The 123564-nt window shown below is 62.5% G+C and overlaps 2 protein-coding genes across 3 annotated transcripts; one reads left to right on the plus strand and one right to left on the minus strand.

Annotated features, from left to right (window-relative positions):
- The first annotated feature begins 22204 nt into the window (after positions 1-22204).
- Positions 22205-80569, plus strand: SRCIN1 (SRC kinase signaling inhibitor 1). Its single transcript, XM_076356474.1, has 20 exons — positions 22205-22628; positions 22868-23044; positions 33772-34055; positions 47844-47867; positions 62923-63115; positions 63497-63695; positions 63880-63973; positions 64398-65227; positions 65605-65697; positions 65903-65946; positions 66283-66461; positions 66699-66874; positions 67148-67278; positions 68309-68456; positions 69315-69627; positions 69995-70244; positions 70466-70620; positions 70735-70887; positions 76917-77054; positions 79587-80569. Exons 1-20 carry the CDS (start codon positions 22586-22588, stop codon positions 79710-79712), a joined length of 3750 nt encoding a protein of 1249 aa, XP_076212589.1. The 5' UTR covers positions 22205-22585; the 3' UTR covers positions 79713-80569.
- Positions 80570-84744: 4175 nt separating this feature from the next.
- Positions 84745-115472, minus strand: ARHGAP23 (Rho GTPase activating protein 23). 2 transcript variants are annotated; one of them, XM_076356849.1, is made up of 24 exons: positions 115314-115472; positions 101382-101561; positions 98126-98150; positions 97097-97189; positions 96615-96693; positions 96245-96299; positions 93776-95237; positions 92832-92987; positions 92581-92692; positions 92432-92489; positions 92132-92269; positions 91734-92033; positions 90461-90522; positions 89978-90105; positions 89685-89803; positions 89448-89603; positions 88883-88961; positions 88390-88463; positions 88177-88266; positions 87865-87990; positions 87679-87720; positions 87470-87563; positions 85915-85946; positions 84745-85801 (listed from the first exon to the last, which is right to left on the minus strand). In XM_076356849.1, exons 1-24 carry the CDS (start codon positions 115362-115364, stop codon positions 84773-84775), a joined length of 4740 nt encoding a protein of 1579 aa, XP_076212964.1. In that variant the 5' UTR covers positions 115365-115472; the 3' UTR covers positions 84745-84772. The 2 variants fall into 2 exon arrangements, with proteins under 2 accessions (XP_076212964.1, XP_076212962.1); XM_076356847.1 differs by lacking the exon at positions 115314-115472 and adding an exon at positions 104732-105028.
- Between the last annotated feature and the right edge of the window lie 8092 nt (positions 115473-123564).

Below are 123564 nucleotides of genomic sequence, written 5' to 3' on the forward strand. Positions count from 1 at the left end.
AGGGCCAGGTATGGTCACTGCTCTGCTGGCAGCATTTCCACCACCCTTTTTGCTTCGGTTCCCCCCCACCACCACCTTTACAGCAGAAGCAATACCGCTGCCCATGCAGGACAGCGGCAGGATGCCACCCACCCCGCCCCTCTCCCAAGAGAGGTGCAAATGCTATTTTGCTGTCCCCTTTCGAGGTATGTGTCTTACGAACGCTCCTCCTGCACATCACCTGGGGCTGCCTCTCCTGGGCATCCCCCGTGGGTCTGGCTGCCTCTCCTGCTGTCGATGGCTGATGGCACATGATGGCAACTGCACGCCACCCCGATTACTCCTGGCATTTGGGCTAGCCACCTATCGCCGAATAAAACGTAGGGGCCTTTAAGAGGGAGCGGAGAGGGGGAGCCGTCTCCCCGCACATTAATCTATCATGAGCTAATGTGTTTTTCCCATTTGTTCCTTTGTACATCGCCGAGCTGCGCGCTCCCACGCGCACACACCCCGGCGCGCGCTCGCACCCGCGCGCCCGCTCGCTCGCACTCCTGCCTCCGTCTCCCATGGTTGGCTGGGCCTGAGCCCCTCGCGGAGAGAAAGGAAAGAAAAGAAAGCGAGCAAGCAGAGCAGAAATGGGGAATACACCCTCTCAAGGCATGTCACTCTCACTATGTGCATCCATTCTTAAGTAGCAGGTATTTTTTTTATTTGTGTGGTTTTTTTTCCTCCTCCCTCCACGTCGCCGGGGCAGTGGTGCTGATGCCCGGGGGGAAAATCGCTGCTCCCGGCGCTGGAGTTTGCCGGCTGTGAAGTGACACCCAGGAAGGGTGTGCGTGGGGTTGTGGTGCTCTGGAGGGGTGTGCACAGGGCTCGGCTGCCCGCACCGGGGATGCGGTGCCCCCCCCCCCAGGACAGGGGACCGAGGGGCTGGGGGATGCTGAGCCGGCGCTGGCGGTGATGCTGCTTCTCCGGGTTGTTTGTTGTCGGGGCCGCCTTGCTCCGAAGGGATAAAGTAGCTGGAGAGCCGCTGTCCTAGAAACACCAGCGTGGGGAGCTGGAGCGATGGGGTGTTTGGGGGCGGGGGCTCACCGGGGATGCTCGAAGAAATCCGTTATTGTGCCTATGGCTGTTTCAGCTCCGTTGTTGCAGCGTTGTGCATTAAACATGATGTTTTGCTGACCGAGCCGGGCTGGATGCTGCCGGGCTCTTGATTTCCTTTCTCTGTGAGCTTGAGGAGACAGATGGGTGAGGAGGAGGGAGGCTGCAGGCTGCTCTCCTACCTGCTCTCTCCCCTTTTTCCTTCCCCCCCCCCAAGCCGCTGCTGAGACACAAAGGGCAGGACGAGCTGCCGGGCTGCAGGTCGCCCCTTGTGAGATATTTTCAGCATCCTTGCAGGAGGAGGAAAAAATCTGGTGCATCCCGGGCTGGGCTTGGGCGTGGGGGGAGGCGGCGGGGAGGGAAACTTAAAATAACTCCGAAGGCTGCCTGCCCTCCCCCTGCCCTGTGCCATGGCCCGGCTGCTCCCTGCGTGTTCAGGGGGTAAAGGAGAGCCACGGCAGGGTCTGCTCCCCCCGCCGTGTGTGCACACGGGAGCAGGGGTGGGTGGGCGTGCATGTGGGTGTGCACGCGTGTGCACCGTGTGCTGTGGCCACCAGCGCTGCCCTGCCCCATGCCAGCCCCGGTGGGTGACAGAGATGTGTTTCAGGGCTGTGCTGCCTGTGGGTGGGGGTCCCTTTGTCCGCCCGCGCCGCGGGGAGCGCCCAGCCTTCGCCCCGCAGCCTCTCCCCTCTTTGTTCTCTCCATTTTTGCCCTGGTTGAGGTAAGACAGGCTGGGGAGTGGCGACGTTTGAGCCCCCGCGCCCACCCGCTGCTGCGTGGGTGCTAGCACCCAACTCCCACGGAAGTTGGTTTTGGCTGTGCTTGGCTCTGGGAACGCGGCTGGCACCAGCCATGGGGCCCTCGGGAGCTGCGCCCCTTCACAGGCGTCTCAGGGGGTGGGAGGGAGGTCGTATCCAGCCAGCTCTCGCTTAAGGATGGAGATGGAAGGGGTCCCTCTGCTCGGCCGGTCCATGCAGGGGGTGGGTGTACCCCATTCCCTGACAGGCAGGGAATTCAGCCCTCTCCTATAGCTGGATCAGTCCCAGGGACCCCAAACTTGCTCAAGGTCTGCCAGCACCCGGATCGTGGGGGCGCAGATGCTTTTCAGTCCTTCCAGTTGCTCCATGACTTTCACACTGCTGCTGGTGCGGGGGCTGCTGTGCAGGATCCACCCCTTCCCAGCAAACCCAGCCCGGGGTTCAGGGCAGTGCCCCCACCAGAGCTGCCCGAAGCCACATGGTCTCTCCAGCCCCAGTGGTGGCTCTTCCCTCATTTTAATGAGGAATACCTTTCCAATGTGCTAATTATCTCCCACCAGACTTCCCCCGAAGCTGCCAGCGTTCACATGCCTGTGGAAATGGCTCTGTGCTCCTTCTGACAGGCACCCTGTTCCCCCAGGGAGCTGCTGGTAGGGTGCGAATCCCCCCCGGGGGGACCGGGAGGAGACGGGGGGGAGAGAGTGAGGAGCCACAGGCCCTGGCAGGGCTGCCAAAGGGCTGGTGTCTTTGTGCAAAGGGAGCTTTAGTCTTTGTCAGGAGCTGTCCCTCCCAGCAGGATGGGCAGGGAGGGATGCTCGCCCCGTTCGTTTTTTCTGGAATGTCCTGCTTGTGGTCTGGGAGGTGCTTGTCCCCCTCCTGGGGAGGTGGGCTGGAACGGGAGAGGGTGGGGGGGCAACCTGGGTGGCTCTGGCCAGGGGGCGATGCTGAGAACTGGCGTGGCAACTGCACGGGACTGGGACGTGGTGGGGTTAGCGCTGGTGGGGAGGTTAGGGTTGGCTCCAGGCTCAGCCCCGGTTCCCCACGCAGGAAAGCTGCACAGCTCCCCCAAAATGTGGTTTCTCCCTTTAGGGAAAGGTGGATAAAGGCACCTCTCTGCTGCGTTGGGGTGGGTGCGAGCCTGGGGCATGAACCTGCTCCATCCTGGCTGGACACCTCCATCCCAGAGGGAAGGGCACGGCCATCCCCCCACATTGTCCTCCTCCCTTCTTTCTCCCTCTCTTCCCCTGGTGCTCCCTGCATCAGCCTCGCAGCAAAGGCCCAGCCTGGTGGGAAACACCCACCCGTGCCTGTCTCTGCTTTCTTTTCCACTACGAAATTCTCCGTACCGAAGCCTAGCCATGGGAGCAGGGAGGTCCTGGGTGCCCTTCGCTGCTGCAGGGACCCAGGTGGGTGCTGCCTTGGCACCGGCTGGGAGCAGCGGTCCCCATGGGCCACTGCCGTGGGGCTGAAAGACCCCATTGCCGTGTCTGCTGGGGGGAGCAGGGCGGGAGGCATACAGCCCAGCAGTGCAGGGTTTAATTATAGAAATTGATTTTCCTCGTTGCCACGCATTGATCCCAGCCGGGGTGCATGGCGGCTGCCTCTGCGCCCCAGGGACACGCCTGGCACGCACGGACACGTGTGAGCGATGTCCCACGGCGTGGAGCACAGCCCGGGGCTGTGGGGAGCATCCCCGTGAAGCCGGGGCTCGGTGCCCAGGGAGGGGGACAGGGGCAGGCTGGCTGCGGTCCATCTTGGGGTCAGAAGAGGAGGCAAGCGGGTGTGGGTGTCCCCAGGGTGCTGCGTGCATGGACAAGGCTGTTGAGGTTCCTGCTGGTAATATTTTCTTTCCAAGCATGTTGGGGAGGAAACAGAGGGAGGCTGCAGGCTGGAGGGGTCTTTCAGTGAGGCTCGAGGGTGCGGCGGAGTGGGGTTTGAACTGGGCGTTGGGAAGCTGCGGTGTGCAAATGGGGAGGAGGAGGAAGGGTGCTGTGCCGCGGTCCCCGCTTCTGGGGGGAAGTTGCTTCTCCAGCATTTTGCTCTGCCCCCGGTGCTGGCGTAGCGTCCCCGGTGCTGGTGTAACGTCCCCAGCTTGCTACCACTTGCAATTTGCGAAGCACAAATTGCCACTCGCTCCAGCCCTGCAGCTCTTGGCTTGGAGGTGCTGGACCTCCAGCAAAGCAGCGTGATGGGGGCCGGCACCCACAGTCCTGGGGGCCTGCACTCGGGAAGGGGCAGCGCTGGCGTGGGGCTGGACGGGAGTCGGTGGGGAGGTGTGAGGGAGACAGAGATGACCTTTTGTGCCAGCTCCGAGGCTGTGGAGTTCTTCCGTAGCCAGCGCTTCGCTCAGTTGGCTCTTTCCCAGCAGCTGTGGTCAAGTTTTGTAACCATTATCATTATTAAAACACCTCTGGGTGGGGGAGGCGAGAGATGCCTGGTCTGAGGTCCCCGGGGTGGAGCATAGAGGCTACTTGGCCAAGCTTTGCAGAATTATTGGATGCAAAAAGCAGTGAGCCATCCTGCTAGCATCATCTGGGGAGGTGTGGAGCCCGCGATGGGTCCATGTGAGTGGGTCTTACCCACCGGACAGGCTCCATCTCCAGCAGCCGCAGCAACGCATGTGGATCTGGGGAGGTCCCAGCTCATCACCGCAAGGATCTTTAGCTCGAGATGGGAGAACGCGTGCTGTTACCCATCAGCTGTGCTTGCTCCCCATCAAAGGTCCTCATTAACCCCCCTCCTGGCTGTGCCAGGCTGCAGGTGCATCAAGGCTCAAAGAGGCACTCGGCAAAGGAGCTTAAATGCTTGTTAAAAAATTACTGATTTGCTCCTCGCCGCCCAATGGGGATAATAAAACTTTGCTGTCAGCTGTTTTTATTTTTTCCCTCCCCCTGCATGGTTTCCACTTTCAGAATAAATGCAAATGAAGAATTTTTTTTTTTTTAAATTCATCTCCAACAGAAGGACTGATGGAGAGGGCTGGGTGGGGGCGGGAGGAAGAGGAAGGGGGGGGACAAACACTTATGGTTTGTTTGTTTTTTTCCCCCCCTATGCTGAAATGTTCTGATTGCAAAGGGAGGAGGGCGAAGGAAGATGATGCATTTGGGCTTCTAGCACAGCTAATAGCTCCAGGCTGGGAAATGTAGCATCTGCACTCCAGCCCCAAACTGGGGACCAGTGTTCCAGCATAACTGGGAAAGGACAGTCAAAAAGCAGCTTCTCTTCCAGTCCCACCCCCGTAGCCCCTTGCTCAGGTCACCCCATACTGTCTCAGTGCTCAGACCTTGGAAAGGGACATCGGAAAAAGGATGGGCCGTGGCTGTGGGTGGGGGCGAGGGCTCCCTGGGCTGTGGCTGCCAGCACCGCTCCTCCTCGCCCGCGGGTGCTTCGCTGCCCTCTGCTCCAGCCAAGCCTGCGAACGGCCGCTTTGGCTGGCGTTGTCGGATCTCCTCCACCTCAAGTTTATATATTTCAATTACAGCCTGTTAAAAGCCTCCATGTTTCAGGAGCTGCCCAGATTTACAGCTCTTGTCCTGTAGCCAGCCAGGGCATCCTCCTGCCTTTCCCTGAGCTGCAGCTCTCGCGCCAGGGCTGCAGCCCCACAGGGCACCGTGGGGCCGTGGGTCAGCCCCCAGCCCCCTGCCTGGCTCTCGCTGCCCCACGAGCTCTCACCCACCTCCCTGCAGCCACAACGATGGGAAACAGCGTTTGGCTCCTGGCCTGCCAGCATTTCCCCCGATCTCCCCTTTCCCAAAGTGCCTGGCGTTTTCCTTGTGAGCACCTTGGGATTATGGGCATCAAAATTTTATGGTCAGTGGCTCTCATTAATTGGCTTAACTACCTGTGGGAGGCAGGGCTACCCAAGGTGGGGAAGGGATGCTGTAACTCCCAGCCCAGTAGCTTGACTCCCAGAGACATGGTTTTGAAAGGTGGTTGTGGCATCTGGTCTGGTTTTTGTGGTTTTCTTTTTAATGGGATATTTTGAGCTGAAATGGGACCAGGTGCAGAATGGCAGAGGTTCGGATTCTTGTACCCGGCTGAGCTTGGAGGGAGCTGGCAGCTCGCCGTGGGAGCGGGCGGGAGGGATGGAGCGTTGGGATAGGATTTTTGGGGGATGCATTGCCCAGTGTAGGATCCCCCGGTCCTTTACAAGCCCTGTGGTGCAGGCAGAGGAGGAGGGAGGGGAAAGGGATGAAAACAGAGAGGTGAATCCAACGATGTGCAGGGAGGAAAGGGCTGCACAGGGACCTGGCCCGGGGGCTGTGGCACCGGGTGCCTGGGGCAGCCAGCGTGCCCTGGGTTCGATCTCTTGCTCTGACACGGGTCTCCAGCTGGATACCAGGCACGGCACCACAGGTCATGCACGTTTCTAAAGCGCTGGCATCTTTCAGAAGCCAAATTCCTACAGAACTGGTGTGCATAAAGCATACGCATCTTGCAAGCCTGTAGTCAGCCTCATGGCACTGCCTTGCCCATCTCCTGCTCTGCCTGGAAGCTCCTTAGTGATCCTGCACGCACCAGGGTCCCATTATTTTGGGGTACCTGGTATTTTTGGGTACCTGGAGACAAGGCTGCATTAGAGAGAAACGCCCGCTCCAGCTGCTCATCATCTGGGAGTGGCGACCCCTCTCCCAGCCTCGACATGGGGTTCGAGTCACGCTGCTCTTCCCGAGCATCCCCTCGCTCGCTGCCGGCTCCACGGGCTGGAGCCGGGGCTCGAAATCCCATCCATCTGTCAGCGGCTTGGAGGCGGCTCGGCCAAGCTGAGTGGCACAGTAATAGGGTGTGAAACAACCACCTGTCAGTTGACTTTCCTTCTGCGGCTGCCATGGCACTTGGCAAGGGCAGAGCTGGAGCTGAATAAACTCTCCTCTCCCGTGTTATTTGGAGGGATGCTGTCACGGCACTCAGGGTTTTTATTTGGCTCGGTGGTTTTATGTTAATGAACCAGCTCTCTCGCGCTCCGAAAAGAGAAGGGAAAAAGTGTCACTTTGGATCTTCACGCATGGAAAAATACAGCACCTCCCTCCCGCAATTAGAGTTGGATCTCCGGGAAAGCGTGGGGAGGCAGGGAGGGCTGGAGACACGGGTGTCCACCTCCACTGAGGCAGCCGCCGGCTGAGCCCGCTGCGGCCATCTCCTGCCCCGCTTTGGACGGCGCGAGCCTTTTTCTGGCTTCAACATCCCATTCGTAGTGACCTGCTAGACCCACCCCGGGAGGAGGCCCAAAAAGCCCACGTTTGCTCCTCTTTCCCCGTCACATGAATGAGACCGTCCTGAGGCACTCTGCCTCCCGGGAGGGCTGGAAGGGCAGCGCTGGCTCCTGGCAGCTCCTGGCCATGGGAGACCGTGGTGCTATCAAGAGAGAGGAGGGCAGGGTGGTTTTGGATGACACGACCTCCTCCCAGGTGCTGCGGGACTGTTTCTGATCATTTTTGCTTCCCAGATCATTTTTGCCCCTGTGGAGCATCTCCAGTAGGGAGGGACCTCAAGCGCCTGGCAGCCCTGGGAGCACCGGGAACCGGCAGCCCATGTCCGCGAGGGGCGGTGGGCGCGTGGGGGGGGTGAGGAGGAGCACGAGCCTGGTGCTGGCTGGATCCAGCTCGGATCAGTGGGTATCACGGAGGAGCGTGAAGCGGAGAGGAGGTGCAGCGAGAGCTGCAGAGAGCCATGGTCCTCCTCTGGCCGACTGCGCCGTGCGTGCGTGCTGCAGCTGAGTGCCCGCGGCACAGGGGTCCGGCCAGCCCCACGCTGGGTCCCTTGTAAAAGTGGGGGACAGGGCTATGGGGGTCACATCTTAACGGCCCCACTGCCACCAGAAAGCAGTGGAGCAGAGGCAGCGCCTGCCTGTTCGGCCGTGCAACAGGCAGCCCTGGCGCTGCCTGCGGGCTGCAGAATCTGTCTCATTTCAGGAGGATTAATGATTCCAGCATAATTTGAAAAACATTATATGGCTCATTAAAAACACATTGCCAGACCAAACACAGAGTGGTTGCGTGTTTCCAGCCCTGCCAGCTCACCTCCCCGTGCCAGCCCGTGGCATTGCCCTCTGCCTGCTGGGCTGCAGGGGATGAGGGCGAGGCCGAAGGCTATGCTTGCCGCATGCAGCCGAGTGCATGCGGGGCGGCCGTCCACCTTTCCTTCCTCCTCCAGCTGCTTCTGGGAGCACTCAAGGGTAGCCAGCCAGCTCAGGCACGGTGTCCCCTCGGGATTTTTTGGTGATGCTGAGGTGTGGGTGTGATTTGGGGAAAAGGCATCAGTGCACGGCTGTTCGGAGCATCCTCTGTCCTTGCCTCCTCTCCGTGGCACATGGAGCTGCCAAGCCCTGGGCGAGCGTGGGAGGCTCCCGGGGAGCCCTTGTCCCCTCAAAAGGGACCTGATTTCCAGGGCTCGGCAGGGCGAAGGGGACTGGCAGTGTCTCCTTTCCCCTGTACCTGCTCCGTTTCTCCCTCCTCCCTGCCTGCACGCCTCCTCCTTTCTCTCGCCTTCACTGCTTCCTTTCAACTCTCTCTGTGGTGGTGGGAATCAAAGAGGAGAGCAGTTTGGGATTTTCAGTCCTTCCTCATCCACTGCACTGCGTGAATAGCAAAGCCTCTAAAGGACGCTCAAGGACACTGAGATGGCACTTTCCCCATTCCTCTCCCTGCCCTCCTCCTCTTCTTCCCTTGCAGAATCCAACACCCCGCTCCTGCCCCGCTGCACCTGCCCCGGGGAACAGCCTGTGGCACGGCTGGGGCTTGGCCGGGCTGCTCCGCCACAGCTCCCGGCTCCATCCGTGCCTCCGTTTTTGATGACCCCGTGTGAGCTGCCCGGGCTCAGTGGTGTGAAGCAGCATCTTCTCCATGCACGAGGTCCCTCAGGGCTGGGTGGCCACTAGAGGTCTTGGACAGGGACCCGTGCTGCTCCCTCGAGGCTTGCACGAGGGTGCAAAAGCAAATAAGGGCCCCTCTTCCTGCTGAGCCCCAGGGAACCAGCACACGCGGGGCGGCTTGGGGCAGGATGGCTTTGGTCTGGGCGCTGCTGGGGTCTCCGTCCCCAGGACGCGGCAGGACCTTGAGTGAATTGCTTGGCCACCCAGCGACTCGGTATCTCAGCCAAAATAACTCCGGGGAGGTTGTGGTGCTCCACAGGTAATAATTAGCTCTTTTCATCTGTCAGTCCCAGCTCTTCATAAAAGCAAGCCTGTTATCTCCCTTCCACACATGGGGAAGCCAAGGTGCTTGTAGGGCAAGTCCTTGGCCCAAGGTCACGTAGGGCGAAGCAGAGACTGAAACCGGGAGCCGGGACCTGCTGCCAGGGTCTCGGCTTGGGAGGCTCAGCAGCAAGGGCAGGGCTCCCCGCTGGAAACACCCCCAGCCTTTTCCTCCCCCCAACACCAAGAAAATCCTGAGGATGAGGTTGGAAAGCTCGGTCTTTCTCCATGGAAAATGTTGTGTAGGAGGAGCCACATTTGTCCCCCTCCTTTTTCTAATTTCCACTAGAAAAGCTGTATTTCGTCACTCAGGTCTCGTTGCAAGCCGGGGAGAGGAAGGATGTTCTTGCAGGTAAGATTTACCTTTGGGAGTGGGAGCATCGCCCCTTGCGCCAGGTTAGGCAGGTCGTCTCCTGCCTCTGGGCTCCGCTGCCCATGTCCAGGTGGGCTGGCAGGGCTGGCTGGGGTCCCTGGGTCCCTCCGGGCACCCATGGCCGAGGACCCTGCCCTCACTGAGGGCTGCCGGGTACCACAGCCACCAACAGCAGCAAATTTGCTCCGGAGCGTTTCCTGGCATATTACAAAACATGGCATAAATAATTAAACCTGAACTGCAATTATCAAAACAAATGAATAAAGCGCATTTAGGAAGGATTTTCCACTTTTATTTCGTGCTTCTTGTTTCTCTCCCATTATGCCTTTAAGATTATTTACTCAGTCTGAGCGTGAAATCCATTCCCGAACCACGAGCCTTTGAATCCGCACCCTGATCCGTGGAGATGCGTGCGGCCCCGGCCAGTCCCGGCGGCAGGGGGGAGCTGCACGTCGCAACCAAAATCCCCCCGCTTGGGTCTGAGGGTGAAAACCCACCGCAAAGCCAGGGACAATGGGGCTTGGCTGAGCCCCAGGCTGCCCTGGGAGAATCCCGAGCACGGCACGGCAGAGCTTCAGCAGCGTTCGTAGGGTTGCTGAGTCCTTCAGTGACATTTATTGGGGTTGCAGCCATTGAGGAGTTAGAAACGGCATTCATAACCCTGCTACCCTCCTCTTCCTCCTCCTTGCTGGGCAAGGGGGGCCCCACAGAGCCCCCCCCGAGCCGCCTGGTCTTGGCGCGCGGCTGAACCCAGAGGGCAGCAATGGAAGGACTGACACTCGAGCGAGGACACGCAGAGCAGAGCCGGGCGTGGGGCAAGGGGACAGATGTCCCACGGCCGTGGGCGTGATGGATGAGCCGAGCCACCTCCCGGCGCTGGGAGCAGCTTTGCCCACTCGCCGGCAAAGAAAGAAGTCCTTGTGGGCGCTGAGGTCTCGCCGGCTCGGCTGTCCTCTGCCTGCCCCTGCCCTTGTCACCCCGCTCCTCCAGGCACATGGGCTTGCAGGGGGGAGGAGAAAACCACCCCGTGTCCCTAAAAACAAAGGCTCAAAGCAGCTTTGGGCTGTTTTTCCGGGAACCAGGCACTGCCCAGGCTCAGGCACCTGCGGGCAGGATGCTCGGGGGGTCCGGACCCGTGGGGCAGAGGGTGGGGGAGCCCTGCGCAGCGCCTTTCCCCTCCCCGTACTCACCCATCTCAGATATCGGCATCGTGCTCACTTATAGGGAGCACGTCAGCGTGACGCCAGCCTGTACCCGCAAGCAGGTTCAAGCCCCACAGAGCCAGGGCTGGGAAGGTGCTTTCGGGTGCTGGGACTTTGGAGCCGACGTTGCCCAGGCCGGGAGCCGGCAGGTCCCCAGGAGAGGCTGTGCTGCTTCACAAATCGGGGCACGATGATGTTGTACAACACTCAGGTCCAACCTGAGTATTTGCCAGAAAAAACCACACAATAAGCCCATCTACTCTGATTCTCCCTTGCTCTTCCATGCCCGTAACTCCTCTTCCCAACAAGCGTCCAGTGCTTGGGCTGGGAGGCTGAGCTGGGCAGGGTCCCCTTGGCGAGACCCTGCAGCAGCTGCAGAGCGGGGCGTTTCGGGGTCCGTTTGCAGCCCGTGTGTGTGTGTTTGCCTCCCTACTCGTGGGAGGAAACCCCCCCATGTCCAGCACCGTGGGCGTGGGGTAGAAGGGGGCTGCCGCTCTCGTGCCCCCGCAGCGGGGCACAGCCTGGCTCCCCATCGCTCTCCGCACTGTGTTTCATTCTCAGATGCTTTCTGCTGCTGCTCTTTTGTTTCAGATTTATTATGTGTTTGCTTGCTCTGATTTATTTGTTTATTCCCCTCCATCCCCGGCGAACTTTCCCACCTGGATCGTGTTCATTCATGAATCTCCTCCTTTCCTGTCCCTAACCAGGGCTCGATCGAATTGCAGGAGGGAAGAAGCCAGGACTCTGTTCCCTTTGTTTAAAGTCTCCAGGTCAGTACCGGGGCCGGGGGCCAGCAGCGTGCTCCTCCCCACCCTGCTTGTTTCATGTTCGATGTTCGCTCCTTCCCCGACCCTCTCCCAGGTGCGGGGGCCGTGCTCTGCCCGCTGCTCCCCGGGGGCCGTGGTGGGTGAGGGCAGCACCTGTAGCTCATTTTCCCGGGTGTTTATAGGAGGGTGCTGCCTGGTTTCTGGTTTGCATTGATGACTAAGGCATCAGCTCCCACTCCCTTTGCAGGGGAGGGAGGGGTTCTGAAGCTGGGGATGGTATTTGCAGCTGGAGGCATCACTGTTGCTCCTGGAGGGACCAGATCTCTCTCCACCAAGGCTTGCAAGGTTTGGGGTTTTCCTTGTTGGGAATGGGAGGGGAAAGCTTTCAAAGGAGAATGAGCGGAAGACGCTGGCTCTCTGGGTTAGGTGGAGAGGCAGGTGCCTTGTCTAGGACCTGGCTGTGGAAGTGCGGCTGGTTTAGAAAAGCTGTAAGAGGGGCAATGTGGTGGAATCTGTTCAGTAGCAACCCTTGCTGGGTCTGTCATAATAATAGATTTTATTTCTGTGGCATCTGTTGGCCTCTAATGGGCTGGGTGTTCGTGTTGCCAGAGATGGTTCCAGCATCTCAGCAAAGACTGCAGCATTTCTTTTTGGGGAGGCTGAGAAGTGCACCAGAGCCCTGTCAATCAGGGCAGCAGCTCCGAGCTAAAATAATCCCAAGGGCAGCAGCAGTCCCGGTCCAGGTGATCAGGAAACCACCTGCCTTCAGAAAACCACCTTTTCCTCCAACAACATCTAAGCTCTCCGAGAGTCCATCCCGTAGCCGTTCCCCAGGGCTGAGAGCTGCAGGTACTGTGTGACATCCCTGGGGGGGGGGGGCACCAGCCTGCACCGTCCCCGTTTCCTTCTGCTTTAGGCTTATTTATCTGGGACTTTGGTGGCCTCCTGCCCTGGAGCAGGTGGCTTTTCTGTGCTGGTGCCAGCTTGAAGGTAAGGGGAGCTGTACCAGCATGTCTGTCTGTCTTAAGGGATGTGCATGGCTGTCAGGCAGCTGGAGTCCCAGCACAAGCAGGGCTGTGCCGAGGAGGACAGCCTAGAAGTGGAGGAAATCAAGCTTGTAATACGTGGGGTGTGCCAGGCCTCCCGACACGAGAGCCTTCTTGGTGTAAAACCAAGGTGCTGGAACACCGCGCCGTAATTTAATTGCGTTTCCTGCAAACGCCTTGTTGAGTTGTAATGAACACATTATCCCGAAATGGGAGTGGGGAAGCAGGATGAAGACAGCAGCCCACGGCCAGGCCATGCATCCATATGGGGATCTGCCCCGGGCGCCGAACGCTATTCTAGCTCGTTTGCCGTCCCAGAGTTACACATGCAATTAAGTTCCTGGCTCCAAAAGGCGTGCGCGCTTGCCCCTCAGCTGGAGAGCAGATTGCACGGCTGCTTCCTTGGGGCCGCGTGGGAAGGAAGGCTTGGAGGCTGTGCTCGTGGCGATGGCTTCTGTTGCTCTTTGCAGGAGCTGGGAGCTGGCTCTCCAGACCGGAGGCACAACCAGTCCTGGTAGTTTCATCGTTGGTGTTTGTGCTCTGCAACCTGGGAGGGCTGCAGGTCCTGCTTATGCTGAACCTGAACATACTGGGGGGGGAAAGTAGCGTAACAGTGATGCTTTGTTGGGATTCAAGTTCTTGAATGGGTCAGGCAGAGCCTGGAGGTGTTAAAACCGACACAACAAGGAAGGCTGAGGGGAGGGGGTGAAGGTAATGGGTAGGATTTGTGGGATTTGTTGAGTTCGTGGAATCTTTTCAAGACCAGAGAAGACCCTTCTGATCACCCAGTTTGATCCCAGCCACCTGACAGAGGCCGTAAAGTCTCGGCAGTACCTCCTGCATCAAGACCATAACTTCTGGCTGAGCGGGAGTTTATCTTTCAGAAGGATGCCCTGCCTTGGTTCAAAGGTGGGAAATGATGGAGAAGCCACCCCGCTCAGCACGGGCTCTCCCCGGCCCCGTTCAGCACCTTTGCTTTCTCTCTTGTCTGGGTTTCTGACGCTTTAGCTTCCAGCTATCAGATCTTGTTCTGCCTTTGTCTGACCAAGATTAAAGAGCCCCCGCTCTCAGAAGCTGCATCCTTGCGGATGTGAACATACAGACAGTTATAAGGTCATCCTGCAGCCGTGTAACGATGCCAGCTAATGAGCTTGTATCCCGTGGAAAAAAAGGTGGCTTTGACCCCTTCTGAAAGGTTGCTAGCACCTGCTTAGGCTGACAGACCTGCGGCTCGGTGACGGAAATCAGCACTGCTCTTTTATCCCATCTCGGGTTCCGGCGGCTATGTGGCTCAGGGTAACCCTGGAGGCAGCCAGGGAGGTTTTTGAGGTGTCTCGGCGGCGTGGAGGCTTGGCTTTTGTTTCCCAAGTCTCGCTGCAAACCAACAGGATGCAACGGGGACCCGTTGGATGGAGCCGAGCCCCGGCACCGAGCGGGGAGAAGCAAGGGATCATCTGTGGTGGGGCTGAGCCGGGAAGGTCCGTGCAGCCTGGACGCTGGGGATGCTCAGCTCGTTGCTTGCCCAGGCGAAGGGGCAGTAGCTACGGGCAGGAACGATGCTGGTTCACAGAGACCAGAGGGCAGGGGCTCCCGGCTGCCATGGTGTCCCCCTGGGACAGGGGAAGGGGTTGTCCCCATCCGCTGCCCACAGTTCCCACTCGCCTATCCCCTTGCTGGGGCTCCCCAAGTCAGGGTGCTAAACCAGCCCGCGCTGTCTAAATACTTTTCCCCGTCAAGCAACCCAGGGAGGAATAATTCACAGAGTCAACGGCTTTTTTAATATCTCTGTGCTTCAAGTCAATTTTCAGCGCAGTCGTTTGCTTTTTAATTAAAATTATTGCTTCTCCCCCCTTTTAAAATCAACAAACAGCCAGCCTGCCTCCCCCCCTCCTCCTCCTCACTGGTGCTGCCTGAGATTCCCAACCGCAGGCTGCTCCTGGGCTGGAGCCTTGTCGGCTCTCGCCCCTCACTACTGCACAGCCACAACTCCAGCTCGCTGGCAGCCGGGGACGTCCTCACCTCTGGTTTCCTGCCTGCTTTATTAAAAAAAGTGTGATGGAAACAGATGCACCGAGATCCTTCCCTGGTGTAAATCAGGGCAGATCCACTGCGGTAAGCAGAGCCGCGGTGATTTAGACTAGGCAAAGGTCTGGCTTGTTGCACCTGTGGTCGGACGGTGTTGCCAGGATCAGCGCGTGGACCATGGGCAGCCTTCTCCTAGGTGCCGGGGGCAGGTAGCAGATGCCCGTTCTTCACCCAGTGCCAGTGAAATCCCGGCGTCAAACCCGGCAGATGCAGGAACAGCCTCCTGAGCACGGGCTGGGGCTGTGGAAACCTACGGGTGAGGGAGCCCCCTTTCCGAACCGTGCCTGGAGAGGGAGAGGGCTGGTGGCGGTGGGATGAACCCCGGTGTAAGGGGGGGGCGCCTGGGGGCCGGGCAGTGCAGAGCGATCCCCAAAATAGAGCCGGGAGCGGGTGGGAGAGGACGCGGCCCCTCTGGGCTCCCCGCGGGACGTCTGCAGCACCGTGCTGACAGGTGCCAGGCTGACGAGCTCCAGACTTGTCAGCGCCGGTGATGTACCTATAATTACCGTCTGATGTGCCAGAATTAGACTGGGAGCTGAGTAGTTTGATGCAGACGTGAGTGTCCTTGGCTGCTAGCGAGAGGTTTAACAAGTGCGAGGCTGCGGGCAGAGCAGATCCCGTCCCTCCCCGGGCACCGCTGCCGGGAACCAACTTTTGGGAAGGATGGGTGAGGAGCAGGGTGCAGCTCCCCAGCTGGGGCTTGTGGCGTTGACAGGAGGGCTTGAGGCTGCTGCTGGGGAATGGGCTGTTGCATTCAACCGGCTGTTTCGCTGGGTGGTGCATGAAACCCCAACTCCCCTCCCCCCCCCGTGCTGGGTGATGGAGGCTGGCTGAGCCTCAGCCCCTTATTCAGAGCCATGTAGAGCCCTCGCGACGGCTGCATCCCTCGGCTCGAGGCAGCTCTATCGACCACCCCCTGCTCCTGCATCGCTCGCCTGATTCTTGCCGCAGTTTCTGGTTTCTCAGCTCCTGTTCGTGGCTCTGGCTGTCTGTCGCCAGCCACGCTCGGCGTAAGTGATGGGTACCCCCAGCCTGCGCCAAGGTATTAAAGCCTTTATCGTAGTCCAGGGCCTGTAATTCACAACACAAGAACCAATAAATGGGAATGATTCAGAATCATTTAGCAGCTTCTGCTCAGGAAGAGAGAGACCAGGACCTCAATGAAGCTATTTGTAAATTGTTAATTTAAGCATTTCACTCAGATGCCTTAAATTGTTCCCTCCTGCAGTTTACAAACGGGTAAAGAGCACAGAAATACAAATGGAGCGGTGGGGAAATGCCATTTAGTTACCATTTTTGGCAGTGGTAATAGCATTGTAGCTAACAGCGCTTTGATTTAAATCAGAGTAAACCAGGGCCTTATTTAAAGGAAGATTGACCGGGGAGCAGCGGTCCCCAGGTGATGGGGGACCCGGTGTGGGGGTGTCGAGGATGTGATGCTGCCACGGGATGAGGAGCCAGGGGCTGCCAAAACGCCTGGGCAGCCCCGGGATCGTTGAGCCCCCGTGCCAGGGATGCTCGCTTGCGTTTTTTCTATACCCTGCAAAGTAATTGTAAAAAAAAAAAAAAAAAAACCCTATCTCTTTCCTCCATGTTTAAGCCAGGTGACTGCTTCCCCTCCGGCGCGGCTGTCCTGAAGAGGTCTGGCTCTCCAGGAGGGTCGGCAGCAGTGTTGTTGGCCGGTCCGGATGGGTGCAGCTCCCAGGGGTTGGCGCGACCACCCTGATTTACCCCATCCTGCAGATTTGTCCCCAGGCGCTCAAAGCACAAGGCAGGAATGGTTTGGCAGTGGCGCAGCTTGTCAATGCCAAAAGGTTTCAGGAGTCATGAACCTCGTCCGTGGCACTTGGGAAATCTGCCTCCCCTAAAGCACCGGGGAGGAGAGAGCTTGTGACCCCCAAAAACCCAGCGCTGCCCTTGCTGAGGCTTTCACCGTGCAGGAGATTGCTTTCTCTCTGCAGAGCTAAAATTCCAGGGACCTGGACCAGGACCTGGACCTGCATCAACTGCTGCTGCAGCTGGTCCTGGCGTATGTTCCTTCATATTTCATGTTTCAGGGTGGTGGCTATTTTAATGCAGAACAGGGCACATCTCCTGTAATCCCCCCACCCGGGATGGGACCAGGTTCAGCTCCGAATCCTGTCGCGGGGAGCAGGACTTGCTGCATCTGCGCTCGGCAAGTGAGCAAAGGGAGCAGGGTGCTGAAGTACTGCGAGTGCAGAAGGACTTGGTGCTGTGCCACGGCGCCGGGTGGGAGCTGGGTGCTGCGGGCGCCAGCCTGGCCCGGGAGGTGTTGCTGCGGCAGCTCGGGGCCGGGCTGCGCTGCCAGACATGGCTAGGGTTGTGCCGTTTGGGGAACAAATTCTCGCTTGCCGCTTCTCCAGGTGGGTTTTGGCTTCCTCGCCAGCTGGGGAGCAAAGCCCCAGCCCCATGGGCTCGCCGAGTGGGTGTCGGGGCAGCCGCAGGAACAGCTTGGGCTGCGAGCGGAGCCGAGCCCCGATGCATGGTGGCACCGGTCCCCGTGGGAGGCTGGCTGGGACGGGGAGGGGAGCGTGTGGCGGGGCCCTCCCGGTGCCAAGTCCTCTCCTCGGCTCCACCTGCCACCACTTGGCAGATCCCGGCTCGGATCTGTGAAGGGTCCTGCCAGCACTCCCGGGTGATGCCAGCCTCGGCAGATGTTGCCTGCAGCCTCGGCAGGCGAAGCAGCCACGTGGCCCTGGTTTCTTTCCCGTTCCCTTCGCTCCCCCGAGGAGGCTGAGCCATCTCCAGAGCTGCCTTGACACCTCCAGGTTCTTGCTGGGGTTTAAGGAGTTTTTATTACTCAAACTTATCAACCATCAGTTGGCTGAGCTTAATAAGAAATTACGCTCCCTGGCCCTTCAACTGCAAAATGCATTTACCCGTGTGATGTCAAAAGGTCTCCAATGGATTTTTTTTTTTTGCTTAATCTGGCTTCCTCCCTGTTTCTGATAGTAGCAGATACGATACGTCTGCCGGTACGGTGCAATCGCTGGCCTCTGAAATGGAAAAGGCCTTTCTGTCCACTGAGCTCTAAGCTGCCCCGAGGCCCGTGCTCCATCATGCCTGGGAGAGGGTCTCTTTCCTGCTTGCGACACCCTGAGGACTTGGATAAGGTCTGGTCTAAACAGACCCCAGGGCCACCGGCCATCCGACCCCTCTGGTTTGAGGCAGAGCTCGTGTCCTGACGTGGTCTTTTGTGGCCCGGTAACGGGCATTGTCGTGTGAGGAGGAGAATTCGAGCACGGGAAAGCATTTCCCGATGAGACACTGATTTCCTATCAGATCTCCGCCGCCCGGCTCAGCAGCTCAGTGTCGTGCTTGGGTGGGTGCTGTTAGCAGAGGCTCCTTCTCCGGCCACCCGGTGCTTCAAACATCTGGGTGCGAGCCAGGGAAAGGCTGTCTGTCTGCCCAACCATCATGGGGCATGGGCAGACTGGCTGCTGCAGGTAAAGCTTGAATCTGGCATCTTCTTCGCCCCAGCCACCGGGAACGGGGCACGTACATTCACACGGGGTGGACCTGGGTCCAGCAGCCCAGCGCAGAGCACATAGGTGACGCTGAGTATTGATTGTACAGGCAGATCAAACTGCCTGCAGCATGGTTGCGTTTTTAGCAAGACCTGCAGTGTCGCTCCGCTCCTGGTTAACTCTTCTTTGCCTCTCCAAGCATCTGTGGCTGCTTGGCGTGGCAGGTCCCCGCTCCTCCTCCAGCGCTGGAACTCGGCATCGCTGCCTGCTCCTGAGCAGCATCGCCCACCCCGGGAGCGGAGCGCTCGGTTAGTCCCCGATATCTTGTCGTTTGAATGATGTACAATAGACCTACTGTGTGCGGCGTGTTAGGGCACCACATGCATGAATATTGCTGTATAGACTGCGTGTGCTGAGCCCAGTTGTGAGCAGACACAAAGCCACACTGTCTGTCCCGGCTCGGGGGGAAGGCGGCTGTATTCCCACCCGATGACTGTCTTACTGTTCGGATTGCAACTGCAGCGAGCGGCGCCGGGGCAGAGCGGGGCTTCATTGTGCTCAAGGCTGTACACAGGCATTGTGAGAAGCAATCGTGTTTCTGAAGAGCTTACAGATTAAATAGGAGCATGGAGAGGTAGCGTGGAGGAATTGGCTGGTGTGTGGAGGGGAGAGCACTGCCCGGTGCAGAGGCTGCGCTCCTCCCCGGAGCCGGCACCAGCGACCAGAGAGGGGGCACCGAGCTGGGCACTGGGCATCCTTCTTCTTCACAGGCACATTAGGTTCTGGTGCTGTCTGGAAACAGCTCCTCGGGTAGCTGCTGAGAGCAAAACCATGTCTGGTATTGCAGGTGTAAATGCAGATGTCCTACCCCGACATGTTAGCTGCTTTTAGCAGCCTCTCCCTGGGGATTGCTTTGCTGACACACGGGTGCTCTGCCCGGCAGATCCCGGCCCCAGTGAGGGCAAGGTGTCACCTAGCAATGAGTTTTTTGCGAGCACAACTGGCTCTTGCCACCACGCTGCCAGCTCAGGTTTGCACTGCAGGAGAAGTCATAGCCTTTGAAAGCCCCAAAGTGGGAAGATCTACCTTTGGATTTAAAAACAGGCGTTTGCCTCTTACTAAGCAAGTCTAGTTGGGCTTTCAGGGTGCAGGTGTAGGTAATGGTGCCCCTTCCCATGGTGACGGCAGGACCCTCCTGGGGACTGTCCCCTTGGTGTTGGTGCAGCAGTGCCAGGCGCTGGCGATGCTGGTGAGACCTGGGATGGTGCCTGGCACCCGCCATCCCTGCGGCGAGGGAGGTGGCGGAAGGGTCCTGGGGTAAACCTGGGTGCTTGGCGCTGCCCTTGGCTCCTGCCCCCATCCTGCGGCAGCTCAGTTCCCTGCCTGTGAAATGGGGGACAGGTGCTGCTCCGCACCCCAGGAGCGTGGGGACCATCAGTGCAATGGATGTGAGACAGCAATAGATCTGCAGGCAGGCCCTTCTGAGCGGCTCTCAAACTGCAATAATGCTTATTTACTCCTCATCAGCAGAGCAATCAGAATTAAAAGGTCACCCCCATCCTCTGGCCCTCCCTGCAGCGGGACTGCGGGAGTGAGCCAGGTTTCGGAGATCAGCAGGAAGGACAGTCAAGCCTTGCTGCCAGCAGTAATCGTGATTGCTTTTCCAGCGTAGCATCCTCCCATCGCTATACCCTCCTCGTACCCCCAAACCTCCAGCTTCAGCTCTAGCATCCCCACGCTCTCCCTGTGGCAGGGAAGAGGGTGCACCTTCCCTGCCGCTCTGGGTCCTGGCACGCAGGAGGGCTGGCAAGCTTCCCAGCCCTGCCACTGACCTGCCGTTTGCCCTTGGTCATGTCTCCTCGCCTCTCACCTCCCATCCGCATTGCCTGTATTGACTTAAAGCTCTTTGGAGCACGTCCTACCTCCTCCCCGCGGCATTGGCCCAGCACAGTAAGCACAGCCGGTGCACCAATGCAAATAACACACAGGCTACAGATAATATAGGCACAATATAAATGCGGAGGGAGAGATGCCCTTGGCCCCAAACTAAGGGAGGAAGGGGAAGAAGCCCACCCTGTGTGTGTGGTGTGCGGGAGCCAGCCCAGCCTCCTTGCCCTGCGCTCTCCAGAAGTGCTCAGCAAAGAGGAGCAGGATTTTTTTCAGGGGGGGGGGGGGGGAGGGTCGTCATGGCAAAGCGTGCAATGAATCCTGCCTGCCTGTGCCAGCTGTGACTCACGGCTGCGGCTGTTCGAGAGCCTGGAAGGGCTCCAGCCAGGAGCTCAGCGCTCCTGAGTTTCTCTCTTCTTGCCCTGCCACTGCTGGGCTCTGAGCCAGGAGCACTTCCCCCCCCCCATCTATGCCTCAGTTTCCCCATCTGCAAAATGGGGATAAAGCCTACCTGCGGCTCTTTGGTGTGAGGTTTCCTGGGCTCTACAGCCCTTCTCACCCGGGGCTGTCTGGGCTGCGGTTTTAAGGCTTGAGTAATTGGAAGTCTGTGAGATAGCCTTTAGGATGCCAAAATGAGCTGGTGCAGCGGGGCAGGCTGGCTGGGGAGAAGCACTGGGAATGGGGGACAGAGGAAAAAGGGGTGAGTTTGAAAAGCTTCTTCCCAGCGCTGGAAAAGGGGGGAGAGACCTGGAAAGGTGGGAAGGACTGAGGCAGGTGGGGCTCTACGGCATGAGAGACAGGAGCTGGGCAGAGCATGTGCTGTCATCAGCCGTTAACTGGAATTGCCCTGCCACAGATGTCAGGAGAAACTCCCCGTGCAGGCAGGCAGTGTGCAGGCAGCAGAGAGCCATCTCCTGAGCAGGTGAGCCGTTTTTCTCCAAGCAAGGTGGTTTAATTGGCTTCCATCTAGTTGATCAGCAAAGTGCCCTTTGGTGGGTTTTTAAATATGTGCAAATCAGGTTGCTCAGAGCAATGCTGAGGCCACGGTGGTTTCAGCTGGATATTTAATGCTTTTGGCAGGTAGAAATGCAGCTCTTGGCTCCCTCGTGACCATGACCAGGGGCCAGGGTGCAAGTGTCCTCGTAAGTGCGTGTGCAGGTGGTTTCGGGATGCTGCTGGTATTGCTACTGCCTGGGCGGCTGCTGGGGTTTGCTCTTAAATGCATTTCATCAGCATTTGGGTGCTGCTTGGTGGCAGCTTGGCTGAAGGGGATCATAGAATCATTTAGGTTGGAAAAGACCTTTAAGATTATCGAGCCCAACCGTTAACCTAACACTGCCAAGTCCAAGCGTTGCGGATGTACAGCCTGAGCCTCCCCTTTATGTTAATATTAAAGGCAGGAATAAGCTGTCCCCTGGCCTGAGGGGCAGGTCAGAGCTGTGCTGGGGGGTCATGGTCCTGCAGGACTGCCTTGGATTGGGGTACGACTGAGTTTTGGGGTACCTGTGGCTGGGTCAGCATCTCCCCCAGAACCTTGAGGGAAGAGGCATGCAAACACCCCCCCGAAATGCAGGCACAGTGATGGTCTGATTAGCTTGGATGGACTAAGAGGAGCTGGCTTGTGCCTCCGGCATCTCTCAGGTCTTCGCTGCTTGTTCCTCCTTCCTTCGGGGTAACCTCGTCAGCCCCTGCCAGGGCCAGCCCAGCCGGAGAGCTTTCCAAGCAGCTTCAGAAAGTGTCACTCCAACCCATACAAGACCCATCCAGCAGCAGGTTGTGACCTGGCTTGGCTCAGCGTGGTCAAGGACCGGATCCAGCGTCGTGTCCTGGGGACAAGACCTTTGCAGAGGGGCTCTCCTGCGAGCCCTGGGAGGCAGCTGCAGGTTTTCCCTCTCCCGAGCTCCCCTGGGGCTGGTGCGGGAGCAGCTGCGGGCCAGCCCTTGCAGACAGTGCAGGATTCGGGGTGGCCGTGCCCGGGGCTGGGCAGCTCGGTGGCATCGGGGAGGCAAACGGGTTCTCGTGTCCCCAGCACCGAGCAGCCCTGGTCCCCTGTACACGTGCACCCTCCAGGCTTGCACCCCGGGGGAGGTGGAAGCATGGGAAGGGCTCCGTGAGCGGCGCCGGCAGCCCGCGGCACGCCGCCGGTGGGCCCTTGCTTTGGCAGGGCAGGGAGGGGGCAGCACGGCAATCTGCAGGCACTGACGACTGTGCACTGGCTCCTGGCTCCCCGCCCATGTGATATGTTTGAGGGGGCACGCTGACATTTCAAGAGGAAAGGAAAAAAAAAAAAAAAATACCCAGAGACCCACGGGGAGCTCTGAAACGCCTGAGCCAGAAAAGAGAGCAAGAGAGACAGACGTCCGCACGGAGCGGAGGAATAAAACCGGGCGGGGGGAAAAGTTGCCGGGGCAGGGAAAGGATGTGAGCAAAAGCGCCGGCTTGGAGCCGGGAGGATGCGATGGCTGCTGGCAGAGAAACTGGGGCAGCGACTGTCAGCCATGGAGACAGCCCCGCCGCCTGCCCGCCGGCCGTACGACCCTCGCTAGCTCGGGGACAGGAGGGGGGACCGACGGGCGACGGGAGCTGGGTGGCAGCAGACCGCCGGCTCGGGAGCTCCTGCGTCCATCCACCCCATGCACCGGCACGGCTGTGGCTTCGCTTCCCCGTGCGGAGGATTTGGCTCTGGCTGTAAGGCGACAGTCGCCGCATGGTTGAGCGCCGACCGATTGCTGCGTGCAGGCTTCCTCGAGGTCAGTACCATGTAATAAGGTCGGTAACAATCCACCTAGCTGCTCACTTTCGCTGCATACATGTTTAATAATGAACTGATTCTGTATTTAATTAACATAAACAGCTAATGCAACTCGATACGTCTCCTTAGATTTAACTTGACAGAGATGGCGTGTTGCTTTAAATGCCAAGTGATTAGTAAAACCATATTTAATTTGGTTTAAACATATGCGATAAGATGCATGTGTTTGTCGCACAGATTTTTGGAGCCGTGCTCCGAGCCGTCTCCTGGTTCGTCTCGGCTGCCTGGGTGCGACCATGCTTCCTCGCTGGGCAAAGCATCCCTTTGGCGCTTCCCCTAGAGCCGCGCCGAGGCTGCGGGAGCAGGAGAGACCTGCCGAGCCCAGGGACTACAGGCTGACTCCGTTGCTCGTGGGTATGGACTGAGGTGGGACATGGCGGGGGAAAGCGGACGCCGCTGGCGCCGGGCAATGCTGGCCCCTCGGGGACGGTCCCGGCCCCACGCAGGTGGGCTCTGCCCCGGGAGGCGATGGCGCAGGCTGGGCTGGATGCCCGGCGCTGGTGGGAGGAGGCAGGCAGGGCTGCAGGCAGCTGCTGCTGCCCTCCTTTTGCTTGAATAAACCTCGCTGCCTGGACAGCTTCTGACTGGCGCTGGTGGAAGGGCTGCGAGGTGGAGGGGCTGTAGCTCTCCCTCCGACGGGCCCCGGTTGGGGTTAGGAAGGGCAGGAGGCAGCACGAGGGTTTGCTCAGCACCGGCAGGGATGGCATCTGCCTCCGGGGATGGTGCAGTGGCCTTGTCCTGGTGCCACCCGCAGCAGGACACGGGGCCCCTCCGAGGTGGGATGTATCGGGGGATGCGGTGGACTGGGCACCTTGGTGTTCTCATGCCCTGTGGACGGGGGGGGGGGGGGGGGGGGGGGAACCCGTCCCAGCAGCATCCCTGTGCCATGGTCTGTGCGCCAGAGTCTCTGATCAGGCTGACAGCAAAGCCCGGGTGGATCTTACCCCGTGTCTTCAAATTGTGAGTGCGCTTTCCTGCATCTAAGAGGCTTTAGACATGGATCTGAGCAATTTTTTTCAGCATTTTTGATTTTTAAATAGCTGTGACTAACCAGGCTGGCACAGCAGGCTGTGACCAACCACCTACGTGCTACCTGTGTGCTTATAAATAGGGTCTGTTCTCCGCACCCCATTTGGAGTGTTCCTGGGCTCCTGAGCCCCTCCGTAACAGCAAAACAACTTCTTCCAGCCTCTCCCCCGCAGCTGCTGGAGCGTAGCATCACCCCATCTCCTGGCAGGAGTCACCCAAAAAGGCAGTGCCCCCCCCCCAGTTCCTGCCCGGAGGCTGTGGGAGCAGGGCTTGGTGCCGTGGCCGGACCTGCTGAGCTCTGAGCTGTGCATCCAAGCACGTCGTGATGGTGGCGGGAGCCAAGTCTTCGAAAGAGTTGGGTTCCCCTGTGCCAAGGCAGAGACGGGCCAAGTGTTGTGCCGGGCTGAGTACAGCGCGGCTCTCCCTGCAGCAGCCGGCGTCGCCGCGGTCCCCAACATGCCAAGCTGGGGAAAATACCCCTCCCGGGCGCTTTCTCATGGAGCCAAGCTCTTTGGAGACTCCGGCTGGAGGCTCTAATCTCAGGCTGCAGGGCAAGGGTGGAAAAGTCATGGGTTTGGCTAGAATTCTTCCCTTAGCGGCTTTCTTGCGAGCCCCCCTCCCGGCAGGGATGCTGGAGAGGTGGTTCCCTCCCTCGGCCCTGCCACGCTCTTTCAGATGAATTTGCTTTTGATGAGGTGCAGCGCGTAGTCGAAGCTCCTGTCAGGCGGCTTCGGCCTCCCACCGGTGAGCGAGCGGTTAGCATGACTGCACTAATGGCAGGAGATGAGAGGAAATGATTAGCTTGCTTGAAAAATTGCACCAAGTGCATTTAGCAGAACCGCAGCGCTGGTGCGGTGCATCGCTGCGTGCCGGGCAGGGGCATCGCCCGCTCTGCCAGCCTGCCCCGGAGCCGCTCCGCCTGCGTGCTTTCCCTTGCACGGGAGCTTTTTGTTTCATCCTTTAGCCTTCCTCTCCATTGACTTGTTGCACTTTGTCTCTGCCTTTCATTGCAAGCTCTCTGAAGCAAAGCTTGCTTGTGTTTCCAAGCTGGTGTGGTAACGCCTGGGCTGCCGGCGTGCATCCCTTGTGGCCGTCCCCAAAAGCGGGGCGCAGCCTGCAAACGGCCTTGTGCCCGGCTCTCGGCTATAATCTTGCAGTTGCCTGTGGCCGTGGGCTAGGCTGGAGGGTCCTGCTGACAAAGCCCCCCTTCCCGCTGCTGGACCGCACTGCTCCGTCGCATTTCTCCAGTCATGGAAGCAAGCGTGGAGGCCTTGCTCTGTTAGTGACTTCCCTCAGTGTCTCGTTAGAGGAAGAAATGGTCCTGTTGGGAATTGATTTTTGATCTCAGTGTGTGTCGTCTCCTCCTCCTCCTCCTCCTCCTCTCTGCCGGCCCCCCCTCGCCCCTCGGCTGGCTCCATGGCCTCCCCACGCCTCTGCCCTCTTGCTCTGCTTGTAGAGAGATGAGAATAAGAAACGAATCCAAAGCCCTGATTGCGGGTTCAGATGGGGTCCTGCCTCCAACCGAGCAAATACGTGTAGCCATGGGTTATTGGTGAAGGCTGGAGCCTGAGCCCCCTGCTCCCAGGGGACCGTCAGCCACTCTCCCAAGCTTTTCCCACCGCTCCATCCCCGGAGCAGTTTTGCACAGCATGTGGGCATGCATCTTCTCTGCCCTTTGCCGCATCAAGAGCTGGTTTTGGGGCTGTTTCCTTCCAACCGGACCCAGCTCTTGCTTGCAGCAGGACCCCGGCCCCCCGCCATCACCCTCCCATGCTCCCTGTCCTCCCACGCATCGCCTCTCCCCACTTCCCTTCCTCTGCTCTGGGCTAAGAGGAACCATCGATTTGGTGTCTTGAGGGGCAGTTTATCGCTTTCCTGATGCCTGATAGATTGGAATTGATTTCCAGAGCAATTTGCCTGAGCAGCTCAAGGTGGGAGCACTCGGGATCTGTACCGCAACCCAGCTTTGCAGGAGCGCGGTGGGGGCAGCCGCATCTCTGGGGCTGTTCCTGAATTGCGGCACTGGTCAGTGCTGGGAATCCTCCAGGGACATCCCCAGGGCAGGGTGGGTTCTCAGAGCAGCATGAATTCGTTTGCCTGCAGGGGAAGGGGGGACGGAGACGGCAGCTTTGCAGGTGACAGGGGCTCTGGGGGCCCAGGTCCCGCCACCGTTCCGGGCTCATCCCGAAGGCTTCTCCCCCCACGCAGAGCACGAGGGGGGACCTGGATTCACAGGGAGACTTGGCTCCGCTTCTCTGCACGACTGCGGGTGAGTCACTGCCCTGTGCCCATGCACACCTTCCACGAAGCAGACGCTGCGCTCGCCTGTCTCAGTGTGGTGGTGGGAGTCAGTGGGCGCTGCCAAGATGCTGGGAAAACTCTGGGTCCTTTTGGGAGATGCTAAATACTGATCCAGCGAGGGCACCGCGCTGGGCCCAAAGGCAGCATGTGGCTCTGCCTGTGCTTTCCCCCTGCTCCAACACTGGGTTCAACCCCCTCGCATCTCAGCATCCCCACCTGCAGCCAGACTCGTGAACTCTGGGGCAGGCCCTTTCCTCCCCCAGCCCTGTGCCTCAGTTTCCCTCTCCCGTCCAGGGCCAAGGGGTATCCCCAGGCTCGGACCTGGCTGGCGCCGCCTGGGCTAATCCCATCCCAGTTGCCACACCACCGGCTGCGCTGCCTTGAATCGCTGCTGCCGCGTGGGTGGGAGATGAGACCACAATGTGGCTTGTGTTTATGCTGTGAAGAGCCTGGCCCTGTCCATCCTCTCCTCTCCTTTATTTTTTTTTATCTGGTGTCCCCGAGCTGCTGGCATGTCCCCAGCCACTGTGCCATCCCCACCAGCCAAGGACGCGGCCTCTTGCCAGAGCACGCAGGGCTCCTTTCTCCTCCGGTCCCCGGCGGGGAAGGCTCTGCCCCAGGCAGGGACGGTCTCCATGCGCAGCGGATGCCGCCGGCTTTGGTCTCCTGCCAAAGGTCAGAGAGGAAGCTGATGGCAGTGGAAAGATTTGCCCCGGCTCTCCCAGCCGTGAGCCATCCTTCCAGCGCCGCCTCGCCCTCCACGAGCTTGCCCTCCATCCATCTTGTTTTTCCTTGCCTAAGCGAGGGCAGCTCCTTTCTGCCTCCTTCTGCAGTGGGGATCGATGCTTCCCACTGCTGGGGTGTCCGAGGGCGCCAGGACAGGTGGGGAGAAACCCTTGCTCAGATGCCGCCCTTCCCACAGGGCGACGGAGGCATTGCTGCCCAACGGCTGCCTCCGGAGCATCCCCTGATGCTACCAAGCTCTGCTTACCAGGCCCGTGGCACAGGTCAGGTCACATCTGTGCTGCCGCAGGTGTCCGGAGCAATCTGGTCCCTGGCACGAGAGGAGGGGCCCGCTCTGGCTGGGAGCCCCGGAGCTCGCCCTGGCATTTGTAGCTCTACCAGCTGTTGAGCTTGTTGCTGCAAGGCGAAAGTGGAGCCGCTTCGCCACCGTATGATCAGTCACACAAGGCTTATCCACTTACAGACCCCCCGATTGCCTTGTCAGCAGAGCCCACCCCAGCGGGCTCTTGCTCTTCAGCATCACAGCCGCCTCCTGACCCGCGTGGCCACCTGCCAGACAGCCACCGTGAGAGAGCAGGGACGGGGCTGCCTTGGTGTTGTCCCCTCCGGTCCCTGCCCTCCTGCGAGAAAGCGCTCGGGCAAGGATAGGGACGGCTCCCAGCTTGGAGCTGGCAGGAGATCCCGGGGAGATGCTGAGCCGAGGTGACAGCGCGAGGAGGAGTAAGGACGGGGACCAGTTCATGCTTTTCAGCTGCTGCTGCAGTGGGATGCCTGCGCTGCGAGCGGGCAGGGGACAGGCAGTGTGGTGGCAGGGAGCGCCCTGCCTGCAAAAGCAACCCACAGGGGAGCTACAGGCTGAGGTGGGCAAGGCTGGAAGAGCTCCTTGGGGTGTCGGGTCCCCCTTCCCCAGGTGAGAGCACAGGGCCAGCCTGGCTCATGTGCCCCATCTCAAAGGAGGGATGTGGGGACAGGGCTCCGGGCAGGCGGGTGGTGGTCCTGATCCTGAGCACAAAGTGAGCAGCCGGGCATGCTGGCCCTGCACTTGGCGCTGCCGTCCATGGGAGTTAGGAGGTGAACTCGTCTCCCATTTCCGTGTGCACGCGTGGGTGTGATAACACCCGGTGAGGTGGGAAGTAGCTGCCACTTTTTACAGGGCTGGGCAGATGGGATTTCTCCTTCAGTTTGGGTTTTGACAATGACATGGGAATTTATCCCGTTGTTTCTCTGCTTCCAAAGTAAAAGAGCTGCTTGTCAGGGCAGTGTCGCAGAGAGATGCCAGCTGGACCGCCCCGAGCTCCAGCTGGGGAGCAACCAGTGCGCACCAACGCAGTGCACGGCTTCGGACTGGCTCCTCATCGCCGCGCAGCTCCAGCAGCATCGGCAGGGCTGGCACTAGTGGGGTGCAGGCAGGGTGTAGATGGCATCCAGGGCACGTAGCGGCTGGGGACAGGCAGGGCCAGGTCTGCAGGGTCGCATCCGGACTGGCACCGTGCATGGGCACCGTGCCCCTGCCCGCCTTCGAGGAGCCAAGCGGCGTCCTGGCTGCGGTGCCGGTGGAGTGGGGCCCTGGGGTCTGTGCTAACCCGGCTGGGAAGTTCCCGATGAAACATTCAGCGGGTGGTGTTTTATTTTCCTTGGTTCCACTTGAATTTGGGAGTGAAAGGCACGGCAGGGAGCCTGCTGCTGAGCCTGGGCTAAGCCACAGCTCGGTGCTGCTGGGAGGGACCCTCAGGAATGGGGAGAGGAGGTGGGAGAGCTGCATCCCCCACCTCCCGGGGGGCTGCCGGGCATAGCACGGGCATGGGGGAGGTTTGTGCCGGGACGGATGTTAGTGGTCCCTCATGGGCGGCCTTGGCATCGCCTGGCTTTTCCCAAGCAGTTCGGCGCCACGTCTCCATCAGCCTGGGGGCAAGAGGATGGCAGGGAAGCTTCAGCCCAGCCACCCGTCAGCTTTCACTCCCCATATTGCTCGCCCGGCACTGTGTGAGGCATGGGGGGGGCGTGCAGACGCTCTCACCTTGACACTGATGTGCTGGGATAGACCCCGGGTCTGTCCTGCTCCTGGCATCCCCACGGGACAGGGGCATCCACAGCCCACGGGCTCAGCCCGAAACAGGGATGCATTTCTCTGCAGACTGATTTTAAACGAACAGATCTGGCTGCATAAAGCACTGGCGATGGTTGGACCCGTTTGGCACGTGGCAGTGGCGTGGGCGAAGGGTGCTTGTGTCCTCCCCCCCGGCATGTTGACCGGGCACAGCTTCGGCAGGAGAACACCGGCAGCTCCCAGCACTTTTTGGTCTGTGTTTGCTGGTCCCCTCATGGGGGTGAGATGGGAGCCTGGGGCTGGTCCCGGAGGGCACTTAACCACCCTGCCCCCATCCTGACATGAGTTCAAATAGAGCGTGGCTGAGCCAGAGACAGGGACACCCCCCCTGGGGCAGCAATGCCTCTGCAGGTCCCTTTACCCCAAGCAGGTCCTGGGTTGGGCAGGGGGGGATATTTCTGGGGTCCCCCCCGAGGTCGGCTGCGCAGCACAACAGGAGTTAAGTGCAGCTGGAGCAGGAGCCGTGCAGGCTCTCCCTGCCCTTCCCAGCTATCGCTCTTGTCCCCCAGGGCCTGGCAGCAGCGTGGCAGGGAAGGGGTTAGCGCCGAGCAGGGCTCTGGGTGCTGGGCAGCCTCCTCGGGTGCTGTGCAGGCAGCGGGCTGGCAGTGTGGCAGCCTCAGCCTTTGGGAGGAAGGCGAGTGCATCCCGCTCTTCCCGCTGCCTTAATGGCCGGGTGCGGGGGAGCCGCATCGCTCCGAGGGGCTTCTATTCTTTTGCCTCCCTTTCTCCCCAGATGTACTCTCTCCCCTCGCCCCTTTTTGTACAATTGCTTTCTTGGACTATTTTTCATGCTCCGCTAACTGCCATTGCTTTCACGGCCCACGTGAGCCTTGCTGCCTCATGAAGATTTATGAAACTGCAGTAATAAACTGTGTTTGAAAGATCCTCTTTATGATAAAGCCCTGCCAAGCTGCTGGCGGGGGGATCCGAGCGGACCATGCCACCAACACTGAAGCCGCTCTGACCTGGTGTGGCTCTCACGGGGCAGTGCCTGCAGCACGGGGCAGGTTTTTGGGGGCCTCTCCCCTCCCCATCTCCCGGTGAGGGAGCAGGGAGCTGGTGGAGAGCTGCTACTCGGGTAGCACCGGTCCTGAAGGGCATCACCCAAAGCATGGTTGGGCTCCGGTGCCTCTGGTGCCGCTGCTCTCCCGGGAAGGACATGATGGCCGCATCCTGCTAGGAGCCCGGGCTGTGGCCTCAGCATGGGTGACGCCTCTGCCGGCAGGTAAGGAAGATGGATGGATGAATTGGCAAAGAGAGCCGCGCTCCCTTAACCCCCCGCTGCTCGGAGAGGGGCTTGCCAGGATTTACCGTGGGATTTTGGCTGTCGTGAGAGCCCTGCGCCTGGCCAAGGAGCCGCCTTCAGCCCCTGGAGACCTGGGGGCTGCCTCCCCCGTCCCGCCGAAGCAGTTTGCCGGCCGCCGTGGAAGCTGTCCTGCGCCCGCGGGTAAGCAATGGGATGGTTCCTGTGCGGGGCACACGTCCCGGAGCGGCACCCCACTTGGCTGGGCTGGGGCAGTGCTGAGATGGGGACCCTGGGCAGGCTCCGGCCACTGGCTCTCCCACCCCAGTGACCTCCTTGGAAGCAGCCCTGGGAAGCACTTTCCAGGGATCTGCTGCTGCCGTCAGTGGCAGCGGGGCAGCCCGTGTGTGGGTACCACTGCTCCAGCACCCGTGCACGGTCCCTGCACGGGAGGAAGAGAAACAACTTGGTGGGGGGATTTCGGGTGGCAGGATGTAATTATCCCTTTGGGGTGAGGCCAGGAGGGAAGGAGTAACACCCTTTTCTCACGCATAGTGCCAGGCAGGCATGACCGTGGGTGGTTTAAGGTCCCTTTCCAAAGGAGCCCCCGTACCCCAGTCGTTGGCTCTTCCTTTATCGAATGGTCTCTGCCCGCTCTGGGCTGGGATACCTGGAGGGGAAAGGTGGCCGATGTGGGGACGGGTACGTGTGTGTCTGCGGTGGCTTTTCCCCGCTCTCGCCTTAGTGGGGTTCGTGGATCAGGGGGTTTGTGATGCTGGGGCTGCCTACCCCCCAGCTTGCTCTGGAGCCCGACAAGGGATGCGGGAGCGGATGTGGCGCAGCCGGGGGTGGAAGAGCCCCCGACAGCATCCAGCTTTGCTCTGACCCCTGTGCAGATTGTGCAGGGCTTTTCAAATCATCCTTTTTAGTAGTCGGCAGAGAGACAGCGAGCTGGCGCGTTCCACTCTCGGAGCATGTAATTAGGGAGCGGGGAGCTGCATGCTGATGCATGGCTTGGCAGTGAGAGGAGGAGGAGGGTGGGAAGGAGCCAGGAACATGGCTTCACCCCAGGGCTGCTAAACTCAGGGCTGGTGAGGCACTAGGGAGGCGGCTGCAGGGAACCAGCCCCTCTCGCATCCCCAAGCCCCTGTCCCTGCACCTTCCTCTGGCTCAAGGCCTCCTCGCTGCCACGCTGCCGCTCTTCCCAGCGAGGGAGAGGAGCTGCAGCTCCTTCCTCCCAGCCCTGTCACTGTTGCAGCCGGGGGCTTTCAAGGGTGCCCCTTCATCCCTCTTTCACAGGCTTCCTGGACACACTATTCCGATGGGACACGACCAGGCTGGGAGTCCCAGTGGCACTCAGGATCCAGCACTGCAGAGGGGCTGGTTTGGTGGGGATGGACCATGTTGGGCGCATAGTCTGCAGCGGGGGGGATGCCTGGGGTCCCACTCCCCCTCTCCACCTCCCCCCCCGAGCTGAGAGCTCCCTGGCTGCTCCTGAGGATGCTCCAGGGTGCTGCCAGTGGACACCCAATGCTGGGGCTGGGATGGGTGCCGGGTGCTGGATGCGGCCCCCCAGCACGTCTCCGCTGTTTTGCCATCGTAGAGCAAGTGCTTGAGCGACCGGCCGAGGGCAGGAAGGAGTTTTCTGTCTGGTAGCAGCAAACCCTCGGCGAGAAGTGTGTGTTATGGGGGGTGTTACATGAAAGGAGAGGTGGGAAGGCAGCTCCTGGGGCTCAGCAGGGTGGTACGGGAGAAATTGCTCCGTCTGCGTTTCCCATCGGTGCTGGAGTTTAGCAGAGGCTCCTCAGCTGGTGGTGCCCGGGGACGCCAGGACAGTGCTCTCAGCCCCGCACTGCGCTGCCTTCTCCTCTGCCAGCAGAAGGACCGAGGTGTCGCCTCTGACATCTCTCCTGTGCCGCTTTCCCTGGGGGATCTCGGGGTGTTTTGCAAGTGACCGATGCACCACCACGACCTCCCCTGTGCAGCCGTGACACGGGGACCCGGCTGAGCGAAGCGGCAAGGTAGGGAGGGACCGGGAGCTTCAGCTCTTGCTCAAATTCTGCTGCCGTCTTCTAGGTACGGGGGTGACGATCCCCTGGCCAAGGTCATGCTTGTTGGTGGAGCCGTGGGGGAAGGGAGCTGGACCAGTTGTTTTTTGGAGGAGGGAAGGGGGGATCAGGCTTTGGCAGGGGTAAGGATGTCCCCGTGGCATTTGCTGAGAGCGTTGTGTCCCCGCCTGGCTCATAGCAAACCCCTGGTATGACCTTGAGCAGAGGAGTTATGTCTGTAGCACACACTGGAGTCCTGTCCTACATTAATAACACAATCAGTTGATATAAAGCTAATATGTTGGGCTGATAAATAATTAAGGGAAAAGGAAAAACCCTCTATGATTTGCTTAACAGGAGCTTGGGAAGGAAGGGAAGGGGAAAAAAAGGACAAGGAGGGAGATGAATAATGGATCAAGGTTAAATGGTGAGTGAAAAAGGAAAGCCTTAACACGGTGAATCCCTGCAACACACATGCTGCAGGTTGCCAAACTAGTTAGCGTCGGCAAAAACAGCTTGTGGCCTTGGCGCAGAGACGGCGGCGGCAGCCGGGCCCAGCCCAGGGCTGTGTCCGGGACCACCACGGCCTCAGACGGCATGAGACCCTCAAAAGTGGCTTCTTGGGGTGGGGGCCGGTGCCCCGGGGCTGCTCTGCAGCGGGCGTGGGGCTAGGCAGGGGCTGGGGGCCGCGGCGCGGCCTCATCCTGCAGCCACCGAGGAGGTGCCAGGCGCTGGCAGCGTGAGGGGACTTCCAGGCATTCATTACTGCTCTCATTGTGCGCGCTCGGCACAACTTCCAAGGAAATTAAAATCACAACGTGCAGCTAATGAATTATTAGCAAAGGGACGAGTCCCTTTCGCCTCACTGCACCCCTGACCGCCTGCCTGCCCCCCTGCCTGCGCTCGCTGCCCGCTCTGCCCGCCCGGGATGGGGTGAGCTCTGCGAGAGGGCTAGGATGGGGGCAGAGCATCCCGGCAATGCCGGGTTTGGTGCCCGATGGCTGGGCCGGTTCCTGGGAGCAGCGGCTGCAGGACAGGGGGCTGACCCTCCGGCGGGGGTCTCTGGCAGGCAGGGCGTGGGGGGTCCTGCCCGTCCCTGCGGGCAGCAGCACAGTGCAGACGCTGACGGGCAGACACGAGCCTCCCTCCGCCCTGGCCCGCGTTTAATTTTCTTTTTGGTTTGTCCGTGTGTCCGTGTCCTCCTGTCTGTCTGTACTCTGGAGCGGTGCGCGGCTCCTGTGTCTTGTCTGTGCCGTTTTAATGACCCAATGCTGTTTTATTCATGTTTCGGTCTGAACATCGTGGTCTTGGTGGCATCCCAGCCCCTCCATCCCTCCCACTGCCCCCTGCCCCATCCATCTCCTGCCACCACCAGCCCCGTGCCTGGAAGCGGGGACACCGCTGCCATCGCAGGGGGATAAACCCTGCACCCACCAACCCTCCGGTTATATCCCATTGAGCGATGACCCTGCGCCCAGCTAGGCTCAGCTATCACTTCTAGCTTAAACCCTCCTCCCCGTCCCCAAATCTTAGCACCCCACCTCTGCCCCATAGCAGCGGGGCCGCCCCGGGGCCGGCCCTGACCCCGCTCTGCTCTCCCCCCGTGCAGATCCCGAGAGGACGAGCACCCACATGATCTCGGCGGACGATGCCGAGTACCCGCGGGAATACCGGACCTTGGGCAACGGCACCCGGCGCTTCTCCAACGTAGGGCTGGTGCACACCTCGGAGCGCCGGCACACCGTCATCGCCGCCCAGAGCCTGGAGGCCCTCACTGGCCTCCAGAAATCGGAGATGGAGCGCAAGCGGGACGCCTTCATGGACCACCTGAAGAACAAGTACCCGCAGCATGCGCTGGCGCTCCGGGGGCAGCAGGAACGCATGCGGGACCAGGTAAGGGGCGTCTTCTCGGGGTGGGGGAGGGACGGGGACCCCATCTCACCCTTTGGGGCTGTCTGGAGGAGAAGAGGCTCACCGGGGGCTTGGATGGTGCATGAAATGGGTGGCCGCTTGCAGCAGCCCTGGGGGGGAGCATCCCCCAGCCCCAGGGGGGAGCAGCCCCATCTCTCCCCAGGGCTGGGGCGGTCCCAGGTGGATTTACCCTGCCATATGGGTGGATTCGATCCCGCTGGCTGTCGGCAGCCATGGGGAGGAGAGGGATGTTTCTCCATGCAGAGGGGTGGGTGTGATGGCCATGAGGGGCAGCTGGCACCTGGATTTAACCCGCAGAGGGGTGACACTCAGCCCAGGTCTCAGCAGGTTTCAGCTGGGCTGCAAACCCTGACCTCTCCGGGGAAGGGGCAGCCTGACCCGTGGGCTGGTGTCTCTGCAAGCCCTGCTGCGTGCCTGGCACTGCGCGGCCCTGCAAGCCTTGCCTGAGCTCCCCACGTCTCTGCAGCCCCCCAGCTCTGAAGCAGTTGCTCGCTGCCACAGCTTGCATGGTACAAAAGGCCTAAATAAATAGTTTGCCCAGGCAAAGCTTCGCCCCGGCCCTCGCCCCCAGCCTGGCAGCAGCTCTGCGGCACGTCCCCGTGCCAGCCCGCGGTGCCCCGGCACAGCCTGTCCCCAGGTGTCTGTGCAGTAGTGCTGGGGGTGAGGATTTAGCATTAATCAATGTTTGGGCAGGCTGTTGCTTTGAGCACAGGCTTAAATCCCAGCCTGGCCACCGAGCCCCAGTGCTCTCCTCTGTGTTACGGATCCCCCCAGTTGAGGACGTTGGTGCAAAACTGCGGCCAGCCCTGACCTGAGCGGCACAAGCGCCGGGACGGGGATGGTCTCTGAGCCAGGGGGGTTCAGTGCAGCTCCTGGGGCCGATATCTCCCCCCGGCTGCCCGGCAAGGTGCCAGGGAGGCTGGTGAGCTCGGGGCACTGCGGGGCAGGACGAGCGGAGGCAGCGAGGGGCCACGGCTCTGCCCCAGCATGTTCTGCTGTGCGGCACAGGACGCAGACGGGCAAGGGGCGCCCAGGGTTTGGTACCCACGTTCACGTGGGGATGTCCCTTGGTTGCCTCTCCCCCGGGGACTCAATTCTCCCCCAGGGACCAGCCGGTCCTCAGAGCAGGACAGTGGGTGACGCATCTGGGCACCCTTGCTGAAAGCAGCAGAGTCCAAGGGCTGAACGGTCCCTGGGGAAAATATCCATTCCTAGTGCCCGGGGGTGCCCCTTGGGCCAGGCAGCACCCCAGGGTGCTGGGAGCCCAGACCGCTCCTCCTCCAGGTACCAGTGATGCCCCAGTGATGCTGTCGCGGCAGCAATAAATCCCCACCTAAACGGGCACTTTTATAAAAAGGCACAGGGGAGGGTGAGCGCAGAGCAGCTGGAGGAAGTGCCTGGAAAGAAATCTTATATCATCTCCAACTAGACGCCTCCCCGAGGGACGGAGGCGACGGTTCCCAGACCTAGCGCGGCGGAAAGAAATCCAGCTTTGTAAGGAAAACTGGCGGGGCCCCGGCGTGCCGCCCGCGCCGAGGCAGCGGCGGCAGCAGCAGCATCGCTGCCTCCTCCAAGCTGCCGCCCGTCTTGCACCCTCCCTCGCCCGGCGGGGCTGCTTCGGGGAGCAGCAGGGGGTCCCCGCTCTGCAGCTCCTCTCCTTGCAGGAAGCTCATGGCTGGATGCAAAGGGGAGAGGTCAAATCCTGCCCAGCTGCTGGGGGGGGCTGCGGTGACTTGCACCAGCCGAGCATCCAGGTTTTGGCTCAGGGCTAGTTGTTGATGGCGGCTTTGCCATCACCATCAGCCTGAGCGGGGCCGGGTGCCACGGACGGTGCACGGTCCGTATCTGCGGTGCCACTTGCGAGACGGAGCAGCGACGTTTCTAGCCGCAGAGTGATACTTCTCAGTAAATAACTAGGAATCTTTCCCTTATTATTACAATGATTTAAAGACTACTTTTTTGTTTTTTTTAAGGCAGTAGCTATAAAAAAAATCCAGCTCGTGTTGACTCGGGGTCTGATAAGCTCGGAGGATTTTTATAAGGTGAAAAACGATCCAGATTCTGGAATTACCTTCTTTATTTCTGACCCCCCTCGCTCGGGGCCGTGGGTGCCCAGTTGGACCGGGGCAGGGGGGGGCCCGGGCATCTATTGGCACCGGTCAAACCCAGCCTGGCTTTTTGGGGCTCGGTTGCAGAGGGGTGAGGGCTCCCCTGCGTGGCCGCGCAGGGCCATGGCCCCGGGCTGGCTCCGTCCCTCCCCGCCCCGGGCTGGGTGCTGGGCAGGGGCACAGCTCCATCCGTCAGCCCAGCCACAAGCATCACCTGTTTGCAGCTGGTGGGGAAAGAAAAAAAAAAAACCCAACCCCAAAAACCCAAATCCTATTTTTTTTTCCTCCCTTTTATTTTCTTTTTTCTTCATTTTCCCTGCGGGCGGTGAATAATAACGGGGAGAAAATGAAACTAGAAACACTGGAAACCCCGGGTGCCAACCTTTAAATGACATTGGGATACAACACTCTGGGCCCGCCTGAAACGTTTGAAACTTGCTTTGCTATTCTAGGGGAGCCTGGCAGGTATTTCAGATCACAGGCTTTGCTATTTTGTGTTTTTAAAAAAAAAAAAAAATTACGTATGAGAGAGTTTACAAAATCAGGTGAATAGAAACATTTCATAAATGTCAACATCCCTTTCAGCGTGGCAAAGCCTGCAGCAAAACGCCATTGTACTCACGCACAGGAATTGGAAAGCGAGCGCAGTATTAATTTTAATCATATGTATATATAACAGAGCAGAAAAAAACCAGGCAAATAATTGTAGCAACACCCAACAGACTGCTCTCAAATCTGCAGAGAAGTCCGAGGTGGCAGCTAGCTAATTTAAAACCCAGATGGGAGAACGCGTTAAACGGGCACGTTAACGATAAAGAGCGGAATGGGAATCGGGACGAGATGGCTGACGGAGCGCGTCGGCTGCTGGGCTTTGGGTCTGCATTTGGGGTAAATCCTGCCCCAGGGTGGGGTAAATCCGGCAGGAGAGGGATGGCACGGCCAGGTTTCTTGTCCCTCTGTGCATTGATGCTCTGAGACGCACGATTCGTCCGGGGCCGTGCCCCCTCTGCCTGATATTGAACATTTAGAAAGTTAGGAACGTTTAGAAAAACAACAATATAATGGTTCAAAGGGGGTCACCCCGTCGCCCCTCCCTGTTTCTCACTAATAGCCACGTTGCTTTTGGATGTGCTTTTCTGCACGGAGCTCAGAGGGCGCATGCCAGCCGGGAACGCATGTTTTTACGCAGACAGATTATAAACCCCAGAAAATAAGGGATTACAAACCCTCTCTTGCCCGTAAGCAGTTAAACGTATGCATGCCAGCTGTATCGCAATTAAGCCCCGTCTACTCCGGTGCCTTGCAGCTCATAAGCTGCAGCGTGGGGTTAAATACCGCAGCGGAGCTGGAGCAGAAACATGCCTCTTTCAGGTCTAAATAAAAGTATATAAAAGCTTGGATTTAAGCTTGTCCAGTTCTGCTGCGGGGGGGGGAAGGGAAAAGGCTGGAGCTGAGTGTTAACGTGTCGGTGGCTGCCTGACAGCAGCAGATTTGCAGCTGCCCAGAATAAATCCGACTTTGGAATAAATAAATAGCAGCCAGCGCAGATGTAGGTACCCACGAAGCCGGGCCCCGCTCCTTCCTGCCTCGCCAAGGGGCCCCACCAGCACTGCCGCGGTCTGCCCGGCCACGGGGCGCGTTGGTGGTGTGTAGGGCAGGAGCAAGCCCGCAGGCACGGGGGTGCGGGCAGGGGTGCGGGCAGGCTGGGGAGGCGCCGGTTTGCTGCAGCTGGCTCTGTGCCTCAGTTTCCCCAAATGAAGCGGGGGTCTTGGCTGCTTCCCTGCTCCGCAGTGGGGTGTGCTGCCACGTCAGGGACCTGGGGGGGGCTGAAATTCGGGGCTGGGGGTGCGTGGGGCTGGGGCTGTGGGCAGGGCAGGGGGAGCGGCGACTCTGCTCTCCCAACTGGGAGCGATTTTTTGCACCGGTTATTCTCAGTACTACTTTGCCCTTCTCTGTAGCGCTGTCAGCTCAGCAGCTCCCGGGGTTCACAAGCGCCGCTTACGCCCGCGGTTTGGGCTGGGTGTGCAGCGGGGGCCGGGGGGGCAGGCGGGGTGCCTGGGTCCGGCGTCATGGGGCTGCTGCAGCCCCCCGCTCCTGCCCTCAGACGCTTGGACCCAGCTCCCACCGACTAAAAAAGAATATTAAAAAAATCCCAGTTATTTTTATTGAGCTTACAGTTGTCGAGCCTTTTGGGGAGCGTGTGCTGATGCATTTCTGCATAACTGTAGGAAGGAAAAACCCCTGGAGAATTCGGGGTCCTGGGACCCCGGGGAGCCGGGGGGGGGGGTTGACGAAGGCCGTGCCAAGCCCTTGCGGGCGGGCAGCCCCTGTGCTGTTTGCAGGGTGGCACCGGGGTTTGCGCAGCTCCTGCACGGGCTACAAAGCTTCTGGGGGTGCTGGGGTGGGGTGGGGGGAGCCCGGCAGCACCCTGTGCTGCAGCAGAGTCTTATTGGGGGGGGTGTGTGTGTGCACGCGTGCATGTGCGTGTGTGCGTGCACCATGCTGCCTGTGCCCACCCCGCAGCCTGTCCTGAGCCCACCTTCTACGGCCCTGACAGGGTGCGTGGGGGGGTGAACGCTGCGAAGCTGCTGGGCCTGGAGGGCTGGGCTGCCTGTCCCACCCCTGCGCCCCCTGGTCCTCAGCACCCACCCCTGCCCCACTGCACCCTCAGCACCCACCCCTGCCCCGCTGCACCCCCAATTCCCCCCAGCACCCACCCCTGTCCCATTGCACCCTCAGCACCCACCCCTGCCCCATTGCACCCCTAGAACTCCCCTTGCCCCATTGCACCCCCAATTCCCCCCAGCACCCACCCCTGCCCCATTGCACCCTCACTGCCCCCAGCACCCACCCCTGCCCCATTGCACCCCCAATCCCCCCAGCACCCACCCCTGCTCCATTGCACCCCTAGAACTCCCCTTGCCCCATTGCACCCCCAATTCCCCCCAGCACCCACCCCTGCCCCATTGCACCCTCACTGCCCCCAGCACCCACCCCTGCCCCATTGCACCCCCAATCCCCCCAGCACCCATCTCCGCCCCATTGCACCCCTAGAACTCCCCCTGCCCCACTGCACCCCCAATTCCCCCCAGCACCCCCGTACTCCCCCCCTCCGCCCCGCCCCCGCCGGGAGCGCGCGCCCCCGCCTGGCGGCCCGGCGCCGCGCGGCGGCAGGTGGAGTCGCGGTTGCCATGGCGACCGCGCCCCTATAAGGGCGGGCGCGCGGGGCCGGCGCCGGCCGCAGCGGCGGGAGGTGGCGGCTCCGTTCCGCGCCGCGCGCAGCGGCCCCGGCCCCGCCCGCCCCCGCCCCGGCCCGCGCTGCCGAGCCGAGCCGAGCCGAGCCGAGCCGAGCCGAGCCGAGCCGAGCTCGTCGGCGCTGCGGATCCCGGGCCGGGCTCACCTGCCGCAGGTACCGGAGCGAGGGGAGTCCGGTGGGGCGGAGCGGGGCGCATCCGTCTGGGGGGGGGGCGGGTCCGGTGTCGCGATTCCCTCCTGTATCCCGATGTCGCGATTCCCGCCTGTACCGCGGTGTCCGCCTCCCCTACTGCAGTCCCCCGACCTCCCCGATACCCTGGTCCGCGCCCCCCCCCCCCTTCTCAGCATCCCCCTCCCCAAATGTCCCGGTCCCTCACCCCGAGACCCCGCTCCCCCTCTGTCCCCCATCACCAACCGATGTCCCCGATCGTGCCCTTCCCCTGGCCGGGGGGCTCAGCCCCAGGGCGGGGGCAGCCCCCCCTTTCCCTCCAGCCCCCCTACGTTCACCTTTCCTGGGGGTCCCCCCCACTCTCAGGCTCGTGGCGGGGAGGGGGTGGCTGTTTGTGGGTGCCGTCGTCCCTGCGTTGCCCTTTGGTGCAGCAGTTGGGGGGGGGGGGGGCTCACCTTGCTTTCCCCGGGTGCACGTGGGGCCGTGCAAAACCCCCTGCGGTGCCCCTGCCAGCCCCACTGTGCAGCCCCCATCTTCCCAGGGCGGCCCCGCGTTGTCACCCCTGTCCCTGTCCCTCTGCAGGGGACACTGATCCCCTCTCCCCTTCTCGGGCTGCGGTGTGGGCAGCCGGAGAGGGGCAGATGGTGGCCTGGGCGTGCAGCATCCCTGCGCCATGCGGTAGCTTGTCTCGCCTCCAGCTCGCTTGGCTGAGCATCCTTCCCGCGGGGGACCTGCCGGCACCGCGAGGACCCCCCGGGCGCGTACCCAACCCAGCCGGGGAGCGGGACCTCCACGAACGGGAGGAGCAGCTTGACAGCGTCTCGCTCCAGCCCCCCGAGAGGCGGTGGAGCTGGGCACATGGAGAGGTGCCCGTGGCCTTGGCGTGAGGTTGGCATCGTCTTGGCCTCGCAGGGTGCCTGGCCGGGCTGGGGGTGCCCCCGCACAGGCAGGCATGGGGTACCTGGACACTGATTTTGCAAAATCAGCACTGGTGGTGGGTTGCGAACGCTGCCCAAAGTGAACCGGTTGGTGGGAGCTCGCTGGGGCAGTGGGAGCAAGAAGCGGGGCCCTTCGTTGCTCTTCCCGGGGTCAGATCTTGGTCTCCAGAGGTGGAGTGCGTTGTGAACCGTTGCAAACTGCTGCAATGGTGGAGGAGAGCGTGCGTGGCTGTCGGGAATAACATGAACGAGTGTGTGTGTGTGTCCCTATGACTGCAGCCAGAGCTGTCTCTATTGATTCTCTTATTTTTCCCCTGCTGGGAGCAATTCCTGGCTGATTAAAAGAGACCTGGCCCACGGTTTCACTGGGAATCAGGTCACTGGGAGTCAGGGAAAGGTCTGTGGGTCACCCCACTTCTCCTTGGGCTTTGTGCACAGGGCAGGGGGGAAGCGGGTCTTGAAGTCCCTGAGAAGTGGGTAATAAATACGGCCGCATTGGTGACAGCGATGGCAGCCCTGGGGAGGGCATTAATGAGCCCATGGTATAGTCCAGCAGGGATTGGATCCGACTCCATCCCAGCGGCAGGTGGGATGTGCCTGGTGCGCTCCCCTTGGCGTGCTTGGGCTCCCAGCATTCCCCCATTCCTCACCGCGGTTCAGGGGAGAGCGGTGCCGGCGCTGCCATCGGGGCTGCCACCCTGGAAGGGGAGCGTGTATTCCTGCCTCTCCGGCACACACGGATGCGATGACATGAACGGGTGCGTTCATCCCTGCCCCGCTGCCCAAAGTTTCCCGCTGTTCCTAACCCAAATTTGGGTCCTTCTGCCGGCAGCCTCGGGGCTCCTTGCGAGGTGGCCTCGGGCTGCTGCCTCCCCCAGTGTCACGGCGCTGGGCTGACGCTGAGCGGGGTTAGGAGAGTGAACACCAAAAAGCTGCAGCAGCCAGCAAGGCAGCTCTTCTGTCCCCGCTGCTAATGCAGACCTGGCTCCGGCGGTGCTGGCAGCATTAGGCAGGGAGTGGAGAAGAGCAGGTTGCTCTCCATCAGCGGCTGTGTGTCGGTGCCCTCTGCCTCTGCCCCCCCCCCCAGCTTTGCTGCTGGCTGGGTGGGGGCAGCACCCTCCGCTGCACCCCGCGGTGCTGGTACCCCCCCTCAGGGACCCTGCGGTGGGAGGCAGGGATCGTGTCACGAGCTGTAGCCCCATGGGGAGATGGTTGCAGTGCTGACAGATCTGCATGTCCTAGAGATCCAGGGGACCCTGCGGAGGATCCGGCCCTGCTCGCCCTTGGCATGGGGTCTCCCAGGGATTTGCCAGCAGGGATGAGCTTCCCTGGGTTTGGAGGCACCTGACGGAGGGTGGAGGTCACCCTAAAGCTCTCGGGGGTTGAACCCTGGTGCTGTCCCTGGCAGGTCCCCAGCAGTGTGCAACGGGGAGCGGATGGATGCTTGCTGCCTGCTTGCTGCCTGCTTGCTGCCTGCTTGCTGCCTGCTTGCTGCCGGGTTTACCTTGCACGTCCCTATTGTGTTGGTCCACCTACGCCGTGCCGTTGCTATAGCGACTCTGCAATCTGATCTGCCCAACTTCTGCCTGGTTTCCCTGCCTTCCCCCAAAAACCTTTGGCCCTGCTCCCCGGCCGCCCTTCCCACACCCCAGGAGCAGGACGGAGGGTGGAGGGGACCTTGGCTCCTATGCTGGGGTGCACTGCCGCTGCCTGCTCCTGCCCGCATGGGGCCCAGGCAGCAATGGGGCAGAGACCCCCTCTCCCTGTCATGAACAGGCTGAGGATGTGCTGAGCACCAAGCCCGGACCCCAGGGAACCTGCAGCACAAGAGGGGTCCCTGACCTTGGACGTGGAGGCCACAGAAGGGAGATTTTAAAGCCCAAGCAGGCAGTTGCATGGCTGATCCTCGGCAGAGCATTTGTCCTGATGCATCACTACTCCGGGGTGCATTGCTATAAACAGATGTTGTTGCTGATTTGCTTTGTATTGGCATCAGGAAAGGAGGGGGCTTGAGTAAGGGTCAGGAGTGCAAATCCACTGATGTCCAAGGGCATTTGTGCTCTAATATCACTTGGGCTGCCTCAGAGATGCTGCCTTGTAGGTCAAGGCTATAATTGCTGCTGGAGAGTTGGTGAACCTCTCTGGGAGGGAAGGCTGGTCTGTGGGCAGACGGAGGGACGGTGCGGTCCTGCAGGTAAACTTTGAGCAGTGCAGCCGGGCCAGGGGCCTGTCGGTGATGCCTGCCATCAGGTCGCTGTGACAACCTGCTATGGCATCTCTGATGACATCTCTTGACGGCCATCAGAGCCTCTTCGGGCTGGAGACTGGAGAGAGGTGTAGTAAAAGCCAAGCCCCTGCCTAAAGATGCCTGTGCCTGAAAGAGAAGCAGCAAAGCAAGCACCGTGGTGCCCTTTTCATGGTGGGGTCTGGGTTGGATGACTCACCGAGGTCCCTTAGGAGCCCAGGTCTGATGGGAAGCAGACCCAGGGCTCCTGCATCCCGTCTTGTCTCGCGCTGGCCTCTCTCCTGCGCGCTGGGGTGCTCAGGTTTGAGAGGTCCTTTTGCAATAATTGCCGAGACCTCGGATGACAATATCTGCAATGCACAGTGTCTGTGTCGCTCTTCACTCTGTCTGGTTACTGTTTGCATTTGACTCTATCTTATCATTTTGCTATTTCTACTTTAATTCAGTTTCTCTTGTGCTGAAAAGCATTAAAAAACTTTAATAAGGAGAAAGAGATTAAATTCACTTTACTGTTATTTTTCAAGGAGATTTTTGTTTGTCAAGACATTATGCCTGAGGGGGACTCTATCAGAAACTGGAACTCCTGAAAATGAGTTAATTAAAAAGCCAATGAAACTGCCTCTGTCCCTCCCTTCGGTGGAGTGTGCTGGGGATGCTGCTGCTGTCCATTTTAGAGGGACGCATTTGGTCCTGTCTTGTTAATCACTAACAGATTTGTGTTATAATTGCTAACCAGGGGAAGTCTGCCTTGGTCAAGGCAGTGACTCACTTGGATTTCATTTACCTCCTGGTCTTCTCCTGGGACAATCACAAAGACTATTTTTTTTTTTTTTTTTAACTTAACTACAAAATGTTCTTCTCTACGTTCCCCCCAGCTCTGGTTTTTCTCTCTTCTGCAGCGTGCATGTGTGTGAATGCAGGTGCATCTCTGAGCATTCGTGTGTGCCTGGGTTCCCTCATGGCCGTGGGCTCACAGGGGCATCTCAACCCCCATTTTGTGCTTGCACGCGTGCTCCAGCTCCTAAGCGCACACGTGTGTGCACATGTCCGTGCTTTGGGGGGGGGCCCCAGTCCTAGTTAGTCCATCATTTTGCAGCATCATGGACATGACTTTCATTGTAATTATAATCTCAGCCTTTGTAATTCTTCATACCTTCTGCACAGCTCTGCTGCAAGCGAGCTGCCTGTTTTATCGGTTGTAACAAGGCTGTCGCTTCAAATCCTCTCTCAGACCATTATCTCCCTTTGATGCTTTTGAAGAGCCAGCGATATGTTAATTCTACCTTGGCCCTCTCCTCTTCCCTTCTCTTTGTACAAATCCACCCTTGCCAGCCTGGCCGGCTGCCTTGGTGCTTGCAGGGGAGCTGGGCGCAGTGCTCGGGCTGTCCCTGCTCTGTCCCCTGGCTTTGGGGGAGCTGGTGGGAGGCGGCTGCATTTAAGGCTGTGGCTGCTTGTGCTGCCCTGGTCCCCTGTCACCGCCATCTCCTTGGGTGCAGCCTGTGCCTGGAGCGGGGTACCTGTGCCAGGGGAACGCGTCCTCTTTGCTTTGGGAGATTTGGGGTGGGTGGAGGACGAGCAAACGGCAGGACGGGCTGGGCAAAGCGCCGGCGCTGAGCCCTGCTCCTGCCAAGCCCGGTGCGGCAGCAGCGCCTGCAAGGACAGATGGAGCCCCCCCGAAAGGTCTGCGTGGTGGTGTCCATCACCCACTTGGCCCTGGCAGACAGCACCAGATTGTCGGCCCTGGAGAGTCCTGCTTCTCGGCAGGGCCCGGGCAGGGCAGGCAGCGCATCCCCTAGCCCCCATCTCCAGCCCGTAGCCTGGCCGGCGGCAGCAGCCCCGCTGCAGGCAGAGCGAGCTCTGCTTGGGGGACCCACACCGTTCCCGGGGCTGCCAGCGAAGGGGATTTTCTGGGGCCGGATCCAGGGACCTGGGAGAGGGTGGGTGCTGTGCTGTGCCGTCCTGGCGCACGCTCTGGGTCACGCTAACCTGCCCAAATCTCTTCCAGAATATTCTTGATTCCCTCCCACGGCACTTGGGGTTCAGACAAGCTCATCGCCAGTTTGATGTGGAGTGGTTGTGTGCGGTGGGGATGTAATTTATGGACTTTGTGATAAGCCTGTCCAGTCATCCTAAAATAATAAATAAAATACATACCAAGGGCTGGCACGAGATAGGATCAGCAATATCAGGGTCTGAGGAAAATTACTGAGACTCTTCAACAGCAAAATAAAGAGCGTGGAGGGAAAAAAAAGTCACAGAAGGAAAAAATCAGGAGCATCATCTCCTGCCACAGACTGGGTCGAGGCCCTTCAGGGACTGGGACAGACTGGTTTGGCCACAACTCTCCCGGGCAGTGCTTGGAGTATTTGGCCAAAATATCCAATCCCATAGTGGAGGCCCATTGCGGCCATTCAAAGCACAAAGGAGTTAAGAGGGGGGTGAGCATCCCCTCGGTGTGAAGGCAGCATATCCATGCCTCCAGGGACCAGGCATCTCTGGCCCTGCCCTCCCCGGGTGTGGGGGGGTCTCTTGTCCCCCTTCCTTGCCTGGGTGTACTGGTGGTGAGGTGACTGCTAGAGGGGGCAAGTCTGGCAAGGGAAGGGGATGAAGGATTTACTCCTGTCCATTTGAAATCGGCTGTGATTTGTTAAGGGTCCCTCGTGCAGCCTTTCCTGGGAGGCGGCATCCGAGTCTGGCCTTGGGGAGTTTGGATGAGGGCTGCCAAGGAGAAGCACAGTTACAAAACTGCTGCCCTGCGCAGCTTAACGTTTCCGAATCAAGGCACGGCATGTCAAACCCTTCAGGAGCTGATGCAATCCTGCTCACCTCTCGGAGACAGTGAGATGGACTGTTGTTTTCCGCGGCTCCTCTAGCCGAGGAGGAGCACGCTGCCGGGCGTGCGGCTGCAGCAGCCTGAGCTTCTACCCAGGGCCAGATGCTTTGGCTTGACACGTGGCAATGCTGCAATTTGGACTTTGCTCCCGTGCACGGCCGGGCAGGTACCGGCGCTGCCAGCCTTGCCTTGCGCCTAGTATCTTGCACTGGGAGCTCAGGCTGCAAAGAGCTGCTGCTGCGGCTGGCATGTTAATTGCTTGATACGATGGATGGCTTCGTTTAGTACCAAAAGGCATTCTGAGGCAGTTTCTCAGTTTCAAGCTCCCGGTGTTTTGGAAAAGCTTTACGTGCTCAGGATAGGCTCGGATGCTGCTGGTTGTTATCTAATAGTGCCTGGTAATCACGGCTCTGGACTTCTATTTCGGGTTCTGCTTGAGTCATGGTGTGCCCTTGGAAAAGACCTTTGTGCCTTGAGGCTTGTCTGCATGAAAACACTGCGCTCGTTTGACTTAAATCACTTTTAAAACAGTTTTGGTTTGGTTGAGGCAGAACTTGGTCTGGGTCTACTGATGTCTTATGGAATATTAATGTGGACTGCATCTTGAATTGGAATAAGAGCATCCTACTGATGCTTGAGACGAGTCTAACAAGTGAATTTGTGTTTATACACATAGACTAGACCTCTGTTTACCTTGTCAGCAGAAGGGTTAATACCCCAGCAGCAAATCTGCTAGTGGATTGTTAAAGTCCTTGGATAAATACTCCGTGATGGTCTAACGTTATTGCAACTTCTTTCTTTCCCTGCTCCCAGAGCACTGCGGTAGGAGACTCCATGGCAGCCACCGGGCATTGTAGGGACTGATGGGGACTGGGAACTTGGTGCAGGAGCTTGCTTTCTATTTAAAACAATAACAATAATAGTCCTCTAAGTAACAAAGTAGGTTTGCAGCCACAGTGATTGTGGTGGGGAAATAAATGCTGTAAAAAAGCAAGGTGATAGGTGGGCGTGAAAGGGGAGAAAAGAACAGTCAAGAACTTTGATCCAAATAAAAAGACCGTTGGGACAAAAGCTGCTCTGCACCCATTTCTCCCACCCCACCCATCAGCTGCACGTCTCGGTGATACCAAAATGCTTCCCCTTCCAGCAAGGTGGATCACACTTCTTGTCACCAGCTCTAACTTCCCTCTTGCTGGGTACGCTGCCTCCTCAAACACAGTCTCAGGGTACCGCTGGAGCCGGGGTGCTGCTGCCCGGGCTGGGCTGTGCAGGCATTAGGGGACCAGTCCCGGGGCCGGGGTGAAGCTGCTTGCGATGCTGCTGTGCCAAGCGCATGCCCTGCTCTGAAGTGTTTTGCTTCGCCCACAGCAGCGGGGAGCTCGCCTGTCCCCGTCCGGTGGCACAGTGTGCTGGGGGTGCTCGGTCCTGGTGCGCTCTCAGTCCCTGTGTTGTCCTCTGAGGACTTGCTGGGCTCCTGCAGCCCCGTCCTGGTTGTGTGAGCCCGGTGCTGCCCTGGGAGGGGGCCCGAGTCTCTAACCCACGCACCGCTCCGCTGCCCGACGGTGGGTATTGCGGTGAGCCGCAGCTCTGAGCATCCTCGGGACTTTCGGTGCAATCTCCCCCTGGTGATTATCAGTGGGTGGCTTGGGAGAAGAAAGCTCCCAAGCTCTCCAGCTTGCTGGGCTGTAAATGATGCCAGCGTCTGTCATTCGCTGTAGCACATTGGCTTGACACTGGTGGAGATGCTGCGAAGAAGCAACAGAGGGAGGTAGCAGGGGCAAAGAGGGGGGATTGGAAGATCCCTTTAAAAATGAAAATTATTCTGGCTTCCAGCACCAACTCCCAGGGCAGCAGCCTGACCAGCACGTGCTGGGATGGTGTGGGCATACCGGTGACTCCAGCTGTGATGCTGGGCTGCTGTCCTGCTCCCCCCTTTGCTCTGCTTCAGTTACCTTGCACCCCGCTCTGCATTCGATACCCATTGCAGTCCCTGCCTGCTTGCATGATCCTGCTTCCCCTTTGCCAGCCCTTAGCAGCATGAAACTTAAGCAACCCGTTGGGAGGGGACTTTAAGCAGAAACGAGAGCAGGTTTAATGTTGCAGTTTAAAGTCAACAATTCTCAAAAGGAAAACAAAAGTCAAACCAGAATCTTAATGGTATTTTTTGTTTTCTTTTGTTTTGTTGTTTTATTTTTTGTTAGCAACCCAACTACTGGAGCTTTAAGGTCAGTATTTCTGATTTTTCATGCTTCCGTTTGAAATGCATGCACTTTTCCACCCTTGCCTCATCTCTGTGTCTGTGTCAGGGGGTGGGAGCTCGGGTTTTTTGTTGAGGATTCCTGTGCCAAAATAGTTTGTTCTCAGCTCAGCAGCAGTTCAAGCTCATGGGAAGGATCTTATGCTTTTGGGTTGAGTTGTTGCACAGACAAACCTGTTCTCTGAGAGGGATGAATCTGTTTCCTGCCCTCGTTTAGACCACTATCACCCCACAGTCAAATCCTGCTGCTTTAGAGATATTTCATTGCAGCAGAGACCTTAATTCTGGGAAAAGGACAGAAAAGAGCCTGTTCCGGATGGGCTTGGAAATCCACCTGCGGAGCTCCATCCAGGTGCCTGCTCGCAGGCAGAGATACAAGGGTTGCTCTGATTTCCAGCCTCCTCGTCGGAGGAGGAGAGCTGCCGAGCAGAGCCTGTCCTTCCCGTTGGTGGCCCTGCCGAGCTCTGGGACCTGCCGCGCTTTCCATCGCACGGTGTGTCGGTCACTTACCTGCATTTGGCTTCCCCCTTCGGGCTCCTCATCTCCCTCTCCCTCTCCCCTCGTTCCCCGGAGAGCCCAGGCTGATCCCACGCTGATGTGCGAGGGCAGGAGACTCGGGGGGGGGTGTGGGGGGGTGTGGGGTGTGTCTCGGGACAGGGGGTGCTGGCGTGCTGCTCCCTAAAGCTGGGCTGTGCCTGCACCTTGCAGGAGGTGGGGTTGGCGGAGAGGGAGGAGGAACGGGCTTTCCAACACAAATGCCGTGCCGGACCCCAGAGACCGGCTTGTGTTTGGCGTGTCCAGGGACCTCTAGACCAGACAGCGAAGTTATCTGTTCGGCTGGTGGTGTTGAGCCCCACGGGAGGGGAAGGGGCAGCTCTGTCCTGCGTTGGCCATCGCATCTTCTGTCTCCATCCTCTGCTCTGTCTCTTGGGTGTTACGGTACCAGCCTGTTCGTCAGGAGGCTGCTGCACGAGCGGCAGAATGGAGAAAGCATTAGTGTTTGCTTTATTGCACCGGGATCTTTGTGCCTAAACCCACCTCTTCCAGGCTACACAAAGGGGACCCTGATGGGAGTCTCCTGGCAGCGCCGAGGGTCTGTGCCTGCCTGGTGATTCCTGCCAGCACCTTGCAAACAGTTGCCTTATTGTCTGGCAGGGTGAAGTACGCATGTCATCGCAACTCCCCTTCCTCCCTCCTCCTCGCCCAGGGATGCGGTGGCAACACTTCAAGGTCAGGCGTGTTGCTGGATGACCTTGGCGTGTTGTCCCTGGTGGGTTTGCTCTTCCTGTGGAAAAAACAAGCGCTTTCCTTGGTTGGCAGCGGAGAGCGGAGGAGTCGTAAAATGCATAATATGTGCACTTGTTCCGAGTTTTCATTCTTGAAGTACTTGCAGCGTAAAACACGTGTGAGCAGCGGCTCCCTGAATATTCAGCTGTCCGAGTTCTCACCGGCCAGTTTCAGCCACGTGCTCTCGGGGACATTCCTGGGACGGGGCGGGGCGGGAAGGCACAAAAGCCTCAATTTTTTTTTTTTTTTTTTCCATTTTTTGTGAGTAAGACATAAAGTGGGGATGAACTTTAGGGGTCCACCCACCCCAGAGGGGTCCTCCTCGGCAGCGGCTGGGAGTTTGCAGCCACAGAGGGTTTTGTTTTCTCTAACTGCATATTTTTCCACCCAAGCCTGGAAGTACTTCATATTGCAAGTGGAGCATCTTCCCTGGCTGTATCTGCTGTGGAAATGCATTACGGGTTAAATCACCCTCTGCTTCCCGGCCGAGGGAGGCCCCCAGCTGCCTGACCCCGCTACCAAGTGGGGCATGAGCCAGAGGCAGCTGGGGATGGCTTGTCACGGAGAGAGCCCTGCGGGGAGGCTGATCCTGGCAAGCAGGTGCTGGGGGCTTCCTCGAGGCCACTGCAGCCACCTGTGTCCCCTGGGGTCTTCTGTAGCTGCAGGCTTGGCCTTCAGCTGGGAAAGCTGCCTCCCCTCCCGCTGCCCCCCCGCCCCGCTCTCTCCCCAAAATAAAACTTTCATGACCCTTTAGGTTCCCTGTCTGTGTCCAGCTGCCACCCTCCGCTTCTGGGGGTGCCGAGCCAGCCCTTCTCCATCCCTCAGCCAAAGAGGGGGGGGCTGCAGCCAGAGCCCCAACTGATGGGGGATGGAGGGAGGGGATCAGATGGTGGGAAGGGCTGTGCCAAATTCCCAGGGACACCCAGGGACGCGGCGTGCTGCTGCTGCAGCTGCTGACCGGCGCCCAGGGCAGGACCTGCGCTCCTCCTGCCCTGGCATCCCCCATCTGCCTGGGGACAGGCGAAGGCAGGTGCTGGCTGCGATTTGGGGCTCTCCAGGCGTGGGCTTTGGGGGAAAGGGGGGCCCTGCATTGCTGTGTTTGTCGGTCTCAGTGCTGGAGAGGAGCAGATGCTCTTGTATGTCGGTGGCGGTGCCATCGTCGCGGAGAGGGGTCCAGGAGATTACGCTGTCCCCACCGTTTCATCCTCTGCATCCCCTTGTGTCTGCGGGTCCTGCCGCTGCCCTCTGCCCTGCTCTGTCCTCCTGCCCCAGCACATCCCTGGGATTTCTGCACTTGCTTCTAGATTGAGCCAGCCCCGCTCAGCTCACGAATGTCCCTTCCCACCAGCTGGGTCGGGCTGTGTGTTCACACGGAGCCATTGATCCAGCCACTCTGTGGCCATCGTCACGCTGCTGCTGGTCCCTGAGTCCCCAGGCACGGGGCAGCCTGGTACCCACCTGCCTTTCCATCACCTAAACCGCATCCCAGCTCACAGCCTGCATCCCCGCTGTTTTGGGGTGACTCAGAACCATGTTCTGGGTGTCAACCTCGCCAGGGCAGGAGCATCTCAGCCCCATGGTTTGCAGGGCTTGGGGGTTCCAGGGACCCGTTGCTGGATCTGGCCGGGGGGCAAATCCCTCCCCAGGGACGCAGCGGGGAGGGGGCTCTGCCACGGAGAGCGGCGAGGCAGTACTGAGGGCTGGGGGCTCCCGCTGTGCTAATGCAGGGGGTGGGCTGGCTCCTTGCTGTTACTTGTGGGCTGGAGGAGGAATGGGAAGAACCGAAGGCAGAGCCTCACATGAGCTCCTTTGGTGGCAGGACTTTAAAAGAACATGAAAGGGACTAAAGCAAAAGCTCATGGGGAAAAAAAATTGACTAGGATGTGGAAGGGAGAAAGGGGGGGGGACAGGACATTTTTGTTTTAAAAACAAGCGTCCAGGGCTGTGTCACCCGCTTTGTGCTGTAACTGCACGGCTCCTGCTCCAGCAGCAGTCGGTGGCTTGCTCGGTGCTTCAGGCTGTGGCTCCACTTCCTCCGGCGTGGCCGGGGCACGAGGCTTCCCAGGGGTGCCTCGTCTCGTTAGCGGGAAGCCATTTCCATCGCACCGGCGGGCTGGGGACTTGAGGCGTTTGCTGAGCCGATATTATAGGCAGGCAGCGGTATTTACTTGCAGGAGATGAGCAAATACCAGGCAGGCTTAGCTCCTGTAATCCTGCCGCTCCTGCACCAGCCCTCCTCCCCACGCCCTCCCGGTGGCCTTCGCGTCTGCCGCGCTCCTCGGGGACCGGCTTTTACTGCGTAATATTTTATTGCTCGCAGGAGGAGGACATTGGGGTGTAGCCGGGAGGGGAGAGCAGCTGCTGAGCGCCTGCTCCCAACTCCGCCTTGCTGTCTGCTTTTGGGGCACTTGCTGGTTTTCTGACTTGTCCACGGGAGCTGCTCTCCAGTGCTTGGTTATCTGTTGATCCTGGGTGTTGTCACTATTTATTATCGCAGCAGGGATGAGAGTAGCGTCCTTAGTGTAGGAATGGGGAAACCGAGGCGCGGTGGGACTAGGTGACTTGCCTGAGAGTACCCAGGGGAGATGCATCAGCATGACCTGCAGCAGTGTCCGGGCTGGCGTCCCAGATCTGGGGCTCTGTTTACCTACAGCTGTTGCTGCTGAAGTTGGGTGTGTTTTTTTCTTTTTTTGCACTGCAAACCGGCCCCTCCGAGCCTTTTCCCCGAGAGGCACCCGCCTATGTTAACCAGAGCCCGGTCTTCCTGTACACAGCTGTTAAAGCAAATCATGCCTCAGATGCCAAAGAGCTGAGCCTTGTCACCTGTCACTGTGAAGTCCCTGTCACTAATGCTGCTAACCCGAGTGTCCCCGCTGGTTTACAGCCTGTACTGGCTCTCCTCCCTCGGTGGCTGCAGCCCTGCGATCCCCAGCAAGGGCTTGTCCCTTCTCCCCCCATCCCCTTTCTGCTGCTTTCTCACACTTGGCTTTGCTTCCCATCCGCCAGCCTCCCTGAGGGATGCAGTAATTTGCTTATTTTTGGAAGATGCTGTCACACAAGGCAGCGACGCCAGAGAGCGGGGATTGAACGCGGCCACCGCTCAGCCCCGGTGAGGAAGGGGATGGCTGGGGTGAACGTCCACGCGGGGTCGAGGTAGCAGGGATGGAGGCAGGACTGGCACCTTCACCCCCAAAAGCATCTCCTGCCACATACCCCTCTATAATCCATCTCCTGGGACCGCCTCAGTCTCAGGGGAGGTGCTGGATCAGGCCGATTTCTGGATCCCGCCCTGCCCATTTGTCCAGGGTCTCACGGCAGGGATGCTCCTCTCCCCACAGATGCCAGGCTGGACATGCCTGTTTGAGGCATGGGGAAAACAACTCCAGGAACAAAAGCACGGCTGCTTTTGCCGGGAGGTTAATGATTACCCTCCCCGCGGGAGCCAAGCTTGCACCCAGCCCTGGGAGATGAGGATGAGTGGGCACGGCGCGTTCCCTCACCCGGGGCTGGTCCCAGCTCCAGCATCCTGCCAGCCCTGCCCCGGACACCAGGACCTTCTGCTGCCTCACTGCTAGTGGCGAGACTGCTCTACCCCTGCGCTTTTGGGAAGAAAGTGGCTGTTTTGGGGGCTGAACACAGAGTCCTCAGCACGGCTGGACTCATGGTGCGGTGCGGCGGGATGCCTGCCTTCTCCCGTGCAGGCATCCCGATCCCCTCTGCCAGGCAGGTGCTGCCGACAACCCTGCTGGTGCCGAGCCCACCGCTGCTGACCCTGCTGCCCGTGCCCGGAGAGGGACTGCCACCGTGGCAGGCAACCAGCAGCTGTCAATATTCATGAGGTTGCAGAGGATCCAGGCTTTTAAATATTCATCAGGCAGGCGAAGGCGGGAGGCTCTTGGTGCCAGCAGGAAGGGGAAAAAATGCAGAGAGGGGGCAAGCAGCCACCCGTGTCCCCTGCGGAGCTGGACGGGCCATGTCCGAGGGCAAAAGGGTGTTTTCTGCTTGGAAGCATGACATCTGAGTGTCGGGCTCTTGCTCAGCACCTTCAGAGGGCCGGGCAGCTCATGTGCTTTGCAGGGCAGGTGTGACGGATGCTGGTGTCACAGAGATGCTTGCTGTAGGGGTACCCCGTTTCACCCGCGCCTGGGGCCCATCGCAGGGTAGCGAGCTCCTGCCTGGGTCCCGCTCACATCTGGCTGCTGGTAGCAGGCTGTGCACATCTGGTGGGGAAGGCCCCTTTCTTTAGTCAAGGGGTCCGGTTTAAAAAACTAATCCGATTTTAACGCTAATCCTGTTAACATTGAGATCAGGATTAATTCTGGGTTAATCGGGATAATCCTGACAAAATGTTGAGCATTAGACATTGGATGAATTATTGCTGACGTGAGCGGTACGCTTTTAATTTGGCTGTGAGACCCGGGCGGGGTGAGAGGGGTGGGGGCCGATGGCGGGGAATGGAGAGGCCACAACACCCTTGGATGGGGGAGACTCGTAGTATATCCCTTCGTATGATGCTCAGAGCACCCCGGGCCTCCCATTTCTTCCACCTTTGCTGCTGCAGCCCCAGTCACCTCCAGTTTTTCCTCCTTTTCTTTCCAGCTGGGCATCTCCTGGCTCCTCCGTCTCGGGAGGCAGGAGCTGGGCTGCTGGAAGTCCCTCCCTTCGTGGAGGCTTTGCTGAAGTTGAGCGCTCCTGGCTGGTGGAGCTGGTGTGAAACGCCGCACAAGGATGCAGAGGGGTTCAGTTGCATCCGCTCAGCCCCTGCTCGCTGGGATCAAGCGCCTGAGCTGGGACGTGCGGGAGGAGGGTGGCACCACAGCCCTGTGCATGCAGTACTGGGACAGCTGGGCTGCCCTGGCTGAAACTGGTTTGAGAGCTGATGCCTGGGTTGGGGGGACGGCGGCGGCGGCAAGGTGATGCCCAGGGGCCGGGGATGCTGCATCCCGGTCGGGGATGCTCCCCAGGAGGGATTTGCAGCCAGACTCGAGGTGAGGAGGTGTCTGCTGGGGAAGTGTCCCGTTACCTGGGCTCTGCTCCTCTTACAAAACAGCCGGCAGCTCTTTGCTGACTCACTCTCTGGGAGCATCAATAATTAAAGATGAGTGGAGTTCGTTAGGAATGAATGAATGAATGGAGCGGTTTGTGATGCGCTGGCATCGGTTTGTTTGCAGAGGGGTCAGCGCCGCGTTGGGTGGTGACCAGGCTCCTGACGGCGTGAGCTGGGCAGGCTGGGGAATCTCAAAGGAGCTCTCCAGACGCCAACTGGAGTTCATTTTTGCAAAGCTCCACTGTCCCACACCCCAGGGCACTAATGGCACAGCCCCCCCCCCGCCGGAGCCCCTCCAGCCATTACTGGGGCCCAGGAGGGGACCGAGGTGCTGGGCTCTCATCCCAGCATCTCGGAGGGAGGGAAGGGCAGGTACCACTGTGCCGAGACCTGGGCTGAATTAACCCCAAGCAAAAAGGTGGGACCAGGCTGGCCTGGCTGAAACCCCCCAGTGATGTTGTGATGGGGTCAAGAAGGCAGAGAAACTCGGGGGGGACGGGACGGGACGGGACATTGCAGGACAGGTATCTGGAAATCCCTCCCTCCCCTGCCTCTGTTTCTTTAACAGCTCTCAGAGCTGCTTCAAAAAAAAAAGTTTCAAATTTCAATTAAAATTTTCCTTGGAAATGTTGACAGAAGCAGAGCTGCAGGAGGGACAGATGTTGTTTTTCTCCCAGCTTTGCTAACAGCTTTATTCGCTGCTGACCCTCGCTGGCAGCGCAGAGACGAGTGGCCAAGGCTCCGGCCCCGCTTCCCTGCACACCCTAAGGGACTGCTGGCCCAGGTGGTGTCCCAGCGGGGCTGGGGTCCCCAGCCCCCTCCTCTGGGCATTGAGAGCATCTCCCCACTCCACAGGGAGAGGCTTTGCCCGTCGACCGCCCCTAGCACAGACACGTTTTTCTAAAGGGTGGGATGGAAGAGGCTCGGCTCTGTCCCGGAGCAGCCTGGTGAAGCAGCACTGAGCCTGTGTGTTTGGGGATGGGGGTTACACCTGCAATGTCCATGGAAAGGCTTTTCCAGGTGTGGGGAGGGCGAAGGGACTGTCCCCGCTGTTCTTTCCCTCATCCCTTTGTTTCTGAGATCCATTTAACCCAGGGAATGGTGTGGGCTGGGAGCAGTGGTCTGGACGAGGCTTTCAGAGATGCTCCCCTTCAGCTCTAGCTTGTAAATATTGACTGTCCCGTCCAGCTGCTGGCATGCTGGCCCTGCCCTGCGGAGGGTGCGCTGCGGTGTCACGGTCCCCGCGCTGCCAGGAGGGATGGTCCCCTCTAGCTCCCGTGAGCCAAAGTCTGGGAATTCAGGGCAGGAGGCCTCGAGCACCAGCGCAAGGGGATGTGCACGCAGGCAGGGGTAGGGATGCAGGTAATGCCTGAGAGAAATAGATATTTTTATTATTTTTTATAGGTTTTTTTTAATATATATAGATAGGGAGGCAGGCAGGGATGGAGAAGAGTGGTAGAGAGCAAGGGTCCAAGAAGCATCAGGCGGGAGCCCCACGTGAGGGGTCCTGTTACCCTCTCCCATGGCTCTTCCCAACGCCGGCTCCGAGGGATGCTGTGCCTCCCACAGCAAGAGCCCAGGGTGACTCCCAGCACAGCACAGCGATGGCTCGAGCATCCGCGCAGCAGTGATGCCGAAACATCCTTCCCCGCTCCCAGCATTGCAGCTGGCGGCTGGTGGGGTCTCCTCATCCGCAGCACAGCCCGGACCATCGGGGTGCTGAGCTCCAGTGCCCATCCCGAGAGCTCAGCACACCACCAGATGGGACCTGTAGTCAGATGCTGGATTAAATGATGGAGAGGGGGATTATGAGGAATTAATCCAGATCAGTGTCCAACCAGAGGCTGGAGCCGGGTGTTTATGTACTCGGTAAATAACCGGTTGCGCTGCTTTGCTCAGGGCTGGGCTTGCCAGCTCCATGCCAGCTGTTTCCCAAGCTGGCCGGAGTGGATTTTAGGGGGCCCTCGCCTTTATCCCCATCATGTGGTGCGGCAGAGGAGCTGCAAACAGACGGGAGCTGGGAAGGTGGCAGCGTGGCAGAGCAGCGTGGCTGCCCGGGACCTTTGCAGGGCTCCATCCACCCGTGCAAGGGCGATGCCCGGCCGGCCCGAACACGCTCCCGTGCATCGTCCCTGCCGATGGGGCAGGATGGAGCATGAGCTGGGTGGGTCCGGGGGCTGCCGCCGGCCCCAGCCCCGCAGCAGCTGCCCAGCACGGCCCGGGCTGCTTCGCCTGGTGACGGTGGAGTCCTGGGGAGAGGCTGAGCTCGGGGCTCGGCGCTGCCTGTGACATTAGCACAGCGAGGGCTTATCCATCCCAGCTGCGAGTACAGGTCTGTATCGGTGCTTGTGGGCTGTGTTCTGGCTGTCCCGGCTGGTTTTTGGGGGGGAGAGGGGCTGGCCTTTCTGCCAGGACAGGCTGCAGAGCTCGTGCTGAGCTGGGCTGGGCGCTAGGTCGAGGGAAGAGGAGCCCCGCGCACGTCTCAGCAGGGTGCTCAGGGACCCCCCCCTTCTACTGCCCCGTCTCCTTGTTGCAAATAATATTCTTACCATGGCTGAAACACCCCCGAGCACTGCAGGTTGCTGAGTGCTGGTGCGTGTGATGTACAGAGCGGTCAGGCAGAAACAGGCCTGAAATGGCTGCTTTCTTCTCAGGTCGAGACCGACACTGCCCTCGGAGCCGGGCATGGGTAGGAGCGAGGTGCCGGCAGAGGCTCGACTGCCTTCCGCTGTGACAAACCCTCTGCTCCGTCTCTGAGGGTCCCTTTGCAGGTCAGGCTTGCTGCCTGTCTTAGGAAGTGAGTGGAAATATTAATGAGCGCGACCAGCTCCGGTGGCTTTGAGTTTTGCACGGGAACAGCTGCAGAGTGCCCTGCTCCGTCCCGGGCCAGGATCCTTTCCCCACACTTTTTTTTCTTGGTTTTTTTTTTTTTCCCCTATCTTCTTTTAAGTGCCCTGCAGGAGGTCCAGAGCTGCTCCTCTCCCCCAGCTCTGCCAGCTCCGCTCCCTCCAAACTCCTTCTGCCACCCTCCTCTGTGCCCCTGGTCCCTTCACTCCTCTCCTAAACTCTCCCCCTCTTCCCTGCAGCCATCTCGGCTCTCCATCGAGACCCAGCAGCTCCGCTGCTTGCCCCGACTCCAGCGGGATAACTGCGGTGCCTGTCCCCAGCCGGGTCCAGAGGGACAGCTCCGCTCCTCGCCCGGGTCCCCCAAACACTGCTGGCCTCTTGGCTCCCTTTCTCCCTCCCTCCCTCCAGCCCTGAGCATTCAGGCTGCAAAGCTGGGGAGGGTAATATTGGAGAGGGGTGTGGAAGAAGGGAGGGAGGGATGGGGACAAGAAGAAGAGAGCAGGGAGAAGGAGGAGAGAAGCATCCTTATCTAGCCAGGCAGATATAATGAAGCTGCTTCTGCGCTGACAGTAAAGGGATTGTTGGGAGTTTTAGGAGCTAAAAGAATTGCTTAATTGTATCTTTTTTTAGCTCTGGGGAGATAAAAGACAAAAGCTCCCGAGTCTCCCCTGTTCCCCATCCCACCTCTTTTATATAAGACTCCCAGGGAGGTGTGGAGGGACTGGGGATGCTCCTTTCCCCGCCGGCGTGGGGGGATGCTCCCACTGCCTTTCACAGCCCGGCTCTGCTGCCATCCCCAGGAGGGGCCTGGGGGGAGCCGGGTGCTTTGTGAGTGGGTTTTCATTGGGAGAATCACCAAAATAGCACCCATGGTGCACTCCCAGGGTGGAAAGGCTTTGCTGATGCTTCTGCATCAGCACGATTTCCCGTGCTCTAGCACGCAGGAGGCTCCCAGGGGCTTTAAACTGCTCCCTGGCAGGTAGCAAGCAGGTGTCTTCCGTAGGGCAGGCTGCAGTCGCCCTGACCTTGGTGCCCGTCACCCCATCCGCCGCAGCTCTGCCCTCCCAAAAGCGAGCTGCTCGACACCTTTCCCACCCGCGGTGCCAGCTGGGGCCGGAGCTCCTGCACCGCTGCCCCGTGGCCTTGGGCGGCTTTTGTTTTGCTTTTGGGCAGCTGCACTCCTTTGCCTTCCCTTCGCGCTCTGTCCACAAACCCGCTGCTTCCCATGCTCCGAGCCGTGGTGCGGGGCAAGCACCGGGACCCTGGGGCTGGGGGGAGATGCTGCTGCTGCCCCTGACCTGGGGGCTGAGCCAGCCCTGTCCCGACAGCTCCCAGCACACGCTGCTGTGGCAGAAATCAGCCAGGCGCCGTGTTAACCCTGTGCTGCGACGCTGGTTCAGCAAGAAATGGGTCATCTCCCAGCATGGCATTGCTGCGGCGCAGGGACAGCAAGCGGGAGAGCTGCGTCCCCTCCCCTCCAACTCCTCGCTGCCACCACGGGTGGGTTTCAGATGCTGCGGGGAAAGATCTCGGTGCCCACAGGGGACGTTGGGCTCTTCTGAAGCTGCAGGAGACTGAGCCCTTTGTGTGGGGGTCTGGGCTCGGGCAAAACTGCCCCTGGGGTGGGCATAGCTGAGAAGCAGGGGGCAAAATGCCTTTGCTCCCAGGCTGGTGGTCCAGGATGGGTTTTGGTCACCTCCCTGCAAAGTGCTGCTGCAGCAGCTGGGATTTATCTTGCACCCCTAGAGCCTTCCCCAGCTGGGAGCTGCGTGGGGTGGGATCCCGCGTGGCCAGAGCCGGCAGCGTGCAGAGGAGTGCCCTGGGTAGGTGCGTGGGTGCCAAGATTGATCCTTGCCACGGTCTGGCCGTGGGGCTTTGATACAAAGCAGCCAGGCGGGAAGGTGAGGCCTTTGGGATGGAAGGTGCTCCCGAAGCAGGAGGATATTAGGATCATTATTGTGCGCTCAGTACTTGACTGTTGCAGCCTTTGATATTTCCTCCTCGGCTGCGGTGTGTGATATGGTCTGGGCCAGACAGAGAATACCCTTTCTTTTCCAGAGATGGTGGCGAGGGTTTACTGTTTATTTTCATCCTGCATCAGATTGAAAGCTCAGCCCACGGGCCCTGGCAGGCAGCCGGGGAGCCAGAGCCTTGCCTGCCCCCAGGACTGGGGCAGCGCCCGCAGCCCCACGTCTCCCCCTCCTCCGGATGGACAGCGGGGCAACGCTTGGTGGGCTGACGTGTTGCCCCGTGACAGCAAGGGACATCCACACTGTCGATGTAGACACTGGCACAGACAGGTCCAGGCACTGTTCATCCCAGGGTGGCACCCAGCAAGGCAGGATTGGGCCTCCCCCAAAGCATCTCCAGCGAAGCAGGGATCTGGGCACCCATTTTAGACTCCACGGTGATGGATGAAGCTGCGTGAAAGTGTCAGGTCCCGACACGCTCAGGGTGAGCCACAGCCTTGGTGACTGTGATCAGGTCCCACCTACTCCGGGAGGGCTGCGAGTGCTGTCAATGGGGCTGGGGGGGGGGAAGCGGAGCCGCCCCGGGGGCTGCCGTGCCACGTCAACACCAGCCGGTGGCAGGGGCGGGAGGCAGGATGTGGGGGCTGAGTTGTCAGTTAACGTATTATCTTATAGCAGGATAAGTCATTAGCGAGGCAGAGCAATAAAAAACAATTCCCTCGGAGTTGGCTCGTTAATGGTCTGCTGGAGGCCAAGGACGGAGCAGCCGCCACGCTCCCCCCCTCGCTGGGCAGCTCGGCTCCCCGCCGCCGCTGCAGCTGCAGGGCTCCGTGGGCACCCAGGTCCTGCGGCTGCACCCCCCCGCAAAGCCGGTGTGGCCGAAATGGCTGCAGGCAAGAAATGGCAGAGATCCCCCCCCCCCATAGCACTCGGAGTCCCCCCCCTCACACCGCAGGGTCTGTCGTTTCGAGCTCGCCAGCATCCTGCACTGGCCCGGGGTACGCGGGTGTCCCGTGCTCAGCAGCAGAGGGTCCCGTGCCCACGGAGGTGCCCTGCAGCGAGGGGCGCTGGGGTGGGGGGGCGTGCAGCTCTTGCCGTGGTGCCAGCGAGGGCTCTGCAGGGCCACTGGGTCCCTGCTCGGGCCGGGAGAGCCGTTCCCTGAGCACATTGCACTGAGCATCAGGCCAGAACCGTCCCTTCCGGGCTAAAAATCCATTAATTTCCATCTTGCCCTTTTTTTCCTTTTTTTTTTTTTTTTATGACTGATGCCATAATTAGCTCCATCGGATGAGCTTAATTACTTGAGGTCAGCTGCAACCCCGGGGCAGAGGCAGAAGGCAGGAGGGGTCTGGGCTCACCTGGAGCAGGGCAGCTCTCCCCACCACCCCGCTCCCGCAGCCATCCCGCAGGCTATAGGGACCGCGGTGCATTAGGGTGTTGTGCTATAGGGGCTGTAGGGACCGTGGTGCGTTAGGATGTTGTACTATAGGAGCTGTAGGGGCTGTGGTGAGTTGGGGTGTTGTGCTATAGGGGCTGTAGGGACCACGGTGTGTTAGGGTGCTGTGCTGTAGGGACCATGGTGCATTGGGGTGTTGTGCTATAGGGGCTGTAGGGACCGTGGTGCGTTAGGGTGTTGTGCTGTAGGGGCTGTAGGGACCGCGGTACATTGGGGTGTTGTGCTGTAGGGGCTGTAGGGACTGTGGTGCGTTGGGGTGTTGTGCTGTAGGGGCTGTAGGGACCGCGGTACATTGGGGTGTTGTGCTGTAGGGGCTGTAGGGACTGTGGTGCGTTGGGGTGTTGTGCTGTAGGGGCTGTAGGGACTGTGGTGCGTTGGGGTGTTGTGCTGTAGGGGCTGTAGGGACCAGGGTACATTGGGGTGTTGTGCTATAGGGGCTGTAGGGACCGCGGTACATTGGGGTGTTGTGTTATAGGGGCTGTAGGGACCGTGGTGCATTGGGGTGTTGTGCTACAGGGGCTGTAGGGACTGCGGTGCGTCGGGGTGATGCGCCGAGGCACGCACACCGCAACAGCCCTTAGCAACAAGGATGCTACCTGGCAACGCGGTCTCAGCCGTCCTGCCGTGCCACGGGGAGGGGGAGGCAGCGATCCCCCCCCTCAGCTAAATCAATTTTTTCTTATGATTATTTTCTCCAGACAAAACACATCCTGGGGAGGGGGTGTGTGAGCCAACGGCCTTTTGTCATCTGGTGTGACAGCTCGCCGGCTTTTAAAGTCCAGCCCAAATGTTGGCTCTGGCTGGGGGGTGTTTGGGTGGGGAGAGCGGAGAGGGATGGATGGAGACCGGGCAGGGTGAGACCCCGCTGGCACGGAGCAGGGGAAGGAGCAGAGAGGAGAGGGCTGCCAGGAGGGCAAAGCCAGGCTGAGGTGCAGCCCTGGCAGCACGGGTCGCATCCTGGCCACGTGCTGCCTGCCCCATCCCTGCGCTTCCCTGTGGCCAAGGATCGGTCCTGGGTCGGGAGCTGGGGGACAGCACCGCAAACCCAGAGCAAGACAGCCGGAGGTGGGAGATCACAAACCGTTTCCCCCCGTTTCCCGGGGCTGTTCAAGGGCAGGGAGCCCCCGAAACCAGCTGCTGCGCCCCAAAGACCTGCACGCCGTGAACATGGGGGAGAGGAGACCGGGTCTCTCCGTCGCCTCCTGCTCACTGCAGCTTCCTTACCCGCTGCAAAGCCCCCCATGGCCCCCCGTGGATGGTGCTGGTGGATGCGCTGGCCCAGGTTCGGTCCAGCCCCGCTTCCCTTTTTTGATGTAAGACTTTAAGCATCTGTGCTGCCAGCGTACTTTGTGCTAAAACAACAACAACAAAACTAAGCAGTCAATTTTCCAGCAATTAGCTACAGCGAGAACATTTCAAGTCCTAGAAAACCCCGCCCCGCAGGATTAATTAAATCTTCCAATTAATGTCTAATTTAAATGATGATGATGGCTGTTATAATTTCATATTGATTTTTCTTTTTGGTCTTAAAATAGAGCTGTTGTCCCTTCCATGCCGCCTTTTCCACACCCCAGGAGCTGTTTGTTCTCTCCGTTTGATTTGCCAACGTTAAACATGTGTCTGGAAAATCAAGCCTTGTATTTTGGGGTATTGACAGGCAGCGTTCGCTCCACTGCCAGGCGGGTACCTGCGGCAAGGGGACCCGGCTGTGTGTTTGGAGATGTTTGTGCAGAAAGCCCATGTCTGTAGCCTGAACTTTTACGCAGTGGATATACGCTTGGCCGTGTGAAATTGGACTCCTGGCATATTAAATTTTTACTGCTATAAACCCAAACCCATTACTTTCCCCCGGCTCAGGCAGCCATAAACCTTGCCGCTGCTTTGCTTCCAGAATAAGCTGGGCATTTATGTTTCCCGGGAGCTGGTTCATTGGCGTAATGGATGTGTAACCTCCTGTAATTGCTAAGGTTATTCCAGTGCTCGCATGCGAGCCCTGGCTCTGTCGCTAGCTAGCTAGCGCTGGTTTTATTTCGAGTAGGTTGCTGGTGGGGGAACTCAAATGCGCCTGGAACAGCACCGGGAGGCTTTGAAATAGAGTGCTGCGAGCCTGAAGCAGAAAACGTGAGCGAACAATTGCAGGAGACAAGGGGACAGTAAATGGTTGTACATGCTTAGAGCAGGAGATGGAGGAGGCCTCGAGCTGGCACCGCGTCTGGACCACGTCGATGTGCTGACTCAGCCGGGGAACCAGGACTGAGCATCCCTGGACGCAGCTCAGCCTCACCTGAGCCTCTCCATCCCGGCACCGGGCTCCGGAGGAAATGTGGGAGCAGCACACCGCTGCATCCAGGGGAGCAGACTGGGGCTGGGGTACCCAGCGCAGCTCTCCTCTGACCTCTCCCCTCTCCCCTTCCAGACGAGGAGCTCCCGGCACTCCCAGGGCTCCCAGCCCGGCTTGGCCGATCAAGCCAAACTCTCCTTCGCCTCGGCCGAATCCCTGGAAACCATGTCGGAAGCGGAGCTGCCCCTGGGGTTCAACAGGATGAACCGGTTCCGGCAGAGCTTGCCCTTGTCCCGGTCCACCAGCCAGACGAAGCTGCGATCGCCAGGTACCCTCGGGGCTCAGCATCCCCTGGGACCGGCAGCACGTACCTGCCTGGCCACCACCAAATATCTCTGCCCACCTCTGCAGGCAGACGCCGGCGTGTGCCGGGTGTGGGATTGGTTTGTATCTGCCCAAATAACCCCCAGGAGGAGTGGGGAGGCACTGCACGCTGTGTGGGGTGGTCGAGGGGGATGAGCTGCCTTTGGCCTTGCTGCTCCAGGGCGAGGTTGGGTGGCACAGAGGTCCCCGAGCCTTCGGTCGGGTGTGCACAGAGACCTCCTGCGCCCACCTGCTTGGTGGGCAAACCTGCCTCGGCACGTCTTCGGCGTAGCGTGGAGAAGGGCTGCGGGCACACCTCACCGCTTTCTGCTCCCTCTGCTTCCAGGGGTCCTTTTCCTGCAGTTTGGGGATGAGACGAGGCGCGTCCACATCACCCACGAGATCAGCAGCATGGACACCCTGCATGCCCTCATTGTCCACATGTTCCCCCAGAAGCTCACCATGGGGATGCTGAAGTCTCCCAACACTGCCATCCTCATCAAGGACGAGTCGCGCAATGTCTTCTACGAGCTGGAGGATGTCCGGTGAGGGTGGGGGGCTCAGAAATCCACCACAGACTGATTTTCCTTTCTTTAAGGGCATCACGAGCAAGGAAATCAGTGGGATGAAAGCAGAAGGGTGGGTGTGGGTGCAGTCCTGCGGCTGGGACTTGCTGGGGACTTGGTGGCTGCCTATCCGGGATGCTCACGGCTCTGCCTCTCCTTTCAGCGATATCCAGGACAGAAGTATCATTAAAATCTACCGGAAAGAGCCGCTCTATGCTTCGTTCCCAGCCTCGCACATCACCAACGGCGACCTGAGGGTAAGGGGGGACGGGGTGTCACAGGGAGAGCCTGTGGTGTGGGTGCACCCAACGGCTGGGACCAGTAAAGAGAGAAAGCGATGGAGACAGGGACTGGTAATTGCATGTGTTTGTGGAAGGAGTAATGACTGCGATTCATCTTGCCCAGTTCCAGCGTTGTTAAGTGTTACTTTAAGAGAATGGATGTTTGGGGCCTGACAGCAGGGTAATAAACATGATAATTAGGGGATTCATCAGAATAAATCATCCCGCTCCTGGACGGGAATGAGGGAGCTGCCGTTTGCCAAGGCCAGGTGAAGACGCAGGAGCTGCAGATCTTGGTCCTTGGAGGGGTGCAGCAAGGCAGGGTTCCAGCCAGGCAGAGCAAGGGCAGGGGGCCAGCCCGCAGGGACGCGGTGCTGACCCCCCCTGCCCCTTTCCGCAGAGGGAGATGGTGTACACCTCCAGAGAGTCATCTCCCACCCGCCGGCTGAACAACATGTCCCCGGCTTCCCACCTCACCTCCGGCTCCCCTCCGCCGGTGCTCCAGTCCTCCTCCCCGTCCCGCTCCCGCATGTCCTACAGCGGGGGCCGCCCGCCCTCCTACGCCGGCAGCCCCGTCCATCACAGCGAGCGTCTCTCCAACCTGCCGCCTGCACAGGGCGTCTCGCCCAGCCCCAGCGCCATCCTGGAGCGCCGGGACGTGAAGCCTGACGAGGACCTGGCCGGGAAGAACGTGGTGCTGGTGAAGAATGAGGGGCTGTATGCCGATCCCTACGGCATGGTGCACGAGGGCCGGCTCAGCATCACCTCCACCCAGTCCCTGGCTGGCATGGGAGACCCTTTCGGCTACTCGGGGGGGCTGTACAAGCGGGGCTCCGTTCGCTCCCTCAGCACCTACTCGGCGGCTGCCTTGCAGACGGAGCTGGAGGACAGCCTGTACAAGCCCAACGCACCCATTTACAGCGACACGTACGGACCCGGCTTGGGTTTCCGCATGCCCCCCTCCTCCCCGCAGAAGATGGCTGACGGCCGGCTGGTGGATGTGCAGCCGGGACAGAGCCCACACAGCCCCTACTCGGGACCCCCCAGCCGCTCCTCGCCCGTCCGTCAGTCCTTCCGCAAGGACTCCTGCTCCTCCGTCTTCATGGAGAGCCCCGTCAACAAGCCACGCAACCCCAGCTCCTCCGGCCCTCCGGAGCTGTTTCCCGGCCCCGGCGATCGCCCGCTCTCAGGGTTTGGCTCCCCTGGACCGGCCAAGGACACAGAAACAAGGTGAGAAGGGAAACCCCCCCTGCGGATATGAGCTTTGCTGCTCGGGTGGTTGTCCATCGGTGCAGCTGGGAAGGTAGAGGAAGAGTGGAGGAAGGCTTTGCCCCGTCATCACCGCAGCAGAGGTGCCGGGATGGGTAATGAAGCACCAAATTGTGCAGGGCTGAGGGGAGCGACTGGGGGTAGGTGGAGGCAAGAAGACAGAGGGAATGAAGGGGGTGGATGTAGCTGGTGACAGCAGCGCTGCCGCCTCCCCGACGTCCCTCCTGGGACTTGCAGGGACCCAGTGGGTGGGTGCAGGTGAGGCCAGGACAAGCCTGAGGGTGTCTGTGGTGCCGGAGCCAGCTCTTCACCTGGCCCCTCTCCTTTCCCCATGGCAGGGAGCGGATGGAGGCGATGGAGAAGCAGATCGCCAGCCTGACGGGACTGGTGCAGAGCGCGCTGCTCCGCGGCTCCGAGGCCGAGACCCCCAGGTAAGGAGTGGGAGGGCAGGCGTGGGACCCTGGGGTCTGCTGCGGGGAGGGGGATGCCTCCAGCTGGGCTGTTTGCTGCCAAGGCTGGGGGTTCCTGCCCCCCTCCTGGGGGATGCCAGCCCTCGCCGTGCGCCTGCGGCCCCCTGAGCCGATGAGGACAGAGGTGCCTGGTCCACGCTCACTCCCCTCCTCTCTTTTATTGCAGCGAGAAGACAGAAGCCACCAATGGTGGGACCCCCCCATCAGCATGTAAGTGACTGGAGAGCCAGCCCCTCACCCTGCAGCACCCCCTCCCTCTGCCCACAGCTGCTGGGAGTCCCAGGGTGGGTGCAGGAGCGGGGGACTCTGCAGCCCCCACCACATGCTGGCAACCAGTGGGACCCCCCGTCCCGCTAAGGGGCAGCTCCGGGGTGGCCTCTCCCTAGAGCCAGCGTGGGGGTAGCGGGTAGACCACCCAGAACTGCTGGATCAAAGCACAGGGTGGGGAAAGAGAGGTCTTTCCCGGGAAAGCAGAGCAGCGGAGTCTGCAACCTCCCCCGGGGTGCGGTATCTTCCCTCAGCAGCCTCTGCTTGCCCTCCCTGCAGCCACCAGCCGCAGCGGCATGGGGACGCCGGTGCCCGCGCCCCCGCCGCCCTCCGCCACCAGCACGCCGGCGGGGCAGCCCACTGCCATCACCCGCTTGCACATGCAGCTGCACCTCCACGACCTGCAGCAGAATGCCAGCGACCTCCGCAATCAGCTGCAGCAGCTCAAGAAGCTGCAGGTGGGTACCAGGGGGGGACCCCAACCCAGCCCAGCTCGTACTGGGATGGCTCCAGCCCCAGAGCGGGAAAATCGCCCTTTCTGGTGACTTTGCATGGGGCTGGGTGTGGGAGAGCGAGGGGATCCTTCTCCACACCGAGCTCAGAGCTGTCCCTACAAGTGGCCAGCCCTGCAGGCACACCAGTCCCCATCGGGGGGATCTTGCCCAGCCTGAATCCCCCCCTCCTCGTCCTCGCAGCTGCAAAACCAGGAGACGGTGAAGACGATGCTGCGGCGGACGGAGACGGAGATCAGCGTGCGGGTGACGGACACCATGCGCAAGCACGAGGACCCCCTGCAGCGCCAGCGCAGCTTGGTGGAAGAGGAGCGGCTCCGCTACCTCAACGAGGAGGAGCTGATCACCCAGCAGCTCAAGTGAGCCGGGGTTGGCTGCAAGGCTAGGCATGCAAGTGGGGAGGGGGTCCTTGCATGCTGACCTCCATGAGCCAGATCCTTCATGGGTGTAAATCAGCAGCTCTGCACGGTGCCAGGTCACATCCTTGACCGCATGTCTAGCATGGGGAGGGGTCCCCAGCCCCGTTGTGCTTTGCCCTCTGCTGCGCGGGGACCTGCCAGGCTGGCCACCCCTGGGGCTCTCCAGCATCCCGGAGCGGCAGTGACACCCCTGCCCTGCCTCTGTGCTCACAGTGACCTGGAGAAGTCAGTGGAGAAGATCCAGAAGGATTTGGCCCACAACCACCGGCTCATCCCTGTGCAGGAGCTGGAGGAGAAGGCGGTGGTGCTGAAGCAGCTGGGGGAGACGCTGACAGACCTCAAGGGTGAGGAGGTGGCCGTGTCTGGGGCTGGGTGGCAAGTGGAGCCTGCCTGCATCTCCCTGCTCCATCCTCACGCGTGGGATGCTCCAGGTTGCCCATTGCCTCTGGGTTTGCATGTTTGTAGCTGCCGGTGTGTTCACCTGCATCCCCAGGGCAGGTTCTTCTGGTGCCCATCGGTGTTGTGTGTGTCCTGCAGGCTTTGGGCTGCTGCGGGAGTGAGGGCTGCACCCCACGCTCCTGCTGCCTGTCCCTGTTTGCTCTGCTAGCTGTCCAAGTCAGTCCTGCAGACTCTGCCTGAGTCCCCCCGACAGCTCACGGTTTCTCGGAGCTGCTGCCTGCCCCTGTCCCGCGGGACCCTGCGCTTGCCAACCCCCCGTGCACCCTGCCCTTCATTTTGCTGCTCCTGCAGCCTCCCGTCCCCAGGCTGTCCCCATCCTGCCTTTCGCAAACAGACGCCCCGCACCTCGATTCAAAGTGGCAGAGCTCCTCCCTGCCAGAGCCAAGGCAGACAATAAACAATGATTTGGCAGCAGCCGCTGAGGTTGCAAGAAGGGGGACCGTGGGGGGCCGTGGGGTACAGGGCAGAGGTAGGAGCAGCTCTGCTTTCCTGCAGCCTTTCCGTAAAGTTGGGCTGATGCTGAGCAGCCGGGATGGTGAGCAGAGCACCGGGCAGGGAGCCAGGAGCAACCTGCTCCATGTCAGCCCCCACCACCAAGTCCTCAGGGTCCTGGCTACCAAGCCACCAGCTCCAGGGCAGTGTTTGGTGCCCATGGATGTGGAGGGGGCACCATCAGGGCTAAGACTGGTGCCTGCAGGTGGACGGAGGAGGGGTGATGGGCATGGGGAGCAGGAGAGACACCAGCCCAGACTCCCCAGGATTCATCCCGCTCTGTCTGGCAGGGTGCCCTTGCCATGGATATGATGGCCGTGGTGGTTTTGGTGGGTGTGGGGTGCCCTGGCACTGCCAGCCGGGCACCGGGAGGGGCTCCCCGGCACGGTGAGGCCCTGGTGACCCCCCGCTCTCCCATCCCAGCCCAGTTCCCCAGCCTGCAGAGCAAGATGCGGGTGGTGCTACGGGTGGAGGTGGAAGCCGTCAAGTTCCTCAAGGAGGAGCCGAACCGCCTCGATGGTCTGCTCAAGCGCTGCAAGACGGTAACGGACACCCTCGCCCAGATCCGCAGGTGAGCACCGAGCCCTGACCCCGGCCCCTTGAGCACCTTGGAGGACACAGCCAGTCCCTTCAGTTGTCCCTGTGCCCCCCACGTGTGTGCCGGTGTCCTCTCTGCGTTACGGCTGCAAATCCCAAGGGCTGTTGAAAAAAGGCTCATTCTTCTGCTAAGGAACTTAAAAATGCCCTTGGTCCTTTCCGGTGTGTATGTGGGAACCCCTCTTTCTAAACTGACTTTTCCTTATCACCTTGAAAAAAGCGTGGTCGTAGATCCAGATAGAAAGGCAACCCTTGGCGTGATCAGAAATCTCTTTCCTGAGGAGCAGAAAAACGTCTCATCTTCCAGATCTAATGATAGTGGCAGGCTGGGCCGTGCACCGTGCCTGAGCCCACCTGCCTCTTCCGATTATGAGACCTTTTGGGATGGCTTATAGCTCAGCCATGCTGCAGGAGGAGTGCTCCGGCACCGGGCTCGCCTCGGGCTCATTGCTAGCCTGGTTTTCTACGGAAATGAGCTTCTATGATCGTGCAGTGTCTGAATCTGCCTACCTGTCATTCCCTGGCCCTAATAACTCCTGAATCCAAAGCGCAATTTCAGCCAGATCTGACAGAGGGGCAGGATTCGGAGAGATCCAATTTCCTACAAGGTTCATGAAAATGGACAGCCAGGTAGAGGAGCTCGTTCGTGTGCTCCCCCGAGAGACGCTGTAGCATCAACTCCAACCCCTTCCTAGCCATCAGAGAACCTAAACCTTCAGCCGTCTAATGCAGAGTTGCAGGAGAGCAAGTTTTTTGTGGCGTGGCTTGGGGAGGGATGCAGTAACCCCCTGTGCCGTGCAGCCACCCAGCGCCTTCGCTCTGTCCCTGGCAGGCAAGTGGACGAGGGCGTGTGGACCTCCCCCAGCAACCTCAGCCAGTCCCCCAAGAAGGTGGCCCCTGAGACGGACTTCGGCAAAGGGCTGGATTTGGAGATGCCCACCAGCCCCCCAGTGAGCCTCCACCACCTGACGGCTGTCACCGAGACCCTGGGCATGCCCAGCTTCGGGCACAGCCCCCCCCAAACCCAGACCCACCCCTCCAAGAGCAATAACCCTTCCCGAGCTCCAGAGATGGTACCTGCCAAGACCCAGACGGGCCCAGAGACCCCCAGCAAGAAGAGTGCGGACAAAGCCGTATCTGTGGAGGTGAGAGCCTGGGGTGGGCTCCTCGGCTGGGGGGCTCTTCTAGCAGGTCTATCCCTACGTCTGCCAGCTGAAACTGGGAACAGGAACTGGGTCCATCCTCCTCCTTGCTGGGTTTGTAGCCGATGGGGTGTCTGGAGGTTGGGGAGCCCCAGGTGATGCTGGCAGCCTTGGGAGCACCCCCAACTGCACGTTGTGGGGGGGGGTGTGCAGCTTGGGGATGGGTGCAGCGCTGGCCCCCTCCACTCCTCCTGGGCATGGCAACAGGTTGGCGGGCAGCAGCAGGGCTGTGGGTCACGTCCTGCCTGCAAGGGCAGGAGAAGCTGCTGCGTGGGTGAGGGCTGCAGCGGGTTCTGCCTGCCGTCTGCAGGCTGCCGAGCGGGACTGGGAGGAGAAGCGGGCAGCGCTGACCCAGTACAGTGCCAAGGACATCAACCGCCTCCTGGAGGAGACGCAAGCCGAGCTGATGAAGGCCATCCCCGACCTGGAGTTCGCTGCCAAGCACAAGCAAGGCACAGGCAGCGGCAGCGCCGCCTCCACGCCCGAGCACAAGCCCTCCAAGCCGCAGCATGCACCGAAGTCGGGGGGCAAGGGGGACCCCAATGGCCGCAGGGGCTCAGGTACGGCATGGGGAAGGCGGGGGTCCACCTCCAGATCCCAGGGCTGGGGGGGCCTGATCCTGTGTGTGCCCTGGCCGTGCCGTCACCAGTGAGTCTCCCTGGGCTGAGCAATGCTGCCGTGAAGGGAGGTTTATGCCCGGGGAGGCAGCTGGAGAGCCTCGGGTGTTGTATTAGAGGGGCAGGGAAAGGTCTCGTGCCCTCACAGCATCGTTTGTGCCCAGACGAACTGACGGTGCCGCGGTATCGGACCGAGAAACCCTCCAAATCGCCGCCACCTCCTCCTCCGCGCCGGAGTTTCCCCTCGTCCCACGGGCTGACCACAACCCGCAGCGGCGAAGTCATCATCACCAGCAAGAAGGAGCCCGGTTTTATGAAGGTAGGGAGCGGGGCCATGGGATGGCTGCTGGGCTGGACTGAGTGGGTCACCGTTGGCAAGACCAGCCCCGGCTCCCAGTGCCCCCCCCCTCACCGCCCTGCTCCTCCTTTGCAGAAGGCCGAGTCGGAGGAGCTGGAGACCCAGAAGCCCCAGGTGAAGCTGAGACGGACGGTGTCGGAGGTGGTCAGGCCGGCGTCCACCCCTCCTATCATCGCCTCTGCCATCAAAGACGACGACGACGAGGACCGCATCATCGCGGAGCTGGAGGTGAGAGCGGGAGGGGCTGCGGGATGCCCCAGCTTACCCGCACAGGAGGCGATGCCCACCCTGCCCTGTCTGCTCATGCGTGGCTGCGCCCGGCTCCCGGCACCTGCGGGGGGAGCACCTTGGGATCGGGTCCGGGGAACGACATCCCAAGCATCAGTACAGCAGTGGGCTTGCCCTTCCTCACCTGTCTCCCAGCAGGAGCACGGTGCCATAGGGATGGGCAGCACGGAGCAGTTGTACCCTGCCGGACCCCTTGCCGGGTCCAGGTGCTGCGTGCCTGCTTCACCGTCTGTCTTCGGCGCTTCCACCCCGTCTTGGGCTTTAAGCCAAATTCATTTGTTTTTTAATGCTGCGCAGCTTCAGCTGGAGGTTTGTTGGGTTTTGTGCACCCTGCAGAGAACCCACCTGAGACGCCGTCCTGAGGCTCTGAACCCCTCCAAGCTGCCTGTGCCCCATGTCCTCGCCCGTTTGCTGTGGTCAAGGTGCCCAAGTGGGTCGTGGATGGTTTTTCCCACTGGTTTCCCCCCAGGAGGCAGGGGGACCAGAGATGCTGCTGGCAGCAGAGGGACGGGGATGCCTCCGCAGCTGATGAGAACAGCCAATGTTTCGCTTGCTGCCAACAGCTGCCGAGCCCCCAACCTGGTGTGACCATGGCAAGCATCCCTGCAGGCATGGGCTGTGTCGTCGTTACCCCCAAGCCTCCCTCCTCCAACCCCCCGTGTTTGACTCCCCAGGTGTTTCAGAGAAGCTCTGCCTCCCCTTTCCTTCCCAAGCTCCGTTACGATCCGCTCGCGGCTGCCGTCTGCCCCAGGCACGCAGACATGTGGCCCAACGGAGCCTCCGTTGCAGCTGAAGGATGGAAGGTAACAGCTCCCTCCGAGCGACGATCCCTTCTCCTGACTACGGGCTGCACTTTAACCACCTCCTTTCCCACCTCTTTTTAACTTGCTTCTGCTTCTTTCTCTGATTTAACAAACTAATGGCTTCTCTCCACTCCCTCACTCACCGCCACTGCGTGTACGGCACTGACACGGCACAGGACCAAGCACTAACCCATGCAACAGCAGCACGGGGCTGCTGAAGCTCCCATGAGGGCCAGATCCTGCAGCCACACGGATGGGAGGAAGGAAGGGGCCACTCCAGCACCGCACCGGGCAGGGCACGGGGAGGGCTCACTGCTCTTATGCCGCACTGGGTGCCTGGGGAGGGTGTCACTGGAAGGGGGCCATGGCGGGCGATGCATGTCGTGCCCTGTGCAGGGAGACCCTGCTCCACGTGCATGATGCAAGCAGAAGGGGAAGGGCTGGGGCGGAGGCCGGCGGCTGCTGGGACCCGCTTGGGCTTGGCCCCATCATCCCTCCTGGCTGCTGGGCTGCTGGGGCAGGCGCAGCCCAGCTCCCTCCCAGCCCTCCTGCCCTGGGCTCCAGGCTGGAGAGAGCAGGAGGAAAGGAAGGTGCCCGGAGAGTGGATGAGATGGAGCAGGGGATGCCTGGGGTGGGGAAGCAAAAGGGTAGAGAGCAGGACAGAGGGTGCCGCTGAGCCCCTCACCGGAAAGTGTCTAGCAGGGGGAGCACTACTTCATCCAAGGCAGGTCAGCTGCTGGTGGGGGTCTGGGTACATTGCAGGGGTCCCGCTGGGTCCCTCCCCTCTCCTGGGAGACCCAGCACCAGGGCTGAATCGAATATGGCTGCCCCAGAGCAGCATCTCCTGTCCCTGTGGGCAAGGTCCCCCCTCCCCAGAGCTCGGACGGGTCCAGCTCCGGACCCAGAGCTCCGTAGCCATCCCAGCACTCATGTCTCCCTCCCTCTCTGCCCCGGGTGTTACTCAGAGCCCCAGGGCTGGGGCCCAAGTGAGACACGCCATGCCAGGGCATGCGTCCCCGCTGCCCTTCCTGTGCCACCCAGCAGGGTGGTGTAACCACCGTATTGCCCTGCTCTGCCGTGAGGCCACGGTGCTGGTGCCGGCAGCACACGGAGCCCCTGCAGAGGCGGCAGCCCCCCTGGCCAGGGCAGGGCTCGGGCGCGGGGCAGAGGTCCTGTGGCTGCACCTGCAAGGGGGCACCTCTTCTGCCAGAGCATCTCTCCAGCTCGCCTGCCTTCTCTCGCCTCCACGGAGGGCGCAGCCGGCTCTACTCCCCCGGGCATTGCACGGCTCGTTGCATCTCCCTTGGGACAGGAACAGAGAGGTGGGGGAGGAAGGACAGTGACTTCTTGCTGCTCAGGGTTTTAAAGGTCTGGTGTCCCTTGGCAGCTCATTTGCGATGGTTCGTCCCCTGCCTTCAGCTCTGCTGGGAGCAGCGGTGTCCTGCGGGGCTGAGCAGCCCGCGAGGGCTAGGCTCTGCTCTTGCACCAGTGCCGTGCCAGTTTATACCAGCATGGGAGAAATGCGAGCCAGACGGTGGCAGTCGGGTTTCCAAAGGCATTCAGGAGGTGCAGCAACACCGACTCGTTTTTGCTAAAAACTCCGGGCAAGTTATTGCCAAAATCTCCCAGACCCAGGTTGCCTTAAGCACAGGAGAAAACCAGTCTCTGTGTTGTGGGTACCGATGGGACGTCAGGGCTGGGCAGGAGGGAGCCGAGCATCTCCCTTCCCGGCTGAACACCTCCCTGCAGCACTACGATGCCTGGAGGCACCAGCAATGGGGGACCCAGGTAGCGCGTGCGGACACGTAGTGTTCCCCGGCAGCTCCCCGCTCCCTCCCACCGCTCTCCCCTGGCTCTTAATATGTCTGAATTCTCTACCTAGGAGCCGTTGGCCCTGGCAGCCCCGGGGAGCAGGGCTTTCTCCCTCCCGCAGATTGTGCTCACCGAGTGGGTGTCTGAACCGCCGTCCCCTGAAGCCGAACCAGAGGTGTGGGCGGAAACGGGCTGCTCGGAGCACGGGGACCCAGCCGGCGGTGGAGGAGCCGGAGGGGAGCTTGCACCCAAGGGGGGAAGGAAATGCCGTGTGTCTCCTGGCATCTCCAAAAAGTCTCTGTCCACACCTGGGTACCCTCCAGCCTCAGCCCCGCAGCCCCCGAGCAGCCCATCTTGGGGCCGTGCCCATGCAGCAGCAGAGACTTGGAGGTTCCCTCTAGCAGCCAGCAAGGTCCCGTCTCTCTCAAAGCATAAAACGAGCTGTCCCGCGGGGGGAGAAGGAGGGGACGCTGCTCTGAACACTGCCGGCAGGCAAGAAGGCAGCAGCAAGACTTCTCACCGAGGTCTCTTGGCTGCACAGCCCCCTCATCCCCGGGGGGAAGCCACGGGTCCCGGCGCTGGAGAGGCAGCGCTCCCCTCCACCGGTGCAGGCAGCAGAGGGCCCATCACCGTCCCCCAGCTTCCCGGTGATGGGGACCCCCAAGGAGGAGCCAGGCAGAGTGTGCGGGAGGCATCGCTCCCTCCTGGAGACTCTGCTGGGGCTTGCAGACAAGTGCAGAGGGAGGACAACTCGCCAGCCCCAGCCTGCCCAGTGCCAAATCCTGGAGCTTTCCTGGGCAGGGATCCAGCCCCACGGGGAAGCGGACGGTCCCAGGCTGAGCGTCCCCAGGAGCAGGTCGTTGCTTTCTCAAGGCCGAGCCATTGCGCAGCATCGCCGGGCCGGGGTGGTGTGGCTCCGGCTGCTGGGGGCGAAGGCAGCGCGGAGGATGCTGGGGCAGGGGAGAAGGTGCCGGAGGGGCTCTGCAAAGGGCAGTTGTCCCCTTGCCGCTCCATGACTCCACGCAGCAAAGAGATTTATGAAGGCACATACCAGAGACTGGATAGCCTGGAAGAAACTATCCGTGAGCTGGAAATAACCATCAGTGAGATCAGCAGCCATCCCTCGGTTGAATTTGTATTCTCTAAAGATCTGCTAGGACAAGCAGGATCTAAGGATGCCAGTGAGGAGACCAAGGAAGGTCTGGGGGATCTCAAACACAGTAGCTGTGACAATGGGACTGCCCTGGACCTCAGTCAGGCCAAAGGTGATGCTCCTGAGAGTCCAGCTCCAAGCAAGACCAAGCCACCTCTGCTACCCAAGCCGCAGCTCCCCCTCGGCACTCCGCAGGTTTATTTTCTGTTATCCCTCTTGCTGTGCTGTGCCCTGGACTCACTCTGATGTCTCTCTTCCTCCACCTCTACCTGCTCCCTCTCTGTGACTCTACCTCCAGGCAGAGCCAAGGTGGAAAACAAATCTCCTTTTCTCCCTGTCACTTGAACGGGTTTGGGAGGTGCAGGCAAGGAGGAGTGAGACTGCAGGCAGCAAGAGTCAGCAGTGTAAAGGCAGGCGGTGCCAGGCAGTGCTGCCATCTGCCCCTCGCTGGTGCCGGTGCCACCGGGTGCCCATCCCTTGCTGTGCATAGCACCGGATTAGACCCTGGCTATCTGGTATCTTCTGCCCTGGCAGGTTTTGGGGCTGAGCACGCTGCTGGTGATGAGCACGGGGCTGGTGATGAGCATCCCACGGGGCCGGCAAGGGCTGGGTGCACTGGGTGACGAAGCAGCATCCCTCATTTTGCATAAGCGCTTTTCTAACAAACTGCAGTTTGAGCGTGGCAGCTGTTTCTCCTAATTAAATCACAGCACGGGCTCCCCGAAGCCATCCAAATTGGTTTCTGCTGGAATCCGCAGCAGCCGCTCAGCTGGCTGAATAGCTGGGAAAAGAGGGGGGAAAATGCCCTCAGCCTCTCCGACGTCAGCTTGCTCCTTTATTAACAGTCAACGCTGGGGAATAAATCTCCTTTTTCATTTGCAGCAATTATCTCAGCCCTGGTTCTCAGCGACGCCGCGGCCCCGCTGTGTTGCTCTCGCTGGGTGAATGGGCCGTCAAGTGGGTGTAGCTCCAATTTCTCCTGTTGTCAGCTCCCGCTGCACCGCCGGAGCCCGGCAAACTAGAAGCGGAGCTGCGGGATGGGTTTATGGTTGTGGCTGGCACGTGCGCAGGTACGCACAAAGCAAAGCTCAGCTCAGGGTTCGGCAGGAGAGGCTGCGCAGCCGGGGCTGGCTTAGTCGGTCCCGAAAGCAGAGCGGGAGAGGGCAGGTCTTGTGCCACCTTTCAAGGATGCTGCGAGTTGGTTGCGAAGGCTGAGCTCCGGTGCCTGCTTGTGCCGGGGATGCTGGGGCACTGGGGAAGGTGCGGTGTAGGCAGGAACTGGATTTCCTTGTGCTGTGGGGTACGGGAGTCCCCGTGTCCCATCCATGGGGCCACTGAGGATCACGGAGCAGGGCAGGCAGGACAGGCAGCACAGAGAGCCGTGCCTGCACTGATTTACTAACCTGGCCTCACTGCGATAACCTGTTGGCCCTCTCCCATCGGAGGTGCAATCTGGGTAGCAATTGCACGTCTCTGGGGCAGCATCGGCGCTGCCAGTTTTGCTGCCTGCAGCAGCGGGTCCAGACTTGGCATGGGGCAGGCAGGAGGCAGCAGTGATGGCAGGGAGAGGATCTGGGGTGTCCCAGGCAGTGGGGGGATGCGTGACGAGCCTGCGGCGTGTGGCATTGCCCGGGCTCCTCCGCAGGCACCACTTTAGCGACCTGCAGTGCCAGGGGACGTGCGTACAGGTACCGCTTCCCTCGCTGCTGCTCTTGCAAGTGTTTGTATCTCCATCTGTGCACAGCTAGTTAATAAAAACCCTCTGTATTCCCACTGCCGCCGTTTCCACCTGGAATCTGCTTCTGCCTGCCATCGCCTCTTTTCCTTTCTCTTGGCCATGCACCCCTGCCCCGGCAGGGATGCTCTCCCCCTGCCCTCAGTCTCCCGGTGTTTGCCGTGTCTGCCCCTAACTCCGTGTTTGCGTTGCAGCGGTGGCTGTCGGTAAGTCCTGGCTGGTTTCTGAGCTTGCCAAAGCGCTGCCCGGTGAGGGCTCCTTTGGCACGTGGAGCCGGTGACCTCGTCCTTGGGTTTGCCGCCATGGGCTGTCAGGGCAGGGATGGCACGATGGTGCCGCAGGGGCTCAGCACAGCTCCAGGCATCCGACGCCCAGTGCTGGCAGTGCCCAGCTGCCGACGGTGCCGATGTGGGCTTTCATCTGCCCAAGGTTTTAACCCCCTTCCCCAAATTCTCTGTCCCGACAGAGCGGTGGTGTTTCCATCCCAGCCATGAAGGTGGTGAACCCGGCGTCCCGGCTGAAGCAGAGCCAGCAGGGCAGCCCTGACAAAAGCAAGCACATAAAGCAGCGGATGGAGTACATGCGGATCCAGGGCCAGCAGCAGGTAGACTATCTCTAGCGCCGTCCCAGCCGGCTCTCCTGGCAGCAGGGTGAGCCGCGGGCTGCCCACAGCCCCGGCATCTCCCTCGCTGCCTCATATGGGGCGAGGGTGTGGATGGTGGGCAGGGGAGACCTTGCAGGTGCTGCTTTTGGGGACTGGGCTCTCTCGGTGTCTCCCTTTGCCTTGGCTGAGCCCGGTGGGGCTGGGAGCGCAGGGACCTGGCTGACGGGTGCAGGAAGGGCTCTCGCCCCCGTCCGTGCCTGGTGTGGTGGTTTCCAAGCTGGCTGCTGGGGACGGGGACACGACTTTGTGCTGAGAGTGGCAAACTCATGACAAGTGTGGTGTGAGGCTGAAGCCCGGAGTCATTCGTCCCCCAGCCCTGTGTGCCACCACTGCCCCGATGGACAGGACTGAGCCCCAGCGCTGGTCCCCTCGCCCTGAGGGACCCTGAGACCTCCTTGCAGAACATTTTGGCCACGGTGATGGGTGCTGTAGAGCCATGTGCTTGGCACAGGGGCTCCCAGGGGCTTCACTTACCCGGGCTGGGGCTGCCCAACTCATCCCGGGGGGGTTCGGAGAGCCAGGACCCTCCATGCATCGCGACGCCGTGTCCGCAGAAGCAGTTCGTCCTGAGAGGGGGGGTGTCGCGGACAGGGTGATGGTACCAGGGTACCTGGCAGCATGAGGAGAGGGTGGGGGGGGCCACAGCAGCTGGAAGAGGAGCGCTTTGGGATGGGATGGTGTGTGTCCCCCCTGGCCCAGCACCCATCCCTCTTCCATCCCCGGGGACCGCTCCTGCCGCGGGCGGCGGGGCTCACTCCCCTCTGTTCTTGCTGACACCCCAGTGCTGGCGGTGGTCTCCACCTTGCTCAGGCCACAGGCAAGGTAACCACAGCCAGTTCGCTGCCCTCCACCCCCCCTCGTCTCTCCTCTCCCCCCTCCCAGCCCTCCCCTCCTGCCTCCCCGCGGTGGGCAGCAGCACCACGAGCGGGTTCACCCCATCCTGTCCTCCCTGCTCTGTGTCTCAATCCCCTTCCCTGGGCCTGGTGTTAAGAAACCACCCAATAAACCTGATTTTGCTCATTCTGTTGGATCCATAAACCCTGTCGGACAAACCAGAGGTTTTTCCCAGCTCCCTGGAGCTGTAGCTGGGTTGGGGGTGATTTCATGCCATTTGGGCAAATGTCGCATGAGCAAAATGGGCACCTCGCTCCCCCTGCTCCGGCAAGAGGGCTCAGCCCCACCCTGTCCCCCCCTCAGCTGCTCCGGTGCCGGGTTGGAGCCGTGCAGGTGCTGTTTGTCGTGACCACAACCGAGATGGTCCGGGTTGGTGGTGGCACGTCCCCGGGCAGGGTCCGTCCTCGAGGTCAGGGTCTCCCTGCCAGCCCCCCCCCCCCCAGCATATACAGGTACACGTGGGCTTTCACACTCCCGCAGCATCAAGGAGAGACGGGGGGATTTCCCTCTGCCCCCCACTCCAGGGCTGCCCTGTGGGCTGGGGAGCAGGGAAACGCCAGCCGAAAGGGCTGTGCCGAGAGCCCCGAGGGGCCAGGAGATGCTTCCTGGCCCCAAGCACCCCAGGGAGGCCACCAAGTCCCCTTCCCCGGAGGCCACACACCAGCACAGTCCCGGCTGTCCAGTGTCACCGTGCTCCCCCTTGCCCCCACCTTGGGGCATCCTGTGGCAGCATCGGTCACCCGGCCCTTGGTACCCACCGGTGCCCTCGCTGGGGTGGCTGGACCAGGAGTTTTCCATGGCATTTTTGTCCTCGCTGCCCTCCCTGTGCAGGATTTGGCCGTGCCCCCGCCCAGCAGCCCACCCCGCTGTGGCAGGGGCGAGGGGGGGGCTGGAGGAGCCCTCTCCCCATTCCGGGAGGGTTTGCGAGCATCCTTCCTTCCCGGGGCCCCGGCTCCCTTTGGACCAGCTTTTGCATGAGTAGGGTTGGGTCATGTCACTGCTGGTGGTGATCACACGAGCGCGGTGGGTGCAGGGGGCCAGGGTGGGCACCGTCACCTCTCGGAGGAGCTGGGGCTGGCGTGGGGCTGCCGAGGCTCTGCCCTGCTCGGCTGAACAGCACCACCAGCCCCGGCGCCAGCCGGTGGAGCTGGGCTCTGCCGCGTGGCGTGCACGCCCGGTCTAACACTGCCCTTCTTGTCCCCCCCCCCCGCCTTTCTCCCCTCTCCCCTCCGCCCACCCGCCTCTGTGTGTGCCTGTCTGTCCACATGTCCGTCTGTCTCTCTCTCTCTCATCTCTCTCCTCCTCTCGGGGACGTCCCCTTCCCATCCAGTAACGCGTGGGACCAGCTCATCTCGTGCTCTGTTTGTGGTGGATCTTTTCCAGCTGCTTGACCTCAGGCCTAACTCAATGCTGCTTCTGAACAAACTCCTGTTTGGTTCTTGGTTGTTTTTTTTTTCCTTTCCTCCCCCCCCCCCCAACCTTTCTTTTGTCTTTTTTTTAAGAAACCGTTTGACTTTCCTCCCCTTTCTCCTCCTCCTCCTCCTCCTCCTCCTCCTTGAATCTTGCTTTTCTTTCTAGGCCGCTAGACCATCTAAAGAGGCTAGTGAGACTTCCCCCGCGGTCTCAGAAAAACCTGCATCTGGCAGAACATCCATCCCCGTATTGACTTCCTTTGGGGCAAGGAACTCCTCCATCTCATTCTGAGCATCCTTGCCAGCTCCACCCAACCGCTCTCCTGCTCCTGGGGCCGGGCTTCTCTCTTCCTTGGGCTCCTCCTCCCTGGGACTTGTCTTCTTGAGGCACCTGGAGGGATCGCCACCCGTCCCTCTCTTTCTGTTTTTTCAATGTCTTGCTCCAATGTGGCCGACCTCGTGTCTCGCCTCTGCTCCGCCACGGCCCGACTTGTGTCTCGCCTCTGCTCCGCCACGGCCCGACTTCTGTCTCCCATCTCGCTCCACAATGGCCAACCAGCCACTTTCTGTTTCTCTCTCTCTTTCTCCTCCCTTTTTCTTTTCTTTTTCCTTTTCATTTCGGTTCGTTTGGGTTGCTGTTGGTTTGGTTTTTCTCCCTCCCTCCCTCCCCCACCCCGCCGTTTTCTGTTTATTTAAGAGCTCTCAGAGCTTCACGCCACCAGTTTCACCAGCTTCAAGCAAGGAGGATGCCGGGCAGCGCCAGGCCCTGCTGCCCACGCGGGCAGCACCCATCCCACCACGGAAAGGTGGGAAACAGCGGCTGCCAAAGACGCCCCCGACACCTCCTGACCCAACCGCTCGCCCCCCACCGCTGCCGCCGAGCATCCCAGCATCTGCGATGTCGACCCGCCCGGAGGAGAAGATGCTCGGCGCTCCGGCCAGGTCTCGGCGGTGGGTGGCGGGCAGCACCGCGGCCGGGCTGCATCCTTCGCTGGCCGAGGGGTCGGTGCCATCCCAAGGGGGTGTCACTGCCACCGGCCGCCCGCCAGCCGCCAGCCCCGGCTCTCCCCAGGGCCGGGGGCCGGTGCGAGGGCTAGGGAGGAGGGAGCCGGGAGAGGTGCCGCGGAGCGCCCGGGCGTGCCGGAGGGGCCGAAGGCTGAGGATGTAAAATGGGGGGGGGGGGGCGGAAACGGGTCGTGTCGGGCTGCCCGTTGCCCTCGGGTCGGAACGTAGCACTTTAAATGGTCGCCTGGGTGGGCAGGCACGGTGGCCGGGGCAGAGGGATGCTGTGATGCTTGGGGGGGGGGGGGGGGGGGCTCCGTCCGCACGGGGACACCCTGCTAGACCTCCATCCCCTTCCCGAGTGCCGAATGCCCTTGGGGACAAGCAGGCAGGACAGGTTCCCGGAGCCCCCTGCTCCGGCAGAGGTGCCGGATGGGGACCCCACGCCGCAGCCGGTGACGCCGCGGTCCTTCCCCAGGGGAGCAGCCCCAGCCCTGCCAAGCCTGGGGGACCCAGGGGGGGGGGGTCCCCAGGGTGCGTGGCCAGGCGATGCCTGCCCGTGTCCACCGCCCATCAGCACAGCCGAGCCAGGCGTGCACCGGGTGTGCACAGGGTGTGCGTGTGCATGTGTGTGCGTGTGCGTTGCGTGCGCCTGTACCCACCGCTGCCGTGAGCGCAGCCCAGCCGCAGTGCAACACGAGATCGAATCACTCCTTTCGTTGGCTAGTTCTCCTTGGGTTGGTTTTTTTTTTTAACTATTATTTTTCTTCTTCCCCCCCCCTCTCTTTTTTTGTATATCAATCATTTTTGTACAGAAGAACGAGCCTTTTTTTGAATAACAAAGAGGAAAAAAAAAAACCAAACAAAAAAAAATCATGATGCAATTTCTTTGGATTGCAAAAAGCAACTCTTTACATTTAAGTGAAGTGTCTTAACATTTTATATTGTTTTAAAAAATATATTTACATATTATATATATATATAATATACGTAATATAAATATATATATAAATATTTAAAAAGAAAAGAAAAGAAATAAATCTCTTCACGTCTGGTATATTAGGGGGTGGATTTTCTTCCCTGGTTAGACTATAGCTCCTTGTGATTTTGAGAGGGTCGGTTCCTAGCAGCTTGTTAGCCCTCATGCTGAGTTCGCATCCTCCGTCCAGCACCTTCCTTGTCCCGTCCCCGTCCCTCGCCAGAGCAGGGGGTGGAAGAGGCCGGGTGCCCCCGGGGACGCTGACACCCATGGGTGACGGCACCGGGGCCGGGACAGCCCCCACCTCCCAGCAGCAATAGCAGTCAGTTGATGCGTTTTATTTAATTTTTAATGATTTTTTTGGTACCAAAGTGAAACACTGTAGCAAAGCCGCAGCTTCTTATGGCCGGGATGGGGCGGGGGGGTGTCCCCCTCTCCCCCAGCCCCGTTCCCCCCCTCCCCTCCACAGCCCCCCTGACCCACACCCGTCCCGGTGCTCCCGGGGGGCTGGACGTGCCACCCTCCGTCCTGCCAACACCCATGGAGGGGACCTGCACCCAGTCGTGTCCCCCCCCCCCCCCCCGCCACCTTGCTGTCCTGGGGGTGTGAGGGGGACAAGTGCCACCTCCCCCCCCCCCCCCGGGACACAGACGTGCAGGTGCAAAGGGGTTGGGGGGGGGGTTGGGGGGTGTGGGTGCTGTAGTTAGCATAGCCTCATCCCGGTGGCACCCATGGGTGTGCCGGGACACCCATCCCGCTGGGAGCAAGCTCCAGCTGGTGGTGGTGGGGGGCCGGGGGGGGGGGTGTCCCACATTCCCTTTGCTACACCCCGGCTTTGTCCTGGGAGCCCCCTCCCAGGCATTGCCGCTGCGGGGTGCCACACTGTGGGACCCCCCCCCCACCTCCACACCAGGAGGGCGGTGCTGGGCGAGGGGGTGCACGGCGCTGGGCGAGGGGGTGCACGGCGTTGGCTTGCACCCATTTCTTCCCCCCCCGTCCCCGCTGCCCATCAGGCTGGTTTCTCCGTGAGCGTGTGTCTCTTGCGTGCGTGTGCGTCCGTCCTTTCATGGCATCATGCAAACCGTCCGTGAGCACCAGCCCCGGTGCCTTCGCTGAAGCAAGAGGACAAAAAAAAACACAAAACAAAAAAACCCCCAAAAAAACAAAAAAACCCACCTTGATTCTGGTTTAAACCAGAAAAAATAAAAAGGACAAAAAAAGGAAAATGTTGCAAAAATGATCAAAAAAAAGCAAAAAAAAAAAAAAAAAAAAAAAGCAGCGCTGCCTGCATCGTGCATGTGTCGGAGGCGCCCGCTGCATGCGCACCCCGCTTTACTTGTCTGGATGTTGTTTAAAAAAGGCTACGACTTTTAATAGGACAAAAAAAAAAAAAAAGAAAAAAAAAAGAAAAAAAAATTCCTAATACTCTTTAGAGGCTGTTTTGGGGTTTCTACAACGTCGTGTGTCTCTCCGCATGAATTTTCTTGTGAACTGTTTTAAAAGAAAAAAAAAATAATTTCAAAAAAAAAAAAAAAAAAAAAAAAAAGGGCCTTGCCCAGGGCGGAGGCCGGGGCTGGGGGGGGGCTGGCCCCCCGCCGCCCCCGCCCTGTGCCCGTCGCTGTCCCTGTGTCGCTGTGGATGCCATGGGTAGTTCTGTGCGCAACGTGACCATTGTAACTTGCAAACTCCGATGACAAAGGGTTGCTTTTTATTTTTCTTTTCCCTTTATTACTTTTCTTTTCTATCAGAGTGTCTGGCTTTAATAAAATTACTTTTTTTTTTTTTTTTCTCCGTGGCACTTTTTTCCCCCTCAGGTTTGGTCTCTTGTGTCGCTGTGCTGGGGATGGGGTGGGACATCCCTGGCCCCCCCCCCCCCGAGACCACCCCGCTCCCACAGCCCCTGGGGACGGGTTGGGGGGGGGGGGTGTCCAGCTCCTTCCCCCCAGGCTCACAGAAAAGCTGGGCTAAATCCTTCCCTGGATGATGCCGGTGCTCCAGGACCGGGCTCTGCAGCACGGGAAAACAGGGTCCGTGTGCTGAGCCCCCCCCCCCAAGCAGGGGAAGCAATAACGGCAGGAAACCACCTCCTCGAATTAACCAGTTTATTTCCAATATATAGACTGGGGGGGGGGCAGCATCCAAAGCGGGGTGTTTTTGTTGGGGGGTCTGGTTGGGGGGTTTTTTTTTTTTGCAGTTTTGCATATACCGGCTCCGCGGCCGACTCGTACAACACGCCGGGGGGGGGCCACATGCAGGAGGGTTTAAAAAGTCAACACTGGTCCAGCATGTCCCCTGGTCGGGGCTGGCCTTTCAGCTGAGCAAAACTTCTTAAAAAATCCTTATAAATCCTTTGTAATATGTTACACGGTCAGAGACACTATTTACAAAAAAAAAAAAAAAGGGGGGGGGGGGAAACCAACTTTACAGCAAATATTTGCATAACGTATGAGAACGACACAGAGAAACAGTGACATGACTTGACACCCCCCCACGGCCCCGGCAGTGGCCGCCCGAGCCCGTGTGGCACGTTGTGTGCCAGCACGGTGAGGCTGGGGGTCCCCGCGCCCCCGCCAGCCGTGGTCCCCCCCGGGCGGCTGCACCGCACCCCCTTCCTAAAGTGCTTCTGGCCTGGGGGGTAGGAAGGGGAGCGGGGCTGGGGAAGGGGCCGTGCCGTGCCGTGCCGTGCCAGGTCCCGAGCTGCTGCCGGATCGTGGCTGCGGCTCGTGGCAGCGCAGGGGATGGCAGTGTCCCCGTCCCCCCCCCCCTCCACAGGGCGCCCCTCTGTGCCAGCCCCTCCCGTCACACCCGCTCCCATGCAAACACCCAGCCCAGGGGACCCTGTCCGTTGTGCCAAGGGCCACCCTGCCTCAGCCGCACCCCGGCACGGAGCCCAGACCCCACGGCGCACACGGCACAGAGCATACCCAGGTCAGTGCAATGGCACTGAGGGTCCCCGAGGCATCGAGGGTCCCCAGCGCTGGGAAGGTCTCCGGCGAGGGCAGCCGCAGCACCCAGGGAAGCGCCCGCACTTCGCACCGCCGCGGCTGGGGACAGCAGGGCCACCACCGCCTGGGGTGGGGACAGGCCCCATGAGCCCCCCCTCCAACCCTCCTGGCACTGCCCGGGGGCCGGGGCACCATGGGATGGGGCAGGCTGCGGCACGGGACCACCGTGGGAACCTGCTGGTCCCCAAAGCAAGGGGGACGAGGTGGCTTTGTCCCATCCACGGCGCGGGGGCCACGGAGACTCGTTAAATAACAGCAGCTTGTCCAGAGCACAATTAAATACGAGAACGAAGGCGAGTCCTTAAATTAATCACTGGCTGGGGGCAGGGGGTGAGCTGCGGGGAGGCGGGGGGGGATCTCAGGAGGTCAGAGACACTGGGGGAAGCGCAGGGGGGCCGGGGGGCCTGGGCTGCCTGGGGGGCTCTTGGTGCCTGGCACCTCGCCGGCAGCGCCGGGCTGTGCCGGGGCGGGTGCTGGTGGCCGGGCTTTGGTGGACTCCAGGCTGCTGAGCCCCGAGTCCTTGTCACGGCAGGGTCCCGCGGACATCTCCAGCCCCCTGGGCTCCTTCCACTCGTTGAAGTTGAGGTCCTTGAGGCTGCCGGGCACCACCACAGTGTGCCGGCGCCAGCTGCTCTTCTTGCGGCGGGTCTCGGGGGAGTGGGCTCGGCGCAGGCGGACCCCCATGTCATCGGCAGAGGCTCGCAGGCGCTGCCGGAGCTGCTCCCGCAGCGAGGGCCGCCCGGGAGGGGCCCAGCCCTGGTCCTCTCCGGTGGGTGCCGGGGTCTCGCCGGCTGGCCGGGGCCGCCCCAGCTTCCTGCGGGCCAGCGTGTCACACTGGATCAGGCGGTGGGAGTTGAAGGAGGGGCGGCCGGGGGGCCCATTGTCCTCATCGACGGTTCCCCCGTCTGCCTGCCCCGGCTGGGGCCGGACACCCTCCCGGCTCTCCGTGTCCGTTTCCATGTGGCTGAGCTCACTGCGCTCATCGTCCGCCTCCTCCCCGCGGCTCCCGGCCACCGAATGCACCTCGGAGCACAGGCTGCGGTCCATGGTGGACAGGGTGGAGTAGCCTGACACGATGGAGCGGGCGTCCGGCGCTGGCTCAGACCCGGCACCCCCGGGCTCCAGGGAGCTCTCCCGCTCCATCCCAGCCGGGCTGGGGGCCACCAGCTGAGGGCCAGCGCTGTGGGGGGTTTTGCCGGGTCCCGGCGGGGCGGCTGCAGTCCCCTCGTCCTCCTGCTCCCGGCCCGGGGCATCCCTGTGCTCCGCGTCATCGTCAGTGCTGCTCCCGACACCCTCGGCCTCTCTCCTCTTCTTCCTCTTGCGGGCGGCAGCCGAGACGAAGGGGATGGCGAGGAGTTCCCGGTGCGGCGGTGCCTTCCGCGACGGCCACGTGCCCTAGGAAAATGGTGACACCGGGGTTAGGGATGGCGGTGCCAGGGTTAGGGACGGGCTCAGTGCCCCAGCAATCGCGTCCCTCCCTGCCAGCCCCCAGCCCGGGACCCTCTTACCTTCGGTTTGGCAGAGCCGCTGCGGGTTGAGCCTGTAAAGCAGAGCGGAGAGGGGGGGTTAGCCAGGCCCCAGAGGTGGGCATGTCCTGGGGAGGGGGTTCAGTGGGTAGACCTGGGGGATGCTGCTCCGTTCCCCCACACTGGGATGGGAACATGCCAGGGCCATCAGACCGGCTGGCCCCTGGCAGGGACACCAGCGCCGAGCAGGTTTGTGTGCCGGCAGCTGCAGGAGATGCCGGGAGGCTGGCGTGGGGGGGGCTCCGGTGGTGCACGGGGGGTCCCCGGCACTGCTCGCCCACTGCAGAGCCCCAAGGCGAGGAGTGGGGATAAAGGGGGGGACACACGCAGGCACACACAGCCAGGAAACACAGCCAGGACGCCAGCAGCAGGACCCCAACCCTCCCACGGCCACGGGGCACAGATGGGACCAGGGCTGGGTACAGCACTGCCACTGCCACGTCACCGAGATGGGGCATAGGGAGCTGGCTTGATACCACATCCAGCCTCGGAGCGGGGTCTGGGACGGGCTGTGACAGAGAGGGCTGGGACAGGTCACGGGGCTGCCCTGGCTCCCTGGGGAGTTAGGGGACAGGTGGGGACACGGGGGTGACAGGCAGCCCTGGCCCTGCTGCCGTGGTGTGAAGGACAAGGACAAGACAACAGACACCCTCTCCCACCCCGCATGCCCCGGGATGGGGTTAGCAGCTGCTGACAACGAGAGAGGGGGAGGCAGAAAGGGGGTGCTGACCCTCTCCGGGGCATCGGGACCCCCATACCCCGGCGTTTGGGTGTGCCAGTCCCAGGACACCCAGCACCCATCCCTGCCAGGGGATGCCAACAACAGCCCCGGTGCCGCTGCAGGCACTGGCCAATGATGTGGGAGAACCAGGGTTAAAGGATTTGGGGCTCCCCAGGGGCTCGGCAGCCCCTCCTGATGCTGGGGACCCCTGGGGACAGTGGCCGGGCAGGTCAGGGCCCCCTCCCCTCCCGTCCCGCTCCCCCCTCCTGCTCCCAGCTCTCTCGTGGTCACCCGGAGGAGTTAGTGCATGAGCAATGCACCCAGGATCAACACTGTACCCGCTCTAGCTCTCGAGGAGGTCCGCTGGAGGAGGAAGAGGAGGAGGAGGAGGAAGAGGACAGCACAGAGAAGTTCAAGGAAAGAACGTAAGAAATCAGTCGAACATCAAAGTCTCCCAGTCTCTGGGTTGGCAGCGTGGGCCGGCGTGGGGAAGCGGGCGCGGGCAGGGGTCCCACGGGCTGCCGGGGCGCCGCGTCCGGCTGGGTTTGCAGAGGGACGAGGAGCAGCCACCGGAGAGGAGGGTGACGGGAGAGGGCGGGGAGGGGGCTCTGCTGGCACCCCCAGGGAAGATGTCCCCACTTTCTGGTGAGGAGGGTGCCGGGACATCCCGCTCCGGCACGCAGGGGTTGGCCACGGCGAGTGGGGCTGGCTTTCCGCAGCGGTGTGAGCGTGGGGGAATGGAGTGGCTGGAGAGACGCCCTGGGGTGGCCCCATGCCTGGACCGGAGGGGCCGGTGCGGTAGGCACTGCTCCTCACCTGCGGCATCGCCGGGCGCCGCGGTCCTGCCGATGTTGGGGAGCAGGTACTCGATGTTAGGCACGGACTGAGCCTCCTTCTCATCCACGGGGGTCTGCAAGAGGAGGGGATGCAGCAGTCAGGCGGCTGCCGATGGCACCCCAGCTCCCAACCGGGGCTCTGCGCCCCCCCTGCCCCACAGCAAGACCCCCCAGGGGGATGGGACTCACCTTCTCGCCCTTGTCCTCCTTGTCACTGAAGAACCAGTCCGACTGCGGGGGGAGACAGGAGAGGGGTTAGGGACTGGCAAGGAGCAATGGGAGCCCAGTGCGGCCGGGAAGCACCTTCCCCTGGGGTGCAGATCAGCCCCTTCCTCCAGCCACGTCGATGCCCACCTGCCCGCCGATACCACTTACGTGCTGGATGAGGGTCTCCACGATTTTGTAGCGGTCAGGCATGTGCGTCACCATGTCGGTCATGTTGTCCTCGGATGTCCGCACCAGCGTGGGGCCGAACACCAGGGCCAGGTTTCGGGGCTCCATCTGCAACCGGAGCTGGGGTTAGTGCCTGCCCGTGGCCTCCATCAGGCACCGTCTCCCTTCCCACCCCACCACGATCTCCAGCTCAGCCCGAGCTGGGGGGGCTCGAGGTGGGGCAGGGGTCCGGGAGAGCATGCCTGGCCCCGGAACGGCGCCCGGGGCCGGATGCCCTGGGCGGGCAGATGGTACCTTGTTCTTCTCCGAGTGGTCAGCGATGGTCTTCAGGTGACCCACCAGGAACTTGAGCGTCTCATAATAGTGACCTGGCAGGTCCCGGATCTGCGGGGAGGCACCAGGTCACCTCTCTGCTCACCCCCCCCACCCTTCCCACCCACACCAGCACCCAAGGTGGGGGGCTCCAGGGCTGTGTCCCCCACCCCAGCCCCAGCCCCATCTCCCTACCAGTTTCCGCAGCGTCCTCATCCTCTCGCTGGCGTCCTCTATCCGGTTGGCCTCGATGAAGTCATTGTATTTATCTGAAAGTGGGACATGGTGGGGTCAGAGCCGGGCGGAGGGGAGGGGGCACCCCCCAGGACCAGGGACCCCCCCAGATGCACCGGCCAGAGATGTTGGGGAGGGGGCTGGGGGTGCTGCTCGGGTCCCACTGCAATGGGGCACAGAAGGACAGGGAGAGACAAAGACAAGGGCTGGCCCAGGGGATTCAGTGAGGAGGGGGCCTACAGAGCCCCTCGCCTTGCATGGCCACTGGCTCGTTCTGTCGCAGGGTCTGGGGACCTGTCCCCAACGCGGCGACGGGTGGGACAGGCTCTGGGGCTGCCGGTCAGCCTGGTATCGGCCATCGACACGCAGGCATCGGCACAGGGTCATCTGTGGCCACTTTGGGGGCCCCGATGGCCCCCGGGGGGAAGTGCATGGCCAGGGCGCAGCGACTCACCATCAGTGAAGAGGGGCTCGGGCAGCTTTCGGAAGAAGGATTTCAACAGGCTGCTGATGACGTTCAGATCCTGCCACCGCTGCGGGGGAGAGAAGAGGCTGCTCAGAGAGACCACGCCAGGCAAACCCAGGCACCAGTGGGAGAAAGTCCCCAAGCCGGGGGAGTCCCAGGCCACCGACACTGAGGGGGACACCAGCCAGCACCACCGTGGCCGTGAGGACAGCAGGACGGCTGTCCCCACCCTGCATCTGCTAGGGAAAATTCTGTGCCACTGCAGCAATGTGGCGATATGCAAGGGGATAAATGTGTCCCCAAGCTGCCACCTACACTGCTGCCACCAACCGCTAGGCGGCCCTGCCACTCCAGGGAAGGTCACGGCGATGGAGACAGGGATGATGATGGAGACAGGGATGATGATCATGTTGGAGACAAGGATGATGACGGAGACAGGGATGGTGACAGAGCCATGGACCAGGACAACAGCCCCAGGAGCATCCCAGAGGCATGGGGATAGGGAATGGGGATAAGGATGGGGACAGGGACATGCAGCCCACCCTGCCCTCACCTCGTCCTGCAGGTTGATCTCAGTGGCTCCCTTGTTGAGCTGCTCCTGCAGGCTGGACACCACCGCATTGTTCCCGGGAACGCGGTAGATGCCCATGTACTCCAGCCCTCGGTCCTCCACCACCTTGCAGCAGGCTTCGACGATCAGGGGGACGTTCTGCAGGGACAGGGAGGGGGTGACGGAGATGCCGGGGCCGTGAGGGGTCCCCAAGGGCTGGCACTGCCAGCGCGGCTGTACCTTGTTGTCCGGGGCAGGCTGGCAGTCCTCCAGCCTCACGCCGAAGGCCCGGGGGGCAGATTTCTTGTTCTTCTTCATGATGTTGATGCCCCACGGGGCTTTTTGGGTGCCGCTCTCATCTGGGGAGAAAAACCCACAGGACAGTTTGCTAATGAGCCGGGACAAATGGGAAGAGCATCCCTGCTGCCCTACGGGGACAGGCATGATGGCAGCCCTGAGGCGAGGCCCCCCTCCTTGCAAAGCCCCCAGGTTTGCCGTGCCGGGGTGCCCCACGCCGCAGGGGTGTGACCTACCTTTCGTGACGGCCGCATCCTGCCTGGGGGACCGGGGCGCGCTGGTTCCTGTCTGCTTCAGGAACTCGGCTCGGATCCCCAGCCCACGAGAGCCCTTGGGCGAGGAGTCGGGCTTGGCGCCCGCGGGGCTGTAGGGAGAGCGGGGGGCTCAGGCGGGGCACGGCCAGGGGCACCAGCCCGGCGCAAAACCTCCCAGCAAATGCCGGCATCTCTCCCGGCCTGCCCAGCATCCTACCCGTGCCCATGGGGCTGCACTCCACACCGGGTAACGGGGACCCCTGGGGAGCACTGAGCCGCTTTAACCCTTTGTTCGGTGCCAGTTTGGCTGAACCGGACCCCGCCGGCACCCCAAGCGAAGACGGGTGCAGCCGGCACCTCCGGTGCTGCCCCATCAAGGGAGGCTCTGGCTTTGCTCCATCACTTTAAAATTGAGGTGAATAAAGCGCTCGGGGGTCTCCGTGCCCACCGCCCCCAGGTCCGTACCTCACTTTCCGGTAGTCGTTTAACTTCTTGTTGATAAGCGCTTGGCTGGCAAAACCGGGGTCCTGGGGAGGCAGAGAGAAGAGGGGAAGGGAGAGCTTGAGCAGCGCATCCACCGGAGGCCCCAGGCAAGTCCACGCTCTGCCGGGCGCCACGCGGGGCCAGGCAGGACCAGGAGAGGGCAGGACCGGGTCCCCACTGCCCCGAAACAGCCGGTGCCCGCCAGTGCTTGCCGCCCCGCTGCGGTCTGCGGCGCTCCTTGCCATGGCGCAGGGCGGCATGCGGGCTCCGAGCCGGCCACAGAGGCTCGGGGACGGGCACATCCCTTGGCAGCATGCACACCTCCGTCTGCCCGCGCCAGGCGCACCCGCTACATCCCGCAGCTTCCAAAGACACGCACCCATCCCTGCGGGATGCTGCCCACCTGGCGGCACCACAGCCCCGGCAGGTGCCCAGACGGCTCCGTGTGCTCCGACCCGGCAGCACCTTCCCTGTGCCGGCGCTGCCAGCCCTGCCGAGCCCCCTGTGCCCTCCGGAGCGGGGCTGTGCCACAGAGAACCAGAGACCACTCTGAGCTCAACGCACCCTCCAGGGCCGGAGCCTGCCGTGACCCCGGCACGAACGCTGCAACCAAACGAGGCCATCCCGGCACCGCAGGGATATGGCGCGCAGCCAGCCCAGCGCTGGCACATCCAGCCCTGCAGATCCTCCACTGGAGCCCGCGGCCCCGGGGAGCAGCTCTCCCCATCTCAGACCCGAGCAACCCATTACACAGACCACGGCTGCCCGGTGAGGGCTCAGCCCCAACCCGGCGCCAGCCCTGGCAGCCGGCAGCACCATGTGGGCACCATGCCCAGCACAGGCAGGGAGCTCCCTGCCAGATCTCGCTCCACCAAAGGAGACACAACACACCACGGCAGAGCCATGCACGCTCCTCTCCCACTACACAACCAAATGCTGCCGGCAGATCCGGCGCCGACCCTGCCTGGAAGCACCGCTGCGGCACGCGGAGAGCCACGCCGCCTCTGCTGAGCGCCCCGGCGCACCCTGCTCCAGCCGAGGCCGGCGGAGCCACGCTCTTCTTGGACGCCGCGGCACCCATGAGCCCCCGTGCACCCCTGGGAGCACGGCACGGGACGGGCGAGCCCCACACCGGCCGGCCGCTCAGGGGCCGGCCTTGGCCTGGGGAAGCAGCACAAGGCAAAGAGCCGGAGAGAGCCGAGGCGGTTAGTGCCGGGAGAGCCAGAGGCAGCCGGGAGCCCCATGTGGCTCTCACCTCGCCCTCGGCCTTGCTGTTCTCCCTGATGACTTTGATCCAGGCCAGCATGTCTTCCCGATCCTCTGCCTGAAAGAGATATTCACAGAAGTCAGCGGTCGTCAGCCGGAAGACGTGCTTCCTCTTGGTCTCGCTGTAGGAGATGTCCACCAGGCACGCTCGGATGCTGATCGGCGGCTCCTCCTCACCTGGGGCCGGGGCGCAGGTCACCGCCTCCCGCCTGTCTTTGCACAGGTACAGCGAGTGGGTGCGCAGCACAGCGAAGACGCGCTTCCACTGCCGGATGCCTCCACCGACCTTCTGCGGGGAGAAGGGATGTGGCACGGACCTCAGGGATGCTTGCGGCGGGGAGCGTCCCCCCCGCATCGCTGGCCGGGCTCAGGGGGGCACCCGCCTACCTTCCCCTTTTTGGTGAGGATCTGCTTGCAGTGGAGCCAGCCCTCCTTCCTCACGGCGCTGAACGGGACGTCCGAGAGGTCGGAGGTTGAGTGTCTTTTGGAGCGGGCGTCTTCAGACGTGCCGAGGCTATCCAGAGACTGCGGGGGGACCGGAGGGCACCATTGGGGTGATGCCATCGGCACCCCCTGCTCCACCGGTGCCCCAGCCAGGCGGAGCAACCCCGGGCTATCTTCCTATAGAGGTACCCAGGCGGGGGGCACCCCCAGGACCCCCAACCCTCGCCGTCACACAACACTCACCCCATCGGTGAAGAAGCTCCTCAGCATGCGGAGGCTGGGGACCCGGCTGGGCATCCTCCTGGGGGGGAGAGCAGCCCCCGTGAGCGGGACGGTGGGGAGGGAACGGGAGCCACGTGGCGGTGGGACTGGGAGGGGAGGTCCAGCCCTACCTTAGGATCTTCCCCTCATCCCGAAATGCATTCAGACCATCGTCGCAGGACTTGGAGCGCTCGGTGGTGATGGCCAGGAGGTAGGACGAGCGGCGACCGGCCTTGATGCTGCCTGCAAGGGGGAGAAGGGCAAAGCACGTGCTGCTCAGCCCAGCGGGCACGGGGCAGAGCTCCAGGGCGGGGGGCTGCTCCTCCCCGTCCTGCCCCCCCAACGTGGCTCCCCAGGACCGTTCCCCCTGCCCAGCACTTACTGCAGTCCTGGGAGTAGTGCCGGCTCAGAGCAAAGGCAAAGGTGGGCGAGGAGGGGCTGGTGGCAACAGCGGGCGCCGAGTTCATGGCGCTGGAGACCACCGAGGAGGCAGGAACATGCTTGGCCTTCAGGTCGATGCTGGGGCTGGTGGGTTCGTCTGCGAGAGGGGTGGGCAGTGTTGCAGGAGGGGTTGGAGCAGGACAGGGCAGGGGAAGTCCCTGCTGTGACCCCCCCAGCACTTCTGGCAGGTGATGGGTTTGCAGGTGCCCGGGCTGGGCTGGGGGACATGCTCCCACCCCCAGCAAAGTCAGGAGCTGCCGGTGCACCCGGACCCTCGCAGAGAGCAACCCTGCGGCTCCCCCCATCCCCACCCCATCCCTTCCCTCCCCAACCAGCCCCGGGGTCCCTCCCTGGAAGCAGGCACGGGGCAGGCTGCGCTGCGGGAGGGGGCAGAGCTGGTGGCTCCCCCAGACCTATTTGGGTCCCCACAGGCTGAGGTGGCCAGACAGGGAGGTCCCAAGCGAGACGGGGAGTGGGTCATCCCAGACACGTCCCTGTCCCCACTTCAGAGCAGGGCAGGAGCATGCAGGGCTCCAGTTCACACCCAGCCGTGCCCAGTAAGAAGTACCAGGGGCTGGGCAGGGGGTGCAGGACAACAGAGGGAGGGATGAGGCCGCTTGAGCCTAAACCCTGGCACCCCATCGCCAACGCCTGCAGCCCTGCTCGGGGACAGCATGCCCAGAGGGGTGCGGGACACTGCGGGGTGCGGGACGCTGCAGGTGCTGCTGGCACGGCCCCTTCCCGTCTCCACGCCAGCCATGGATGGATGCTCTGAAATTGTGCAATGCACCCTGTCCCCAAAACATGCCCTCCCTGGCACGGGACTTGCTAAACTCCCCTCCTGGAGGCAGCCACCCCCCCTGCCAGTGAGCCGCCCTGACTCACCAATGAAGGGGATGGACGCCAGCGAGTCCTCGGGGGCTGCCAAGGGAGCCACGCGCCGGCCTTGCCGTTCGGCTGCCGGCCTCTCCCCTTTGCCGCCAGCCAGCGGGGGGTCACAAATGTCCGTCTCCTTCACCCCCTCGGGAAAGACAAAGTTCATCTGCCGCAGGGGGGGCGGCATCTTGCGGCCCGTGGGCGGCTTCTGCCGCAGAACCACCTCTTCCCTCCGCTCCTCCAGCTGCTCGGGCACCCGGTTGCTCTCTGGCCGTTTCTCCCTGGGTGCGGTAGGGACTGGCGGGGGACCGGTGGGTGGCGGGACGGCAGGGACCACCCTCTCCAGGAGCGGGGCAGCCGGCCGCTGCGAGATGCTGAAGGTGGGCAGGCCACCAAAAGCTGGGTCACGGAAGGAGAGGGCGTGCAGCAGCCCGGTGCGGCGCTGGAAGGACGGGCTGTAGCTCCGGTAGCCGATGTAGCCCGAATCATCTGCGCTCTGCAGGTTGGGCTGTGATGGGTGCTTCTGCACGGGCGCCGGCTCCCGTGAGGAGGAGGAGGAGGAGGAGGAAGGCGCGAAGGAGCCATGCTGGATGGGCTGCCCGACGGTGGCGACGGTGGCCCGGCAGACCCTCTCAGGTGGCCATGCGGAGCGGTCGAGGTGAGGGGAGAGCAGGGCGCCGGGCTCCAGCGCCTCCATGGAGCGCCCATACCTGCCCAGGTAGTGGTCGGAGCGGGCACGGGGTGCCCAGCCCTCGCGGGAGGGCTGCAGCAAGGTGTCGTGTGAGGCGCTGTGGGGCCAGCCCCGGGGGGCGGCCGCCGAGCCCCCCAGCCGGTCCTGGGACACGCTGCGGTAACGGGGCGGCATGGCGTGCCGCCGCTCCTCCGAGGCGCTCCGCCGTGGCTCCTGGCTGCAAAACCAGCGGGACAGAGCCTGCTGGCACTCCTGCCGGCTGGGTGCCCGCTGGCTGCCCGCTGCCTCCCGGGGGGGCCGCCCGGCCCCCGCCAGCCCCCCGACACCCTCCTTGAAGCCACAGTGAGTCCGGTGCTCCGTGAGGTGCTTGGGGACCCCGTAGCAGGAGGGGGTGGTGGGAGGGATCCCGTAGCGGTCAGGCAGAGAGGATGCGACGTTGCTGGGGCAGCTGGTGCGGGAGAAGGAGCCAGGGTGCCCGTGGGGTGCGGTGGGGCGCGGGGGAGGACCCCCGGGCTGCGGCTCGTCGGGGCGGTGCGCGGGGCTGCCACCCGCCTCGCTCCGGGTGCTGGTGAGCGTGGCCGTGCCGAGTGGGGATGAGGGGCTCGTGGCGGCGGGGCGGTGGGTGCGGGCGTCCGGCGGCTGGCCCGAGGGAGACTCAGCACCCCGCGCCTGGAAGGGGTACGTCTTCCGTGGGTAGCAGATGGGAGGGGGCTCGGGGATGCTCTGTGCCCCACCGGAGTACGGCTCGTTGCCCTTCAGGTAGGCATCCTGCGAATACGCCTGCAGGGGGATGCGGGGGTCAGGGTGGGGGGGCTGGGGCTGCAACGCCGTGCTCCCACCACGGGCAGGGTGCCACAGGGGTGCTCTCTGCTCCTCCCCAACCTGCAAGCAAACCTCCCTGTTGGGGTGAGCTGGGCAGGGCTGGCTGCAGTCCCCCTGGTCCCACTTTCCCATGGGGTCCCCCCGGCACTGAGCAACGCTGCCACCAACACCAGCCCTTCTGCTCTCTCTGCTGCCCGGCCGCCCTCCCTTCCCCTTCCCTCCTTCCTAAAATACCCTGGTACGGCTGGCCGGGCCCGGCTCTCCCTTCTCACTTTTCACAGGCACCTCCAACTTCAAGCCCAGGGGATCCTCAGAGCCCAGGGCAGGCAGAGACGTGAGATCCCCTCCTTGCCAGGGCTGTAAGACCCCCCCCAGCCCAATGGGAGCGGGTCCCCCAGGCTGGGGCCAAGCAGCGGTGCCACCTAATAGCCAAGTCTGGGATGGGTGCCGGCAGCTTTGGTGGCAGCACTGCCGGGAGAGCCCCGGGAGGCAGCCAGGACTGGAGGAGCACCAGGCAAAGCCCCATGCACACCCATCAGCTCAGGTCACCCTGCTAGGGCCACTGCTGCCCCCGGACCCCAGCTCACCGACAACAGAGCCGCTTGGGGTGCTCCAAGGATAAGCCAGACCCTGAGACCCAGAGCAACTCACCCTGCAGCTACGCCCGAGGATGCCCCCCCAAAAAAACAGGGGCCATGTCCCCCATCCTTCCTGCCCCGGACTCCCTGGTACCTCCGTTTCCGCGCCCACTGCTGCTCCAGGGATGCTGGTGGGGCCCTGTCCCCAAGTGTTCCCAGCAGGATAGGGGCACTTGGCCACCCCCACCCGAAGTGTGGGAGGAGCGTGAGCAGGGACAGACCAGCCTCTCAGGTTTGGTGGGGCAGGAACGCCGGCACAGCCCAGGAAAGCCGCGCCAGGGAACTCTGGAACCAACCCGGTCCCTGGCACCCGCCTGGCAAACTCACCAGCTGGAGGATGTCCTCGTCCTTGGGCATGATGGAGAGCTCCAGCACATCGTCACTGCGGGGAGAGGGGACAGAGGGGTCAGGGTGGCCAGGGTTGGTCCCCGCCTGCCCCCAGAGAGGCCAATCTCACGCTCAGCCAGATCCCCCCTGAGAGGACGAATGTCCCCATCCCCACGTGACGGTCACAGCACGCCACTGCCTGTCCTCAGCCCCCTGCAGCACCACTGCCTGCGGGCACCCAAGTAACTCACCGCTCCTGCCGCCCCGGTGACACCCAGGGGGACAGTGCCTGCTGCGACGTGTCCCCTTCATGTCCCTCCCCGGCTCTGCCCGTCCCTGCGCTCCTCCCAGCCCTAGGAAGGGGACTCACCTGTTCTGGATCAGTGCGATGACCTGTGAGTAGGTTTTCCCAATGATGCTCTCCCCGTTCACCTTGACCAGCCGGTCCCCTGCAAACAGGGTGGAGAAGACAGTGTCACTGCAAGTCAGTGGGGAGGTGGTGGCACTTGGCTGTCCCCGCCGTCGCTCACAGCAGGGTTTGAACACGGCCAAGGCTTTTGCCAGGGGCAGAGCCAGGTCCTGTGTGGCAAGGGGAGCTGTGGGGACCCCACAACCAGCCTAACGCACAGGGATCCCAATGCTGCTCTGGGCATCCCAGCCCAGGAATGAGAGAGCAGAGCCCCTGGCAGTGCCAGGGAGCAGAGGGAAGCGCGGGGCGGAAAAAAGAAGGAATGCAAGAAAAAGAGCAAAAGAAGCAAGAAAGTCCCCGGCAGAGGAGGGAGAGCATCGCACGCATCCCGCAAGCAGACTGGAGCCATCTCCGGCTCGGTCACCCCGCACGCCCCCACTCACCGGTGCGCAGCCCAGCCTGGTGCGCCGGCCCGTCCTCCCGCACGTTCTTCACAAAGATGGTGTCCATGGGCTCCAGGCGGCTCCGGGGGGGACCTGCTCCCCAGGGACAGAGAGTCAGGGAGCCGCCAGCACGGCCGGGTGCATCGCACAACAAGAAGCATGCTTGGCCCCTCACGGTACCCTCCTCACCTTGCCAAGCCCATGCACGGCAGCCCTGCCTGCACCTGGGACCTGCGGAGCACAGGTCCTGCCCTGGGCAAAGCCCCCATCTCAGCACAGCCCCCAGCACCCATCTCCCCCAGCCGTGGCTGTTCCCCAGCGTGGCTGCAGCCACAGTCCTTTGCAAGAGCAAAAGCCATCGGGTGCTGCAAGAAACCGGAGGGCGGTGGATGGATGCCAGAGGGATGGTGCCAACAAGGGATGCTGAATCCCCCGGGGACCGCCTGGAGCGAGGCCAGTGTCCCCCCAGCCCCGACGGGCACTGGGTGCCAGGTCTGGCTGCTGCCGCCCACATCCACCCTGGCTCCCAGGGACCGCAGCCCCGGTGCCTCGTCATGCTGCCAGCGTGCCAATCCGTTCTGACGCCTTCACATTCGCTCACGTCACCGTCAGCCTCCGGGAGGAGAGCAGGGCCTTGTCCCTGTCCCCAGACACCCTACGCTCGGCCGAGCCGCCTGCCACGGGGACCGGTGCTGGCCACGCCACAGCCCCTCTGGCTTCGGGACAAACCCCCTTGGGCGCAAGGTCCAGCAAATCTCCCAAGGGCTTTGGGGACACCGAGCCCGTCTGCCATGCCAAGTGCCACCGAGCTGCCACCGAAGCACCACGCCGCTTCACCGCCAGCCGATATTTAGGGTCGCGGTGCCAGCCAGCAGAGACGGCAGACTGTGTGCCCTGGCCACAATACCCGCTGCGACCTGTGACAGCTGCGTACCCCCCGGACCACTGCACCCACCGATCCGGGCGGTGACGTCCCCCTGCGTGGGGGGTGCCCGCGTATCCCCACAGCGGCACAGCACCAGTGCTCACCTGCTCGGTTCCCGTTCTCCTCCTCCTGCCAAGAGAAGAGAAAAACACTTATTTGGTGGCCAGGTCAGGGCAGTTGCGGCAGGGGGACCGGCAGGGGACCAGAGGGGTGCCAGCCCCATGAAGCCCCTCACAGGACCTGCGTGTTCCTCTGCCCTCCGCCGCCCCCGGCTAAAATTACCTCCTGACACCGGATCCAGTCGGCCCGCCCGCGCAGCCCCGCCAGCGGGCAGGGACCCGCCACAGCCCCCGGTACCCAGCTGCTGGGGAAGGGGCCGATTTTGGGGCAGGGGAGCAGGAAGGGGCCCAGCCCACCTAGGTGGTGGCATCTCGCCCTTATCCTGGGCCACTGAGCCTGACCGGGGACAGCCCGAGCCCCGGCAGCGGGGTCCCAGGGGAGGGACAGAGGTGCCCACTGGCACCCACACCACTGCAGTGCCCGGGCAGCGGGTCCCGGCAACAGGGACCCCCGGGAAGGGGACGGCTTTGCACAGGTGGCCTCAGAGGGGCACCGGCCGCTAGTGGGGCTATATTTAGCCCTGCAATTATTCAGTGGGGGGAACGTGTCCCTGGCGGGGGGACATGTCTGCAGCTTCCCACTGCATGGGACGGGCTGCCGGGGCTGCGGCGGGTGCTGCAGGGGGTATGGCAGAGGGTTCCTGGCCACCCCCTTCCAAGCCACGGGCAGGGGACAGCCCTGGGAGCCACGCAGCTCTGTCCCTTGGGGTGGGAACCGCGTCCGTGGCTCCTGCCCTTGTCTCCCACATCCTCCTGTGGGGATCCCGCTGCAGAGCCACGCTGCCTAGAGGGTGCCCAAGCTGGGGCAGGGCACAGGGTGCTGGCACCCACGTGGGGCTGCATCCACAACACCGAGCCCCCAGCCCTGCCACGGAGCTGGCTGCACCTGGGGCTGCTCAGCCCCATGCACGGGTCCCATGGAGGGACCCAGGCACCTGGAAGGGGATTTCTCACTCCGCAAGTGCCGGATCCTGCCGTCTCCAGGGGAGGCACGAGTTCGGCTCCAGCCAAGAGGTTTCACCAGCTGCAGCTTCCTCCCCAGCCCCCAGCCTGTGCAGGGCAGCGGGGACACAGCCCCAGTGTCCCCAGGGATGGCAGGTCCCTCCAGTGTGTGGGGAAGGGACCGGTCTCCATCCCAGTGTGACAGGGGGACATTCCCGGTGAGGAGGAGGAGGGGGCTGGAGGCATCACTCTATGGTGTCCATTGCATGGCGGGAAGGAAAAGCCACATCCCGCAGCCTCCGCGCACATCTGGTACCATTGCCCGTGCACCGACTGGCTGCCGCGGTGCCACGGCAGGAGCACAGGGCCACCGAGGGCCCCTGGAGGCACAGACTCGCGCCTCTCCCTGCCCCTCCTCGTTCTGCAGCACCCCGGAGCCCTTCCCGTCCCCCAGGGCAGCCCAGAAGCCCCACTCCCAGGGCTGGGGCCAAGGCTGGGCACAGCGGTGCCAAAGCACGGCACGGTGAACGCAGCTCTGTCGTCACCCTCCCTGCTGAGTCAACCCCACCGAAACTCAGCCCCCGGACCTGGCTGCCCGCCGGCACCCACGGGTGCTGAGCCAGCCACACCACACCCTGCCCCGCCAGCCCGGGAGCGCCGGCTTGGGCTCAGACGGGTGCCGGGAGCTATTCCCAGCCCCTTTGCAAGAGCATCTCTGCCTCCCGGCGCTGATCTGGCTCCTTCCCACGCGGCCCCGTGTGCTCCCGCCCTGGCGGGGCTCAGCCCTGGTGCCCAGCACCACGGGGCGGGATCAGTCCCTCGCTCTTGGAGGATGCCTTAGGAAGATGGTGGAGAGGTGGAAGCGAACACCTCAGTTCGGAGCAGGTTCAGGCCATCCCCACGATGAAAGCTCCTTTGCAGTCACTCTGCTGGAGACGGGTCAGGTCCGTCTTCCCGGTGCAGGCAGGAAAGTGCAGGCAGGAAGGATTTGGGGAAGCAGAATAAGGAGCCTGGGAAAAGCGCTGTGATGGAGGACGCTGAGCGGGGACTCCGGCAAGTTGCTTCTCCCCACCCAGTGACTCACTTCCCACTGCAGTTCCCTGCCTGTGGGGAGGAGGCAGTGAGCACCGGCCCATGGGGCAGCCGGAGCCATGGGGCAGCCGGAGCCATGGGGCTGCGGACAGCTGCGAAGCTCTGGGGGTGATGGGAGCATCCACGTCCTCCCAGCCTGGAGCAGGGAAAGGGCTGCAACGGACCACGCGGCTCCCAGACGCTTCTCCCTTCGTCTGCATGAAGCTGCCGCTACAGAAAACAGGGCAAGAGGGGGATTTCAAACCCCGGGCGCTTGGAGCTGGCACAGCAGGAGAGCTGGCTCGTCGCCTTCGGGCGCAGAGGGCACAGTCCACGCTGGAAGCTGCTGGGTGGTTTCGCAGGGTCCCTCCATCCTGGAGGGGAAAGGTGCTGCCCGGATCGGGGCTTCTCGATGGCTCAGAGGGCGCAGGAGGCGATGGCCAACCCGGGGTTTGGTTCCCCCCAAGAGGCAGCACCTGGGAAGGGTCTGGGCTGCAGCTGAGCCAAGACACGATCGCAGCCGCCGGGTCCTGGGGCAGATCCAGCCCGAAGCCTCCCACTGACGGCCAGGAAACCGGGAGCCAAAAATCTGCTGTCCTAAAAGCGGCGAGCACCAGTGGGGTTGGGCATGTGCCCCTCTCCGGCCAAGAACCTGCTGGTAATTCCTGGTGCTCCGAGGGGTCGAGCTGATGCTGGTCAGAGGAGGAGGAGGGATGCGACGAAGGACTCGAACAGCATCCTCCAAAGCACCTGCTCCCAGGCTTGACTTCATGGTGGCCATGTGTGGTTCACTTCAGCTCGAGCGACGTCCCACTGCGTCGAGCCTGTCCTTGGCCTCGGGGGCTCTGAAGTGCCTTTTCCTGCTGTTCCCAGGGATGCCAGAGCCGTTGTTTGGAGCTGAGGGATTCTCTCCGCTCCTGCAGACAGCCGTGTCCCCTGCCAGAAGGGCTCTGGGACGTCTCCAGAGACGCTGCCAACTTGCTGCTTGCTCAGAGCACGTCTTCCCAGCAGCTCCACGGGCTCCTCCATCCCAGGGCCACCCATGGGTGGGGGAAACTCCAGGCACCCCAACAAGGCAGGCAATGGATGGTCCACTCCGTAGTTCCCCAGACCCGCCCTGCCTACCCCCAGCCCACATAAAAAGCATCCTGCATCCAACCACGGCACCTCGGAGTCCCGCTCCAGCAGCTCTGGGGGTCCCCGTGGCCCCCCCAGGTCCCAGACCTACCTTGGCAGTGGAGTGCACCGCTGACTCCGGGGGGTAGACGATGAAGTGGCGGAGGGTGAAGCCGAACCCCCCCTGTAAGCTCTTCCGCAGCACCACCGTCTTCGGGCCCACCCAGGGGAAGTGCCCCTCTGGGGGCGCGTTGGCATTCGGGGACGCCCCATCTCTCCGGCCCGGTGTTGGCTGTAGGGGATGAGGAGGAAGATGTCACTTCTGGGGGGGTGTGGGGTGTGGGTGTAGGCAGTCTGTCCCCCAACCAGCCCCCTCAAAGCCCCGTGCTGGCAGCTGAAATCTGCTGGAAAAGCCGCTCTGCTCCTCGGAATCCCGTCCCTACTCCCGACCCCACGGCAGCAAATTCCAGACCCCAAAGACCACCCCACCAGAATCCCCCGAGACTCCTCGTATGCGACCTTTTGGGAGAAGATGCATGGAAAGGAAATAAAAAAAAAAGGGGGGGGGGGGGGAAATGAGCTGTGCCTGGGGGTCTGGATGGGACCCAGGAGGCAGCAGGAGGAGAGATGGGGGTGGATGGGGGAGTCGGGGACAAAAGGTCCCCTTCCGATGACGCCACGGTAATAACCTCGGGCAAGCCGGAAAGAGCCGCCCAGGAGGCGGCTGGATGAGTGATGCTTCCCGAGATGGGGCAGGGACCTGGCACCGCGTCGGGCTCCGGCAAGGGATGCTGCCTGGAGCAGCAGATGGGGCCAAAAGGGACACGGCTCCATCCCGCAGCCCCTGGTGCCGGTGTCGGGAGGGGGAATGGGACCACGGCAGAGCTGGAGCAGTTGCGGGCATCTTGCCTGGCACTCAGACTTGGAGAGACAGCAGAAGTCCCGACACCTTGGCTGAGTTTGGGAGGGTTTAGCACAGCCCCGGCGAGGGATGTTGCTGCTCTCTGTGGCTGCACATCTGGCTGTGCATCCACCAGCCCTGCTGAGGCAGGAGCAGCCCCATGGCTGAAGGGAGCAGAGGGCCCTGCCCCGGCAGCACCAAGCTCTGCTAAAACCAGAGAAATCAGCAACCTGGGAGCGGGTAGGGCAAGCGGCAGCCAGGCAGGAGGGGATCCACCGGGGTCCTGCCCGAGTGCCACCTCCTTCCCCGCTGCAGCAGCCAGAGTCAGCCCATCCCGGGGCGAGGGTGTTAAAATTCAGGCGCCGTCTCGGTTGAACCGATGGATGGGGAGCGGGGAGGGAGAGGGACACACAAAGGGACGAGGCACAAAAAGCCTTTGTCCGCGCCTGTGCTGAGTGGGCCTTTTTGCTGCTGGTGGGGAAATCTGACAGCGGCTCAGCGGGGCTGGGCTGCACCCCCTGTGCCAGCACGTCCCGCACGGGGCCCGGCTGCAGGTGGGGCTGGGGGTCCCATCCCCCTGGGGATAGGGTCTCCGTGGTGAGGGCATGGCTCTGGCACTGCAGCCCACAAGGCATCACCCTGGCACAGCACCCGCAGACCCACTCCATCACCGCCGGAGCAAGCCCGGAGGGGTACAAGGGCTTCGGGTGCTCGCGGACACCGCAGACACCCCAAAACATAAAGAGAGCCGCAATGCTCCAAACACCAGCACAGGAGAGCCAGAAAACCCCACTACCAGCACCGTACAGGAGGCAAAGCTCCCCACGAGCCCCCAAGCCCTCCCTGCACCACGCATGCCCCGACTGGTGACCCAAAACCAGATGGCAACGGGCACCCTATGCTCCCACGGGGACCCCCATCCCTTTGCCCCGGGGCCACGAGCATCCCGGCGCGGCGCCTGTCCCCATCTGCGCCCTCCATTGTGTCGGCCGCCGGCTCGCCGGATTATTTTTAAGCTGACAGCTGAATGTGCCCTGCTGATTTTAACCAGCACAGACAAGCCTCGGAGAGAGTAGGATCGGTGCAGACACCAACGGCAGCACCGACCCGCAGGGATGGGGATGTGTCCCTGTGTCACGGGCGCGCCGGAGCCGTGGCCACGGCTCCGGCGCGCCCGTGACACAGGGACACGTCCCCAGCTGTGATATACCCATTACAGCATCGGTGGTCCCCAAACCTGGTCCCATGAGCCCGAATCCGGCCTTACAGCCGAGCAAAAGGAGATAACCTGCATAGCAAACAACTCTCCCAGGCTGCTTTCCGTCTCCATCCCAAGGTCCCGTAACTCACGGCGGAGGAGAGATCACTTGGGAATGCCCCCATCCCGCAGGGACCCAGCGCCCTGACCCCGCTGCCAAGGACGGGTGTTCGCCTTGCCCTGATTAAATCTCCTTTGGGATTTTTACAGCTTCAATGCGGTGCCTCTCCCCCTCCGGATCCCAGCTCCCCCTTGTCCCCCCAGCCCAAGGGGGGAAGTCACCCGCTGCAGAGACCCAGAGAGATCCCTGCAAAGGGCCTTGCAAGGGAGTGGGCAGAGCAAACCATCCCAGACCGCTGTGCCTCAGTTTCCCTCTTCACCCACCCTGGCTTGGAGCATTTTGGGCTGCAAAGCCCCCAGCTGTGGGCTTGGACAACCCCCATGCTGGCTCACGGCCCCGCAGATGCTCCAGTTCCCCAGGCAGTGGGGTTGACACCTGATTTGTCACCTCAGCCATTTGTCCTCAGCACCCCGTCCCCCCTCCCCGCAGGGGGCGAGCTACCTCCCGGCTTTTGGGTTTTATTTTAACCTCAGCCCGGCGGTTTCCGCTGTGCTCCCACCAGCTGCGTCCTGCTCCCAGCTCCCCCAAGCCCCCGTCCCGCGAGGGCTGCGGGCAGCAAGGATGGGGGGGGGGGGGAGCCCCTTGTTCCTTGCAAGAATGGCTTGTGCAAGCGGCTGTGACAGCCCAGGGCTGGGCACGCTGCCCGCCTGGACCCCTGCGCCCAGACGGCCCTAATATCTGCGAGGTCCATTGCCCCCCAGCACAGGTGTCACCGGGTCCCTGTACCCCATGTCACCGTGCCACCTCGCTCCCCCCACGGGGACACGATGGGACAGGTAGCTCCCGCCGGTGTCCCACTCCTGCAGAACGAAGGAGTGTTTTCCCTGCATCCTGCAGAGCCCTCCTGGGGGGCAGGATCCCTCCCCCCTCCCGGACATGGCGAGCAGGGCAGCAGGAGCAAAACATCCAGGCACAGCCCTGCCCTTCGCAGCCACCGGCAGGGCAGGAGCCCGGACCCCCGACCCCGACCCTTCCTCCAGCACAGGAGGGGACAAAAGGGGACACACCACTGCCCGGGAGCTGTGCCAGCCCCAGCACTGCCCCAAGCCACACCCCACCCAGCTCCACCAGCCCCCCTGCACCGGGGGAGCCCCCCATCCCCTGCCCTCCCCTGCAAAGCATCCCCCCCCCCCCCCCCAAAACGAGGCACGACACCTGGCGTCTCCGGCACACGGTTCTCACCCGGCGGCACTTGTCGGTGCGGGGGGGCACACGGCCGGGCCGGGGGGCCAGGGGCCAGCAGTGCTCCGGGGTGGCGGCGTGCCGGCGCAGGCTGCTCAGCCAGATGCAGCGGGGCTCGGGTGAGCTGCAGTCCACCCCGACGGCGCGCTCGAAGCGCCAGCCTTTGCCGGCTCGCTCCACGCTCCACAGACCCTTGCTCACCACCGCCACGGGGCTGGGGGCTGGCGGGGGCCGGGGGGGGCCCCGCAGCACCCGCCGGGACCCCCGCTCCCCTCCGCCCGTGCTCTCTTCCACCATGTGGCCACAGTCCGGGCCCGGCTTCGGCAAGCGAGGTGCAGCAGCGTGGGCTCTCAGCCGGCAGCAGGCACAGCCATGGGCTCACCGCCTCCTTCACTGGCTTCAGCCTCCAAGTTGGGCAGCACGGCGGCGGGGGCCGGCTGCCGGGGGCGGCGCGGGGCCGGCTGCGCCGTCTCGCATGGCTCGGGCGACGTGCGGTGCTCCCAGCCCAGCAATGCTGCAGGCACACTCGCACGCTTGCTCGCTCGTTTGCTCACACCCCCTGCGAGCAACACAGCCCTGGCGCGACGGGCGGCAGCCGGCCCCCACCCAGCCACCCGCGCTGTGCAGGGATGGACGGAGGGTGGGATGGATGGATGGATGGAGGGATGGACAGAGAGTGGGATGGACGGAGGGCGGGCAGCTACACGCCCCGGCTGGGCTGGCGGGCTGAGGCTCCAGCTGCTGGCAGGGATCAGCGTGCCCAGCCCACCACCCCAAGCCAACCCTCGCCGCCTGCGGTGTCACTCTGCCTGGACTTTCCCTTTTTTCTTTCTTTCTTCTTTTTTTTTTTTTCTTCTGTTAATCCGCCCCCTTCTTCCTCCATCACCCCGGGCAGCATCCCACCCTCCCCGCTTCCTCCTCTCCCTCCTCCCGGCCCCTTCCTTCCTTCCTCCGCTCGCTCTCCACAGGGCACCACGCAATGCCAGGGACAGGGAGGCGGACGGCCTGAGGGTGCGGCAAGCGTCCCCCCTGCTCGGTCAGGAGATGAGCCATCACCAGGCTCTGCAAGGTGGGAGCCAGTGGGGGCTCCGAGACACCCCTGGTCCCCTCTCTGTCCTCAGCACCCAGCAGAGTCCACACAGCAGAGGCATGTATCCAGCCCCAGGCTCTGCTGGTGCAGCACCCCAGGGACCGACACAGCCCCTTGGGGACCGACAAAGCCCCCCGACCCCCCTGCTCAGTGCCTGTGGCAAAAGACGGTGGCTCCAAGGACACTTCCCACCAGGAGCCAAACCAAGAGTCCCCCCAGCCCCATCTCCCATTTCGGGGGATATCCAGGGCTGCAGGTGCGGCGGGTCCCTGTTGTCCCCCAGGCACAGAGCCACCGGCCCCCACAGTTCAATCCTGGCTCCCCAGCGTTAAGCCCACAGGCAGGGACAACAAACCGCCCTCATCACTGGTGCCCGGGGACTCCCGCTGCTTCAGCCCCTCCCCAGACCACCCTGCACCCCCTTCGTGCCCACCGAGCCGCTCTCCACTGCGGCGGCCAAAACATGGGAGCAATAAGAAAAACAGCAGCACCTTGATGAGCCCGGCACCCACGGACACCCGACCCGGGCAGGGGCTGTGGGTGGGCAGCGTCCCCCTGCCCTGCCTCCCCCCACGCTGCCTGTCCCCGTCCCCGCATGAGGGGGTCCCGCACCGCATTCCTGCCATGCTAGAGGCTGAGGAGAGGCACGTGCAGCCGCGCCGGGGAAATGCCGGGCATTGCTGGGATTGCAGCCCGCAGCCTCAGGGCCAGCCGCCCCGCTCGCTGTGGCCCCCTCCTCTCCTCTGCCCCCCCTCCACCCCATCAGCAGGACCAGCCCGCCAGTACGATGCCATGCACCCGCTTCCCGCAGCCACCAGCCAGGGCTGGCACCGGACGCCAGAGAGGGGACAGTCCCCAGGGTGCAATGCCACACGGACTCCCTGCATGTTGGCAGTGCTTTGGCATTCAGCACGTCCCCAGTGTCTATCCTGGCCAAGGTGCCACGGCTCTGCCCCAAAACAGCCCCAGCGCCTGCTCCAAGCCCCGCTGGGGGGCTGGCTTGAATGGCTTGGTGGCAGCCGTGTCCCCAGGGACCCAGCTGCACACCCCCAGCACACCCAATAACACTGTCCCGGTGCCTCTGCACCGGCAGCCCAGGCAGAAATTGGGATGGGGAAACATGGGAGCCAAATTCCTACCACCGCCTTCCTCCCCCGGCCACCCCCCGGGCCACCCCAATGTCACCCGATGCGTACACTGGGGGTCCCCCGTGGGAGCCGCCCCGGGGGCAGCCCTGTGCCCCCACCCCCAGCCTGGGGACGGGCAGCTTGCAGAGCTGCCGGCGTGTCCCAGCAGGCAGAGCTGCCCGGCCGGGGCAGCGAGACGGGGCTGACACAGCTGTCGGTGCGAGCAGCACCCGGGGGGGCTTCGCCTTCCAGCTGAAAGGGGGGAAAGAGCAGTCTGCCGCGGCAGGCTGGCTCCGGCCGGGGGTCCCGGGGCAGCTGGAGCAGCGCCAGCTGCCCCGAGGACGGCGGGTCTGATCCTGCCGCCTCCGCTCCCGCCTTTCCTGGCAACGCTGAGCAAGCAGGCAGGAGCTGCCCCAGCAGCCTGGGGGTGCGGGGGCCGGATGGAGAAGGGGGTCCCCAGCCCCCAGGGGGATGACGAGGGGAGGACGGGCCCCAGGATTGTTCCCGCAGCCCAAAGCGGGAAAGGTCAGGCGGCGTTCGCGGGGGCAGATTCCACCCCGAGGAATGCGAGCGCGCCTGGACGCCTTCCAAAATACTTGTGTTTTGCACAGGAGTGTCCTAAATACACAGCCAAACAGGAGCAAGGGGGAAGGCAGCGCGCTCCCGGCATGCACCGCCGCCGCTGCCGGCACGCCGAGGCAGGCGCGCAGGCGTGGGGGACGCGCGCCCACGCGTGCGCGCGTGCCCACGCTGCCGGTGGGTTGCAGGGCCCTCTGCTGGCATCGCTTCCCTGCCTGCCCCCTCAGCCAAACCTGCCGGGAAACTGAGGCACAGAGGAGCCGTGCAAAGGCAGCGCTGCCCCAGCCCCCTGCCTGCCTCTGCCCTCCCCTGCCCCAGCAGCAGGTAGCACCCCGGGCTGCGCTGCCTTTGCTTTGCCCACCTTTACCGAGGGGGGGAGGTATCCATATTTTGCACCAATGCCACCCCCCTGCCCCATGGCTGCTGCTCCCGGAGCTCTCCCACCCTGCACGGACCCGGGTGACACCCCCGGGATGGACCCGGTGGTCCCGGCTGGGGGGGGGGGGGGTGACATCCCCCCCGCCCATGTCCTGGCCCCGCCAGCTGTGGCCGTGGGTCCCTGCCAGCACGGCCATCGCAACCCCTGGCACGCAGCGAGGATAACGTAACGCTTCGGGCAGGAACAGAGGACAGAGGGAGAGGCAGCTGCCGGTCCTGCCGCCACCACGGCGTGCTGGGCTCAGCCCCAACCTCCCTCCTCCGGCACCGCTTTCCGCGCGGGAAGTAGATTTCTCCGGCACAGAGCCGGCAGCACGCAGGGCCGGGGGGGGGCAAACACTAATCCCTCCCAAACAGCGAGGGGAGATTAGGGTCAGAAAAATGAGGTTTTAATAGGATTTTCAGGGAGGAGAAAGCCATGTTGAGACAATAACCGATTTCCAGACCTTATATGGCAAAGCCGCTGCCTGCTCCCACCTGCGGCGGGTCCCCGGAGGGGAAGGGGGGACGGGGGTCCCACCCACGCCCCTCGGTCCGGGCCAGCTCAGGCAGCATTTGGGGAGGCTGCACCCCCGAAGGGAGCCAAGACTGACGCTTCCCTGCGGGCAGAGGCTGCCTGCACCCACCCATGCACCCTGGGCAAAGCAGGGATGCTCTGGCAGCAGGGCCTGGCCCGGGGGATGTGGTGGCAGGAGAACGGGGGGCAGCAGCCAGGTGACCGCGCCAGGAGCAGCCGGGCAGCCCGCCTGGCCGTGCCCCAGCCTCCGGGATTACCACCCCGCAGGAGAAAGCGTTTTAATTCTCTTTAACCCAAACCAGGGCTGAGGAGCTTTGCAGCTCAGCGGGGATTTGGGGGCATGCTTGCTTGCTTGCACACAGCCAGCGTGTGCCTCCCATCCCCCGGGATGTCCCTGCCCCGGCACGCCACGACTGCAGCCCCCAGGGAGCAGGAGGGAGATGGGCTGGGAGCTGCTGGGGCGGGGATGCACATCCCACGGAGGAGCAGCAGCACTGGGAACAGGAGGCAGCAACGCCTCGGTGATGGAAAGAAACCCCCCAGGCGCCTCCCAGTAACCCCCCGGGCTGCCGGCAGCCCCCATGCCATGTCCCAGCCTGGGCAGGGACTTATTGGGATGGATGCACTGTCTGTAGGCAGGGTGGGAATCCTGGGGGCAGCTTTTGGCTGTCAGGACGGGGGATGACAGCAGGGTTTGCTCTGAGCATCCACTAAGATGCCCAACAGTCTCCTCTTTTCCCACTGGCCTCACAACCGCCCGGCTGTTGGCAGCACCCAAGCACCCACCGAGCCGTTCACAGCACCGCTGCGCCTGGGCAAACCCCATGTACCTCACAGGGGAACCGGAGACGGCTGCCAGGACCCACGGCTCGAGCGCGGGCATGGGGCTCCCCGTCATCACAGCCAGTCCCGGGGACGGCACAGGACAGGAGTCCCACGGGAGACACCGGGCTGGCAGCACTGAGCGGCCAGATGGGCGCTGCCAAGGGCACGGCTTGACCTGCTGCCAAATCCCACCTCACACCAGAGCCACCTGCCTGGCTGGGGACCCCCACCCACATCCCCATCACCTGAAGGAGCCAGGAGGGGGGTGACGCTGCCCAGGTGACACCGAGCCAAGTGCCAAAGAGAAGTGGAGCGGCAAGGAGGCCAGAGGAGCCGCCGCAAACTGGCTCTCTGACATTCCTCCCACTCCGGTTTGGGTGTTAACGCGGGGAAGGAAATCGCCTTGTTCCTTCCCAACACAAACTTTTATCCTGACAGCATCTCCTTCGCAGCCCCGTCGTCAGCCCGCGCCGGGTCCCCACTTGGCTCTGTCCCCTCCTGGCTGCATCGTGACCAAACTGAGCTCCCTCCTGGCAGCCTCCGCGCCAGGGACGCCAGCCCCAGCTCTGCGGGGCTCTCGTTCCTGCCGTGTCTCAAAGCGGCAGCTCCGGAGGGCTCCAGCTCACCCGGCCAGAGGTCCCTGGTGCCACATGGAGAGAAATTTGGGAATGCAGCCAGAGAGCCTCGTCCCCTTTCCTGACCTCCTCTCACCAGACTGCCAGCCCTGCGGCCCACCGCAGCTCTCCGGCCACGTGGCTCTGCCAGTGCTGGTCCCCACCACTGCTGGCATCCCTGGTCGAGCTCCTGGGGCAGGATCATCCCCGTTCACAGCCGTACCAGTAGCCATAATGCAGGCTGATGCCACCGCATTGATGCGAGCGTGTACGTGTGGAGCCTGCCCACGCTGCCGGCTCACGTGCCACCACCGCTCGCAGCCCCACGTCACGATGCCAGGGCAGGATGTGGCTCTAGCTCGGCCCTCCCGAACGCCCAGCGCCATGCTCTGCCCACGAGAGCCCACCACAGCACCTCTGGCCCCGGAGGGGACAGACCTGCAGGGCCAGGGGATGCTCATGGGTTCCCAGGACCGCATCCCGGGGCAGCTCTGCCAGCCGGGATGGCTGGAGGCGGGTTTGGGGATGCTGCATCCCCTGTTAACTCAGTGGCTCCCTACGGCGCTGACGGTGCCACCGTCCCGCAGCAAAGCCCTGCGGCCTCTTCGCTCAGGGCATCCCCCGCGCCAGCCCTCTCCGTGCCCTCCATCCCCGGTGCCGCGGGCCCCCAGCCCCCACAGCTCATCCTTAACACACGGTGCCGGCGGGGAAGGTGGCTCCAAGGAGGGGACAAGGGCTGGGGACACGCACCGGAGCCGCACCAGGTCCGAGCTCTGCGGGGATGTGCCTGATGGCCCCTACGCCAGCTCACCGGAGAGGCTGAGAAACACCAACCCAAAGCGACACCCAGGAGTTTTATCTCCCAGCCCACGAGGAAGCGAGACCGAGCCTCCGAGCAGGGGGAACGAGGGCTCACTGCTGGGGCTGCCTTCATCCCCACCTCCTCCTCCTCCTCCTCATTCTCTGCCCTGTCCTAAAAACAGCGTTATCGGCAGCAAGCCCTAGAAAAGTAACAGGATTCCGTTTCCTGTTTTTCCCATGGAAACCCTCAAATAGAAGCTGGCCTCATTATTGCAATTTTTTGGGTCTCTCTTTTTTTCAGCAGGGCTAACAATGAGCCATTTCCTCCGGCGGCTCCGAGAGGCACCTTGCGCTCTGCTCCTGCTTCTCCGCGGCGGAAAATCCTACCCGGGGAGGTCAGGGGAAGGCTGCCTGCTCCTTCCAGCCCCTGCCTCACTCAAGGCCGGGGGCCCGGGGTGGGGGCAGTGGCCGTGCACCCCTCGCACACGTGGGGGACCCCCTCGCACCTCCATGGGGTGCTGCCCATGGACAAGAGCCAGCCTGAGGGCTGGGAGGGAGCGCAAGGGTGGGCAATGCTCAGATAGGGGGATGCACAGAAGTGCCGTTCCTGCACCCCTCACCGGCTGGTAAAAATAAAAAGCCAAGCAGGGTCCTGAGCCTCCCTCCGGCCACAGAGAGGACAGGAGGCAGCTTTGGGGACATGGCTTTGGGGACAGCCATGCTCCCGCAGCACCTCCTGCCCTGCTGCAGCCCCAACACCAACACCCGATGACTTTTTCCAACATTTTTCCGCAGCCCACATGCAGCCCATCCGCAAGCAAAAGGGCCAGCCCATCTCCCCTCCATCACCTTCCCGCCCCGCTGCTGCACACACACCCCCCCCCCCAGGAACATCAGCGTCCTGCCGCTGGCACCACACCAGTCACCACCAGCCCCGGCGGGGACCACACTTCACCCCAAAAGCGCTGGCACCGCAGCCCGGCCCCCTGCCTCGCACAGCAGAAAAAGAACCCACTATGTGCCACAATAGCGCGATTGTCCCCCGGAGCCACTGGGCTCCGTCCCACCCGCCCTGGGGCTGCCCCACGCGCTTGGCCCCATCAAGGGACCCACTGTTGCCATCGGGGTGGCGGGGGGGGGGGGGGCGGGCACGGCTGCTGCGGGCACCCCCACGCCTGCACCCCGGGGGTGTGCGGTGGCAGGTCTGCGGGTGCTGCCCTGGTGGTGCCACCGATGGTGGATATTTTAAGGCAGAGCTGGTCCTGCCCCACGGGTGGCAGGGCAGGGGGGAGGCCCAGAGCCCCCAGACCTGCCTGGCTGCCCGTCGGGGGGGGGGACCCGGCCCCCCGGCGCTGTGCCAGCGGCTGGGCTCAGGGATTATGGCAGGAACCTACTCCCTGCCCGGGGCTGGGTACGGCTCACTGCAGCCCCGGCTCCCTCCTGCTGCAACGGGGTCTCAAGCAAGCAAAGCGCTCGCAGGTGCAGGCCAGGGGACCCCGCTGGGTCCCAAGGCAAGAGCGGGGTCACTTCCCACTCACCGGTGTTTCATTTCGGCCACTTTGCGATGACTCTCGACCCAGGTTTCCACCTCCTTTCTCTGGGGAGAGCCCAGCTCCAGCTTTGCTCTCTAACTTCCAGCTTCCATTTTCCCAGCATGGCTGGGGAGCGGGACCAACCCCCCCCCCCATCCTGGCATCCTCCCACCCTGGGAAAATCAACGTGCTCCAGGGGCTGGGGACCCCGTGGCTTCGCACAGCAGAGACCAAACCTGCCGGGCACGCGGCCGATTCCCACCAAGGCGGCGGCACCGACCCGCCGGACCGCGACGCCACGGGTCTTGCGACACGCAGCCACGGCGGCGGAGGTGTGCTCGCTGCGGCGCGGCCCGAGAAGGCAATTAGGGAAGACTTAATGAAATCCTGGGGATAAGCAGCCGCGGAAAAGGAGTCAGCTGCTTCGGGTGCTCTGAGCCAGCGCTGGAGATGTTTGGGATGTGGCCAGGAGGTAGGCGGCAGGTTTAAAGCAGCCACCCCGGTTTGCAACCTGGGGCATCCCAAGCCAGGCCAGCTCCTGGAAAGCCGAACGGGTTTTGGGAGCAGGCGGCGCAGCATGGCACGGCACAGCTCGCGCTGCCGGCCCCGCCGCTCACGGCCTAGAGGCAGCCAGGTCGATATTTTCCAACTTGAGAGCTTAAAATAGGTCATCTATCTCCATTCCTTTTTAAATCAGGTCTTGCTGCCTGCTGAAGACAAACTTGGCTTATTAATGGGACGGCACCGACTTGAAACCTAGTCTTTTGGTTTTTTTCCCCTTTAATGAGAATAAAAGACCATCCCCAGGGCTCGGTGGCTTCCCAGCACGACCCCCCCCATCCCTACATGTTTTCTCCCAGCAAGTGGCTCCGCACGAACCTGGGAGAGGCCCCGGCTGCCGGCTCCGAGTGCTCCTGGGAGCCAGTCATGCAGCACCCACCCACACCCCAGCAGCCACCCACACCCCGCAGGGGGCACGCGAGCCAGCCCCCACGCTCTGACCCCAAACCGAGAGCTGTCACCTCGTTTCCCTTGCCAGATTTGCAATGTCAAACCCCTGAAGACCACGGTCCCTGAGCCCTAAATAACGCCTGGCGCTGGTTCCTTGGCATTTGACGCTGCCGATGACGGCACCCAGGCAGCACTGCCAGCCCCAGGGGGGTTTAGGACACTACACATCACCCAGCAGTCCCCCCGTGGCATGAGAAACGGGTGTCAGAGCTCCCGGCCAGGCACAGCGCGTGATACACGTCAAGGTTAAAAGCGCAGCGGCGGCAAGACTGGAGGCCTCCACGTGGCTGGGGACCCACGGCTCCGAAAAACCCCCATGTGGTCAGCAGGACCCCGGCATGGCATCATGCCACGTGCCCCAACCTGGCGCCGGTGCCAGGTTTTGCGCTTGCAAGGCAGGATTGCAGCAGCAGCCCCGAGCACAGGCTTTTCCTGTCTTTCAAGTTCAGGGTTCGGAAAGAAGGGGGGGGGGGGGGAAGGCATTAAGAAACTCAATTTGCCGAGCAGCGCTGGTAAATAGGGACGGAGGCAGCAGCCACGCGGGGACGAGGGCAGCAGCCGCCGGCCGAAGGCTTGGGGACGGTGGGGCGCAGCCCCTGCCACGCAGGCCTGGGGGCGGCCGTCGGGCGGGATTTCTGCTTACGCAGCACAAAATCCTCGCCAGAGGATTGCAAAGCGCCTTCCTCACCGCCGTCCTCCCCGGACGCGCAGGGAGAGGCAGCGGCAGTTAAGTAACTCCCCCCAAGTCACTCAGTGCCCCAAGTTACCCAGCAAGCGGGGGGCAGAGGCGGGCACTGAGCAAAGCCCCGATACTCCAGGTGCTGCTCCCCAGGAGGGCACATTTCACTCCAAAATGCAGCAGAAGAGCAGATTTTGAGACTTGAAACCCCCCTGAAAATCCGAACACCAGCGCTCAGCGGAACGGAGTAAGCAGGGAGGAATCTGAAGAGAAACCATGATTAATGCTCAGCCGCTGCAATGAGCAGCACTCCTCATATCTGAACCATTTCGCACACCCCAATTAATCCTTTGAGGCTGGTTATTAGCCCCATCGCCGGGCCAGGGAAGCCGAGTTCAAATAACCAGGAACTGAGGAACAGAGGCCAAATTCAGCTCTGGGGCGAGGACGTGCAACCTCTGCTCAAATTAGCACGCGTTGCGCCAGTCGGACACCACGGCCCTCATCCCTGCCCAGGCACTACCCCGGCGTGCCCCCCGCCACCGTACCCCGGCCCCAGGACCCCCAGCACCGGCCCCATCCCCACCCAACGCCTTTGCCGGGATTTGGCACGAAATGGGCAGGAAATAGGGTTTTAGCTGGCGGCCAGGCTGGCCTTCCTTGGCACCATGCTGCTCCCAGGGGAGACGGGAATCGCCCAAGCGCCCTCTGGTCCGGCACCGCCACGGGAGGAGCATCCACAGCATGGGTCGGTGGTGCTGCAAATACCCACACTGCTTCGAGGCTGGGGGGCTGCTCGGAGCCGGGGGAGCCAGACGTAGGGCCAGGACACGACCTCGAGGGGTTATGGGCACACCGAGGGGGAGTTTGCTGCCTGCCCAGTGCCAGGAGCTGGCAGGGATGGAGCAGCCGGACCCACAAGGAGACAGCCCAGCCGGGAGTTTCGCAGGAAACACGCGTGGGCGTTTGCAGGTCTTGTCTCGGAGAAGGGAAAGCCCAGCCCCAGGGTCTCGCCTCCAGCCCCGCGGACGGATCCAGGCGCCTCAGCCCCTCCACCCTGCCACGACGCCACCCTGGCTGGGCATCGGGGACGAGCCACCGCCGCCAGCATCGCCCGCGGCACGCAGCCCTGCGTGGGCGGCCAGACCCCTCCGGCCCTGCTGCCCCCGACCCCAGGGCGCCGGCTCTGCCCCGGTCCCGTCCCCGGGGTGCCCAGCACCCAACTCTGCTACCAGACCTCAGCGCCACGCACAGCCCCGCACCGTCAGCGCCCCCAGTCTCTGCTCCCCGCGTCCCCAGTATCTCCCAGTTCCCCCAGTCCCTGCTCCCCCGCGCCCACAGCCTCCCCAGTCCACCCAGTGCCGCTCACCGCGGGGGCGGGCGGCGGGATCCCGACCAGGCAGAAGGCGATCCCATTCATCGGGGCGCGGCGGCCGGGCTCGGCTCGGTCCGGCCCGGCTTAGCAAGGCTGGGCTCAGCTCGGCGCGGCTCAGCTCGGCTCAGTAAGGCACGATCCGGTCCGGCTGGGCTGGGCTGGGCTCGGCACGGCTCGGTTCGGGCTGGGCCGGCCGCGGCGCCGGCCCCGGTTGCGGCTCCGCCTCCTCCGGGCGCCCGCGGCGGCGGGCGGGAGCGGGCGGGGCGCGGCACGGCCCGGCCCGCCCCGGCGGGAGGGACCGCGGCCACCGGAGCGGGGCGGGCACCGGCACCGGGACAGCGGGACTGGCACTGGCACTGGTGGAGCACCGGGACGGGGACCAGAGCGGGCACAGACAGAGGACACCCGGGGACTGGGATGGGCATGGGACACCCAGGGACCGGGACAGGGACAGGGATGGACAGGGGACACCCAGGGACCGGGACCAGGCAAGGGACATCCAGAAACCAGGACAAGGATGGGGATGGGACACCCAGGGACCAGGCAAGGGACACCCAGGGGCCAGGACAGGGACAGGCAGGGGACACCCAGGACAGGGTAAGCCAGGACAGAGGGACATGGACCGGGAGCAGAACTGACCAGAATGGGCACAGAGGGAGGGGACAGAGGGATCGCAGGACAGTGGGACAGGGACAGCTGGACGGGGACCGGCAGGGCGAGGCCGAGGCCAGGCGATGCGGGAGGAGGAGTGCGGAAGGACACACGGACAGGAAACGCCAGGACAGGGGACAGGACTGACGGGGACTGGCACAGGCAGACATGGGGACGGAAACACCCGGGTTGGAGCTGACGGAGGGACAAAGGCTGACACAGACCCACGGGGAAAGGAAACGGCAAAGACGGGAAACAGCAGGACAGACGGACGGAGCCTGGCCTGGCGGACAGAGGGACAGGGGCAGCCGGACAGGGCCTGGCCCACCTCAGACCGCTTGGACCGCAGAAGAGCATCCCAAAGCCGTCATTAAGCAGCCGCCGAGTAAATTAACTCCCACACCTGTGTCTCAGGGTGCAAATGGCACCTCAGAGGCACTTTGGTGGCGGCAGGCGGCCGCGGCACGAGCCCTGAGTCACTGCGGGCTCGGCCGAGGCACACGGCGGGCATGGCTGGGACCCAGTGCTGGCCCTGGGGTGGTGGGGGGCAACACCGGACGGGAAACGGAGCCGCATGTGACAGGAAAGCGGGAGGAGGTGCAGGAAACCAGGGAGGAATGACGGCCACAGCCCACGGGGACGCATGGACGCAGGGTGGGGAGGACGGACAGCCGCAGCAGTGCCAGGGCTGGAGCCGGTGTTTGGCTGGGGGCTCACAGGGCCAAACCCAATGGGGGCTGAAGCCAAGGAGGTTCAGGCCAGGGCACAGCAGGATGGTTTCCCAGTCTCCCACTGCAGCACCCTGAGATGGCTCCTCCGCTGCCGGTGGGCGTCACTGTCCTCACCCCGGTCCCCAGCAGCGACAGGGACCCTGTGCACAGGGCAATGGGGTGAGCGGGTCGGGGCTGGCCGCTTGCAAGTGTAAATCCACAGAGCACCCTGGGGTGCAGGGAGGATGCCGGGGCCACATGACCTCCCACTCATGCCGGGCCAGCACCGGCCACACAGTGCAGCCCAGGCTCGTGCCAACGGCTCCGGCACATCCACGCAATGCCCCTGCGCCCAAGATGGTGCTGGCCCCCACCCGCTCACTGAACCCCTCCTGAGCAGCCGTTTCCCTGCCCGCACCCAAGGTTTGCCCACACTGCCCTGCACACCCCAGGGATGACAGCCTGCGCTGCGCAGACCCAGCCGCCAAGCGCAAGTTTTCCGTGACACAATTAAGAAAGTCTGTGTCAACAACGACTTCCTCCGGGCACCCGGAGAAACCTCAGCACCACCAGAAAAAATAAATGACCCAGCCGTCGGCTGCCGCCGCGGAAGTGCCGGGAACTCAGGGCTGGAGAGAGGCCGCAGGGCCTGATCCTGCTTATGGGCATGTCCCACCTGGCCAGCAGCTCCCGCAGCGCTGCTCACCCTCTGCACATTTCACACGTAGCCGCAGAGACACAACCACAGGCAGACAGTACAGTCAGCCATCCCAGGATGCTGAAACAGCTACCCTGGGGTACAGCATCCACAGCAACAGGGGGGTGGGATGGGGGATCCTGTGCTCTGGAAACACACGGGTGCCAACGCCCGAGGGGGACCTGTGGGAGTGCTGCCACCACCACTGTCCCCTGCCCCAGCCTTGGGAACCATCCCAGCAGCTGGAGGGAACAGTCAGATGCAAGTGACAGGACATTTCCTCCCCACAAGGGTGCAGCCAGACACCCACACCCCGTCTCCGGCCACCCTCCACCCACACTCAGCACCCCCTGGCCCTGCGGGCGGTCCCCCTGGCCCCAGCCCCCCTGCATTGGCCACCTCCCGCCTGCGGTGGAGCGGAGCAGCTCCGGGTCCCCGCCGGGATGCGCTGGACGGCTGCCCTCTGCCTGCCCAGCTGCCCTCGCCCTGCCCAGCCGCAAGCAGGACTTGCCAGCCCAGCCGGCTCCGCCGTGGCCTCTCTCCAGAGAGACTTTCCAGGAAACGTCCCCGAGGGCCGACCCGACCCACATCCAGCCTTTCCCAGCAGCCAGTCAATGGGAAGGAGTGCAGCCCCCCCCGGCTGTGCCCGCCGGCCACCCACTCCCATTCTCCACCTGGCAGCACCGTTCCTGGGGGTCTTTCTTCTTGTGTCTCCCCACGAGGGGACGCGTGGTCACGTCCTGCCTGCAACCCTCCCGGCAGCCCCCGTGGGCCAGCCAGAAGCCTGGTGCAGAAAAGCCATTGCCGGCAGGACCTGGCCACGGACCCCAGGACTCCTGGGTCCCCACGTGGCCTCCCCAGTGCCAGCCTCACCGGGGAGGTGACATGACCCGAGCTGGCTGCAGCGGCCCTGACCCTCCCTCTGTGCAAGGTACAGAGACGGGGATGGACCCTTGCACGAGGTCAAGGAGAAGCAGCCATCCCCACCAAGGGGTGACCCCCATTCTTGGGTGCACGGTCTGGGGGGGGGGGGGGGGGGGGGGCGGGGCTCAAGGAGAGCGCCCAAACCCCAGCCCCACTCCTGGGGCAGCTTTTCCACGGGGGTCCCCAAGGAGCAGAGTGCCACCATGCACCCAGCCAGTGGATGCTCCCTCCCTCCTCCCAGCCCTCTTTGTCTCCCCCAGCCCCACCCCAGCACCGAGAGCCCTTTTGCAGCCCCCTGTGACACCCGGCTCCTCTGTCCCCATGTGCAGGGACGGGACAGCACACAGTGCCCTGGCAGGGTGTCCCCAAGCCCGGAGCTGCCATCACCGCTCATCCCACACCCCATTCCATAACCATCCACCTGAAAAATCACCATCCTGGCTCCTCCCGCCAAAGCAGCTGCCCCCCTCGCTGCCCACACTGCCCAGTTTAGCAGAGCAGATCCATCATGACTCAACCCCCCCCCCCCAGCCCCCACTGCAGCCCAAATCCCGGCAGCCGAAGAAGCGGAGCTGGGGGAGCGTGAGCCCCCCGCCCGCCCGGGCTGCCGCTCCCTGCAGAGCCACTTCCGCGCCACAGACAAAGGGAGCGAGAGGGGAATCCCAGCTGGGCGATGGGTTTTAACTTAATCCTTCAAAATTAAGAAAAGCAAAAGCAGGGCGCCGGAGCGGGGCTGGCGTGGCTGGAGGGACAGCAGCGTCAGGGCAGGGCACGGCGGCAGCACCGCTCGGCCACAGCTTCCCCGAGGCCAGAGCAGGACCATGCCCTGCCCATAGCAGCTGGGCTGGGGACAGGAACACCCAGCGTTGGGTGCCCCATTGGGGTGGGGTCTCACGCAGACCCCGCTCGCCGCGGCACGGGTGGCAAAACCGGCTGCACGCCCCAGCGCTCAGCACCCTCCAGGCCCCAGGCAGACGCCTCCCGGCCGAGAGCTCCTCTCCCCTCTCGGCAGCCACCGCAGCGCGAAGCCATTTTGAGCCGGCAGCGGAGAGACGAAAGGGTTACAGCCCCAACCCCTCCTTCCCCTGCCCGCCACCGGGTCTGTCGGGGATAAACAAGAGCAAGGCCAGGGGGATCTGGGATCTGATCCGTGAGGAAACCCGGCAGCAAGGCAGAGCAAAGCAGGGCAGCAGGGCAGCACGGCAGGGGGTGCGGGGGGCCGGCACGGACTTACATGCTCATCCCACATCAGGGAGGGGCTGAAATCCTGCTGGGAATTGGGGTACCCCGGGGACCCCTCGCTCCGTGCATCCCCGGCTGCCGTGGCCCATCGCAGCTGGCAGTGGAAGACAAGAGGGCGGCTGGCCGGGGCTGCCCCCGCTGCCGGATCCTGCCTGCCCTGCCCGGGTGCAGGCAGGCACATGCCAACCTGCTGCCGCTCACGGCCTAAAATTACCACGGCTCCTCCAAAGGCGTCGCCGCCAATCAGGGCGGCGGGGAAGGCGCGCGGGCTGCTCGGGAGCTCCTCTGCATTGCAGCTGGATGTGTGCAAGGGGGGATTTTTCCATCGGGAAAGCAAGCCCTGAGACACGCTGGGCAGCAGCAGGCAGCGGGCAGGCAGGGGGACTTTGGGTGCGGTGGGACTGATGCTCGCAGCCCCAGGGAGGATGCTGTACTTGGGTTGCAGCCCCTGGATGGGGATGTCAGCACATCACGTGCAGCCCCCAGGTCGGCTTTCGCCGCTCCAGTGGGGTGGATGCGCACGAGCTCCCAGGGGTCTGGTGGGGCTGGCGAAGGCGCCGGCGCGTGCTCGCCCACGCCGCACGCACACCCGCGCGCTTCCCTGCGCCGCCTCTCCCGGCCACGGCCCTTCCCCGGGCTGGGGGGGGGGGCGGGGGGTGTCACAAGCACGCGGCCCCCAATGTGCAGTGAAGCCTCGCTGCGTGCTGGGGACGTGTCATGCCCAAAGTGGTGGCTCTGCCCTGGTCCCCGGTGCAGCCCCAGACCTTCCTGCCCCGGGGGGAGGGGGGAACATGAGGCATTAAATCCTGTGCTCAGATCTTGGCCGAGCCAGAAGGATGGGGCAGGTGGCGAAAACGCGAGGCAGAGCCCGAGGGGTGCAGAGGCTGCGGGAAGGGAGCTGGACCCCTCGCATGGGTGCACAGCAGCGGGGTGGGGGGAGATGCTCAGAGGGGGAATAACCCCCCACCCCAGGGAGCCGAGCTGGGAAAGCCCCGTCCACGCAGAGCCATGGCGCAGGGAGACCGAGAGCACCCATGGCTCCGGATAGACACCGGGGAGGGACATTGCAGCCCAGCGTGGGCACGGCGGCCAGGATGGCTTCTGGAGGTCTTGGCTGGTGAATAGCAAGACGGGGAGACAGAGGAAAGACCAACAGACGCAGCCTCATTTGAGCCCCCCCGAGCTTTTTCCACACCCCACAGCAGACACCCCACGGCGGCTCCAGCCCCTTCCCCGAGCAGAAACCCCTTCCCCAAATCATGCTGCTCACAGCAAGCGGGGCGAGATGCACCTCAGGCTGCGACGGAAACCTGTGGCAGAGTGGGGACCGTCCCTTCCCGGCCACCCACCTCCTCCACGGTGGGTGAGGGGCCAGAAACCGTCCCCGGGGCAGGCACCTGGGCAGGGTGAGCACCCAAGGGTGCTCACGCAGGGAGCCCATGCACATGCCACAGCCAGTGGGAGAGCTGGTGTCGGTGGGGCAGGGATGGGACACGGGGGATCAGGGTGGGCAGCGGCTCAGCCCCAGGGCTGCGCGCCCCGGCAGCGGGCAGGCATCGGTGGGGGGTCCCGGTTGAAGCAGGCGGGTGATGCTGGGGGTCCCAGGTTGGTGATCTGGGGGCAGCTGGTAGGTGATGCTGGGGTGGGGCGCAGGCGATCCCAGGGAAGCAGGTGGGTGATGTGGAGGTGGCGGGGGGGGGGGGCGATGCCAGGGCAGCTGCTGGAGGGCCTGGGGAAGGTGGGTGGGGACCTGGGAAGGCAAAAGGGGGTCCCCAAGCAGCAGGTGGGGAGCACAGGGGCGGCAGGCGGGGTCCCCCCCGGCAGCAGATGGGGTTGCCCGGGGCGGCGGCCGGGGGTCCCGGTAAGGAGGCTTTCCCCAGCCTCGAGCCCCCGGAACGGCGCCGCGCCCGTGGGTGCTGGACCCGACCCGTCCCGTCCCGTCCCCGCCGCGGCGGCCCCGGTCCCGGCGGCTCCTACCTGCTCCATGGGGCCGCTCAGGGCTCCGCCGCGGCGGGCCGGGCGCGGGCCATGGGCCGGTCCCGGGGCCGGTGGCGGAGCCGGCGCGCCCCGGTGCGGCCCCGCTGCTGCTGCCGCCGCCGCCGCCTCTCGCCGCCGCCGCCGCCCACGCCCGGCGCCGCCCGGCGCATCCCGGGAGCGGCGTCATGTGAGCGGCGGCGGGAGGGGGCCGCGCCCGACCCCACCCGGGGCCCCGCCGCCGCCCTCCCCTCCATCCCAATCCCCCTCCATCCCCCCTCCCTCCATCCTTCCCTCCCTCCATCCTTCCATCACACCCCTGCATCCTGCCTCCCGCCGTTCCCTCTCACCCCCTTCTACTCCTCATCCTCCTTCCTTCCCTCCATCCATCCTTCCACCCCTCCTCACCCCTCCATCCTTCCATCCAGCCCCCAACCATCCTCCCCTCCATCCTTCCTCCATCTTTCCACCCATCCCCATTCATCCTTCCTTTCTCCTGCCCATCCACGTATCCTCTGTCCATCCAGCTCCCCACCCATCCATCCCCTGTCCCCCCAACCTTTACCCATCCACCTGTCTGTCTGTCCGTCCACCCACCCTCCCCCCCCATCCCACCCCTTCCTCATCACCCACCCACCCACCCTCCCTTCTTCCCCCAACCCTTCATCCATCTGCTCACCCAGCTCCCTTCTCCCGGAGGCACCCAGGGGCTGCAGAGGCCTCACGGGTGCCGGGGCTGGTGGCTGTGCCCAGGGTTGGGGTGGCACCGGGACAGCGGGCGGGCGGCGCTGGCTGCCCCCCCGCGAGCGGCGGGTTCGCGGCCCCTGGCCCGGCCGCGGCATTTCCCAGCGCGGCGGCCAAGCCCTCCAGCCTGGGTAAATATTAGCTCGGAGGCAGTGCCGGTGCCAGGCCCAGGGCGGCCCGGTGACCCGCTGGGGCACTGCCAGCACCCTGCGCGCCTCGGCCAGGAGCACCCGGCCCCATGCCCGGTCTCGGCTCCCCGGGCACAGCCCCACACTCTGCCTCAGCTCCCCCTGCACGGCTCCATACCATGCCTCAGTTTCCCTTGCACGGCCCCACGCTGTGCCTCAGTTTCCCTTTCATGGCCCCGCATCTGCCCCAGCGCATTGGGGTGAGCGAGGATGAGGAGGGCCAGAGCGCCCACCCCATCCCCTTGCCATGGTCCAGCCCCGAGCTGGTGCCGCACTGGGGGGACAGGATGCCCCGTACCTCACCTCTGGGTCAGTCCAGCCTTGCAGTTTGGGCAGAGCTGGCTGAGGAGGGGGGTTAGGGGTGGGGGAGCAGCACAGCGACACCCCAATGGGCTTTTTTCGGCTGGGGACCCTGCCAGGCTTGCACCTGGTGCAGGGTGGGCAGCACCAGGAGCCAGTGATGCTCAACCCCCCAGCACCCCCCGCCTCGCCTGAGCCTGCACACCGGGGCCACCGCACCACGCTGGCCCCGAGGACCCATCGGGGCTGAAGGGTGGGTGGGGGTCCCGGGGGCCCCGTGCCACAGCAGCACCCCAGGGGCTGGGGGGCGAGGCGAGCAGGGAGCGCGGGAGGGAAGAAAGCGGCTTTTGTCTGGGGACTCCGAACCTCGCCAGGAACCAGGGGAAATTTGCTGCTTTCTGATGCTAATGAGATGTTAAAAATAAGCTCTGCGCAGCGCAGCCATGTTGGGGCTTTTCCAGGGCAGCTCGGAGGTGGCCAGACAAAGGGGCTTTATGGGGCTGCGGGGGGCACCGAGGGGATGCCCCATCCCTGCCCCGGGCATGTGGCTCCCCGCAGCCCTGGGGCAGCCTCCCTGTCGAGGGCAAGTCCTGGGGTGCAGCCGTCCCTGCCCACGGCACCTCCCAGCACAACCCTCCCCATGGCTGGGCGAACCCCAAAACCTCCTCTACCGGGAGCATCCTGCCCGCGGGGTTTAACTGCCTGCAGGCAGGCGATGGAGGGGGCCACTGGCATCTCGGCTCCGGCCCCCGGGCTCGGACCAGCCAAGAAAAAATTCACAAGGAGGCCCCAGATGTCGGATCCCGCCTGGAGAG

The sequence above is a fragment of the Aptenodytes patagonicus genome, chromosome 20 (genome assembly GCF_965638725.1).
Source record: "Aptenodytes patagonicus chromosome 20, bAptPat1.pri.cur, whole genome shotgun sequence".
Classification (NCBI taxonomy): domain Eukaryota; kingdom Metazoa; phylum Chordata; class Aves; order Sphenisciformes; family Spheniscidae; genus Aptenodytes; species Aptenodytes patagonicus.

Coding starts and splice junctions, on each gene's coding strand:
- ARHGAP23 (XM_076356847.1), bottom strand. CDS start 105,028: ATGGTGGAAGAGAGCACGGGCGGAGGGGAGCGGGGGTCCCGGCGGGTG. Junction 96,300..96,614: donor ATCGCACTGATCCAGAACAG/GTGAGTCCCCTT, acceptor CTCTCCCCGCAG/TGACGATGTGCTGGAGCTCT. Junction 92,270..92,431: donor GGAGCTTCTTCACCGATGGG/GTGAGTGTTGTG, acceptor GTCCCCCCGCAG/TCTCTGGATAGCCTCGGCAC.
- SRCIN1 (XM_076356474.1), top strand. CDS start 22,586: ATGGTTGAGCGCCGACCGATTGCTGCGTGCAGGCTTCCTCGAG. Junction 63,116..63,496: donor GACGAAGCTGCGATCGCCAG/GTACCCTCGGGG, acceptor CTCTGCTTCCAG/GGGTCCTTTTCCTGCAGTTT. Junction 69,628..69,994: donor ACAAAGCCGTATCTGTGGAG/GTGAGAGCCTGG, acceptor TGCCGTCTGCAG/GCTGCCGAGCGGGACTGGGA.